Below are 144,179 nucleotides of genomic sequence, written 5' to 3'. Positions count from 1 at the left end.
GGTTGATTTGATGAACACCTAATGAATGGTGACCCACAATATGAAAAAAACACTCCTGACACTTGCTGGACTGTTTCTGACACTCCTCACAGGACACCAGCCTCCTATGTCACCACTTCTCCCTAACTGGCCTCCCTGAAGGTACATGAGAAGGCATTGCACCACGGGGGGATAGCTGCCTGCAGGGATGTGGAGAGAGTCTGAGAGAGGGCAGAAGGCCACTTTTGGCCACCCAGAGCCCTTCTGGCCAGCGCTCCGCTCTCCTGTCTGCAGCCCCTTCCTTCTTGTTATAATTCCTATGTGCTCTTGCCTCAGCACTCACCCTTGCCCCCTCTGTGGTCCCGCCTCTCAGTCCGTGATTTTCTTTGAAACACATGAGTGAGGTGTGATTGACACGTAAAAGGCTGTAGATATTTAATACGTACAACTCAGTGAGTCTGGGGACCAAGTTTATGCCTGTGAAACAATCACCACCGAGGCCATAGCCATGTCCATCACCTTCCAAAGTTTCCTCTTGCCCCTTTATTTATTATTATTGTTGTTGTTGTTGTTACTATTATGTGTGTGGTAAGAACACTTAACATAAAATCTGTCCACCTACAAAATTTTAAGCAATACAGTATTGTTAGCTATAGACACTATACAATAGATCTCCCCAATGTACTTATCTTGCATACCTGAAACTTTGTACTCTTTGACCATCACCTCCCCATTACCTCTGCCTCCCAACCCCTGGCAAGCACCATTTTATTCTCTGCTTCTATGAGTTTGACTATTTTAGATTCTACCTAGAAGTGAGTTTATGCAGTATTTGTCTTTCTGTGTTTGGCTTATTTCAGTTGGAATAATGACCTCAAGTTCCATTGTATTAATCAGAGTTCTTCAGAGAAACAGAACCAACATGATACATATATACATTTATTATGGGGTTCCTGGGTGGCTCAGTCTGTTAAGGGTCTGACTTCAACTCAGGTCATGATCTCATGGTTTGTGAGCCTTGCATTGATTGGGCTCTCTGCAGTCAGCATAGAGCTCACTCCAGATCCTCTGTCCCCTTTTCCTCTGCTCCTCCCTCTCTAGTGCTCTCTCTCTCTCTCAAAAATAAATAAACATTAAAAAGAAAAAACAAAAACAAACCTTGCCATTAAAAAAAGAGGACATTTATTATAGGAACTGACTCATGCTGTTATGGAGGCTGAGATGTCCCACAGTCTGCCATCTGCAAGGCAGAGAACCAGGGAAGCCAGTGGTTGAGAACCAGGAGAGCACTGGTGTAAGCCTGGAGACCCAGGAGTTCCAATATGTGACGGCAGGAAAAGATGGATGTCTCAGCTCAAGAAGAGAGAGCATATTGGCCCTTCCTTCACCTTTTTGTTCCAACTGAGTCCTCAATGGATTGAATGATGCCTGCCCACATCGGTGAGGGTGGACCTCTTTACCCAGTTGACTGAATGAATCAAATGCTAATCTCTTCTGGAAACACCCTCACAGGCACATCCAGAGATAACGTGTTACCAGCCATCTGGGCATCCCTTAGCCCAGTCAAGTCGACACATAAAAGTAATCGTCACATCCATACATATTGTTGCAAATGACAGGATTTCCTTGTTTTTCTTTATTTTAAGGCTAAATAATATTCCATTGTATATGCCACAATTTCTTTGTGTATATGCCACATTTTCTTTATCCATTCATTTGTCAGTGGATATGAGGGTTGTTTCCATACCTCTACTATGGTGAGTCTCAGCCCCTGACTTAGCATACCCAAGCACACCATGCCCCACTTGACAAAGGTCCTGATGAACTGATCTTTGGACCAGAAGATTCCTGCCACTGCCTGCGGACAATGGGGGAAGATAGATTTGGTGCCCAAGTCCTCCAGATAAGGTCCAAGTGTCACAAAGGAGACACTGTGTTAGTACCTCAGAACTAGAAGGGGTTTGAGCCATTACCTACACGAAGCCTTCCTTTTACAGACACGGTTGGGGCTCAGAGCCTCCCCCAGATCTTCACGCTCCATCAGAACATGCCCGCCTAGCATGGCAGAGCTTCTCCCAGCCCCACGTGGGCTGGCCTGGCCACTAGCATTGAGTCCTGCCTGGGACACTTATACCACTGGTAGTGGTCTGATCTTGGGCAAAGCTCTTTGCCTCTGTGACCTCAGCATACTGATCTGTAAACATGGGGGTAAAAACCCCGTCAAAAACAGTTGTTACCATGATCATTTTATTCATTGAACAAACATTTGTTAAATTAGGAACTATATGCCAAGCTCTGTTCTAGATCCTAGGAATACAGCAATGAATAAGACAAACAATCTGTCATCATGGAATTTATATTCTACTGGGGGAGACAGTTAATAAGCAAATCAATAGGTGCATATATAAGCTAATATTCATAAGTGAAAAGGGCTATAAAAATGAGAGAGAGAGGAGAGATTTATGGAGGGAAAGCAATGTGGGAAGGCCTACAGGTCAAAGGTAAGCGGTGCTGCATTGCACCCAGTCTGGGCCACCTGCCCTGGCTGGGACACAGGGCCCTGTGCTGCTGGGTTCCCTCAGGCAGCTTTTTGGGAAGATCCAGCTGTGGGTTTCTGAAAGACTTTCCCAGTCAGAAAGGCCTGGGGTATGAGAATAGCATCTTGGGGATGTGAGGGTCTGAACACCCTCTCTGGCCTGTGGCCTGTGGTTGCCTCCCAGCCCCACTGAGCTGCTCCAGCGGACTTCTTTGTAGGCTGGTGGTTAAGTGGGCAGACACGTCTGGGTGCACAGCCCCTGCTGGTCCAGCCGCAGCCGTGAGCAAGTGCGTGTTGCGCTGCCTGCCTCCTCAGACAGAGTGCCACATCCTGGCCTTTCTCACACCCTCTCCCAGTTTTTCCAAAATTCCCTGGGGCAAATGAGACTCACTGTGAAGCTCAGACTATACTATGGAGGGGCTGGTGTGTCTCGTCTGGTGGGGTCCCCTGGCAGGGTCACTGGCAAGGACATCTCCTGGCTTCTAGCCCTGGAAGAGGGGCAGATCTGTCAGAGCAGGTAGAGTTAGTCTGGTTCCCTTCCTTCTTCTTCTGCCTCCCCTCTAGTCTACAGTTGCCTCCTTCCCGAAAGAGGTGACAAATGAGCCATCCTTGGTGAAGGAGAGAAAGGACAGCACACCAAGCTCCCTGTGACTGAGACAGTGGTGGTGACGGCCAGTCAGGGAGGGGCAGTGACCTCAGCCTGAGCATGTGCGGTGTCAGAGCCTGGGAGCCCAGCTGGCGTGGCCAGCAAGAGACGGCGGGAAGTCTGGCTGGAGTGTAGGCTGAGTCATCTCAGCGCGGCAGAGTCCGGGGTAGTCACGCCTGTGAGTGATGAGCACCTTGAGGAAAGACAACGTCACTGAAGTGTCTGGAAGGTGAATCAGGGAGCCACAGAATAGAGGGCTCTGCATTCCTGGGGATGGCTTCCTCTTACTGCCTTGTTCTGATAGGTTTTCTTCCCTGAGTGACCTCAAAGGAATTTTGAGCTTTGCAGTTGATGTTTCTATAGCAAAATGAGCTGGGGTGTCTCAGAGCGCCACAGGGTGAAATCTGTGGGGTTTCAGAGGTTGATAGCCATTCTTGTCTTCCTTCTTTCCCTTTTGGTTCCTCCTTTTTTCCTTCCTTTCTTGCTTCCTTCCTCCCTCCCTGCCTTCCTGCCTTTCTTCTTTCCTTCCTCCCTCTCTCCCTCCCTCCTTCCCTTCCTTCCTCCCTAACTTCCTGCCTGCTTTTCTTCTTTCATTCCTTTCTTTCTTCCTCTCCTCCCTCTTTCCTTCCTCCCTCCCTCCCTCCCTCCCTCCCTCCATCACTCCTTCCCTCCCTGCCTTCCTACCCTCCTTCCAGCATGTCCATATTCATCTTACCAATATTTATTAAACAACAAGTGTGTGCCAAGCAGTATAGCCTGGGGACACAGAGGTGAATGAAATACAGATGGTCCCTGCTCTCACACATCCTGTAGTCTAGGGTGATAGAAATCATCACAAATAATTACCTGCAATTTGAACCTAGTCCAGGGGCTCTGAATGCACCTAACAGAGGTCTTGGCAGGACCTGGAGGGCCAGGGAGGGCTTCCTTGAGGACAGTACTGTTAGGATGAGACAGGGAGGATGGGAAGTTCACCAGGGAAGAGCATTCCAAGCAGAGGTGTTGGAGAAAGTGGAGAGCTTGATGACTTTGAGAACAGGGTAGTTATTGTGGCCTGAGTGGGGGAGGGGAGAAGGAGTGAAGGGCCAAAGCAGGATTCAGGGCCAGCAGGGCCAGGGAGGCTGTGCTGAGGAGCCAGGGCTCTATCCTCAGAGCCCTTCTTCGGCAGGGGTGGGTGGAGGATGATCCACGTGAGCCCTGTAGGGACATGTGAGATTCTGCTCATGGAGTGTTCTGACCCCCCACCATCAGTCACACCGCATACAGTCAGGGAGAGGCTCTGGACCATGTGTCCTGTTCTAGGAGGCTGGCTTTTAGGCGTCATCCTGCCCAGATCCGCCGTGGGTGACTGTGGGCAGGGGCTTCTGTTCCCCTCACTGTCTCTAAGGATGAACAGTAGCAGTGGCTACAGGGAAGGCTTTTGCTTTTTTAAATGGACAGTCCAGGCCCAGAGGGAGGCTGCTGACTGTCTCCCTTCAAGCCAGAAAACCCTGGAGTCATAGTTACATAGCAGCCTGTTCATTGTGCCCCAGTGCCTTACTCTAGGAACTGGGAAAGTCTCAAGGAAGAATCAAGTAGTTCACAGATACTTTGATATAGTAGAAGGAATACAGGCTTTGGAGCCAGAAAGATTTGGACTTGCATTCTGGATCTGCCACTAGCTGTGTGGCCTTGGATAGACCACTTAGCCCTCTGAGCCTCATGTGCTCATCTGTAGCTAGGGGACAATTGCAATAAGCTACCCTTATCCTGTCCTATCAAGGATTACTGATAGTGTTTGTAAGATGTTCAGCACAGTGGAGGGCAAAAGTAGCCCTTCAGTATTTGGTAGATGTAGGAAAAGTTTAAATCATCTTAGAGAGGTGGTTTTTCCCTTGTGCTCTGGAAAAAGAGAAGCCTCATCTGCCATGAATGCCCTCTAATAGTCCTTTGTGAGTCAAACTGTCACTGCTAGGACATCCTGCCTTTTGTCTCTCTGCATGGCAGCTGGAGCCCACCTCCCTCGGTCTGCCCAACATCGAGCCTGGCAGTATCAGGGCACCACCTGTGGAGAGAAGCACCCAGGCCCCTGGCTACCTACAGGACCTCTCCTCATCTAGTTCCTACTGAAGAGCTCACAGATCACACAGAATACTCTGGTCTTGCTGAAGCAGCAGGTAAGCTGCTTGGGATAAATCACACACACACAAGCACAGGTGTCCCTCTCCCTGTCACTGTCCCTAGACCACACACCAAGACCTATCATTTCCGGTTCTAACCCTTCCCAGGACCAGGGCAGAAGAGACCAACCCTGAGGTGAGCAAGGGGACAGGACGGGGATACAGGGTTTCTGGGGCTACACACACACACACACACACACACACACACACGAACATGGATATAACACATAATTATGTAACACACAGATGCATAGGGTAACCCCAAGACCAGAGACACCCAGATACTTAAGCACATGATAACATTGTTTAATTTTCCATTGGGTCTCTTATCTGTGAACAAGGATGATAGTAAAAGGGTAATGTTGTCAGGATTATACATAAGGTATGTGGAACACTGCCTGGCCCAGACTGAGCACTCAGTTTTTGCTTGCTATGATTTATTACAGCTAGAAACCCTCACAGGACACAGACAGATATGGGAATACAAAGATACCCAGGGCCAGCAGGATCAGATCACAAGCACACACATACCCCATGTCTGCCCCTAGACAGAACATGCAAATGCCTACCTATCCAAGGAAAGCCCACTGGTGGCCAGTCTGGTAGGGCTCACATGGCTTGGTCTTGGCCAAGTAAGGCCTGGTCTATCTCAGCCACAAAGCAGCAAAGGAAATGAAATTGTTCTGCACATTCAAATGAGCAGAGTTTTGAGGTAGAGACTGGATGGAGGCCAGGGAGAGAGGGACCGTGTGAGGAGAGGCAGGAAGTTGGGCCTGAGAGGTCAAAGCCTGTTTTAAAGAGGGCAGTGGTGTATTTTAAGCTGTCTGATGGCTTGTCCTGCAGTGTAGACCCCACCCACCTCTGACTTGTCAGTGGAAGATGCTTTGTTAACAGCATCTGACATGACAGGCGTTTGGGGATGATCAAAGAAAGGGGGTCGTGTCCCATATCTGAGGTAATGCACCACTGGCCACAATCAGAGGCAAGAGACAAAAGAGGTGTAATTGCATGGGAGCAGGAAATTAGAGTCAGCAGACCGGGAGAGAGGGGAGAGACCCAAGGCCAATGGAAGATATCATCATCAGATGCGTGTCAGAGCCATTACAATGGCTGAGAGTGCAGGACCCTCCAGGTGGCCAGCTTCTGGATTATAAGCTGCCAGAAATATGAGCACTTACGTCCAACTCTCTTTAAAACAATATCCCCACCTGCTAAGGGAGGCTGGAGGGAGGGGTGCGGGAATTGTGTGGGTTTAGTAAGAGAAAGCTCAGTGAGAGGTGGGGGTGGGGCAGAGGAAAAGCTGCGTTGTGGTCAACTTGAAAGCAGTGTGGGTTATATCTCGAGGCATGTCCTCTAGGAACTTTCTCTGCAATTTATCAAGAGATTTCCTGTGATCCCACACTGATTATATTTAAGAGGAGTCTGTGAGTGGCCCTCAGATGATTAGTCCCTATCATCTTTCTTTTGAGGAAGAAGCTCCCCTTTAAACTCTGTGATTGACGCACATGGACTCTGGACGTCTGGGGAGTTTAAGGAGGAGATCAATTGCTTTTGAAGAAAAGGTGGCCATCTGGGTAGTGCAGGTGCAAGGTAGCCGGGGCTGCAAGGTGGCAGATGGTTTGGTCCTCTGAAGACAAATTAGGGGACCCAGAAGATGACAGATGGGCAGATGTTGGGTCATTGTGAAAGGAGTTTGCCCAGGTAAAACAGATTTTTTTTATTTGGGCTGAGCATAAGGATTTCATCACTATTTATTAACTGCCTTTCAAATTTTGCCCACAAACACAGTGGGAATCTCTTTGTGGCAGATTAGTTTGAAAAATATCTCCAGCGATAAAAAGAAGAGAAGGGAGAGGCCAGGCAGATCTATCATCCCTTACCTGCAATTCCAAAATGTAAAACAGCTCTGAAAACTTTTAAGTTTTTATTTTTTTTAAGATTTTATTTTTCAGTAATCTCTACACCCAACATGGGTCTTGATCTCACAACCCTGAGATCAAGAGTCACAGGCTCTACCGACTGAACCAGCCAGGAGCACCTGAAAACTCATTTGGGGGCACTTGGGTGGCTCAGTAGGGTAAGCGTCCAACTTCAGCTCAGGTCATGATCTGGTGGTTTGCAGGTTCAGGCTCTGTGCTGACACCTCGGAGCCTGGAGCCTGCTTCAGGTTCTGTGTCTCCCCCTCTCTCTGCTCCTCCCCCACTCATACTCCCTCTGTCTCTCAAAAATAAAACATTACAAAAAATTTAAAAACTCACTTGGCAGCACAACCTGACCTGAGTTGATCTGAAGCTTTTTGTCATCTTTATCCCATGTAGTGGAACATTTGGTACAGAAATATTGATGCATTTGACTATTGAGTGCTGCCCCCAGACTCCACTGGGATTTTACATAACACAGATAATATGCACTAGATTATCTATCTAAAGTCCAAAGAGTTTTGGATTCTGAAATACATCGGGCCCCCAGTGTTTGTGGATGGGTCCCACCCACCTCCAGGGACAACTGAGAATGAATGCTCTTGGAAGGCTGCCTGGTGGCAGGTCTCTGGGCAGTCTAGGCTTAAGAGACCAGAGATGCTCCAAGGGAAAGCTGCAGCTTTTTGTGTGGGTACACCTGGCAGGGAGGAAGCATGATGGTATACCTAGGTGGGGGGAGGGGGCAGGGGTACACCTGTTGAGGGAGAGTGGGGTATACCTGGGGAGAGAGAGAGAGTGGGGATGCACCTGGGAGGGAGGGAACAGGGTACACCTGGGGAGGAGGGATCAGAGATTATAAATCCAGGATGGTTCCACTGGACTTAGGATGTAAAATTAACAAAGAGGGAGAGAAGCCCTTAGGAAAGCCATTCTTTTGAATTAAATGATATGTTGAAATAGAGCTAATAAGGAAAGCTATTTTTGATGGCAATTTTTTTAAAGGACCCATTCAAGTAGGCCCACCTGGAAAGCCACTCCCCCTCTTTTCAAAACACATTTCAGAAACCTGGGGTGTGACTTTGCTGTCACTTGACTCACTTTTCTCGTCTCCATCAGGTGAGTCCCAGTCCCATAGCCCCTGCAGTGTCCTTGCAGGGGGCCGGAGCTGGAGGATCGACATACATAGATTCATAGTCCCCATTCTCACGGAGGCGCTCCTGAGTTTCCCAGACAGCTGCAGCAGCCCCACAGCCTCGGAAGTATTGGTGTCACCCAGGACGCAGCACCAGGTAAGGAAAGGGGTGGCTGCAAAGGAGGGGCCGTTGCAGTCAGAGGCCTCCTTTGGCTCAGACCCTCGGAGCAGCCTGATGAGCAAGGCTGCATAAGTAAGTGAAGAAACACACACCCACAGAGTTCTCATAATAAAGGAAGAAACATTTCTGGGGAAATTTTTAAAGACAGAGTTTAATTCGAAAAGAAATATCTTGTGTGTGGCTTAGGTAAAGAATCCTAAGTGACTTGCATCTTTAAAAAATGGTTTTTAGGGGCGCCTGGGTGGCGCAGTCGGTTAAGCGTCCGACTTCAGCCAGGTCACGATCTCGCGGTCTGTGAGTTCGAGCCCCGCGTCAGGCTCTGGGCTGATGGCTCAGAGCCTGGAGCCTGTTTCCGATTCTGTGTCTCCCTCTCTCTCTGCCCCTCCCCCGTTCATGCTCTGTCTCTCTCTGTCCCAAAAATAAATAAAGAACGTTGAAAAAAAAAAAAAATTTAATAAAAAAAATGGTTTTTAAGTTTATTTATTTATTTTGAGAGAGAGAGAGAGAGCATCTGTACTTGAGAGCATGCACATGGGGAAGGGGCAGAGAGAGAGGGAGAGAGAGAATCCCATGCTGACAGTGTGAAGTCCTCCCCAGGGCTTAATCCCATGCATGAACTAAACCATTAGATTGTGACCTGGGCCAAAACCGAGGGTCTGACGCTTAACTGACTGAGCCACCCAAATGCCCCGACTTGCATCTTTAATAATGGTTTTGTCATGGGCACAGAGGATTTTTAATAAGTTTTTTGTGGATGTCACCAGCAATAGAAGACCTTAAATGAGGCTCCAGATAGTGATTCTGTGGGGGTGGGGCACTGTGAACATTCATTTGCAATACTTCCAATAACAAAGAATGCCAAAAGCAGGCCATGCTAGGGTCTCCCACATAGGGCAGTGCTTGTTAGGTAGGAGAGGCTGAGGCTCTGGGTGGGGGCCTGGAGTCCTCTTCACAGATATGAAGAACTTCCCAAAGGAGAAGGAATCAAGGAGCCGGGAGGAATGCGCGGAGTCCCCACCTTCTGTCTGACTCCATTAAAGAAAGAATGGCACCTGATGATGGAATGGGCTGTGCTGGAGAGTAGTGAGCTCCTCATCACTGAAGGTGCTTACGCAGAGGCCGGCTACTCCTTGACAGGCATGCTGCAGAGGGGGTTCACGCGTCAGATGGGGGATCAAAATAGACAAGTTATTCCCATCAGAAAAGACAGGAGAGAGAGGGTTTCCAAATCCCGGGGTGGAGGGGGTAGCAAATGACTGTTGTCTTTTGGAGCCGCTGATCTACCCTCCTCCCCCAAATCTCAGATGAGTGCAGCTGAAGCCATTGGGCAAGCATGTCCCTCCAGCTGTTGGGGAGGACAGGTTGAGGACCTGATGCTCTCACCTGGGGTACTGGGAGCAACAACAAATATTTGGATGGTTGTAATGGACTAGAGAAATACTGGGCCAGAGCTTCCTGGGAGGATTTCAGCCCAGAAAGGCAAGCTGAGCTCAAGTTTGCAAAAAAGCAGACCTTCCAAGGTGGCTGTTCTTCTCTGTGCAAGCAGAACCCCCAAACCCCCTGAAACCACCTCACGTGGTTATGGGGAAGCTTCTGGTTTGTAGGTGATAGAACACAAAAGACTGTGGGGTGAGCAAGTATTTAAAACCAGGAGATTGGGTGCCTATGTGGCTCAGTTGGTAAGCAGCCGGCTCTTGATTTCGGCTCAAGTCATGATCTCACTGACAGCACAGAGCCTGCTTGGGATCCTCTCTCTCCCTTTCTCTCTGCCCTTTCCTCGCTCATGTGTGCTCTCTCTCTCTATCAAAAATAAATAAACATTTGAAAAAATAAATAAAATCAGGAGAAATGTGGAACTATCTAATTTATGTCTATCTCTCCTTGCCTGTCTCCATGCTCAGCACTACCCAACAGAACTTTCTGCAATGATGGAAATGTTCTTTGTTGTCCAATAAGATAGCCATGAGCCACAGGTGGCTATTAAACACTTGCAACATGGCTAGTGTGAATGAGGAACTGAATTCTTTCTTTTATTTAATTTTTAGTGATGTAATCTAAATAGCCACATGCAGCTAAAGTCCACTGTATTGTATAGAACGACAGTGGACTATTCTTTGAGAGCTGAAATTGAATTTTTAAAAATATTTGTATCTTCAGCCCCTTTTAGAATGCCCATAAGTAGATATTCAATAAATAATCAGTGAATGAAGATGAAGAAGTTCTAGGAGGTTTCTAGAGAGGGAGTGGTTGAAATCCAAAGTCGAAAGGGCTATTTTTAGTAGATTAATGGAGACAGAAAAGCACAGAGAATTGTCTGGTTCGTCCGCAGTTTTGTTCTTCTCAATGGCCTTGGGAATTTCTGCCATTTTTACCCCAGTTCAAAGCATTTTGATGAATGCATACAAATGTGTAACCACCACCAAAATCAAGCTGTAGAACATTTTCATCACCACAAAAGCCCCCTTGTACCTGGCACTGGTTTTGTGGGTGTACAGCCTTGCTCTCACATGGGGGTTTGTGCTTGGTGGGGCCCCACGCTCGCTTTATTGCTCTGCTGCTACTGCCTTGAAATTCTTAATTTTTGAATGAGGGGCACCCTGTTTTCATTTTGCAGTGGGACCTGAACATTCTGTAGCCTGTCCAGCTAGTACTTCTTTCAACCATCCTGACCCCAGGCAGCCATGGATCTGCTTAGTTGCTGTAGGTTAAATATGTCCTTTTTAGAGTTTCATATAAAATGGACTCGTAAGTATGCACTTCTTCGAGTCTGTTCTTTTAGTTAGAACAATGCTCTTGAGATTCAGTGTGTGTGTGTGTGTGTGTGTGTGTGTGTGTGTGTGGTTTGCAGTAGTTTGTCCCTTTTTTATTGTTGAGTAGTATTCTAGTGTGTATATACCACATAAGTTTATCCACTCATTTGTTGATGGACATTTAGGTTGTTTACAGTATTTATCTCTTATGAACAGAGGTATTATAAACTTGTGTGCACAAGTATTTGTGTGGACATAGATTTTCATTTCTCTTGGGTGAATACCTGGGGATGCGACTTCTGAATCAGAGGATAAGTGTATGACTAACTTTCAGAAACTCTCAAATTGTTTTCCAGAGTGTTTGTACCACTGGACATTCCTACCAGCAATGTATGAGTTCCAGACACTCTGTTTCTTTTAGCACCTTGTATTGTCCATTTCTTCATTTGAGCCACTCTAATTGGTAGGTTGTAGGTCTTATTATGGTTTTACTCTGCATTTTCCTGGTATAATGATGTTGAACATTATTTCATGTGTTTTTAACCATTTATATATCTTCTTTTGTGGTTTCTGTCCAAGCTTTTGCCCATATTTGTTTGTTTTTTTACTGCAGAGTTTTAAAATATATTCTGGATATAGGCATTTCGTCAGATGCACGTGTATGTGTGTGTGTGTGTGTGTATTAATCAGATATATTTTCTCCTATTCCGTGGATTGCCTTGTTATTTTCTTAATCGTGTCTTTTATTTTTTATTATTTTAAAGTATGTATGTACATATGTATGTATGTGTTTATTTATTTAGAGACAGTGGGAGAATCCCAGGCAGGCTCTGCGCAGAGCCTGATGTGGGACTCAAACCCACGAACCGTGAGGTTATGACCTGAGCTGAAACCATGAGTCAGATGCTTAATCGACTGAGTCCCCCAGGTGCCCCCTTAATAGTGTCTTTTAAAAATAGAAGTATTTTTAACTTTGATGAAGTCTAATTTAATATCTTTATCTTTCATGGTTTGTGCTTTTGGTATCCTGAGAAATTTTGCTTACCCCAAGATTATAAAAATTTGCTATTAAGTTTTCTTTTAGAAGTTTTATTCTTTACCTTTAGGTCTATGATACTTTTTGAGTCAATTTTTTGTGTATTGTATGAGATAAGAGTAAAGGTTCTTTGCTCTTCCACCTTCTCTCTATTTCTCTCTCTCTTTCCTTACCATACCTGGTTGTTCCAGCACCATTCTTCCAAAATTCCCTTCCACCATTGAATCGCCTTTTCACTTCTGTCAAAAAACAATGGCCACATATGTGTGGATCCATTTCTGGATTCTCTGTTTGGAACACACTGATTTATGTGTTCAATCCTGATGCTAATACCACCTTGTCTTGATAATTATAATATTTAGTAAGCCTTGAAATCAGGTAGGGTAAATACCCCATATTTGTTGTTTATAAAAATTGTAACAATTTTAGGCCCTTAGCAGTCCCATATAAATTATAGAGTCTCACACTGACTATAGATCAATCTGGGGAGAATGGATTTCTTAACAGTACTGAGTCTTCCAATTCATATGCTCCTTCTTCATTTATTTGGATCTTCCTTCATTTTTGTCAGTAATGTTTTGTAGTTCTCAGTGCATGAGTCTTGCATATTTTTGTGGTTAAATTTATTTCTAAATATGTAACACTTTTTTGATGGTATTGTAAATGGTATTATAAAATTTCTTTTCTAATTGTTCATGGCTGCTATATAGAAATAATAGGAATATTTGATTTTTGCATACTGACTTTGTATTATGTGATCTAGAACTTATTTCTATTAACATCTTTGTAGATTCACTGGGATTTTCTACACACACAATCCTGTTATCGGAGTATAAATACAGTTTTACTTCTAAAAATTTTTGTTAATTTTGTATTGTGGCAAACTATACATAACATAAAATTTACCATTTTAATCATTATTGCGCATACAGTTTTGTGGCATTAAGTGCATTCACATTGTTGTACAACCATCACCACCCATCATCTCCAGAACTTTTTAATCTTGCTCAACTGAAACTCTATACACATTAAGCAATATAGTTTTACTTCTTACTTTCCAATCTGTATGCCTTTTATTTCTTTTGTCACTGGCTAGGATGTCCTGTACAATGCTGGACAGAAGTGGTGAGAGCTCACAAAAATGTGAGCTTGTCTCTGATCTTAGGTAGAAAGCAGTCCTTCTTTTACTGCAGGTTTTTCATTGATGCCAGTTGAGGCATTCTGCTCTGTTCCTAGTTAGTTGAGTGCTTTCACCACAAATAGGTGTGGAATTCCATCAGATGTTTTTGTTTGTTCTTTTTGTCCATTTGTTTTTCATTTCCTGAGATGATCATGTAGTTTTTCTCTTTTATGCCATTAATGTGGTGAATTGTATTGGTTGATTTTCAAATGTCAGTTTTCCATTCTTGAGAGAAACCCTACTTGTTCATAATTCATTATCCATTTTAAATATTGCTGAACTCTCTTTGCTAACATTTTGTTAGATTTTTGCGTCTGTAGTTTTCTTTTCTTATAATAGCTTTGCCTGGTTTGGGTAACAAGGTAACACTGCCCTCATAAAGCAAGTTGGGAAATGTTCCTTTTTCTCTTTTATGAAAGAATTTATGTAGTACTAGTATTATTTCTTTCTGAGATGTTCAAAAGAATTAGTGATGCCATTGAGGTGTTTTCTTTATGGGAAGAAGTTTTTTTACAAATTCAATCTCTTTAGTAAGCATATGGCTAGTCAGATGTTTTATTTCTTCTTTTTCAGTTTTGATAAATTGTATTTTTCAAATAATTTGTCTATTTCATTGACGTTCTCAAATTTACTACCATTGGGTTGTTCATGATATTCCCTTTTATCTTTTAATATCTGTAACATCTGTAGTGATGTGCCCTGTTTCACTCCTGATAGTGGCCATTTGTGTCTTTTGTCTTTTCTTCTTGATCAATCTAGCTAACAATTCATTAATTTTATTGATCTTTTAAAAAAACTAGAGGTTTTAAAAAATTATGTTCTTATTGTTAGTCCATTTTTACTTATTTTCATTCTTTGTGCTTTAGGTTTAATTTTATCTTCATTTTTTAGCTTTTTAAAGGGAAGCTTCGATAATTGATTTTAAACTTTTCTTATTTTCTAATGTAAGTATATAAAACTCCTAATTGTTCTCTAAGTACTGCTCTAGCTGCATTGCACAAATTTTGATATGTTTTCATCCACTTCAAAATATCTTCATGATTCCTTCTTTGACCCATAGATTACTAAGAAATTTTTTCTTTAATTTCCAAATATTTGGGGATTTTTTTTGGTGTCGATGTCTAATTTAATTTTGAGTGGGCAGAGCACATATAATTCAATATTTGTATATGTTGATACTTGTTTATGGCCCAGAATATGGTCTATCTTGGTGAATGTGCCCTGTGCATTGGAAAAGAGGATGTGTTCTGTCGTTTTAGGTGGAGTGTTCCATAAATGTTAATGAGATCATGTTGGTTGATTATTGTTCAAATCTCCTATATATTACCTGGCTTTCTGTCTACTTGCTGTATAAATTAATGAGAGGAGTGTTGGGATATCCAGCTATAATTGTGGATGAAGTCTATTTCTCTTTCCAGTTCTGTTGTTTCATGTTTCATGCATTTTGAAATTTTGTTGTTAGGTATACAAATGTCTAGGATTGTTATGTCCTCTTTGTGAATTGACTCTTGTCATTATGAAATGTTCATATTTATCTTTGGTAATATTTTTATAACTACAGTCTACTTCATCTAGTGTAGAACTGTGTTAGCCTTTTAATTAGTGTTTGCATGGTGTGTGCTTTTCTATAAAAGATCTTTTCACTTTTCACCTTTTCTGTGTCTTTATCATTAAAGTGGGTTTCTTAAAAATAGCATATAGTTGAGTCTGTTTTTTTAATTGAATTGATACTTTGTTTTATCTCCACTTTAGTTCTTAGCTATATGTCTGTCTTATTTTTTAATGGTTACAATAGGATTTAGAATGTATATATATACATTTCAATAATATATATCATTCAGGTACAATATAGAACTTTATGACAACATACCTGAAGCCTCTAATCCTTTGTTCTATTGTTATCATACAGCTTCTGTTATAAATCCCCTAATATATTGTTACTATTTTTTTCTTTCAACAGTTAACTTTTGAATAAATTTCTTAAAGGAAAAAAATCTTACATATGTATTCATTTATTTACTATTTCAGGTACATATCATTCCCTTATGTAGGCACAAGATTCCACAGAGACTTTTTCCTTTAGTCTGAAAAAGTTCTATTTATATTTCTAAAAATTTCCCATTTGTATTTTTAAGAAATATAATTTTGTACAATAGGTCTGTTTATAATAAATTATTTCAGCTTTTGTTGTCTGAAAACATCTTTACTACACTTTCAGTTTTGAAGCATATTTTCACTTCTTACAGAATTCTAGATTAATTTGGTTTTCCTTTCAGCATTTTAAAGATGCCGCTCCATTGTCTTCTTGGTTGCATTTTTTTTCTGATGATAAATCTATGATAATTCTCATTTTGTTTCCTTTATGTTGTATGTCTCTTTTTTTTTTCTCTATCTGCCTTTAAGTTTTTCTCCTTATCTTTGGTTTCAGCAATATGCCCTCATGTAGTTTTATTTGTGTACACCCTTCTTGGGATTAGTTGAGTTTCTAATTAGATATGTGGTTTGAAAATGTTATCAAATTCAGAAACTTTTCAGATATTACTTCTGCAAATAATTTTCTGCTCCCCTTATGCATATGTTCAATTACTTAACATGTTTCCGTGGTTCACTCATGGTGTCCATGGTTCCAGGTTGTATTCATTTTTTTTCTCTATGTGTCAACTTACAGAATTTCTTTTGTTATATCTTCAAATTCATTTGCCTTTTCTTCTGTGGTGTTTATTCTCCTGGTAATTCCATCCACTAAACTTTTCATTTCAGATATTGTATATTTTTTTATCCCTAGAGTTTCTGTTTTCTTTTATATATTCTGGTTTTTTTCTCTGTATTTCTATTTATATTAACGTATTTATAATACTGTTTTAAGACACCTGTTTGCTTATTTCAAAATCTTTGTCATTTCTGGGTATGTTTCTATTGACTGATTTTTTTTCCTAGTTATGGATCATGTTTGCCTGCATCTTTGTATGTCTAGAAATTTTTTATTGGGTTCTAGGCATTGTGACAGTTACTTTTTTGAGGGGATGATTTTTGTTTTTCTCTTTAAAGAATACTGTACTTTGTTTTGGCATACACTTAAGGAATTTAAGCTCAATTTTTTGAAGGTTTGCTTTTAAGCTTTGTTAAAGCAGATCTAGAGTAGCTTTCACTTTGGGTATATTTTAGTGCTTCTACTAAGATGTAACACTTCTAGGTTACTGAGTGCTCCAGGTGTCCAATGAGATACTTCCTCTCTGGTTGGAGCTCTGCTATCTCACAGCTGTGTGTAAGCTTTAGAGGTTGTTCTGCACAGATTCCCAGTGCTTCTTTGCATAGCCTCTTGGAGTTTTACCCTGAGCATCCACAGAAGTTTTCAACAATAGACTCAATGAGACCTCTGTGTGGATTTCTGGAATTCTTTCTCTGCATAGTTCTTTCCTCTCCAGTACTCTGCCCCATGGATTCCAGCTGCTTCTGCCTCTCTGAACTCTGATCTTGGCTTATCTTGGCAAACTTGTAATGCTATGCTTGTGTTTTTTCTTTTGCACCACTGTCTGGAAAAGTGGCTCCTGGCAGAAAGCCAGGGCAATTGTAAGCTCTGATCATAGTCCTGTTTTGCTTGTTGTCCAGTATTTGGAAACAGCTGTTTCATATATTTTGTCCAATTTTCTCATGTTTTATGGTGGGAAGACAAGTCTGGTACTGGTTACTTTATCATGACTAGAAGGGAAAGATTTTTTTTTTTAAAGATTACATTCTAAGCAGTGATGACTCTAAATATTTTTCATAGAGTCACATACCAAGAGACTTTGGGAACTGGAAAGAACTTCATAGAATCTGAGGTGTAGAGATCTAACAGTGGTAGCAGAAGTGGAAACAAGACCCGGGAAAAGGATCTCAGCAGAAAATCTGACAGTTCAGGCTAGAACAATTATAATTTCTGGTGTGTGGGCTAAGAATAGGATGGGAAAATAACTTAAGCATTTTCTTTTTTTTATCTTTATTTATTTTCAAGAGACAGAGACAGAGTGTGAGCAGAGGAGCAGAGTGTGAGAGAGAGGGAGACACAGAATCTGAAGCAGGCTCCAGGCCCCGAGCTGTCAGCTAGAGCCTGACACGGGGCTCGAACTCCCAAACCATGAGATCATGACCTGAGCTGAAGTCAGAAGCTCAACTGACTGAGCCACCAGGCGCCCCTAAGCATTGTCGATTTAAACATTATTTGCTTCTTTCTGAAGCAGGGAACCCAATATGAGATGGACCAGGGCCTTTTCTTCTAAGAACTGGAACTTAACCTTGACTACCTGTTAGACTATCAAGAGAGCTTTTACAAATGCTGACGCTTAGGCTGTACTGAAAAAATAAGTCAGTCTCTGGAGTGGGCCCAGACATCTGTATTTTTTAAAACTCCTTAGGTAATGGCAGTGTGTTGCCAAGGATGAAAATCATTGCTCCAAGGTTCTGCACAGCCAGCCTGGGGGCTGCAGATCTTTTTTCCTTGGGAAGTTGTATCAAGTGCTCTCACTGTATCACTGTATCAGATGTGTATCTCACCTACTCATCACCATCTTCCTTTATTTTCCCAGGCATCTTCTCACCTTGCCCTTGTTCTACTCAGAATCTCTGGCAACTGTTCAAGGTCTTCTGCTTATACTTCCTGACAACAATCCTCCTTTGGGGTGATGAAAGAGGCCTGGGAAGTCCCTTCCTATTTACCGAGGAAGCATGGTCTTGTCTCCTGGGAACAGAATCCATAGCCTTTCTGTGATGGAAAGTGCCATGGGTCAGAGGTCCCACCGTGCCACCAACTCTCAGAGTGACAGGGGTCAGTTGCTTCTTTTGTATGCGCCCAATTTCCCCACCTATAAAATTAAGGGACCGAGATGCATATTCCTCTGTCTCTGATAGTCTGGACAAGTGAAGGCAGCCTTGTGTTCCTTTGAGAAGGCTTCAAAACTAAGCTCTAGACTTCTCCTCAAAGATGTGTAATGTCTGGTTGGTGTTGCCTCTAACCTCCCCCTCCTGAGTGTGCTCAGCTATGAGGAACAAGTTGGAAATGGAGAACTTTGGTGCTGAGAAGATGTCAGGTAGATTGTTAGATGTATAACAAAGTATGCAGTGGAATTAGACATTAGCAGGGCTTTTTCTTTTCCTTTAAAGCTGATAAAAATGACTACTTTGAAAGGGCCATGTTATGGGCAGACTAAATGTATATTTTGAAAGAGACCACTCAGTACTTCCACTGGTCATACGGGAAGAGAAAGACCTTCTCTCTCTGGGCTGAGGGTGTTGTGTGTCATGGAGATTCCTGGGGATTGGGTCAGGTGAGGGTGGACAGCCAGATGAAGGATGCCCCAAGAGGACCCTATCTTTGGAAGATACCTGGGAACCAGGAGAAATGAGCATCACAAGGGATTCTGCAGAAAGGCTGAGCCTGGGAGCTCTCTGAGGTGATGTGTGGAGCAGCAGTGGAGGAGAGATTCCTGCTCGTGGAAAAAGGGGCCGATGGGAGAGCCCCAGGTCTTCAGGCAGAGGACCCCACAGCAGTGCGCTGGCAGCGCTCAGCCCAGCCACCAGCAGAGAGATGCTCTCACAAAGACATTGGGCAGAAGAAGCAGCACTGCTGTGGCCGAAGACGAGTGAGGAGCCTGTCTCGAAGCTTGTCTGAAGCCTGGCTCCAGAGCCCATGAAGGATGGCACTTGGGAATACCCTACAGACATCAGGGAGCAGATCTTCAGAGACAGACTGGATTCCCTGCATTGAGAGGGCAAGGGCTGGGGTAGAACAGGAAGTGGTCCTTCCTTTACAACTAGAGGGCTGGCAAGACTGGAGTCGTGAGAGCTGCTCCTCATAGCATTTACTCTGCAGCACACAGAGATACTGCGCAGAACAGGGCAAAGAGCCAATTACAAGAGCAAAATGTACAGGATCAGTACTTCTGGTATATTTACGGAACTGCTGCTGTGATTATCATCATTGCTAATGATCCATCATGGGAATGTTTTCATGACCTGTGGCCCAATTTACATGGATCCTTTTGTTGATTTCTGCTTCATAACTAGGATACCATTGTCCAGGCCTGTCTTTCACATTTGTTGGGCCCAGGCCAACAGTGCAAATGGAGGCCGACATACTTAAATATTATAAATTCAGCTAACAGCAGTGTGAATTATTTAATATTGCAAAATGCTCCTTAGCCACCATACATATGCAACTGGTATGAATGCAGCACTAATTAGTGACAGCACCTGGAACACACATGGGATCACAAAGAGAAGCAAAAAGTGGATGCTCAGCACTAGTGGGAAATTATATTCTGTTGTGCAAGAATCTATTGTATTCATGCTCTCTGAGAGCAAGGATTGGGTAAATCCATTGTGTTTCTTTATCTCAGCACACTGCCCACCTCCCAAGCTGCCTGCCTTTAGCCATCAGCAATCACCTTTGTTTTGAGACTACAGAACAAAGGGTTTGGAATTGTTTTTTGCGGGGGCAGGGGGCTCTCAGTGGTGCTCATCAAGAGGGTAGATAGGTTTTGTGCTTATAATGTGTAGGGTGCTCAAAAGCATGGAGTCACTTTGTTGGGTCAGCATTATTTTATTTCATTTTATTTCAGTTTTGACTTTAGATACAGAAATTTTAGTTCAGCATACTCCTCGGTTCATGGTACAACGCAAACTTCGGTGTGTCCAAGGGCCTCTTAATACTGAATGTGAAATTCAGAGTTAGTTTTTCAGAGAACTATCAAATTAGACTAAATGCACTGCTAAGATGATGGTTTGCATCTATTTAGAGAAATTTGACTTAAAATTAATTTAAGACAGATTCAGTTTAACTCTTAGATTTTTTTTTTGTTGAAACAAGTTTCAGGTTTTTTCTTTACTATCAGATAATAAGTGATTGAGGATCAGAAGGATCAATACCACTGGATGTAGATAAGTGTGTATAGAGGCAGGTGTCTAGGTCCCCGTGAGGAAAATACAGGGAACCAAGGAAAAGGTGCCAGACTTGTAGGCTGGGCTGCCTGTGTGTGCGGAGCATGTGGCACAGCTCATCCTTCATCTCCATCACTGGCTTGACCATTGTGGCTATCCTGGCAGTCAGCCACTTCTGGTCTCCCTGGCCAGCACGCATGGGCCTTCCAATCCCTGTGTTTCCTGCCCCCAGCTGTCCATTCAGCCATTGTAGCTAGGCACCATTTGAGCCTTGACAGGGTTTCTGGTATCCCCTCAAACCCCAGGGGCCTGCATGCCCTGTGTGCCCACCTCCCCATTCTTATCCCTACTGTCTTTCCTGGAGGCCAAGGCCCTGCTTGTGGAAGTTCTCCCTTGGCTGTTGACTGCAGCAGTGGAGAATGTCCCTACGAGTGAGAGCACTACCACAAGCTGGCCTTGGGTGGCAGCCATGGGAGTGTGCAGCTCACCTTCCCTTCAGGAGGGAGCCAGTCGATAGGAGCCTCCAGCTGTAGCGCCTTCCGGATCTGTGTCTGTGTTTGAACTGTGAAAGAACTGCCATACTTTCCCAGGTAGCAACAACCAATGACTATGTCCAGTGGAGGCACTAGGACCTGACAATATCTGTCCAGTGCAGGACTCCTCTAATGACCAGTCTGTGTTCTAGAGCTCCCAATTAGGCTGGCCAAGATTATCCTGGAGCTGTACAGCTCTGAGGCTCTTCCTATTTAATTTTCCTTCCACTCATCTCCTTTCACAGTGATCAGAAATGCACTGTGGTCTGAAGGCTCTCCCTGCCAACTCCTGTTCATTCCTGCCTGTTCTCCTTCACAGTCATCTCCCCAAGTGAATCTCTTGCACTGCCAACTCCATCTCAACATCTGCTTCCCGGAGGATCTGAACAGACATAACTTGTGAGAAAGTCTGTGTTAGAGAAACCATATGTGGCTTTTCAGCTGTTGGCAGAGAAGGAGAAAAATGCTTTAAGGGAAGGGTGAGCCAACAGTGGCCTTCCCAGAACCACTTGCCTATAAGAACATGGCTTGAACAGAAAATAAAATGGAGAAAATGTGGGGGCCCCTTGATTTCTGTGCTTTTCTGGGTGTAGCCTCTTTTATGTACAAAGTATAGGAAGTTTGGGATCCAGGTCTCGTACTCATCTCCTTCCTTTGCCATCATCCTCTTCCTCTCCATCCTCCCCACCACCTGCAAGGGCTTTCAACAGGTGGGGTGCAACAGGGAAGAAACTGGCACTGAGGCCCTCTTTTCATTTGTCCAACCTTCCTACATATAAATTTATATGTGTTGTTAATTTCTTGTGCAAATATCTCTTAATTGTCTGGCTTCCTCTTTAGAATGTAAGCCCTATAAGCAAAGGGACCCTGTCTATCCCATTTTCAGCATTGATTCCCTAGAACCAAAAAATAGTGTCTGAAACATAACAGCTACTCAGTAATATTGGTTGATGAATAAATGAGTGAGTGAATGGAGGGTGGACCATATTTTTGTGCTTCCAGCAGCTAAAAAAGCAAACAAAGAAATTAAATGTGTCCCAATAGTTTAGTATGCTAGCCAAAAATTAGATCTCCCATGGCCACCTTTCTAATGCATATGGTCCCTGGGGTGTATCTATTCATGCCCTTACTCCATCACTGAGCAATCTCTCTCCCCCAAATAGTGGCCCCACTGCTGGAGATGCCATTCTTGTATTCAAGATGCTTTAAAAAAATTCCTTGTAAGAAGCCTGTTCCCCAACCCCCTGTACTCAGACTTCCCCAGAATGCTAAAGCCAGTTCTGTCTGTGTTGGCCAACATGTTTAGGGTGCCCTGCAATTGCTCCCAACTCAGGAAAGCCTGTTAGATGACATTCCAGAGGGTGCTCCTCCCATCTTCTTTTATTTAAATAATTACAAGTCTCTTCTCCTGAAAGAAGTTCCCCATGGGGCAAAGTCCTTTGGAAGGTGATCCAAGCCTGGCTTTGCTGATGTGCACTCAGACTTTAAAAACCATCCTCTATCAATTATCTCAGGCACTGGAGATGCCAATAAGTAATTATTTATCTAAACCAAGAGGAAAAACAATAGACACACTCGAGAGTTGAGTTTCACTCAAGACTCACTGGGCTTTCAGAGTGGAGGAGGGAAGGCTCTGTGTATGCTTATCTTCACCAAGGACCAAAGGAGACAATGGGTTGAAAGGGCAGTGAATCCCAATGACTGCTGAGCAGTAGCTCCTTTTTTATTTTTATTATTATTTTTTAATGTTTGTTTACTTTTGAGAGAGAGAGAGAGAGACAGACAGAGCATGAGTGGTGGAGGGGCAGAGAGAGAGAGGGAGACAGAATCAGGAGCTGGCTCCAGGCCCTGAGCTGTCAGCACGGATCCCATCATGGGGCTTGAACTCACAAACTGCGAGATCATGACCTGAGCTGAAGTCAGATGCTTAACCGACTGAACCACCCAGGTGCCCCATGAGTAGCTCCTTTTTTAAAAAATAAGGTTAGCTCACTCTTTTCAAGTATATTAGACGTGCTCACAGAAGAGGCTGGGCTCTGGATAAAGTCCTGTATTCCCATCTGGTCACCACACTATAGTAAGCCAATTCAGGGGCAAGTTGCCATACCAGGGACAAGTCCTTTCAACAAGAGTCTCTGTCTACCCCTGTCATTCACTTACTCTGTCTTCCAGAAAACGTTATATTATATAGAAGAAAATCTCTCCAAGATCAAGGTGACAATAAGTAGGTTTACTCAACTATTTTTTATTTATTCCAGAAACATTCATGACATGTGAACTGCATGCTAGGAATTGTTCTAGAAGCTGAGGATGTGTCAATGAACAAAACAGGCAAGGTCCCTGCTCTCACAGAGCTTATTCTTTAATGGAAAGGAAAGCTGCAAATAAATAAGAAGACAATTTCCAATAGTAATGAGTCCCAGGAAGACAAAGAGATGATGTGATAGAGAGGATGGGTTCTCTCTGGATGAGGACATGTGTTTGGGGACAGAGTTGCTAATTTGGACTAGTGGTCAGGAAAGAACTCACAGAGGGTTTAACATTTGAGCTAAGACTTGAACAACCCCAAAAGTCAGCCATATAGAGACCTAGAGGTAGAGCTTTCTGGGTATATAGAAGAATAAGAAAAAGCCAAGGTTCTAAGATGGGATGAGCTAGGTGTGTTTCAGGAATCAAATGAAAGTCCAGATGGCTGAAGTGTAATGTATGGTAGAGGTCAGAGAAGTAAGCTATGTGATGAAAATAACCAACCTGCCATACTAATGAAAACTTTAATGGTCTGTGCCCATCTCAATCTCTGGGCACCTAAGACTAGGTGTGTGTTGGTGCAGGGATCACAGACTGGTAATGGGATGTGGGACCTGAGCTGACTTTAGTCATTTCCACAGTAACACATACATGCAGGTGTGTCTAGAATCCTTTGTTCCCACCAAACTTCTGGGCTGGCCTCTTCCATGTTTTACTCTCATGGCCAAATCAACAGAAGTGGCTTTGCAAACTCAGCATTCCAAACCAACTACAGAATTCCTATTTAAACAACTCGTGGTTTATGAGAGGGAAGTGGTCAGTTCTCAGTGCTTTCCAGTGATTTCTCTGACTTCCACATTAATTCTGTCACTATGCAGCATCAGGCTACAGACCAAATCCAATTCAAAGAGCACCAGAGCTTCTCACTGGTCAAAACTTTGCAGAGGTTTACAGCACCTTCACTCACTTTCCCTGGTTTCTGTTGACTATTAGAGCCAATTTCTGTTGACTATCTCAGTCATTTGAGAGTCACACTTCCCACCCAGTGAAGGAATCTCAGTGCTAACATCCTTGTCATCTATCCTTGACTGGATTGTTCCTCTAATGGAGGGTTCACCTCCATTTGAAGGAGTTGGTCCCTTTATTGGACAACTTTAGTAATTAGGAAGCTCATCTACTTATTGAGTGGACATTTAATCTTCTGGAACATTTATGTAGGGGGTATTTGAAGAGAGTTATCTTGTAGTCTGAGTCTTCTTGTCTCAGAATTACATATCCAATTCCTTACCTCTCTCCCTGATGAAGTTTCTAGATTATTTTAAGCCCTCTGATCTATGTGTATGAGTTAGGACTCCTTTGGTAACAAATGACTGCAAATTCACATCAAATTGATTTAAACCAAAAAGATAATTTGTTGGTTTATGTAACTGAGAAGTCCAAGAAAAGCACCAGGACTGTCTTCATTTGGTGTCTGTTTTCTCCCTGTTTAGACCACAGGCTCAGCCTTCCTTTGTGTTGGGTTCATTCTAGAGCTCCGTGGGGTAGTCCTTGGAACTCTAGGCTCACAGCAGTTTACAAGTGATGCCCTGACTGGCTGGTCCTGATTACATTCCCTGGTAAAGCAATGAATAGGGATCAGCAGCACTAGAAACAAATGTACTGAGCATGAGGAGAGGTGTTCTCCCAGAAGGGAAGTGTGGTATAGCTACCTAGAGGGAAAAAAAAGAATAGATGCTTGGGAGCAGAGCAATAGCACTCCACCTGAATCACAGATTTGAAAGTAACCAATATGTCCCACTTCATCTGCTTGGGGTACAATTAAGGTCATATCTCTTTTTGCAGTATTCTAATTATAGACCTTAAGCCTCAAATCTGAACTTATTTTTCTCTCTTCCTGGGGTCTACCCTTCTGGGATAAATGGACAAGTAAGCATCCAAGTTGTTAATTTGTGTTCACTTGTATGTTATCCTGCCTCATGGTGGGAGTAGAACTCAGACCTATCCCAGAAACCAGAAATCAGGCATCACAGTTGATGCCTCTGAGATCCCTTGAGACTTCTGTTCTGCTGCTGCTGTGGCCCTCATCACAAAAGGTGTCACCCTGCTGGTCACAGGTGAGAATCTGTGGCCAACTGGGACTGAGTCTCCTATTTAGGTACTGCTCGGGCAGAGGCAGGGGGTCCTCAGGCCCTGATGGAGGCTGACTTCCATGCTTCTCCCTTCCTATGTCCCGAGCTGTAGGCTTAGCCAACAGGGTCCTCAACAAAGTATGGCCTGGCTTCTGAGCATGTACGTAAACAACTTTTTAATGTTTGAGGGCTTTTGAGGATGGAGAAGAATTAGTACTCCTGTACTTTGTTTAATGGTTCATTTGTCAATGTTCCAAATTTCTCAAATAATTAACATTCCATTAATTTTAAATGCACTGTATTTCTCTACATGTTCACACAACACTTACACAATTATAAATCAAAACTCATTGACTCACAAATTAAATTTCCCTAGTCATTTTCCCATTGATGGGAAATTATTTAATCTTCTAAACATTTATCATGTTTAGAAATCCCATTATTATAAATCCCATTCTAAAACAAATCCATTATATCAGACTTTCTTAAATACTTCAAATATTTTAAGAAATAAAAATACTCCAAATATCACAGTCATTATAAAACTGATTATTAGACTTTTATTAAAACCATTTACAAATGTGCTAGTACCTGGGTTTTTTTTATTATTTCTATTCTTATCCTCATTCTTACTTTTATTCTAATATTTCATGGAAGTTCTCTTCCTAAGGTTTATAAGGGAGAAAATAAAAACCATCTCTGTTTCTAGTTTTCTCTTTGTAGACTGCTTGCAACAAAGGATGCTTCAAGCAAATTTAGCTTTAAACACAGTGAAGTCTGACTTATTTCACAATGTTAATATAGGTTACACCTAGGGAGTGGCAGTGGGAGACAGAAAGGGAGAAACTTTAATTTTTCTTGTGTATACTCGTGTATCATTGGAGTATTTTTTAATCAAGCATTTACTACCTTTGTGATGATTAATACAGTTTTCAGAGCTTTGAATGGCAAAAACTAACCCACCTGTGGCCAACACTTCTAATACTTTTTTATTCCCTTCTAGTCGTTTTGTTTTTCCGCGGAGGCATCTCTATTTCTTTTTGCAAAATAAAAACCACAACCCATATTTATTTTTTCCCTCATGTCACAAGCACTTTCTCATGTTATCAGATTTTCTTGGGAAACATGGGGCCTGTAACAGCTGCATGATACTCTATCATGGGGACGAGCCACAATTCACTGAGTCATCTTTCTACCATTGGCAGAGAATTGCTTCAAATCTGGGAAGTACGTGAAAGATCATTTCGTTTGAGTTTCTTATTTTCCAGATGAGAAAGCTTCATCCCCTGAAGCTAGCAATTTGTCCAAGCATGGCCAGCTGGTCAGAGGCTCGGCTGGGACCGGGCACTCCCAGGGCCTGGTCTCTGCTCTTGCTGGCGTCACATGCTGCCTCCTGGGCCTCTGCAAGGCACTTTTTGGAACCTAACTGTAGGGCACTGCCTACATTCTTTCTAAATTACATTTTGTAATTTGGGGCCCATTATTCCTGACTGTCAAGATCATTTTTTATCTTCTGTCATATAACCATTAGCTAATGGGGGACACTGTAGCCAACACCAGAAATTGTGGTTTTCCTCTATCATGATGTGCTTCCTAAGTCATCTCTGTGCCAATGACGGGGAAATACTGTCATGACTTTTGTCAGATAATTCCAATAGTCACCAGAAATTATAGGGAAGGGTGTTAATTAGCATACTTCGGTCCATGTTTCTCAGGGATCCCTTGGGTTCTGACATTCTGGGATCAGCATTCCAGCAGATGCCTGGGCGCTGCCCAAGGGCCAGTCCAGTGCTCACAAGATGGAAGAGGAATAATTATTGGGTGGGGAAAACAAGGAGAGAAGGGAGCTAACATTGGTCACCAACTCTGGACTCAGCTCTGAGTACTGGGGTGCAGATGACAGAAAAACATTACAGGACGGGGAGCCTAGAGGATGAGATTGCTAAGGTTTGGGGGAAAGTAGGTGGATTGGGGGTATTTCCCTTTTACTCAAAGTGTCTCATCCTGCGGTTGTGTCATTAAACTCTACATGAAGGAATTCACCATGGTAGAAGAGATCACTCTTGGAGGACTGTGGCTTATTCTACTTTTTCCTTTACATTTTAAGAGGCACACTCTACCCAATGTGTACAACTGCTTCTTTATTTTTTATTATTTAAAAAAAAATTTTTTTTTTTAACGTTTATTTATTTTTGAGACAGAGAGAGACAGAGCATGAACAGGGGAGGGGCAGAGAGAGAGGGAGACACAGAATCTGAAACAGGCTCCAGGCTCTGAGCTGTCAGCACAGAGCCTGACGCGGGGCTCAAACTCATGGACCGTGAGATCATGACCTGAGCCGAAGTCGGACGCTTAACCGACCAAGCCACCCAGGCGCCCCATTGCTTCTTTAACATCAATGTCTTCCATCACTAGAGCCACTTTTTGGGTCATCTTATATAGATTTTTCCAGAATGCCATGTTCACTCTCACCTAAGTTATTTGAGATACAGCCCCTTCAACATCTTTCTTTGGAAATGTTGTGGCCTGGGTTAACATTTTTAGTGTATTGCTTTTGAGAAAATCCTTAATTCATATGAATGTCATTGGAAGGCACCACAGAATGTGATGGTTTCTATTTATGGTTAATGTTAATCCTTTGACCATATGGTAGTTTAAATTTCTGGTACAAATTCCTTTTGCATGGTGTTATAGCTCATTCCTGGGCTGCTATAGTTGTGTAATTTATTAATGTGAAAAATGGACTTTGAAATGTAATAGTCCAGAGCTAATATGGAGAGCAGCAAGGGAATTTAGTGTGCTTAGAGAAGAGCTGTTTCTATGGAAACTAATTCCTTTGAGTGAAGTCCTGGGGTCCCTGAGCTGCAGGGTGTTTCTGTGTCCAGGTGATGCAGCCTGGGTCCCAGGCTCAGCTCTGACATGAATCTCCAGGTTCCATTGGCAAGTCCCAAAATCTTTGGGACTTAACCTTCTCATCTGTGACTTGGAAGAGTCAGATGAGTTCAGTGTTTACTAGACTAGATTTTGGAGTATTAGCGACCAGTAATATATTTATTTAAAGTTCGAATTTTGGAATAATTTTAGATTCACAGAGAAGTTGTGAAAGATAGTTAAGAGAGTTCCCATGTAACTTTTAACCAGTTTTCTCTAATGTTAACTCATTACATAGCCACAGCACATTTGTCAAAACTAAGAAATTAACGTAGGTGTAATACTATGCACTAAGCTACAGATTTTATTTGGATTTCCCTAATTTTTTCACCAATATCCTTTTGTCTGTTCCAAGTATCCAATCCAGGCCACTACATGCATTTAAGCATGTCTCCTTAAAATCCTCCAATCTGTGACTACGATCTTGTCAGCTTTAAAGAATGCTGGCCAGGTATATTGTAGAATGTCTCAACTAGTAATATTTTTAAAAAGAAAAACAAAATTAGAGGATTAGTCTAGCTTTGGAAAAATTGCACAAGGTGTATGAATGAGGTCTCTGTGTTGTGAGTGACAGAAAATTCACCCTGAATTGTCCTCTCAAACGGAATTTTTTGGCTCATGTAACTAAAAAGGCCAAGGGCGTATGTGGCTTAAGAATGACATTCATCTCCAATTTTACCTGTTTCTTGGCTTGGTTCTTCTCTCTTCTGAATATTCAGGTCATTCTCAGCTATGTACTCACCACATAGTTACAAGATGGCTTCTAGCAGCCCACATGGCTATATCCATCCAGTGTGTGTGTGTGTGTGTGTGTGTGTGTGTGTGTGTGTGTGTGGTAAGAGGTATTCACCTCTGCTCCATGTTCACAACTAAGAAGATAATCAGTTTTCTGCTTCTGATGTGAGGATGTATTGCACAGAGTTGTGGCCACTATATTGTGATCATGAAGGGAGCAGGCTGACAGCTGAGGAGGACACAAGAACCTTAAAGATAGATAAGAACCTGGGTTCTGGGTGATTTTATTTAGTTGTGGAATTAATCAGCTGTGGGTCTGGATTGGTTATATGAAATAATAAATTCCCTTGCTGCTTAAACTTCTGTTAGTTGAGTTTCATTTTACTTGCAACTGAAAGCATCCCAAATGATACAATGATATTGCAGGTTTCCTTGTTGGATACAGGATATTACCTAGATACAGATTTGCTTGTTGAGCTTCTCTATTTGACAGCATAATACAAATTGGAACCCAACGTTTTTTGGCTTGTAGTTTTCATTAGAATTATTGTTGAAAAGCCCAGCTTCACCTGGGCATTTTGACAAAAACAGAAGTGATACTCATCAGCTCACATAATATAGAGCATTTGAGTAATATTTCCAATATTTCTGGTTGCTTCTTCCCATGAAGGCTAGAAGCAAACCATAGGGACAGGGCAGGGAGGGGGCAGGAAGGGGTTTGCGGGGTGCACCTCACTCAGAGCATATCCAGTACAGAGGCTTCTGCTCATCCGGTGGGCACAGTCTGGAGTTGGTCAGAGAGGGACGCCTTGCCTGGGGAACACTTTCTCATGACAAACATTTGGGCACCTGGGCTGAGATGATCTTGTCTAAGGCCTTTCAACTCAGGCTAGCACTGTGTGATGTAATGCTGTGGAGATCACCATGCCCACAGAGGGGGCCCTTTCTCTCAGTGTAATAATCACTGAAGTACTGAGCACCTGAGTAATGAAAGTTGTTTTTAACTTTTTTAAAATGTTTATTTATATTTGAGAGAGACAGAATATGAGTGGGGGAGGGGCAGAGGGAGATGGAGACAGCATCCAAAGGAGACGCCTGTCTCTGAGCTGTCAGCACAGATCTTGACACAGGGCTCGAACTCACAAGTCATGAGGTCATGACCTGAGCTGAATTTGGACACTCAATGGACTGAACCACCCAGGTGCCCCAATAAAGGTTTTTTAATAAAGATTTTTTATAAAAGGATAAAAGGTATTTTTTAATAAAAGGTTAAAAGTGATTTTTAAAAAGGTTTAAAGAGGTCTTTAAAAATCACTAAAATTAAAAAAAAAAAAAAGAAGAGTGTAATTATTACTGAAAACACCAGCCCATGGTTTCTCATTGAAGACTAATGTTTTCAAGGGCTAAAGGAATAACAATTTGGAAATGCATTGGCTTCTCCCATCGTTATGCCCTATGCACTCACTTTTTTTTTTTTTTTTTGAAAGAGAACTTGTAATTACTTTAATGTACAGAAAACTCAACAGCATCCACTTACCCTAGTTTGGAAGCCAGTTCTTTGGCCTTTGTCTTTTCCAACTTGGCAATGCAAGCCACCAACTTTGGACTCAGGGCATTGCCTCCCCAGTGACAATGGATCTCATCATATCTGTCATTGTCATGGGTCCTGATGGCTTCTACCAGCTTAGCTCCTTTGTCTTCCAAGTTAACTTGTGTGAAGGTGAGAGTGGTGCAGGTCTTCCTGTGGACCAGATGCCCCAGCCTGGCCTCCCTCTTGATGATGCAGGAGGGAACCCCATCTTACGACATAGGGCAGCCAAGAAGACAACCCCAGCTCAGTGGGATCCACAGCACATGCGATCACTACCAGCTGAGCCTTCTTGTTTTCCACTAAGGTGGTGACAGTATTAACCCCAGCTTGAAGGACAGGTGGCCTCTTAATGGGGACATCCCCTTTGCTGGCAGCTTTCTTCTCAGCCTGGGCCAATGATCTCTGCTTCTTCTTTTGCTTTGTCTTGCTGTCTGTGGGCCAGCTTCAGCAGTTGAGTAGCTGTTTGGTGATCCAAGGCCTGGGTGGACTGGTTAATCACGGGAGGCACTTTTACACATTTATAGAGAACAGCCTTTCGCCGCTACAGCCCAACGTAATGGGGCCATTTGACCTAGTGGGTGAGGTCCCTTTCGGGCTGGATATCCTGTCCGATGCCAAAATTCTTGGGCTTTTTCTCAAATGGGATTGACAGCTTCTTGGCGTCCTGCTTCTTCACCACAGCAGGGGCCAGGGCCACCTTCTTCCCCTTAGCTTTTTTTCTTTTTGGCATCTTTGGTGGCTGGAGGAGAGAGCTATACTCACTTCTTTTAAAGAAGTATATGATGTATATGAATAGTTTTTGCTTGTCCCTCTAGCTTTTTAAAATGAAAACGGTTTGGGGGCACCTGGGTGGCTCAGTTGGTTAAGCGTCCGACTCTTGGTTTTGGCTCAGGTTATGGTCTTGCTGTTCCTGGGATCAAGCCCACATTGGGCTCTATGCTGACAGTGCGGAGCCTGCTCCAGATTCTCTATCTCCCTCTCTCTCTGTCCCTCCTGCATGCATTCTCTCTCTCTCTCTCTCTCTCTCTCTCTCTCAAAATAAATGAGTAAAAACAGATAAAAAATAAAATTTCTAAAAAATTTTTAAAAATATGGGTGCGTGGGTGGTTCAGTTGGTTAAGCGTCCGACTTTGGCTTAGGTCATGATCTCACGGTTCCTGGGTTTGAGGCCTGCATCCGGCTCTGTGCTGACAGCTCAGAGTCTGGAGCCTGCTTCAGATTCTCTGTCTCCCTCTCTCTCTGCCTCTCCCCTGCTCACGCTCTATGTCTATCTCTTAAAAAATGAATAAAAGTTAAAAAAAATTTTTTTAAATAAAATGAAAACAGTTTTACTCCTTCCCTCCCACACACACTTTCTCACGAGGAGATACATACTTACATGAATACTCTCAGACGTCGTGTGGATCCACATATTTTGGGCATGTATATAAAGCCATTTATAGGGATTTAATCCATGAATCATAAACAGAAGATTCTCATTAGGAATGAGCAGTGGCCTCTTTAAGCTTGCATAGTGCTTATAGTATTTGAAGATGGAAAACTCTCAACGTTTTATAGGAGGCTTATAGATTCACAGTGGACTCTGCATTTTAATATTAAAAACTTAGAAATGGTAGTAAGTCCAAGAGGCAGTAATAATCTGATACGATAGCAGTGCTGTATTCAGGGCTTGGCATAGAGTAAGTTGTCAAAAACATTTGCTGAGAAAAAAATGACACTTTCTCTCCCATTTTTAATGACTGAAAAAGAGAAATAGAGGTTTTCAGGGTAAAAAGTGACAAAGCAGAGCTTTTGGGAAAATCAGTGACTTCAGGATAAAATAGTAGGTATTCCCAGATCGTTAAGCACTGAAGCAATTTTTAAGTTACTCTGTAAACTTCAACAGGGCTGTGGACAGCCTCATGCAGATTTGTTATCTTTCAGTGAATGAAATTTCTTTTTTAGTGTCAAACTGGCTCTGTTTCGTGAGCCCATTTTTCTGGGACTGTAGGTGTTTTCAGCAACCCACACAAAGCCCTCAAGGGCCTGGGCACTCACTCCACTGCTGAGGCTTCCACTTTCTCCTCTTTTCTCTTCTTGCTCTCAAATTAGTGTGACTGAAACCCTATCTTTATGTGGGTCAGGGCTTCCTTTTTCCTTAAAATGTCTTTTTTTTTCACTTTAAAAACAAACAAACAAAACCACTCTTCTATTTCCAGAAATTCTTTGCACTTCTTTATTTCCTGTTGGCTTATTCAGAGGCATTTTTTGCTAATGAAGTTTCAAGATGATTTCTTGAAACTGTTATAAAGTTATGTAACTTTGCTGATTTAAAACTATCTTCTTTGCTAAATTCTTAACTGTTGAGTCTCTTTCTCTTTTCAGAGCAAAGTCTCCTTTTTTTTGTTTTTTTCTCGATCTGAATTAGAATTTCTTTATTTTTTATTTTTTTAAATTTACATCCAAATTAGCATATAGTGCAACACTGATTTCAGGAGGAGATTCCTTAGTGCCCCTTACCCATTTAGCCCATCCCCCCTCTCACAACCCCTCCTGTAACCCTCTGTTTGCTCTCCATATTTGAGTCTCTTCTGTTTTGTCCCACTACCTGTTTTTATATTATTTTTGTTTCCCTTCCCTTATGTTCATCTGTTTTGTCTCTTAAAGTCCTCATATGAGTGAAGTCATATGATTTTTGTCTTTCTCTGACTAATTTCACTTAGCATAATACCCTCCAGTTCCATCCACATGGTTGCAAATGGCGAGATTTCATTCTTTTTGATTGCCGAGTAATACTCCATTGTATATATAAACCACATCTTCTTTATCCATTCATCCATCAATGGACACTTGGGTTCTTTCCAATACTTTGGCTATTGTTGATAGTGCTGCTATAAATATGGGGGTGCATGTGTCCCTTCGAGACAGCACACCTGTATCCCGTGGATAAATGCCTAGTAGTGCAATTGCTGGGTCGTGGGGTAGTTCTATTTTTAGTTTTTTGAGGAACCTCCATACTGTTTTCCAGAGTGGCTGCACCAGCTTGCATTCCCACCAACAATGCAAAAGAGATGAGCAGAGGCTCCTTCTTAACTAATGATGATCATAACAGCAAAACTTAAGTGGATTTTGCACTGTATGGATCTCGGTTTCTCAGGATGTCAATCCGTTAGGCATATTCCCCACCCTACTCGTCCCTGTACCCCCGAGTCTGATCCCAGATTTAATAATCCTCTGTTCTGCAACAATTGTTATTACCTCCTGTTTTAATCCTGCTGATTCATACCGTTTCGCCAAAACCTAACTGTGGACTCCGAGGGTCTACTATGGGCTTGTTTGGGGGCTCCCGGGACATGCTGTCAAGAAAAGAACCTTGTACTGGATGTGGGGCCCAGTGCCTGATTCTGCCTTGGTTTCCCCATCTGCAAAGCATGGAGCCTGGAGTGGATGTCTATGGTTCCTTTAGTCCCAGGCCCTGATCTGCCCAAGGCATGAGGCCAGCCATTCTATTTTTAAACACCTCAGAGAAGAAAATTCTAGAGTCCATGGTTCTTTAATTTTTCAGTCCAGTAATTGTAAAAAATTTCTTCCTTCCATCATAGGAATCTTTTCCCATTCAATCAAGGCCTGCTTCTGCAGCTACATGGTTAAGTGGCATTTGCACACCAATAGACGTAGGAGGGTTTCCTAGTCTTCTTCACAAATGCAGAATACAATTATTCATTTGTTTCCAGAATAAAGATTACAGGTACAATGGCATGGTGCAAGGAAGATGGGCTTGGGCTGGGGCAGAAAGCCCCTCTGTTTCTGGGAGATCTTGGCTCTCAGAATTTCATTTCCCCATCCGTGAGGTGGGGATCTGGCCATCCTGGCCGCAGGGCTGTTTTGAGGATGCATGGAGAGGATGCACCCAAATAAATCCCCACAGGAGGTGGCTATCCTCAAGGTATGGGATTATGCTGGAGTGAAGTCAGGGATCTGGCTGTGCACCGAGACCCCTCAGGAGCGGCTTTCACCCCACGGAGTCTTTGGTGGAATGCGGTGGGTTATAAACAAATGGAAAGAATAAAGTGGAAATAGAGCCTCCCAGAGAATCTGGCTCCCTGTGACTCAGTTGGGGGACTGCGCAGGGAGCCATTTATTTGGAACACTGTGGCTCCCTCCTGTGCCTTCCTCAATCCCGGGTTAAAAACAAAAGAAAACAAAAAAACAAAACAAAACAAAAAAACTTTCCCGAACTTTCCCATTCCTCTATGGCTTGGCTGCGAACTCTGAAATTCCATCCCGTATTTGTTGTCACCCGCGGGCCCGTTTCCATGGTTACCCAGATTCCAGGCGCTGGCCCAGGGCCCACCACAACCCATCCCTCAAAGTCTCCTTGGCTGAGGAGAAACATTCCTTCTCACTGCGCACTCCGTCCCTCCGCAGCCCTGTCGCAGCCCCGTTCCTGTGTGATGTGCATGTTCCAGTGTTCTAGGTGGTTCTGTTCAGCATTGGTTTGGGGGTAAGCGCAACATAACAATTTGCTCCGTGTCTCTTTTGCCTCATTTAAGCTGAGGAATCACTTTCTTGTACCAAACATTATACCCTTGGCAAACTCTCCAGATGGTTCTCATTAAAATTCCAGTTCCTTTTTTTGCAATTCCTTTTTTCCCCATTCTCCTCACACTGTTAGGTCAAAAATAAACACCAGGATGAGGACTGAATGGGAGGTCTTGAGTATAGCAGCTCAAATGAATGGAATCTTTTCAGAGCCCCCTGGTGTGGGCAAGAAGGAGCCCCCAGGTCCCCTTCTTACCAATGGCCACTTCCCCTTTCATGGGGCTTCATAAATATGCACTGGCGTGTGTGGGGGTATGTATTTGATATTAAAGGTGCCCTTGGCCATGAGCTCTGCAGGCCTCTAGAGAGCCAGCTAGGTCCCGGCTCCCCAGCAAGTCCTGGCCCTGACTGTGCCTGCGGAGGGACTGGGCAGAGGCCTGCTGTCAATCCCAGTTCATGCACATGGAGGCCTCTGAAGGTTACTCAGGACAGTGTCTTCAAGAGTGAGGCACTCTTGCTCTAAGAAGTCAGTGGGAAGGATCGCCAATGCTGTTTTGCTTTTTAGCAGCTGTGCAAGGCACAGGCTTTGCCCCCACCTCTGAAAAAAATCTGCTTGCACAGAAAAAGCATGTGGGGGTCCAAGGACGTGTATTTGATGTTTTTATTTCCAACTTTATATTATGAAAAAAGTTTCAAATCATGGAAAAGTTGAAAGAAGAGTGCAATGAATACCCATATCACTTCACCTAGATTCAGTGCATTACATTTTGTCATATTTGCTTTCTCCCTTTCTAGATAAATAGATGATAGGTGGATAGCTGGCAGATCAATCAATCTCTATATATCTTTTGCTTAGGCATTTGAAAGTTGGAAGCTTGCCCCTACAGTGTTTTATAACCTCTTAATTTATGTATTAATATAATTACATAATATATGACATTCTAATAGAATACATTCCTACTGTAAATTATTCAGACATTCAAATAGTGTAGATAGGAGGCACAAGTCCTGCCCAAGTCCCTCCTCCACCTGCGTCCCCCACCCCACAGAGTAGCTTGGTTTGTGTCCTTCTGACCTTTGGCTGTGTTTATACAGATATATGCATGTTTAAATAGAAACACATTTTGTTATATGTATTTTTAAACATAAATGAGATCATACTATACGTGCTGTTTTGCCATTTATTTTTCACTTGGAAGTATGTCTGGGATCTTTCCACATTAGTGCTTGGAGCCCAGCCTCATTCTTTAACTGCTGCAAAGCGTTCCAAAGAATGGCTGTGCAATAATTCTCTTAATGGACAATCCAGCTAGTTGTTATTGTCTTTCCATTACTCACAATGATGCAGTTAATATCTGTGGAAAATGTGTTTTTGAGGACATGTAGCAGTACAGCTCTTCGGCCGATGCCTAGATGGCTGATGCCCCAGCTGGGTTAGATATGATGCTCACTTTATATTTGTGTAGATTCTGCCAAACTGCTCTTCAGAATGGTTGCAACAACATACACAAGCTCCAAAATAGAGCCCATTTCCCCTTACCCTCAGCAACACTGAATTTTATCTTTGTTTTTTGTTTTTTGTTTTTATTTTTGAGAGAGAGAGAGACAGAGTGTGAGAAGGGGAGGGGTAGAAAGAGAGGGAGACATAATCCAAAGCAAGGATCCAGACTCTGAGTTGTCAGCAGAGAGCCTGATGCGGGGCTTGAACCCACGAACTGTGAGATCATGACCTGACTGAAGTTGGATGCCTAACAAACTGAGCCACCCAGGTGCCCCTATCCAACTTTATAATCATTCACATTCTTTTTTTTTTTTTAATTGTTAACGTTTATTTATTTTTGAAGTGGGGGGCAGAGAATGAGGGAGACACAGAATCTGAAGCAGGCTCCAGGCTCTGAGCTGTCAGCAGAGCCTGATGTGGGGCTCAAAATCACGATCTGTGAGATCATGACCTGAGCAGAAGTCAGATGCTTGACTGAGCCATCCAGACACCCCTATAATCATTCACATTCTGATCAATGAGAAATCATTTCACTGTGGGTTTAGTTTGCATTTCTTTGATTTTTAATAAGTCTGACCATTGTGTCAGAGTTCAGCTGCAGATAACAGCAGCCAGTCTGCTTAGTTTATGTAGAAAGATCAGTAGAAAGAGAGTACGGGAACTGCTTGATTTAAAATATGGAATCAGATGCTTACAGTTTGTGAGATCAGATGAAAAAGTAGGACTGACCCCGAGAACTCCAGCTCAGAACCAACCTGCCAGAGGAGCCTCTACTTCTGCCATGACCAGGAAACTGGGATTCGGGAGGCTGTGCCCCAACTGCCGATTTGGTAATCTGGAAGCCTGGAGGCCTCAGACATACCTGGTATCCAGGACCACGCTGCCTCAGCTGCATTGTGGATACCTTACATCCTGTCCACAGTATCTATGGAGCTGGAGACTACATCTAGACAGTGAGATTGCTGCTCTGTTGATGCAGGAAAAAAAAAAGCAAACCAAGCAAAAAATAAGCACCTCCCTTAACCCCAAGTGTCACGAGAGTCAGTCTCTTGAGGGGTATCTATGGCCAGGGGAAGCCTGATTACATTTAGAAGCTCAGCTCTAAGGGAGCCTGGGAATTGTAGGCATTAGCTTTTTAGGCTCCAGCATGCAGCAAGCTACAAGGTAGTAGGCATGGAGTTGAGTGAATCAATCTGAAATATTGGCCATAATCCTATTTTCATGTTTCATATCTTTTTTTTTCTGTGAATTGCCTGGTTATACCTAGTGCCCGTTTGTCATTTGGGGTTATCTTTTTCTCATTAATTTATACAAAGCCTAAGCTTGGTAGGCTATCTGGAAAAGAATCTTTTGTCTGTTATGTATGTTAAAACCAGCTTCTACTCTTTTACCTTTTTTGTTATGTAGAAATCTTGAGCTTCTCTATTTTGTACTTTATGGTTCTTCAGTTTTTACTTAGGAAGGCCTCCCCTGCCTCAAGTTTCCTAAAGTATTTAACCACATTTCCTCCTAACATCTTTAAAATTTTTTTAGGTTTAATTCTTTAAACCATCTTGAATATGTGGTTTGAGGTAGGGATCTATCTTAGTTTTGTTTTTGTTTACCCAGATTGTCCCAGCATAATTTGTTGAATAAATTTTTATCATACTTTAAATCTGGAGAACTTTGTAAAATATAGAATGAGCTCTTAGCTTTCTCTGATGCAGAACAAGGCAGTGTAAAGCTTTGAAAAAATTGACTTGTTATCATTTCACATTTTAGTTCTCTTTAAAAATAGGGGGTTGGCATTTCTAAAGCACAGATATGACAAGATCATTCCTCTGGTCAAAAACCTGATTGTGTCTCCTTTTCCTTGGGACCAAGGTCTAATCTCTGTTAAGAGGCTCTCGGTTCAGCAACCCCTATGGGCCTTTCCAGTATGATTTCCCTGCTTCTTCCCTAGAAGGGAGGTCATATGATTTGATTTGGCCAACAAAAACAGAAAACATGTGTAGATATCTTTGTCAGCACTTTCTTTGTGACACTGTAATAATTTCTTTATGATACTTCTCTTACTTACTGGTATTTCTCAATGTGATCACCATCAGTATCACAATTCTTTATTGCAATATATTTAACAGCCCTGGCCAACATACCACTAAATGCAGCAGTGTTCTCTGACACCCGCTTCCCCATCATCCCGGTCATCGTGACTGCCAAGAAAACTCCCACCTGTTTCCAAACATACCAGCTCTACTCTCAGTGAGAAGGAAGGAAGAGAGGGAAAAAAACACTGGGATTGAAACAGAAATGACAGGATATCATTACCAAAAGGCCCTTTGCCAACTTTGCTTCTCATCTCTAGATGTCTAAATCTAGACTTTCAAAAGCTATCTTTTCCATAAAGCTTTACTAAATCCCCATAGCTCTAGATTATTCCTTTTCCTTTTTTAAAAATGTAATCCCTACCTAATGGGGGAGCTCAAACTCACAACCCCAAGATCAAGAGTCGAATGCTTCACTGACTGAGTCAGCCAGGAGCCCTGGTTATTCCTCTTCTGATTCCCCTCTTCCAAGGCATTTTTTCTATATCTATTTATCCATCCATCCATCCATCCATCCATCCATCTATCCAGTAGGTATTTAGTGAGCACTTATAGTGCACTAGGCACACTGACCACTTTTCTTCTTAGATTATTGCCCTTGGCATAAGTGTTTTATCTGGTCTACTATGTTGTAATCTCAGGTAGACTCCCACATCTGATCCACCTTGGCATCTCCTAGAGTGCTTTGCATAGAGCTGGCGCTCCTGCGGAATGTCAGCAGAATGAAAGTTACTGAATGTTGATGCAGGTTTTAACACACACCCGAGATGTACATTCAAAATCAGGGAGAATATTTTTTAAACAATGCTATTCTGATGTTCAAAGTATCTACATTATTAGTTTTTAAAAATTACCCATAATCTCACCACTTTTTCAGGAAGTAATGTTAGATATGACAGTTTCCTTCTTGGTCAGTCTGACCTTGTCCTTAGACACAATGACTGCCAATAATTGGCTGCCTTTCCTTCCAGACTTTAAAAAACATGTTTATGCAAATTCACATACAGATGTGCCCACATGTACATGTATTATATTTAAATTAGCATTAAGGGGTTGCATGAAACACGAGTTTGAGCCTCAGTTAAAAATTTACAGAGTAAATAAATTATGATATCTAACTTAACTATATATCGTTTTATAACTACACCGCAGTTTTGAGTACACTGTACTTATTTCACTCCCAACCCCTGGGATATAGGCTCAGAAAGGCTGCCACACAGGCTTCTGGTCACACGGTCAGTAAGTGGTGGAGCTAGAACTTGAATCTAGACCTTCTGCCTCCTAAGTCACTGCTGTTCCTACCATGCAAAAATTTTAATTCCCGAGGACTATTTTGGGAATGATTATTTACACAATAAAATTATTCTTTGCTTGACTTCAGAGTATCAATGTAGAGTTCCTTTGAAATGCTTAAATGTTTTATTTTATTGAAAACCCACAATAGCTAATGTTTTCCAAGTGCTTACCATATGCCAGAAACTGTTCTGAGTGCTTTACTTGTGTTGGCTCATTTGGTACCCCAATAAGCCTATCATGTGAGCAGTATTGTCAACCCTATCTCTGATCCAAAAGCAGGTTCAGAAAGGTAAATGACTTGTTTGGGAACAAGTAGCTGGTGCATGCTACGCTGGGTTCTGAACCTATATTTTTCTGCCTCCAAAGTCTGTACTTTTAGCTGTTATATTTTGCAGCAGCCTGTATATGGTTTCCTTACACATCATTTCAAGTAAGTAACTTATGTAAAATACACAAGGTGCAAGCCTGACATGTGTTCTACTTTAAAGGTATTTGTAGCATGAAAGAAGTCTAACGTGGAGGAAGATGTTTAGATAAGTGCTTAAATAAGAGCAAAAAAGCAAGAAGGAGAGGAAAGACACATGCACAGAGGAGTCTTGCCTGCTTGGTTGACTGAGAGAAAGCGGGAAACTGGGTGAGATGAGAGGCAGGTAGCAGTCCTTGGGCTCTGTGACCCAGACTGGGCTCATTTTTCTTGTGTATAACTGGAGCCACTGGTCCCTGTCCTCCTGGGCTGAGAACTCAGATTCGTGAGCGCCTCATCTCCCAGAGGACGGCCCTGGGTGAGCAGGAGCTGTGAGTGGAGGGGAAGGAGTAACTCTCAGCATCCACACAGCCCTGAGAGCTGAGAGCCAGAGAAGATGGGAGGAGAGCAGGGGGGAACACAAGAGCCAGAAAGATGGGACTGGAGAGAAGGGCCTCCCCAGGACAGCCCGCGTCCCCATCTGTCTGGGCTAAGCTGGGGGAGGCCATATGGGGTCCTAGCTGATGATAGGAGTTAGGGCATCCCCACTGGCAGAGAAGCAGGGATGCTGCCTCCTCTCTTTTCCTCAAGAAGTCCCTCATAGTTAGATGGTGTGCCAGTGAGAGTGAGTACCAGTCCGCGTGCTTGGTGGTAGGGGCAGGGAGACTGCTTGAGACTAAGAGGACAGGGCAGGAAGCATGGGCAGAGATGCCAAGAGAGTGGAAGCAAGATCATGGCGTGGGTGGAGGAAAACCCCCTTTGCCCTTGGGTGGTGGCCCCAGGATAAAGGGGATCTGAGTCATCAGGGAAGGCATGGAGTAACTGGGATGGGTTTATACATCAACCACCCTCACTTCCTTTGGAGTCACTTGGTTGTTTTCAAATTCTCCACCCTTTGCCAGCTCCTGCCTCCCCTCATCATATCCAGTGTGTGTTGTGTGTGTATATGTGTGCAACTGGCTCTAGGTAAGAATAAAATTAGCAAAACAAACCCCCAGGAAATTGTGCCTATTTTTGACCTATAAAAACAGCTTTTTTTTTTTTTAATTTTTTTTTCAACGTTTTTTATTTATTTTTGGGACAGAGAGAGACAGAGCATGAACGGGGGAGGGGCAGAGAGAGAGGGAGACACAGAATCGGAAACAGGCTCCAGGCTCCGAGCCATCAGCCCAGAGCCTGATGCGGGGCTCGAACTCACGGACCGCGAGATCGTGACCTGGCTGAAGTCGGATGCTTAACCGACTGCGCCACCCAGGCGCCCTAAAAACAGCTTTTTAAAAAAGTTTATTTATTTTGAGAGAGGGTGGAGGGGCAGAGAGAGAGAGAGAGAGACAGAGACAGAGAGAATCCTAAGCAGGCTCTGTGCTGTCAGCATAGAGCCCAACATGGGACTCGATGTCACAAACTGTGAGATTATGACCCGAGCCAAAACCAAGAGTCAGCTGCTTAACCAACTGAGCCACCTAGGGTGCCCCCAAAACAGATTTTTTTTTGGTATGGTTCAACACAATAAGGTAAACTGAAATAAAAACCCAGGCAGAAGCCCTTCATGAACTCGTGTGTTGACCATTATTCTCAGCTCTGTAATTGTGCTCTCATATCTTATTTCAGTCAGGGGCTCTATTCTGAGACAGCTAGGGCAATGGAGTGTAAGTTCATATAGTATTTGGCCAAAAGCCAGATAAGATTTAGGCACAGACATGCCCTGGGATTGGTGATAACCTTGCTTCAAGTTCTCTCAACTGTGTACAAAACCTTTCTTATTGTACTTTGTACTGCTTCTTTATCTACCCTCTTACTCCATGGGTAGGATGGCAACAATGACAGAGGACTCAGTCAAGCTCAGGAAACAATTTCAGCAATAGGTCTATAGGTTTTCATGAGGAACAGGAACAGCTTTCAGGATGCCTGGAGGTCTGCCCCAGCTTTTCTCCCATTGCTTCTCCTGGATGAGCCTACTTTTCTGATAGCCCGAAGGCACACAGTTGGTTTCTTGAATTCCCATTTCCAATGTGAGGGCATTTTCTGGCTCCAGTTGGTCACTGTCCAACATGGAACCCCTATAGATGGCTGCCATAGTTTTAAGGACCATCATTGTCATTTATGGGGCCCCTTGTTCAATAATTGTTAAGAATCTCAAGACAGCCTCAACAGGCTGTTCTGAGTGTGAGCCCTGTGTTGCCACATGGGCTGTATGTCCATGACCTGGGTCCTGGTTGGCCAAGGTGCAGAGGCCAAGGCCACAAGATGTGAAGTCTCCTCAAGAGACCATCCAGTTGCCTTTCCATGCCAGCCACTTCCCCCCTTCCACTACTTTCTATAGGAGCTCACTGACAGGGTGTGGCACGACAAGGAACTGGGGAACAGATTTAACTGTGCATAAAACATGGCCAAATCAGGACAGGAACTTTGGAAAACAGTTTTTCTAGAGCCTAGTGTATCATTCTAGAATGATGCCTAAATTCTCCAAATAATTTAACACAGAGAGCTGGGAAATAGCTTAATGAAAGTCCCCAGGCCTGACTATAAGTATGGGTTGGGGCCACAGGCTGGCACAATCCCTGATTCTGGCTACCTGTTTCTGTAATCAAAGTTCTGAACTGCCCTCACCTTCCGTGTGCCCTTATTTGGCTCCCCACAAAGCACAAGTGAGGAGCCCACTAAGTGAGCTGCCCAGTCCCAGGGTGGCCGCCCAGAATCCGAAGGGATTCACACAAACCCCTGCCCAGCATGCTGGGCAACCAAGACCTGCAGAACCACTTCCAAGCAAAACACCACATTTATGCAGTGTCTTCAGCCTGTTTTACCAAGACCTGCCTGCGATTCAGACTTTCTCAAAAGAATTGTGCGCCCCCTGCTGGGAAAATAGCACTGACATTAAGCTGTTCACTATGGTCGCCCCAAATCTGAAAGCACACCTTTAGGGAATTAACCTCGTATAAACCCAGAAACAACAGTATGACTCATAGTGATAAAGTCGTGAGTTATAGGAGTTATATACGGGTGTGGCAATAAGTTGAATTTTTTAATGTTTTATGGCTCCTGGGTCCCTCACAATTTTTTTTTTTATTTCCATTATAGAAACAAGGTAAACATTTTGAAGTTCTAAGTGTCCCAATAGGATTTCCTGCCTATTTCAGAGAGGACTGGTCACAGAAGATTTCACAGGAGAGGCCACATGGTCCAGGGAGAGGACATGGGTTTGGAGATCAGCCAGCCTAGGTTGCAATTCATTTGCTACTCAAGTGGCTTCAACTTGAGACAAGTTGTTCAGTTTTGAGTTGCCATCTCATGATCATGAGTACAATAATATTCACCTTCAAAAGTGGATGTGAGGGCTAGAGATCTTGTGCCTGAAGCACTCAGAAGTGCTCAGTTTAACTGTGGCTGTCGTTGATTGTTACTCTATTGTTAAGAAGTGGGTCTAAGTGGGCTTCAAAGGATGGGCAGCTCCTGGACACAGATACTACCTTCCCGGGGGGTGGAGGCTGCATCTGGAGCCCTGTGTCTGGTTCAGAGGATTCACCCCTGGGTCATGATGCCAGTGCTCACACTGGGCACTCTAGTCTCTTTTGAACCCTACAACCATGCTTGGGGTGCTGGTGTCATGAAATACACCTTTCACTGGGCCCATCTGGACAGTTCTCCCTCTAAGAGATAACCCTGGTCTAATACCACCTCCACCTTGTTAGCTCAAGCCACTGTCATCTCGCTCTCAAGCCAATGCAAAGCTCTTCTGTCATTCCACCTGTGTTCTCACCTGCTCAAATCCAGAGTAAGTTCTTTTTTTTCTTTTCAAAGTTTTATTTAAATTCTAGTTAGTTAACATGTAGTGCAATATTAGCTTCAGGAGTAGACTTCAGTGATCCACCACTTTCATACAACACCCAGTGCTCATAACAAGTGCCCTCCTGAGCACCCATCACCCATCTAGCCCTTCTCCCACCACCTCCCTCCGTCAACTCTCTGTTCTCTGTATTTAAGAGTCTCTTGTTCTTTGTTTCCCTCTCTCTTCTCCCCCCCCCCCCATATGTTCATGTTTTGTTTCTTAAAATCCACAGATGAGTGAAATCATATGGTATTTGTCTTTCTTTGATGCATTTCTCTTAGCATAATACACTCTAGCTCCACCCACATGGTTGCAAATGGAAAGATATCATTCTTTTTAGTTACTGGGTAGTATTCCATTGTATATATATACCGCATCTTTATCCATTCATCAGTCGATGGACATTTGGTCTCTTTCCATACTTGGGCTATTGTTGACAATGCTGCTGTAAACATCAGGGGGCACATACCTCTTTGAATCAGTATTTTTGTATCCTTTGGGTAAATACTTAGTAGTGTAGTTGCTGTATCTAAGGCTAAGACTTACAAGACTTGTAAGTCTAAGACTTAGCCTTAGTAGTTCTATTTTCAGTTTTTTGAGGAACCTCCACAATTTTTTCCTGAGTGGCTGCACCAATTTGCATTGCCACCAGCAGTGCAAAAGTGTTCTCCTTTCTCTGCATCCTTGCCAACATCTGTTGTTTCCTGTGTTGTTAATTTTAGCCACTCTGACAGGTGTGAGGTGGTATCTCATTGTGGTTTTGATTTGTATTTTCCTGATGATGAGTAATGTTGAGTATCTTTTCATGTGTCTGTTTGCCATCTGGATGTCTTCTTTGGAAAAGTGTCTATTCATGTCTTCTGCCCATTTCTTGACTGGATTATTTGTTTTTTGGGTGTTGAGTTTGATAAGTTCTTTATAGATTTTGGATATTAACCCTTTATCAGATATATCATTTGGAAACTATTCTCCCATTCTGTCAGTTGCCTTTTAGTTTTATTGTTTCCTTTGCTGTGCAAAAGCTTTTTATCTTGATGAGGTCTCAATAGTTCATTTTTGCTTTTGTTTCCCTTGCCTCCGGAGACATGTGTAGTAACAAGTTGCTGCGGTCGAGGTCAAAGAGGTTGCTGCCTGTGTTCTCTAAGATTTTGATGGTTTCCTGTTTCACATTTAGGTCTTTCATCCATTTTGAATTTATTATTGTGTATGGCATAAGAAATTGGCCTAGTTTCATTCTTCTGCATGTTGCTGTCCAGTGTTCCCAGCAACATGCAGAAGAGCAAAGAAGGAGACTTTCTTTTTTCCATTGGATATTCTTTCCTGCTTTGTCAGAGACTAGCTGACCATATAGTTGTGGGTCCATTTCTGGGTTTTCTATTCTGTTCCATTGATCTATGTGTCTGTTTTTGTGCCAATGCCATACTGTCTTGATCACTAAAGCTTTATAATGTAGTTTGAAATCTGGAATTGTGATGCCTCCAGTTTTGGTTTCCTTTTTCAGGATTGCTTTGACTATTTGGGGTGTTTTCTGGTCCATTACAAATGTTAGGGTTGTTTGTTTCAGCTCTGTGAAAAATGCTGGTGGTATTTTGATGGGGATTGCATTAAATGTGTAGATTGCTTTTGGTAGGATAGACATTTTAACAATGTTTGTTCTTCCAATCCATGAGCCTGGAGTTCTTTTCCATTTTTTTGTGTCTTCTTCAATTTCTTTCATAATTTTCCTATAGTTTTCAGGGTACAGATCTTTTACTGCTTTGGTTAGGTATTTTATTGTTTTTGGTGAAATTGTAAATGGGGTCAATTCCTTGATTTCTTTTTCTGCTGATTTGTTTTTAGTGTGTAGAAATGCAACAGATTTCTGTGCTGATTTTGTATCCTCAGTTTTGCTGAATTCCTGTATTCTAGCAATTTTTTGGTGGAGTCTTTCAGGTTTTCTCCTGAAATTGGCAAATAGTGAACGCTTGCCAATTAGGATGTCTTTTATTTCTTTGTGTTGTCTGATTGCTAAGGCTAAGACTTCCAGAACTGTGTTAAATAGTAATGGTGAGAGTGGCCTTCCCTGTCTTGTTCCTGCCTGTAGGGGAAAGGCTCTCAGTTTTTCCCTATTGAGAATGATCTCAGCTGTGGGTCTTTCGTATATGGCCTTTATGATGTTGAGGTATGTTCCATCTATCCCTACTTTGTTGAGGGTCAGACCTAGAGTAACTTCTATTTGACAAAATAAGATGTAATTGAGGCCGCTCTCCCAGCCCTCCCCCCAGCTTACCTGCCAGCCTTGATTGTTTCTTTGTTTTGTTTTGTTTGTTTTTTTTTTGTTTTTTTTTGTTTTCAGTATATGAAATTTATTGTCAAATTGGTTTTCATACAACACCCAGTGCTCATCCCAAAAGGTGCCCTCCTCAGTACCCATCACCCACCCACCCCTCCCTCCCACCCCCCATCAACCCTCAGTTTGTTCTCAGTTTTTATTTATTTATTTATTTATTTATTTATTTAAAAAAAATTTTTTTTAACGTTTATTTATTTTTGAGACAGAGAGAGAGACAGAGCATGAACGGGGGAGGGGCAGAGAGAGAGGGAGACACAGAATCGGAAGCAGGCTCCAGGCTCTGGGCCATCAGGCTCTGGGCTGATGGCCCAGAGCCTGACGCGGGGCTCAAACTCACGGACCGCGAGATCGTGACCTGAGCTGAAGTCGGACGCTTAACCGACTGAGCCACCCAGGCGCCCCTGTTCTCAGTTTTTAAGAGTCTCTTATGCTTTGGTTCTCTCCCACTCTAACCTCTTTTTTTTTTTTTTCCTTCCCCTCCCCCATGGGTTTCTGTTAAGTTTCTCAGGATCCACATAAGAGTGAAAACATATGGTATCTGTCTTTCTCTGTATCTGCCAGCCTTGATTGTAATGCCAGTCTCGCCTTTGGGCTTTATGCAATTCACTCTCCCTGCCATAGCTCCTCATCCCTCAAATTCCACCCCCCGTCCTACTCTTTCCCACCCTTCAGGTCTTGGCTCTAAACTCAAGGTGGGTACACTAATCGCACACTTTCTTATTTTCTCCAGAGCAAATTGAGTCTTTTTGGTCTCATTCTGCTGTGCTACAGCAGAAATTACATCTGTGGTCACTAGGGTGTCCTTGCTTCCTTTTAAGGTCTCACAAGCATTTGGGATGTTCATGAATGACCTCAAAAGTGGGTGAGGACCTCTACTCTTAAGCCCATCTGGGTCACTGCTGCTATCCTCATAGCCAATTTTGAGGGGCCCTGGAAGGAGGTGGCTCCAGTGCTTGGGGTTTTGCCTAGGCTGGAAGACACCTCAAAACAATGAACCTCTGAAGTTCATCTCACTGGGTCCAACCAGTGACTGGGGCACAGCCTTCCTCCACTACTCTTGAGAGGCTCCTCCTCCCCCTCTCCCCTGCATCCGAAACTAGGGGTAGGGTTGTTTTTGAACACACCTGTCCTCTGTTTGAAACAGGAAGCACAAAGCAACCACTTACTTGGAGTAGGAAAAATTCATAAACAAAATTAATATTTGAAGTTACGTGCTATAAAAGCTACTTGTCACAATGTCACACCGTGATTATCTAATCTAAGTCAGGTCCCCCCAGTCCCACTCTCTATACCCTGTAGTAGTTGCTATTGGGGCCCAGATCCCCTTTCCCTGGTCTGTCTGTGCACCCATTCTCTGACTACTTGCTCTGTGTTGGATGCCAAGAGCTCATGGCAACATGTACTCTGGAGAGCCTTGTCCCCCGGCAACGCCTGGGTTATGCCCTCCCTGGGGGATGGTGGGAGGGGCAAGACCAATGACTGCACACTGCCCATTGAATACAAAGGCCCAGCCCCTTGCCTCAAAGTGGGAAAACTCTTGGTGACATCACATTGCATAGCACCTGTGGAACCTGGCTGAGTCTAGACTTAAGCGTGAGGCTGTATCTTTGCTCAGCTTTTTCCTCTGCTCTATCCTGTTTCCCTCACGAGCCCCTCCTGATATCACAACCTCAGTAGATCCCCTATACAAGAAACTGTGCTTCAGGCTTTGCTTCTAGGTACGCAGCCTAAGTGACATCCTTTTCTCCCTTCCTAACATGTCACAATTTAAAAGCATAGATTTGTAGAACTCTTGGTTTAATGCTTGTTTCCCCCACTAAAAAAGGCAGGAGCCATACTTTTGTTCACTGCTGTATTCCCAGCACCACGTGAGGTCCCTTTTACAGAAGAGACAATGCACTGATTTGAACTGGAAAGCCACACGAACATAGCCTCTCAGGCCTTGCTCTGCAGACTTTCCTTTTTTTTTAAAATTTTTAATGCTTATTTATTATTTTTGAGGCAGAGACAGAGCATGAGCAGGGGAGGGGCAGAGAGAGAGGGAGACACAGAATCCGAAGCAGGCTCCAGGCTCTGAGCTGTCAGTAGAGTCCAGTGGGGGCTTGAATTCACGGACTGTGAGATCATGACCTGAGCTTAACCAACTGAGCCACCCAGGCACTCCCAGACTTTCCTGTTCAGGTGTTCTGGTACATTTGCTTGAAAAGCCAACCTACAGCAGCCACCTAGCATCTCTTGTGGCCATCTTCCTCAAGCCAGTCCTGGATAGGCAGATTCCAGAGCCACAGGTGACAATCCGATGGGCTCTGGATTGGTCACCTAACTCCACACAATGACCTGTAGTTCTGGCACCACATCACAGATCAAACTTGGCAGACAGCTCTCAGGTGAGGGTAGAGGTCAAGCAGATAAATCAACAGCTCTCTATTTTACAGGCATCACAATCTGATTCAATGGAAATCAAGACAGCTTTCTTGTTTTACTGGCCTACCAGCATTCCCAGGAAAAGCTGGATTCCTATGAACATCCGCAGGGTTCCTAGATGGCAGTGTCTTCGGTATCACATACCTCTAGTAAAGTCATAGTATAACCCTTTTAATTAGAATCTGGAAGAACTGTGGCAGTCTAAGTACTTCCAAGTTTTTGAAAAACTTTTAGTATAAATTTTTTCTAAACATTGTAATTCTCTTTTCTATGGGGTTGTCTTTCATTATTGATGGACCGATGACTTGGGGTCTTTATTCTGAGATGAAAGACTTCTAGGCAAGACACTGATGCACAGGGAATTAGCCTGGATGTATTTGGATTACAGGAGAGTTGCTACAACTGTTTCTGATGGAAACTCTAGAGCCATTTCTGACATATTTCTTCCTAAAAGCTAGGTAAACAGAAAGACCCCATAAAAAAAGATGAGAGACTTTTTTAAAAACATTTATTTGTTTTTGAGAGACAGAGTGTAAGTGGGTGAGTGGCAGACAGAGACACATAGAATCCAAAGCAGGCTCTGGCTCTAAGCCATCAGCACAGAGCCCAGTGTGGGGCTTGAACCCATGAACTGTGAGATCATGACCTGTGCCGAAGTTGGACGTTTAACCAAGTGGGCCACCCAGGCGCCCCTAGTGTTTCTAGTTTTTGAAAGAGGGATACAGAAATATAAGCCAGGGGCTCTTTCTACAGTTCACAACCTGGGTAAGAAAATAAGAAACACCACTCAACAGAAGCATAATGACAGGTGATAAATGTCCATGGATATGTTTTTCACAACACGGGTTCTTATACAAAAGTGTAGCTGAACGTGGACTTTGTGGTGTTTCCATTGCATCTGAAAGGACTCTTAGAAAATATGAAATCTTGTTACTGGGTAACACTAGTGGTCCGGTTTGCCAAAGGTCCTTTCCAGTGGCACCAAGTTAACTAGTAGGGAGAGCAGAGATACCTGCCAGATAACCTTTAATCTGTAAACTTATCCAAAGTTTGAAAATGCCATGGGGAATTTTAGGAATCCCACCAATCAGCCAACAGGATCATCTAGACACGCGTTCCACCTGCAGGTGCTACAGGCCATTGCTCAGACTGCCTCTCAGAGGGAGGCAAGGACAAGTTAATGCTCTCCTTACATCTGGCTTCCTGTCTTTGCCCATCCCTCTTGTGTTTTTAATCACCTGTGTCACAGGACACGTGTAAGTAGTTGGCATGTGTTAAACTCCGAGAGCAAAATCAGAGTTAAAGGCAAATGTTGAACCACTTACAGTCAAACACAAGCTAGTGAATGAAGAACTTTCGGTTCAAGGGCCAAATATTCTGCATTCCTGAGAAATCTGTTTCTCATTCTGTTAAGTATTTTCACATTGCACTTTGCTTCCACAAACTAAGTGGGTGTACATTTTTGAGTGTAGCTTTATCACTTCAAGATCTGAATTAGGAGAATGAAAGAAAATATGTAGTTTTTAATTTTTTTAATTTTTATTTATTTTAGAGAGAGAGAGCGCGCGTGCATGTGTGCACCTGGGGAAGAGGCAGAGAGAGAGGGAGAGAATCCCAAGCAGACTCCACACCGTTAGCATGGAGTCCGATACAAAGCTCTATTTCAAAAACGGTGAGATCATGACCTAAGCTGAAATCAAGAGTTGGATGTTTAACCACTGAGCTACCTTAGTGCCCCTACGTATTCTAAAAAAAATCCGTCCATGAAAAGGGAGCCAGGTGTTAGTTTCCTACAGGGGGAACGTTCTCATGGAGGTACTGTAAGGCCAAGTCGGTCCACTTCATTTCTTGCTCTTTAACAGATTCTGTGGTGCCACCGTTGTCCTGTTCCGGTTCAGGAAGCTCATTCTGAAACGGTACAATGGACATTCAGAACGCTGGTAGATTCTGCATTAATAAGCCCCTTAAAACTCAAGAGTACTTAGAATTAAAACCTGTGAGTTCTTAGAAACAGGCAGCATAATTGACAGAAATGTATCGTAAAGAAAGAACTAGGATAAAAAAACGTGAGGAAATATCACATGTATCGCTCACATGTGCCCTGATGTCTGTAGTAGGGAACAGTAGCACCACGACTCTGGCGCTTGTGCAAGAGGCAGTGGTGGCAGAAGGATGAGAGCACAGGCTTTTGGAAGCCACTGGGATCCAAGCCCACAATGCCACCCTTTGCTGGGTTACCTGGGCAAGGTATTCAAACTCCTGGAGCCTTTGTTTTCTCTTTGGCAATGGGAGGAAAAAGGAGCCATCACCTCACAGGACAGCTATGAAGACCAAATGAGATCAAGTAAATGAGATCAAGTGCTCACCACTGTGGGGGCCATCCAATGCTCAAGAAATAGCTGCTGTTATTACTAGTGGCTAGGATCACTGAAAAGACCCCCTACTGACTCTCTTCTGGGGAGGCTGCTTTAATAGAATACCACATTTGCTGGAATATTCCTTAAGCACAAGAAATGTATTAAGATAAAACAAAACAAACTATCCTGTCCCCAACATGCTCAAATTATTATTAAGTGGCAAGCACTGAAAATGTAACATGATAGGTGAGGCTTCCCTCTAGTGATGGAGCATAGCAACATAAATCCTGCAAATGACCAGTTCATATCCGGCCAGCAATTTTCTTAGAATGGTAAATCATGGGCCACACTTAGTATAGAATCTGACATATAGATTTTTCAGCATGAGATTTAATTTACATGTAACACTGTATAAGTTTGAGGTATATGACATGATGATGATACATGTATGTATTATGAAATGATTATTGCAATAAGGTTAGTTAACACATCCATCGCTTCACATAGTTAGTTAACCATATTTTTGTATGTGTTGAGAACTTTTGATAGTTTCCTTGGAGTTTAAATTTAAATTTATTACTACCAGGATTTTGCTTTGTACCAGAGTTCACTGACACAAATATATGTCTTTTTAACTACCTGAATTTATACCTTTTGAGGGGGGCAGCAAAGTGTTACCCGATACTGAGACTTAGGATTTCCCACTGAATTCCATTTTGCAGTATATGAATATAGTAATGTTTTTATCCTTTAAAATTATTCAAAATAGTGGGGCCCCTGGGTGGCTCAGTCGGTTGAACACCCGACCAGCTCAGGTCATGGTCTCACCATCCATGAGTTTGAGCCCTGCGTTGGGCTCTGTGCTGACAGCTCAGAGCCTGGAACCTGCTTCAGATTCTGTGTCTCCCCCTCTCTCTGCCCCTCCCCTGCTCATGCTCTGTGTCTCTCTCTGTCTCAAAAATAAATAAAAACATTTTTAAAAATTTGTAAAAATAAAATAATTCAATATATATAAAATGATTTACTTACAGTTTGTACGAGTATTATCTGAACCACATACATCTTGTTTTACAACATACAACATAATACTGAGATTCAAACACATCTGTACAAACTGCAAAGAACTACCATTTACTGTAACACAATGATACGTTCAAACTTAAAGAGGAAGTTTGTTTTCAATAATTATTTATAGCTGACAAAGCATAAACAAGTCCTTTGCTAATGAATTATGTGATTGGCAGACAAGCAACTTTACTTAATTTCACCTTATCCGTGGTATATGTTCTGAAATAATGTCTTTCATTTGGTCACTACTGTCTCTTGCAATGAATGCCAAGGTTAAAAAAAAAAAAAAGCGTATGTGCTTGGAAAACAAACGCACAGTATCCTGCGGTATCATAAACCCAACCATCAATTATATGCTTTACTGCAAAATGGCCTCGATTCTTGGCAGCTACTCCTATGAAAAGGCAGAGTCCTCTTTCCCCAGTTTCAGGTTGGGACTGGCCAAGTGCCTTACTTTGGCTAACACAGAGCAGCTGCAGTGTCAGTGGGCTCGCTGTCAGCCTGAGCTCCAGGCAGCCTCACCGTTGGTCTCCCGCTGCTCTTGGAACCCCGAGACAGCCATGTGCAGTCTAGGCTAGTCTGCTGGATAATGAAACTTGGGCCTAAGCACCTCGCCATCCCAGCTGACAACCTGCTACCTACCAGATTATGTGACAAGTCCCCCGATGACCCAGCCTCCAGCTGGCCTGCTGGCTGACTGCAGAGCACAAGCAGATCCAGCAGGGATCAAGCTGGCAAGGACTGGAAGACCCTCTGAGCACAGCCACAAAATCATGAGATAAACTGCTATTGTTTCAAGCCACTCTGTTTGGGGGAGATTTGTTAGGCAGCAACAAAAGCTAACCAGTACACACATTGCCTCAGAATCACAAGACACAGGAAAAGACACAGATTTGCAAGCAGGCTAGGCTACAGCCTGGATGTTAGCATGGAAATTTCTCTCCCTCAACCCCTTCCACAGCAATGGTCCCCAAATCCTGCCATGAGCCTGTCGAGAATTAGCCAGCTCCCCTCCAGTGTCATGCCTTTGTTCAGGCCCTCCTCCCCTGCTGATACACTACTTCAATCACTTCCTTACTGGTCCCTCTGCCCAATCATTTGCCCTTTTCTCCATGTCACATATCCTCTAACAACACTGCTGAACTGATTTTCCAAAACTCAAATTTGAGCATGGCAGATTTCTATTTTGAAGACCACTCATTCCTGGCTATCCTCAGAATGAGGTTGAAGCATCACATCAAATACTCCTCTCAAAATCTGGTCCAAGCCCATCTTTTCTGCCTACCTTAGATGACAAATATTTTCTCCATCCACAGTGAATGTCTCACCATCTCAAGCCTTCAAAACTCTGAGCCTTTGAACTTCTGTCCCCTCTGCTGGAGTGCCCTTGTCTATCCCCACTAAATTTCTGGCCCTCCCTTATGACCAGCCTAAATATTATATTCTCCCTAAAGCCCTTCCTGATGCCAAATGGGCAATCAGCCACTTCCTATCCTATGCAGCTGTTTACAACCCATTTATAACACTTACTGTAATTATTTATGTATGTTGCCTCTCTAGCACCCCAGGGGCAAGAACTATATCTGACGTTCACATAGTCTTATGGCATACAGTAGGCTTCAAAAAAATGCTTGTCGAATGAAAAAACAAGTTTACAAGACAGGATCTGCAGCCTTCACACAGACCTAGGTAGGAAGTCCCAACTTACCAGCTGTCGGGCTTTGGACAAGTTCCCCTCTCTGATCCTGTTTCCTTACTGTAAAATAAGGATAACACTACTACTCTTGCAAGGGTGTTTCAAGGGCTAGAGATAACATACATGAAATCTCAACCTCGGTCCAAGGCATAAAACTGGTATTGAGTAAGTGACAGCTATAATTCTCATTATGCACTCTCTTTTGACTATTTTTCTAAACTTGAACTAAGCTGTGACTTATTATTTAATATGTGTATTATTCATTGAACATATTATCATCTCTTAACCTTAAATGAAAATGTAGGTGAGCTTAAGTTTATTTGTTGGTCAACAGCAGTAGCAGTCTACTTGTAAGTTGTATTTCATTAACAGCTCCTCTCAAGGCACTTGGCGTGCTCTACAGAAAAAGTTCCCAGAGCCTGTTCTCTTTGTTTTTTGTTAGGCCTCTATGACATACATAGGATTTTAAATAAACATTTATAAAGGCAAAATTTTTATGTTTTATTTTTAAAAAATGTTTGAGAGCAAGAGAGCGCTTGTGAGTGGAGGAGGGACAGAGTGCAAGGGAGAGAGAGAATCCCAACATGGGACTTGATTCTATGAACTGTGAGATCATGACCTGAACCAAAATCAAGAGTCGGACGCTTAATCAACTGAGCCATGCAGGCACCCTTACAAACGCAAAAACTTTTAGATCATTTATTATTACATGAGGTTCAACAAACTCCTTGCAGGACAGTTCTCCAGAGATCAGGAAAGAAAAGAATATCGCAGGGCCTTTTTGGTCTAAATGCAAAAAAGCCAGGTGTCTTTCAAACATTTTCCAGGAAACCTAGGATAGGTGTGTATTTCAAGAGTGTGTCTCTAAAGATCTCAATTGATCAACTACAGGTAGACAAGTAGGAAATACACAGTAAATGCCACTGCTTCGTGTTCCACTCCATCTTGTGCATTAAGGTCTCATTATCTGGTTTACTAGCTTTGGTGCAGTGGACAGAATGTGGCTCAGAAGGCTTGGGTTCCAGTCCTGGTGTGACCCCTAACTGAACTCCTCATATCAGCTCTCTGAACCACATTTCTCTACAAATAAAAAGGTCAAGCTATCCAGGGTCTTTTAGAGTTAGAGGAGTCCACAGCTTTCATTTCTTTGCCCTACTGTTTTATTTGTCCATTGACATCCTACATCTACTAGCACACTCCAGATCATACGTCTAAGCCACCATCGCTGGCACAAATTATAGCCTACCAGTGGTATTGCGACATCTTCATACGGCAGCTTGTCTTCTCGCCAGGCATCGTCAATCAAATCCAAGATCCTCCCATCTCTCTGTACCTCACTGTCCATTCTCCTGCAGCTTTGATCTTGTCAGATCTATAAGCCAAAGAGGTGACTTCTTAAACATGAAGGCTGAAGGGATGATATAATCTAGCACTAGGACTCCCCAGGCTTTTTAGCCTGGATGTGTCTTTTGGTGTAACATCACCCTGGGAAATGGGAAAGACTCATCTTCTCATTTGGGTCAGGTGACAACTTATTTATAAGATCACAGTCTCTCCATTCTGCCTCCCACCCCCGGCCCTCCCCGCTGCTGAAGGATGCTTTATAGCATATATAGGACAGAAATCAGATATAGCTCAGTTGACAGACCAGTGTGACAGTGTGACCTTATGTACAAGGCCACGGTATATCTAGAATGTAGCTTTTCTCTCCTAATATGCATGTTCACCTTTCCCTGTTTGGGATGCCTTTGATGAATCCCTGGTTCATAACCAAATCTCCTCTCTGTCCCCTTTAGCCTTTTCCTGAAATATTTCTACAAGTCTCCACCTGCCTTGGCTCTAATATTAGCATCCTTAGGCACAGGAGCTAAATGAACACACTGAGATACTGAACTGGGCCACACAAAGTAACCAACTACAGATCTGACAGAAATCCTCAGCTGAGTTTGTAAAGGAAAACTGCCTCCCTTCTTAAAACAGTGCCCAACCAGAGTTCTGAAAGGAGCACCTCCCAGTGAACAAGAGTAGCAGGACCCCATGCTGCCCATTTCTGCTTTCCTTTGGGGTTCCTTCCTGATTTTTTAATGCTGTACTCCCTTCAATGCCTGGACCAAGTGGTCAAGATGTTACTTAGCTCCTTGGCCATAGCTGATTCTCCATTTTTCTCCTAAACAGCTGCAGCCAGCATGGAGAAAACCTCTGGTTTCCCTGTTTCCAAGTTTGGGCTCTGCTTCTTCATTATGGGTTATCACCCTACTGTGCTTCCTGCCATAAAGTAGCCATCCTGATGGCCTGGAAGCCAATGGCACCAAAGGCACTTCCAGTCACTCCTAGTTTCTGAGGCTATGAACATTCACACAAGGAACAATCTTCGGGGTGGACCCCAACTCCTTCAGACAGGTCTGTGCTTGTCCCCAACAGCATGATTGCAAGATAGCCCTAATGCCTAGGTAGTAATTACACAAGTTAGGTGGGATAAGAGTTTTTGACCTCATGGTAAAGATCCAGGCAAAACTGAAGCAGAAGGTATCCAGCTAGTTCTGTCTTCAGTGAAACAGATGAAGCCTTGATGTTTCACTCAAGAATTAATTCAGTACTACCCAGTAGATAAAGCAAGTATAAGGATATTGACTTTAGGAAATTTACATACAGTTCGTTATATTTTTGGAATCCCTGTCCCTTAAGAGCCCCTTTTCCTGCTGCCATTCCTTTGTCCTTGCTGCTGTCCCCTGGGATACCCTCATTTCTCTAGTTGAGAACTAGTTAATTTTCCCAGTCACACATAGATTGTGTGACTTTCTGTGAAGTGTTTTTCAAATCACTCTACCTTTAGCAGGCATTCTGCCCTTGAACGTTTCCTTCTTGTCCTTAGGATCCACCTAACAGGTTAGGTAGTCTCTCCAACAGTTTGCCAGGTATCCTTGTCTCCAATTAATATGTGTAAATTTTGCAGCAAGACTCAGCACATCTTTCCCAAATTTCGCCTCAATCTTTTTTTAGCCGTCCCTCTTGGAAACACCACTAACCCTGCCACACTTTCCAGACTTTGCACGTAAAAGCCTTTTTTCCCCATCACTAACGCCTACTTTTCCTTCCAAACTCAACACTGGGATCAGCTAATCTGGTCAACATCCCATTTCCAGAGTCAGACGCTAATGTGCCTTCACTCTTCAGGGGCTGGAAGAGTGGAAAGCATTGTAGACACTCAATGTCCCACACAAGGCCCGCTGTCCCAAGCACTTGCCACACTCGACAGAACGAACCACTACTACCTTCCTGAGCAAACTTTTCTTACACATTTAACAGTCCCAATGCCTGGAACGCTCTTTACAATTCCTTTGTTTCCAGCTAACCCCTAGTCAGTCTAAAAAACTTGGCTCCCAGGTCGTGTCCCGCAGGAGCTTGTCACACTGCTCATTACATGGTTTTCCTAGACCCTCGGTGCGTCCGATCCCCGGAGCAGGGACACGTTTTATCTCATCATTGCACTTTATCGCTCTGGGAACAGGTAATTAACAAGATCTAAGTGGGACGGCCTTTTCTCCCTTACTAGAAATGACCCTCGCAGGCCACCACCATCCGTAAGAAGCGTGGGACGGCTCAACAGTCCCGGCTTCCGGCTCCAAGATGGATACACCAAATGTGGAAGCGGGGGAGGCCCAGAACCGCCACGGAAGTGCCTTTGCACCCGACCACGGCGTGCACCGGGGAAAGTGATTGTGAGGATGAAGTGAAGCCATCGGCCTCCACCCACGGGAATGGGGAAAGGGCGACGCTGAGGAAGCAACGCGTCGGCGTCCCTCCAGACTAGGGGCGCAAGAAAGTCTTACCCGCGCGGGACCCAGCGCCGCACCCGCTTCTACCAGACCCCACCCTCAGCATCACGTGACCCAAGCCCTTTTCTCTCCACTCCCGGATGTGGGTGAGCCCATTTGTTTGCGTGGAGGGGAGGTCTGGGAGGACGCAGCTTCGATTCAAAAGCGAGCGGGCAGTGGGCGGGACGAACGTGGAGACAACGGAGGCTGGACGTCGGGTTGGCGGAGACGCGCGTGCGCGCCCCCGGCCGGAGGTAACGGCGGGAAGGCTCGGGGGCGCGCTCGCGGCGGCCCGGTAACTGCTTGTGCGCTTGTACAACGGGCGAGGGGCGGGCGTGCCCTAGCCCGGAGGCAGCCCTGGCTGCGGTGGCGCCGCGGGCTGCGCGGCCGTATGGCCCGGGGCTGGCCTCCGCAGCAGCCCGCCGGCCACCAGCCCCGCCTTCGCCGGCCGGGGTCCGCTGCGGCGCCCCGCCCGTCCGCCTCGCTTCGTGTGCTGTGCGGACCCGCGAAGGCGAATATGGCCCTGCCCGGCACACCGTCCGGGCCAGCCAGGTTGTCAGCCCCTCCCCCGAGGCCGGGCCGGCTGGAGGGCGGCGGGGGGCGGGGGGGGCGAGCTGCCGCCGAGCCCTCGTTTTCCGTGGCGGAGCCAGCTGCGTGCCGCTCTTCCTCTGCAGAGGAGGAACCCCCGGCACAGCCCTCCCGCCTAGGCTGCTGTACCTGGTTAGCTTCCCAGCATTGTTGTGACAGGCCCGTGACGGCACCTGATGCCGGTTCTCTAATGGGGGTGGGGGGGGGGGAACTTAAGCAGTTTTTGAAGTAAGTTAATGTCAGTACAGGAGGTACGGAAATGTGACAGAAATCGTGAAGGACTGAAGTTACGGATTGCTCCAAACAAATCAGGGGTGGGAAATAATCATATCATAGAGTGAGGGTTTAAAAGGGACAGTTCCTTAGGAGCACTTCAATCTTGAAGATACTTGAAGACAGGAAATTCAAGCTCAATGTTTTTTTTACGTCCCTTAGAACATCAGAGAGTAAAAACGAGTCTGCTGGTAGTGACTAATCTTCATTTATAGTTAGAGTACCCTTATTTCCACAAAGTAGTTTTCGTTGAGCCTTACATCGGATTCATTAAATTGTTTTATTCCTTTAATAAAGCAGTACTGTAGGGTAGGTGCACTGCTGTTATAGTTACCCACATGGTTGCATTTCATTTTATAGCTATGGAGAGGAAGTCCTAGTAAGGATCATCAACTACATGCAACTTTCAGATATTTATATTTAAACTTATAGCTGTAGTTTAATAAAGTGTATTCTCTTATTTGAAATGCAGTACCGCCTTTAGATTTGTATCAGCTTCTTACCATTTATATCATTATCAGTGATCAGTAGAGTAAAAATGAAATTAAAATGGGTTAGAAAAAAATTAAAGTGAAATGAGTAGAGATTTATAAACATTTAGACACACCGTCCTTTAAAAATGTATGTAGATTCAGGTTTTACAAATTATTTTTAATAAATGTATCTTAATTGTACTGAGGCCATTTTTCTCCCATTAGAAGGTGGACTTTTGCTTTGTCCTTCCCATTTTCATTTATGTAGTAGTGGTGGCCAGTTGAGACAGCATCAGTAATCCACTCTATTAGAGATCGCTACTTCAAAAAAAAAACAAGTCAACTTGATTTGAAATTCATCTGCAGCCAACATGAACAGTGGTTGCAGGGATTGAATTTATTTTTATGTTAGTTTTTTTTTTCCTCTGAAAGTTAAATTTGCTTTTTTGGTTTTATAAAACCACAATAGTGTCATCATACCTGTGAAAATTTATAAAAGTACCACGATGTCAATATTCAGTCTGGGTTGCTTTTAAATGACTGTTTACAATTAGTTTGTTTGGATCAAAATCTCGTAGAGATCCACATGTTGCATTTGGTTGATACATCATTTAAATCTTTTTTAATAGAGCAGTTCCCTCATGTCCCTTTCTCCCCATAATAGTCTAGAGTTAACTGATTGTATCCGCATAACATCCTTTAACATGTACATCCCTTTATTTCCTTTAAACCAGTAGTTAGATTTAGAATCACACGGTCCAGTATAGTAGCCACCAGCCAGGTATTTAAATTAATTAAAATGAAATCAAATTAAAAATTCAGTTCCCTAGTTTCATTAGCCACATTTTAAATGCCCAATAGTCACAAGTGCCTGGTGGCTAACCTTGGAATGGCGTAAACATAAAATATTTCAATAATCACAGAAAATTCTGTTGAATAACACTAGAAGATTAGATTCAACCTTAATTTTTGTTTTTGTTTTTTGTTTTTTTTGGGGGGTCAGGGTGGTGGGGGCAAGAAGATTTCCTAGGTGGTGCAGTAGACAATCTATTGCATTAATTATCAGAGAGGCATGAAATGCCTGAGTTGTCTCTCTTGTGTTAAGATTGAGCAGTGTAATGCGTTCAGGTATTGTTAGCCCAATCCATCCATCGTGAAATTCCCTATGAGCTTTTCACTTAATGGGGAAATCTTTTCATGGATCTAGATTGCCTGTATCCATTATTGCATTAGGGATTGCAGAATGCTGATATTCTAATTCTCTCATTCCTTCAGTGTTTATTAGCTGGAAATCTTTTATGAAGAACAACTCTCCCCCACCAGCCATTTGACTACCATCAGCTATTTGAAATGTAGTTTGTACAGGAAAGGCAAAAAAAAAAAAATGCTTAATTCTTTCCCTCTATTTTCAGACTACAGTAATGAGTTGGTGGCCTAGCAACCTCCAAAGGTAACCATGAGGGTTTTTGCATTTTTTTAAAAAATCATCATGGACTTGAATATATTTAAACTGTTTCAACTTACTGCAATTTTGTTTTTTGTTTTTTAATACCCAAATTTTCCTACCTTTGGGTAGTGGCATCTCCTTTAAGTTGGCTCCTGTCCACCTTGATATGACTAGTAGCCTTTGATAATTCCCTTTTTTCTGGTAAAAGCATGTTCCTCTCTCATTTATACATTAATGGCCACCAAAAAGACCTGGTTCCTTTGAGTAGAAGATGGTATTTAGAGACCACAGCCTGGGTGTTCTTGCTGCTAGTTTGGTCAATGGCTCTAGGATTTACGATGGCCAGAGTTAGAAAATACACTTATTATCATTTATTATTTTTTAAATATGTATTTTTGAGAGAGGGAGAGCATGCGCGTGTGTGTGCGCGTGTGCACACACACACACGCGCGCGCACACACACACACGTGAGAGAGGGGCAGAGAGAGAGGGAGAATCTGAAGGAGGCTCCTGTCAGCACAGAGCCCGATGCGGGGCTCAAACTCACGAACTGTGAGATCATGACCTGAGCTGAAGTCAGATGCTTAAATGACTGAGCACCCAGGCACCCCAGAAATACATTTTTTAAAACAAATATACAGAATTCACACTGATTATTTACATTTTAGGGTTTTTTTGTATTTGTTCTTATATGTGTGTCTTTTTGTCTTGCTGAAAATCTTAGAACCACATTAGGTTAACATAATTACTTTTTTTCCTTATCCTATATTCTACATATTGGTTTTAAGTTAATGATACCAATTTTATTATTAACCATATGATTCCTAATAGTGTTTAGGATTTCTTTGCAGTTCTTTTTTATCTTTAATATATATCCCACTTGGGCTATGTACAGTAAAACTTGCATTTTAAAGGCATATGAAACAATTTGCTATATGGTTTGTTTGCCAACTTGATATCTAGTTGATACTTGTTTCATTTTGTTTCCAATTTTTAATACTCCTTTTTTAATTTGGATTTTTTTATATATGTAACAAATTAGCATAGTTCTCAAAACAAGTATCTGTAAAACAGAGATATCCAGACAAGTTTAGCTTTCATTCCTCTTTTCTCCACCCTGTTTCCCTTTGTTATAGGTATCATGTTTATTGGCTTTGGATTTATCCTTTGATAAAAACAAATGCATTATCTACTTGCTTTCCCCGTCTGGTAATACATGCCTTGTAGATCCTTCCATAGGAGTATGTTATCCCTTTTGACAGCTTCATAACATTCCATTGGTGGATGAATATTCAACTAGTCTCTCTCTCGATAGGCTTTTGTGCTATGTCCTACTGTTGCACATTGTGCTGCACCGTGTGTCCTTGTGCATGTGTGACTTTGTATTTTTGCCAATGTGTCTTTGGGATAGTTTCCTAGAAGTGGCATTGGGTCAAAGGGTAAATGCATATTTCTCAGTTGCTAGGTATTGCCAAAATCTCTACAGAAGTTATACCATTCTGTGTTCCAAATTTGCCTACCATGTATGTGAGTGCCTGTTTTTCCATAGCCGTATCAGAGTATATTGTTAAACGTTTGAGCTTTTGTTAATCTAAATATAACTTTCTGTATTTTAAATTTGTATTTCTCTTACTTGTGAGACATCTTTTCATGTTTTGTTTTAACTTAATTAAGTTTTTATTTTCATTTCAGTTAGCATACAGTGTTACATTAATTTCAGGTGTACACCTTAGTGATCGGTACTTCCATACAACACCTGGTGCTCATCACAGCAAGTGCCCTCCTTAATCCCCATCACCTATTTCACCCACCCCTCCACCCATGTCCCCTCTGGTAACCATCAGTTTGTTCTGTATAGTTAAGAGTGTTTCTTGTTCTCTCTCTCTCTCTCTCTCTCTCTCTTTCTTTCTCTTTCTTATCCCTGTGCTCATTTGTTTTATTTCTGAAACATGGGAGTGAAATCATATGGTATTTATCTTTCTCTGACTTATTTTGCTTTGTATTATACTCTCCATCTCCATCCATGTTGTTGCAAATAGCAAGATTTCATTATTTTTTTATGGCTGAATATTCCATTGCATGTACATACCACATCTTCTTTATCAATTGTTGGACACTTGGGCTTCTTCCTTATCTTGGCTATTTAAAATAATGCTGATATTTTCATATGTTTAAAGTCATTTGCATTTCTTTTTGTGTGAACTGCTTGTTCATATCTTCTGCCCATATTCTATAGATTCCTCCCCCTGTCTGGTTTTTATTTATTTATTTATTATTTTTTCCCCTCAACTTTTAGGAAATTTTTATATATTGGATAATTTACCCCTTGTGATAAAACTTTCAAATACTGTTATTTATCTTTTGACTTTGCTTATTGGCATTTTCCCTATGTACAAGTGTATCTTTATCTACTCTGATTTCTCGGTCTTTCTTCTTATTCTTTCTGGACTTTGAGTGATAGTTTGGTCAATGTTTTAAAATTTCATTTTTATTTTGGAAAATTTCTTTGATACTTTGTGTTTTTTCCCTTAAGTTTAAGTAGGAACTTTCTGAGGAATGATAAGTTATATTGATTGCTTATTGGAATAGCCAGTTTATCAGCCATAGTAAATCTGACAGAACCATATGTCTTTGTAATCATAGTAACACCAAGACAGGTAAGGGACAGAGCATTGTTACCCTCCTTTAAATGAGACGTGATGGGTAGGCATAACCCTTTTATTAGTACATATCAATTCATAATTCTATCTGGAGTTTTATTTTCTTACTGTGTCCCATTTTGTGAGTAATTTGATCTTGGGCATATACTCTGAATATTTTTCCTGAATTGTAAAATGAAGAGGTTAAGTAAGAGGCCTTCAGATCCTTTCTAGCTCTTAAATTTCAATATACTAATGAATTTCAAAGCTGTGCCTGTTATTAGCTATCCTATGTGGATTCTTTTTCCCCTAAGACTTTAAGTGTCTTTTCTCTGTTTCCCACCCTGCATTTCCTTTAACTCTCCTATTCTAGATTTCACCACTTTAAAACAGCCTTTATTCCAAAGAAAAATTGTAATTAATAACTTAAAAAGAGTTAACCATTAATAGCTTATGTCTGTTGATGTCTTGGTCTAACTGCAGAAATGACCATTGTAGAGCTACACTGTTTCCATTTAACCACATTTAGCATTTTATGTTAGTGGCAAGGAGTAGCAGATGATCAAACAGTAATTAAATTGGTATTTAATTTTATGAACCAAGAATATCTAACTTTATATCATTATCACATGGCACAGGCAAAGAAGAAAGCAAAGTGACATAGTACCTAGAGTTGAATAAAGCTCAGTTTGGCTAGCAAGGAATCAGTGATCTAGCCATGAGAAACTCAAATTAGAAAAGTCCATAGAAAATCTGGGTCCTTGCTGTTTACCTGATCCCAAGAAATGAGAACTGATGGTGTTTGGCAGCTATTCAAATAGATGGTGAAGGTATTGGTAAAGAAACACACTAGTAAGATTATTTTCCACAGAGAAGGTTGATGGTTCCCCCACTCCACCATCATCCATTTTTTAAAAACAGAAATGTCTTTGTTTTAGTCTTAAACCATTTTTACTTCTGAAATGGCAGTTTTCCCAGATGTGGACTATTTTCATTATTGTGTTACTGCCATCTGGTGTCCATGGTGTTGAGTTTGCATTTTTCCTGTATTCAGACTTTTTCGTGTGGTTTCATTTATTGCCAGTAAGACACTATTAAAGCAAAAGAAGATATGAGGGTATTTTTAGATCTGAAACTGTAAAATATATAAACATTGCACATTGGTTGGGACTTGGGAGTCGCACTGCCTAGGTTTGATCCTAGGACTATAATTTGTAGTTTACTGTAGTCAAGATAGCCTCAGTTTCCTCAAAGTAGTGGTATCTTTTATGAGCGTGTGAAGAATGAATTTGACTGTATATACAACGCAGAACAATTGAGCATTCAATGGCTGTTACCTTCTGTTATAAATATTGTTAGTTATTAATAATATCCAGAAAATGTTAATGTATATTAGTAAATGTGTATTATTAATACATTAATGTTTAAGAATTATGTGACCTAAAAAAGTATAATTTTACTGATCATAATTTTGAATAACTGTAGTAGCACTGTCCTTAGGAATAGCTGTTTCTTTCTTTTCCTTTTTTTAAATTTTTTTATGTTTAGTTTTGAGAAAGAGAGAGAGCCCATGAGCGAGCAGGGGAGGGGTAGAGAGAGAGGGAAACACAGAATCTGAACAGTCAGCACAGACCCTAGTGCGAGGCTCAAACTCACAAACTGTGAGATCACGACCTGAGTTGAAGTCAGACACTTAACTGACTGAGCCACCCAGGCTCCCCAGGAATAGCTCTTTCTTACAGATTTAATAAATACCCATGTACGGTAGTCAAGAGCATGCTACTTACAGTGCACATTTGATGGGCTATTAGAATCCCATGAAACCTTGGAGATGATAGTTCATACCCCCTCATTTTACAGATGCAAAAACTGAAGTCCAAGGACACAAAGCTGCCTAGTTGCAGAGCAGGGCTGGCTATATCTTGGGTTTTCATCTACATGGTGCTATGTGAACTATGCACTGCCTCTCAGCTCCCCAGAGGGGAATAAAACATGGAATGTAGTTATACTGTAATTAACCATATGATGGTTTGAAAGAAAGTGGATTAGAACATGACATTCTTTTTCTTTAGGTTTTTATTTTATTTAATGTTGGTGTAATATAATGGGAAAACCAACTGGAGAAAAACCCTCTGTGCCATATTTGTGCACAAACAGTTTAATACTCCTGTTAGTAACTTTAGAAATAAATGCAAATAACATGCAGTAGTTGTATTTTCCAATCTTTCATTCCTCTCTGTGTCTCCAGGACACCCTGTTCTCGCCTCTGTCGGTACATTTGTCACACGGGGGGAACATTTTGGGTTTAATTTTTTCTTTCTCAAACTGGACTATTAATTCCTTGAAAAGGACCATTTCTTTCATCATTATGTACCTGTGGTTAGTACAACACTGAATTCTGTGTTAAATGAAGGAATCCCCTTCTCTTGTCTTTATAATAGATGAGGTGTTAGTACAAAGGGGCAGAACCTCCCACCACAGCCTTTGAGAATTCCTTAAAGACTAATTCAGGGTTGAGCCTTTGAAGGGTTAAGGAAAAAAAGTAGTTCCTCAGGAATGAGGAGTGGTTTGACATTGGTTAATAGTTTTGTAGAGGGGAAGAAACCTACAACAGGTACTTCTTATTGGCAGGCACTTCCAAATTTAAGGGTAATCTTTCCCCTGTCCTTCTCACCTTCCTTTCTTTATGGTGCATCTTTACCTTTCTATGGCAGTCTGTTCTGTCTCCTTCCGTTCTTCTCTGCTAGACTCTCCTCTGCAGTTCTCCAGCTATGACCAGGTTGCACAGAGGGATAGGGAAAAGGGAGGAGAGTTGTGATAAGTTCAGCCAGAAGCATCTAGCATTTGCCATCTGAAATGCTACACTAAGCTCTGGAGCTGCAGAGGTGAATAAAATTCAGTTTCTGCCCTTAAGGGTTAAATAGTAAGGAAAAAGTGTGCAAAAACCTCATTCCCTGTGTAGTGTAACTCCTATGAAAGAGCTCTTAAGGACTCGCAGTGGGGGAAGCACAGAGGAGGGAGGACCCGTAGGGCTGCCTTTGAGGGAAGGGAAGGTGTTCTGGGAAGCCTCACAGGCCTGCCATTTCAAGGGTGGGTAGGATCTCTCGTGATGGACCAAGGAGTTCAAGCTCAGGGCATTTAACCTTTTTATAGTATTAGTCTCTTTTTTAAAGGGCAGCAATCTTTACCTCTTTTTTTTTTTCCTTTAAGTCTTTTCATTTATTTTGAGAGAGAGAGAGTGTGCCCGCATAAAAGGAGGGCTAGAGAGGGAAGGAGAGAGAGAGAGAGGGAGAATCCCAAGCAGGCTCTGTACTGTCAGCTCAGAACCTGATGCAGGGCTCAAATTCACAAACCCCGAGATCATGACCTGAGCTGAAACCGAGAGTCAGATGCTTAACTGGCTGAGCCACCCAGGTACGCCAATATCACCTTTTTATAATATCTCTTTTTTTTAAAAAATAAAGGTATACTTTTCCTCTGATGTGTGTGACCCCTGATTACTTCCTCTCATTTTGTGAGGGGCTTTGTTGTTAGTGTCCTTCTGGGACACAGAACTGGTTCACAGGAATGCAACAATAAGGTATGATTTCTATCATGTGGGAAGGCTGTCAGTAGCATTCAGATCATTGTAAGTCATTTTCTTGTAGTCTGAAATGTATTTGGTCCTAATATTTCTTGAAGGGATATTCCTGGACTGCTTCTACACCCATCCTAAGAAGTGGCTGCATTTTCTCATTGTTATTTGTTTTTGTATGTTTTCATTCACATTCTTAGGTTTGTAAGTTGGAATGTTAGAACTTGAAAAATGAATTTTCTCCTGACTGATTGTTTTTGCTTTCCCAGTTGCCAAGACAAAGGGGATTTGGCGATGGAGGCTTTGTTGGAAGGAATGCAAAATCAGGGACATGAAGGGTAAGATTGCTTTTGACCTTAAGCTCCTCACTGAGTTTAAAAAGCGTATCCAAGTTATCCCTCTATTTTGTGCTTTGGCTACAGAAGCAAAAGTGCTCAGCAAAAGCCCAGTTGATCCGTGTCATGTTTGTGGACGGCATCTCTCTTTGGGGTGTTGGCCTCATCTCAGTAGTGTGAAGCTGGCTACTTGTTTTCATCCCCCTCTAAATTTTCTCCTCCCCAGAAGCAAACGTAGAAGTTCAGCAGTTTTGTACACTAAGAACAAATGCTTAAAAAAGTGTTTAAGCCTTAGTGATGATAGCTGTCTGTGGCCATTCCTGGACACCTGTTTGAACCCAGTGCACCTATCTATGTTTACTTCTTTTTCTGCCTCTGTAATATCCGGCACCTCCTATAACTGTGAAGGATGTCAACAAGTTTACAATAATAAGGTCGGCTGCAGGAAGTTTCTAATAATAAGGCGGGAAGAAATCGTTGAAATAAACCTGGCTCAATGATGAGTTTCTTGAAACAGCTCTTAAAATTGTATTATCACCTTCCCACTAGCCTACTCACTTCCAAGGCTTTTTATTTTGGTTAGCTAAGAATGTGACAAGCTCGCCTGGATTCTTCCTGATAGCTCTCCTAAAACATTACAGAAGAGCTACTTGTTGGTCGTGGAAGCCCCGCTCACAAGCCAGACTTAAACATCATCTCGTGTTTGAACAAACGATTTAGGCTTTAGGGTTGGCTATGAGAGGAAGACAGAACATGCAGTGGAATAAGTAATCATCTTAATATGAACATTAAAAGGAAAAGCTCGGAAGTCCTTTTCTTTGCTTCTAATAATTTCTTTACTGACACTGTTCCACCTCAGGTGGGTTTATGTCTGCTACGTTTTTACATGCGAAGGATAAGTCATGGGCATATGATCTTATTTACAGGGGATTTTTGACATCCTGTGAAGCAGAACTACAAGAGCTCATGAAACAGATTGACATAATGGTGGCTCATAAAAAATCTGAATGGGAAGGGCAGACACATGCTCTTGAAACTTGCTTGGGCATCCGTGAACAAGAACTGAAGGCTCTTAGGGGTCAGTTGGATATGAAACACAATGAGGTAAAGCCGTTGATTCACTCCTCTTTTTGATATTTTGACCTTGGCTTTTGTATTAAATATGTTTCTAAAATATTTGTTGAAGAAAGCATTTGTGTGTTGTTTCTTTTTTTTTTTTTTTTTTTTTTTTAATTTTTTTTTTCAACGTTTCTTATTTATTTTTGGGACAGAGAGAGACAGAGCATGAACGGGGGAGGGGCAGAGAGAGAGGGAGACACAGAATCGGAAACAGGCTCCAGGCTCCGAGCCATCAGCCCAGAGCCTGACGCGGGGCTCGAACTCACGGACCGCGAGATCGTGACCTGGCTGAAGTCGGACGCTTAACCGACTGCGCCACCCAGGCGCCCCATTGTGTGTTGTTTCTGAATTACTTCAGTGGTTTCTTTTAGAAGAAAAATTCATTGTGAAAACATGTAAGAATATTAATATTTATTTCAAGGATCATGTTACTTTGGTCACATAGAGCATATAACCTCTTAAAGAATGTGCAAAGGGTGTTACACGATCTTTGTATAACTGTCATCCTATTACATGTTTGTATTACCATTCACCGAGTTTAGCGAACGTTGTTTTTGGCCTCATTGTATGACTAGTGTAAAAAAGTTAAGCCCAGAATTCAATAATTTGCCTCTCTGGGTTCCATTTAAAATAAAATCCAGAAAAACTTAAAGGTTTTTTTTCTCTGCCCTTGTTGAAAATTAGGGGAAAAGAAAGGAAAGAGGAAAATAAAAATTCCTTGCAATCCCACCACCACTAGTTATTGGTGATTTGGGGGGAAAGTTTTATAATGTTTGTTGATTGACTTCCATAGTTTAGCTGGTACAGTAAAAAGAAGAACATTAAATATTAGAAAGGAAGCAGAAAGCACTTCTAAGCCCAAGAAATGCCTGTAATGTCTCGCATGAGTGTCAATCTGAGAAGGATTGCAAAAGTTGTAGGAAGGGCCTGGCCCCAACCCTGACTCTGATGAATTTTCCCACCAGCAGGATCACCCACGTATGAGTGCTGTTACTCAGTTTATTCAGGAACACTCCCGTGAGGGTATACACTGAGATTGTGATGCTTTTTTTTTTTTTTTTTAATGTTTGTTTGTTTATTTTGAGAGAGAGAGAGAGCATGCATGTGAGTGGGGAAGGAGCAGAGAGAGAGGGGGAGAGAGAATCCCAAGCAGGCTCCATGCTGTCAGCACAGACCCCCCAATGTGGGCTCAACCCCATGAACTGCAAGATTGCAACCTGAGCTGAAATCCAGAGTTGGATGCTCAACCACCTGAGCCACCCAGGTGCTCCAAGATTATGATTCTTTTGATGACAATTATCAAAAGTATTTTAGAAATGTTTCACATAACAAGGAAAGAATTAGGCTTGATATAAAGTGGTTTATGCTTGTCAAGGGAGTCTGTCAGTAGTTGGCCGTTTGCACTTTGGGTCAGAGCGGTACAGAGTAATATTGGCCGTGTCAAATTCAGTTTTCTGTGAAAGCCATTTGCTAAGCTGTAATGTATTTTAAAATTTTGTAGAACTTTGAGAATGTATTTTAAAATTACACTTAATGCAAACACGAAGGTGGTGAAAAAGTATATGAGATGGTAATTGTATTTGATTTTTTTAAACACTGTAATTTAGGTAGGGTCAATGCTCCTTGTCTGGTAAGCTACTTTAGCTACCATGTCTTTATTTCTCCTAGGGCAAAACAAAAGTAGTTTTGTTTAGTAAGTTAAATTGGTTGTGGTTTCCTAGCTAAGAAAATCACTGTATGTACACATAGGTATCTAAGTCGTTTATTTTGTGAGAAACCCATTAAGGAAATTCCTATGTGTGTGATTTTGAGAATATTTAGTCACTATGAGGCTGTTTAAACTTATTCCTGTAGCTTAGTTTTGATGTCAAGGGCATTATTGCCGTTACTTAGTACCTCAAAAAGAAATTAAAGGGATTGAATGGATAGGTTCCATGGTAAGGATTTGAAGATTACAATTCTGGCCTGGGGACATAAAAGAAATTTAGAATTGTAGCTGTCTGGTCAATTTACTGCTTCATTGATTGGGCTGCTGAAAGTTGATTAAGTTTCTAGAAGTAAAGTGCTTTTACCAAATGCTAGTAATGAGAATCTATCCCATAGAGTTTGTCTGTGAAATTGTGTTGGTATTAACGTGTTTATAATCTGCTTTGATATAAGAGTTAGAAAATAGGACTTCAAGTTTTTGTCATTCTTATTTGTTTGAAAGTTACAGGCTTAGAAGCAGCCCTATGGTATGAACAAGTGCTACCCGAATGACAGGTGCGTGGTGAGATACAAAACTTTCACCAGAATGGACATCAGCACGTTGCATCATTTACTTCTTAGAACGTTTTGCTACATAAAAAATGCGAGTTACACTAAACAGTGTGTTTGGTGACATAATTGCTTCACATTCTGCCTCAAGCTCCTTATCTTGTGCTGGATTGCTATAGTGACCAGCTCCAGCCTGTGTGCGCATGCGTGGTGCTTGGAGGAATACTAGTATAAACAATTCATTTTGTAAGTGAGTGCTTTATGTGTTTTCTGATTACACTGTTGGGATTGGGTTGTTCGTTTTTTTAAATTTATTTATTTTTATTATTTTTATTTTTATTTAAGACAGAGTGTGGGCAAGCTGGGGAGGGGGCAGAGGGAGACAGAATCTTAAGCAGACTCCACACTCAGTGTGGAACCTGATGTGGGGCTCAATCCCATGAACCTGGAATCGTGACCTGAGCTGAAATCAAGAGTTGGACGCTCAACTGACTGAGCCACCCAGGTGTCCTGGGATTGGGTTGCTGTTTTGGTTTGGGTTTTGGTTTTTAATTTTACTTAAATCCAAGTTAGTTAATATATAGCATAATAATGGTTTCAGGAGTAGAATTTAGTGATTTATCCCTTACATATAACATCCAGTGTTCATCCCAACAAGTGCCTTCCTTAATGCCCAACACCCATTTAGTATATCCCCCCACCCACCAACCCTCCAGCAACCCTCAATTCTCTATAGTTAAGAGTCTCTTGTGGTTTGCCTCCCTCCCTCTCTGTTTGTAACTATTTTTTCCCCTTCCCTTCCCCCATGGTCTTCTGTTAAGTTTCTCAAGTTCCACATATGAGTAAAAACATACGATATCTGTCTCTCTGACTGACTTATTTCACTCAGCATAATACCCTCCAGTTCCATCCATGTTGCTGCAAATGGTAGGATTTCATTCTTTCTCATTGCCAAGTACTATTCCATTGTATATATAAACCACATCTTCTTTATTTATTCATTAGTCAATGGACATTTGGGTTCTTTCCATAATTTGGCTATTGTTGATAATACTGCTGTAAACATCAGGGTGCATGTGCCCCGTCAAATCACCATTTTTTTATCGTTTGGATAAATGCCTATTGCAATTGCTGGGTTGTAGGGTAGCTCTATGTTTAATTTTTTGAGGAACCTCCATACTGTTTTCCAGAGTGGCAGCACCAGTTTGCATTCTCAACAGCAGTGCAAAAGTGTTCCCCTTTCTTTGCATCCTTGCCAACACCTGTTTCCTGAGTTGTTAATTTTAGCCATTCTGACAGGTGTAAGGTGGTGTCTCATCGTGGTTTTGATTTGTATTTCCCTGATGATGAGTGATGTTGAGCATCTTTTCATGTCTCTGTTAGCCATCTGGATGTCTTTGGAAAAGTATCTGTTCATGTCTTTTGCCCATTTCTTGACTGGATTATTTGATTTTTGGGTGTTGAGTTTGATAAGTTCTTTATAGATTTTAGAAAATAACCCTTTATCAGATTTGTCATTTGCAGATATCTTCTCCCATTCCATCTGTTGCCTTTTAGTTTTGTTGATTGTTTCCTTTGCTGTGCAGAAGCTTTTTATCTTGGTCAGGTCCCAATAGTTCATTTTTGCTTTTATTTCCCTTGACTCTGGAGACATGTGTAGTAATAAGTTGCTACAGCTGAAATCAAAGAAGTTGTTGCCTGTATTCTTCTCTAGGACTTTGATGGTTTCCTGTCTCACATTTAGGTCTTTCATTCATTTTGAGTTTATTTTTGTGTATGGTATAAGAAGGTGGTCCAGGTTCATTTTTCTGCATGTCGCTGTCCAGTTTTCCCAACATCACTTGCTGAAGAGATTGTCTTTTTTCCATTGTATAATCTTTCCTTCTTTGTCAAAGATTAGTTGGCCATACATTTGTGGGTCCATTTCTGGGTTGTTTATTCTGTTCCATTGATCTATGTGTCTGTTTTTGTGCCAGTCCCATACTGTCTTGATGATTTCAGCTTTGTAATACAGCTTGAAGTCTGGAATTGTGATGCCTTTGGCTATTTGGGGTCTTTTGTGGTTCCATACAAATTTTAGATTGTTCTAGCTCTGTGAAGAATGCTGGTGATATTTTGATAGGGGTTGCATTGAATGTGTAGATTGCTTTGGGTCGTATAGACATTTTAACAATATTTGTTCTTTTGATCCATGAGCATGGAATGTTTTTCCATTCCATTGTTTCTTCTTCAATTTCTTTCATAAGCTTTCTATAATTTTCAGTGTACAGATCTTTTACTTCTTTGATTAGGTTTGTTCCTAGATATTTCATAGTTTTTGGTGCAATTGTAAATGGGATTGATTCCTTGATTTCTTTTTCTGCTGCTTCATTATTGGTGTATAAAAATGTAACTGATTTCTATATGTTGATTTTATATCCTGTGACTTTTCTTAATTTATGTATCAGTTCTAGCAGTTTTTTGGTGGAATCTTTCAGATTTTCCATGTAGAATATCATATTGTCTGTGAAGAGTGAAAGTTTAACTTCTTCCTTGCTGACTTGGATGCCTTTTATTTCTTTTTGTTGTCTAATTGCTGAGGCTAGGACTTCCAACACTATGTTGAACAACAGTGGTGAGAGTGGACATCCCTGTCACGTTCTTGACCTTAGGAGGAAAGCTCTTAGTTTTTCCCCACTGAGGACGATATTAGCTGTGGGTCTTTTGTATATGGCCTTTATGATCTTGAGGTATGATCCTTCTATCCCTACTTTCTTGAGGGTTTTTATGAAGAAATGATGCTAAATGCAAATACATGCAAAATGATGTATTTTGTCAGATGGTTTTTCTGCATCCGTTGAAAGGATCATGTGGTTCTTTTTCTTTTATTAATGTGATGTATTATGTTGATTGATTTGCAAATATTGAACCATCCCTGCATCCCTGGGATAAATCCTACTTGATTTTAATATGTTGTTGGATCCAGTTTGCTAGTATCTTGTTGAGAGTTTTTGCATCCATGTTCATCAGGGAAATTGGTCTGTAATTTTCCTTTTTAGTGGGGTCTTTGTCTGGTTTTGGAATCAAGGTAATGCTGGTCTCATAGAATGTGTTTGGAAATTTTTCTTCCATTTCTGTTTTTTGGACCAGCTTCAGAAGAATAGGTATTAAAACTCTTCTTTACATGTTTGGTAGAATTCCCCTGGGAAGCCATCTGAATATATCTGTTAAGTCCATCTGATCCATTGTGTCATTCAAAGTCATTGCTTCCTTGTTGATTTTGCTTAGATGATCTGCCCATTGTTGTAAATGGGATGTTAAAGTCCCCTACTATTATGGTATTATTATCAAAGAGTTTCTTTATGTTTGTGATTAATTGATTTATGTATGTGGGTGCTTTCAAGTTGGAGGCATAAATATTTACAGTTGTTAGATCTTCTTGGTGGACAGATCCCTTAATTATGATATAATGCCCTTCTTCATCTCTTGTTACATCTTTGTTTTAAAATCTAGTTTGTCTGATATATGTATGACTACTCTGGCTTTCTTTTGACATCCATCAGCATGATAGATGGCTACTTTCAACCTGCAGTGTCTTTAGGTCTAAAATGAGTCTCTTTTAGGCTGTCTTTTTTTTTTTTTTAATGTTTGTTTATTTTGAGAGAGCATGAGTAGGGGAGAGAGAAGAGATTGAGAGAATGAGAGAATCCCAGCGCAGAGCCTGACATGGTGCTCAATTCCACAGACCATGAGATCATGACCTAAACCAAAATCAAGAGTCAGACGCATAGCCAACTGAGCCACTGAGGCCTGTGGATTGGTTTTAATGGCCATTTCTGCTAGTGTTACCTCCTGACACCATGCAGTGCAGGTTGACCTAATGAAACAAACAAGTAAGGAATTTGGAGTCCTGGCTGTGCCTCTTTCCAGCTGATTGGCCTTGGACAAATATTCTAACTTCTCCGAGCCTGTTTAATCATGTGTAAAATTGGAACGTAATGCTTATGTCCCAGGGTTGTTGTGAAGAGTGAGTTACTATTTAAGAATTCTCTTTGAAAACTTCCAATTGTATCTAAAACGATCCGTTATTTCAGTTTTTTCTTCTGTCATCCATAGTGACAGTTTCAAACCTTGGCTCCCGTTTCTCTGCCTAATGCCATCCCTTCTCAGCATTTAACCTCTTTTTTTCCTCTAAGAAATTGAAATATTGTTGAGTGCCCATTATGAACAAGACCCCTGATACATAAATAAAAGTAAACAGTCTTTTCTTCACATTTAGTATTTATGCTTGCCACATGTAGTAAGTAAAAAGAAAAATGGTTCTGCAAGGTTGGTAAGAAAAAACAGTAATCACCTGGCTTACCCCTCTGAAGCTGGAATTCTGGCTGCTTGGAAGCACTCATTTCAATGCCTTTAAGTCTTTTGGTATTCTCCCCATGTTTCTAAGTAACATTTGATACTGATTTTTTTTTTTAATTTTCAGTTTTAGCTATTTATCTAATGACTTGTTACTATGAAAGATAAGGGTTTTACTCTTTTACATACAATTTTCATCCCCTCATCCTGCCAGGATTGTATATCTTAATTTTTGGTTAGATCAGTATTTCATATTTAGATCATTAAGATGGTAGATATTATTCACATCTGAGACAGATAGTCTAATGGTAAGCATATTTCTTGCATAATTTTTTGTTTTCCTGGGAATTAATAATTATCTCATTTTCATTTACTTTTTAAAAATGTACCTACCACTGATTCTTCCCAAACTCTCTGACCCAAGTGTAAGTCTTCTCTGTGTGTTCAGACATATCAGGTAATTTGTTTATTTTTTTTCTTTTTTGTGAAGATGTCTTTAGTGGAACTTGTCATTCTCGAATAAGGATAAGCAATGCTGTAGGCCTGCTGGAGAGCTGTGATTTTGGGAACTCCCTTCACCAGTATTCTAGAGTTTCTTATGCTTTTCTCCTTTTTGTCTTTGTATTCTGTCATATTCTTTATTAGTTTATTTCTTCATTTTTGGTAGAACATACTTTTGAGATCTTCTATGTCTAAAATAACCGTAGTCTCTTTTTATGTCAGATTGAGAGTTTTATCAGCTGTAGAATTCTGCTTTCAAAGTAAATTTTATACAGGATGTTTTTAGTTAAATACGAATCTTTTAGGCTTTAGCATCTGATAATGATAGACTGGTTAAATTTGACCAGCCCACCCACTGAGAATAACTAGGTAAGTTAGATTAAAAAAAAAAAAAAAAAAAAAGTCTGCTTGAAGTAGAGTGCTAAACAAGCTGGTGAAGAATTTACCAGGCCAGGATCTGGGCTAAACGAGAGGTTGAGGCAGGAGCCCAGGGTTGGGGAAGTTATTAGCTGAACCTAGAGAAGGTAGCTCAGAGGATAGAGACTGAATGGGGTTTTTGATAACTTCAAGGAGCTAAGAGAATAAAAGATTTGGTGTCCAAAGCAGCTGTGAACCCCTCCTTACTGTGGGTTGGGACCTCAAAAGGCAGCACTCTAGGAAGAAGGATGGACTGGATATAAAACAGGCCCTCTTGAAATTGTCACTCAGCCACAGACATTTGGATCTTGAAACAGTTTAAGGTGACCCTAGAGTGCTGCTGTCCCTAGGCATCTCCAAAGTTCTAAGCCTTCCAGGAACCTGGAAGAAGCAAACTTAATTTTTTTCCAGAGGGAAAAAAACCCCACTGTTCTGGGGCTTGAATTATTTCTTCAAATAATTTTTGCAAATACAGTGCCTGATACCCACTCAGAAAGTGACCCCTGACACACAAGAAGATAGGCAACAAAAATGCGAAAAAGCAGAAGCGACAGAAGTTAGACACAGATACATGGCAAATCTAGATATTGGGCAAATACCATGCTCCAACTTTGCAATAGCTGTGTTCACTATGGTCAGGGAGGTAAAAGATAAGATTGAGCACTTCAAGAAAGAACTGAAAACTATATAAAAAATGAAATGAGAGGGAATTATAATATTGAAAAGTAAAATAACTCAAATTAAGGCCTTAAAGATTAAGAGATAATTAAGAGAGCTTGGATATAGGACAGAAGAAAATGTTTAGAATAAAGCACGGGCAAATGATGGAAAATATAGAGGGAAGATAAGAGAAAGAGGATCCAGTGAGAAAGTTTAATATGAGTGTTTTTGGAATCCCTGGAGGAGAAGAAAAGAGTATGAATGAGCAGAAGCAATATTTGAAGATAAATTAACCAAATGTGAGGAAGGCCATGTATTTTTGAAGTCAGAGAATCTCAAGCAAGATAATAAAAAGGTTAGTAAAAAGAAATATTTACCTATGTTGAAAGCTAAAGACAAAGAGGAAGTCTGAAAGCAATCAGAGAAAAAAAAGATTATTTAACAAGAAAAAAAGATTATCTATAAACAGCTCTGAACAGCTGACTTGTCAGCTAAAACAGTGGAAGTCGGAAGCCAATAGAGTGATCCTTACAAAGAAATGACTGTTCTCCCTTGCCAAACCAAAATCTATATCCAGAGTAAAGATGACATAAAGATATTTCAAATCAATAAAAATTGAGAGAATTTGTCATTGACAGACCAGCGCCAAGGAAATACTAAGTGTTCTTCAGGCAGATGGAAAATGATCTCAGTTGGAGTTGAGCAGATAAGGAAGAAATGTAAGACAACAGTAAATATGTGGGTAAATCTAAATGAACAGTGACTGTATGTAACAACAGTAGCCTTTTCAGTTTTACATATATGTGTAATTATGATGGCATTTAAGTCTGGTTGGGGTATAAATGGAATTAAAATATTTCTGTAGTCCTTGGGTTGCCTGGGCATTGGTAAAATGACTAACACTGGATTTGTTAAGTTGCAGACCTATGTTTTAATCTCGAGAGAACTATTAAAAGTATATATTGATATATTAATAGAGTATATATTTTCCAAGCTACTAGAGAGAGAATAATGAAATGATCAGAAGTTACCATTTCCAAAGAAGGCAGGAAAGGAGAGAAAAAGGATCTTAGTGCTTATTAAGTACACATTGTACTTAATAAATGACAGATTTAAGGTTTCCTCTGCTATCTGAAGGTTCACCTTACACCACTTCTGCTTTTCAAAAGACTTAAGTTAGTACCTGTCTTTGCTAACTGAAAAAGCTGAAGAGGATTTTTACTTTTATGAAGTGGTCATTGCTTCTTTGCTTTATGCCATCTTGGCTTGTAAACACAGGTTTCATGGGAAGGCTTTCAGATAGTGGGGGGATCCTTGCAGGTCCATTAAATGTAATTGCATAAAATGGCCTAATTAAAAGATACAAATTGTCCAACTGGATACAAATAATTAAACTCAATCATTTGGTGTTTATAAAGATGCACCAAAATTGAATTGTTCTTAAAAGAATTTTGTTTCTGTTTTTTCTAATTAAGATAAAACATTATGTTGATTTCAGGTGTACAATGTAACGATTCAGTAGTTATGTATATTCTGAAGTGATCACCACAATAAGTCTAGCTAACATGTGTCACCATACATGCTTACAAAATTTTTGTGTTTGTGATGAGAACTTTTTTCCCCCAAAGCTTTAGATGCCTCTATTTTCTCCTTTATTGATACTGCCTATTAGGATATGAATCTCTGAGGTTATTTGGTGATCAGTATTTTTATCTTATTTTATTTTAAATTAATACATACAATATTATATTAGTTGTAGGTATACAACATAACAATCTACACATTACAAAATGCTCACCATGATAAGTGTAGTTACCATCTGTCACCATACAGTTATTATAGTATTATTGACTTTATTCTCTATGCTGTACTTTTCATCCTTCTAGTTTATTTTATAATTGTAAGTTTGTAGCTCTTAATTCCCTTTGCCTATTTTGCCCATCCCCCTGCCTTCCTCACCTGGCAACTACCAGTTCTCTGTATTTATGAATTTGTTTCTGTTTGTTTTGTTTTTTAGATTCCACATATAAATGGATGATGAGAACTTTTAAGATGTAATTGTCTTGTTTGCTTTTTTTTTTTTGAATGTTTATTTATTTTTGAGAGAGGGAGAGAGAGAAAAAGCACAAGTGGGGTAGGGGCAGAGAAAGGGAGAGAGAATTCCAAGCAGGCTCCATGCTTTCAGCATGGAGCCCGATGTGGGGCTCAGACCCACGAACCGTGAGAACATGATCTGAGCTGAAGTTGGATGCTTAACCAACTAAGCCACCCAGGCGCCCCTGTTTACTTTGTTTTTTAACTTACTACATTGTGATTATTACCTCTTGTTCCCCATTCTCCCTCTCCCTCCTCACTTATTAATAGATGAAATTCTAACTGGTTATGGAGAGATGTAGAGAGAGACTGATGGGTATTGATGGAGGTGAGGGCTGATAACTAGCTGTGGCTGGTATCAAGCCATTGAAAAATGGTTGGGATAATGCCCTTACTCTGGTTGCTGGAACTGATTTCTTTGAAGTGGGGTAAATGGTAAAGCAGGTTCAAGCCTCCTACTGTCTTTCCATCTAACATGACTATTCTGCACTTTGATTTCTATAACTTTTTCTTGAAGTCTTACTGATTTTTGTTCAATATTCTTAGTTTCCAAGGTTTTTATAACCTTGTATCTCTTAATTTTTTCATGAGTTTTTTTAAATAAAAAATGTTGGGGAGAGTAAGTCAAACAGAGCAAGTTTTCATGTAAATCTAGAAATTTTAGAAAGGTTCTGTTTTCCATTTTTTGTCAGTGTTATGGATTTTTAAGTAATTAGATGTTTGATTTCCTGAGAAGTGGGGTATTACCATATACAGTTGAGAACTTGTTTTTACGGGTAAGTGCAAAGGTTATTTCCTATTTCAATGTTTCAAGGATATTGTTTCAATGCCAATAATGAAAAATACTACACCTTTTGGCTTCTAGGTTGTAATGTTGCGTCAACAAGTAGAAGAACATGAAAAAGTTAAACAAGAGATGGCCATGGACTATAAGCAGGAGTTAAAGAAACTACATGAAGAAGTAAGATTTTAATTATATTATGTGTTGCATAATTCTCTCTTTAACCCTTAGAATTTTGTTAACAGGCCTGTTTGGACTTCACAAAACGAGAAGTGTATATATTCTCTGGGAGGTATAGGGTTAGAAATTTATTTCTTTGTTTTTAAATTCAGGCATAGAGTCTTGTCTAATTATATGTTTGATGCTATCTAAACAGGGATTCTAAAATGTGTTTCTCAGTTGAGTACTTGAAAGAAATAAAGCCGTTTTTGTATAATACTATAAAATATTGATACCAAGAACTTATGTAAAAAAATTTAATGTTTGAGTTAAATCAGCTAGATTTTAAATAATGGAGAATCCAAAGTTTTCAAAAACATTTTGGGATAAATAAGAAAAATAAAAATTGTAGCAACTGAATGTTGCTAATTAACTGAATGTTGAGTTAAATCAGCTAGATTTTAAATAATGAAGAATCCAAAGTTTTCAAAAGCATTTTGGGATAAATAACAAAAGTAAAAATTGTAGCAACTCAATGTTATTCTCCAGATTAGGAAAAAACAACAACAACCTGCTTTTATTTTTATTTAATTCCAAAGCATTCCTCTCCTGCTTACTGAATATCAGTGTTCCACAGGAGAATGACTCAAGAACCACAGGTCTAGAGAAAAGAAAAAAGAATTTTTATTTACTGCTTTTATCATGGGTGTGGTTTATGGGGTCCTTAAGTGCAAGGCTATTGTAATAAAAATTAAAGTTTTGTTTAAAAAATATTTTTCCCTTGATTTTTTTCTTTGATGCAATATCTTTCTGTTCTAGTGTTTATTTTTTATATGCAAGTTTGAATCTTTGTATTTAATTTGCAAATCTAACACGCTCAGTCTATTTTCAGTAGTCCTGTTTAGCACTGCTCTTGCTTTCATAATACCAATTTGTTCCACCATGACTGTTTACAAATTCTTAAATTTTAAGTCTAGAAATAACTGTGTCTACAGTTAGGCAGACTGAAAAGAAGCTATGAAAGACTACAGAAAAAGCATATAAGGGACTTCAGAGGAAACACCAAAAATCACAGGGAAGATCGATCTGAAATTGAGAGGTTAACTGGAAAAATAGAGGTACGTTCATGGTAATAATTTCTTCATAGTGGTTGGCAGACTTCCTGTAGGAAGGTGCTCTTTCTAGAAATGGTACTAGTTCTGAACCTGGTTTTCTGCCGTCTCCAGGACTGGCGTGGAGCTATTTCAGAGGTACATCCTGTCATCACCTGGTCTCCTGTGGTTAATGGGGTTATTACCTATCAGTAGTTTCCAGTGGGGCACTACCAACCACCCTTTGAGGGCATTTGGAAATGTACGGACACATTACTTTGGTTGTCCAAATGACTGGGAGTGAAACTGGTGTTTAGGGGACAGGGACTAGGGATTCTAAACATGCCCAGGGCCACACTACCCAGGAAGGGTTACTGTCCCCAAAATGCCAATATTGAGAAACATTGACCACCAGTCATTACCAGTCCTCCATGGGCAGTGTCCTTGTCTTATTTACCACCTAATAGAATAGGGGTTAGTAAATGTTGAAAGTACTTGGCTTTTTGTACAGAGTACTGTGCATATCAGATTGCTTATCTTCAGTTCCCATTTAGATGTAGTAAGCCATTTACTCCCTTCTTTGCTAACTTTCTTTTTATTAAGGCAGAGTAACTCTGGTTATTGTGTATGTTGATTCCCAGAGGACCTAAGGGAGGTGGTGAGTTAACACTGCCAAGAGTGAAGGAAGAAACAGCATGAGGCTGTCACTCTTTTCCCTGGTATCTGCCTCTCCCCTCCTCTGTCTATGCCATTGGTCCTCCAGTGTACCAAGAATCACCAGAGTCCTCTTTAGGCTGTCAGAGATTCTGCTCCAGTAGTATGATGTGGGGCCTAGGAATCTGCATTTTATCTAGCTCCCCTGGATGTTTGTAATTTGAGAAGTATTGTTCAACATCTCTCTATGATTAGTTACAATTTTCTCAGAGCATCTGTCACCCACAAATACCATTATTACTATTTAGAATTGTAATTTCTATAGTTAGTGTTCTTTTACATCATAATATTTTTATACATTCGAAGAGCCTAAACTCAGAGGACTATGCAGATACTGCTTCCTTTCCAGGCATCTTCAGCAATACCTGAGGTTTTCTCCCCAGACTCCTCATCTTCCTCTTGTTCCTCATTACCACTTCTTGGCCATTCTCTTTTCTACCTTAAGACCCCATCTTTGATCTTCATGTCTTCAGCCTGTATCCCCTACCAATATACATACAACCAAAGTCGTCATCTTCTGATCCTTGGGTTATTTCCCTTAGAGGTTTCAGCTTCCAGGACACTGTCACTGTCTCCAACAATACACTTACCATAATTCTTAAAGATTTCAGTATCTACAAGGATGATACTTATATGACTCTGGTCTTTGAATTCCTTGTTGTTCTTTCCTCCATGGGCATATTGATCTCCTCCTTATCTCATCCACCCATTCCCGCTACTGTTCCTTAGGTGTCGTCATGACCAAACTTGCAACCCTCCTGGAATCACATTTTTAAGCATTTCATTCTTTGACTACCATCCTTCTCTTTTTAGCTCACTTCCTCTAGTCCCTTGACTCTCAATAGTCACTTGATCCCATCCCCAAGTGATTGAATTCTGCCACCTTTTCACTATCTCATGCCTTCATGTGTCAGTCATTACCCAGCTTCAATTCCATTGTAACATTCCTTATATTCCCCTTCAGCTCCTGTGTCCCTCTCTTACTTCATCATATGTGCTTGGCAAAACCATAACTCTAGTTAAATCCAGCTTTCTGCCCAGTCTCTACTTGCCATGTGTGGTAGACCGTGGCTGGAGAAAAACATAATTATGCTGACTGGCCTCATTTTAAATTCATGGTCACTTCCTCAAATAAGTCTTAATGCTACCCAGAAACATACTATATTTCCCTTCACTCTGCTACTTTCCATAATGACTATTTCATACTTTCTCTTTTCTCAAATTTCGACACTTTTTTCCACATTCTTATATTTGGGTGATGATCTTGCTTTCCATTTCATTGAGAAAATAGAAGCAATAAGAAGAGATTTTCACAGACTTCTGACACTATATCTTCCCACCTATTTGCATCTGTGCCCATATACTTTGCCTTCTTGCTGGTGGAACTGCCCGTACTCTCCCCGATCCTTACCCAAGACATGGCTCCAGCGATTCTTCTCTCTTCTGCATCCTCCCTTCTTTCATACTGGATATTTCCACCACCATCCAGATTTCTCCCCTCTTAAATCCTCTTTTGACCTCTCTTTCTCTGGATGCTGCCCCATTTTTTTCTTCATTTTTTAAAAATGTTTATTTGTTTTTGAGAGAGAGGGCAAGCAGGGTAGGGGCAGAGACAGAGGGAGACACAGAATCTGAAGCACAGAGCCCAACGTGGGGCTTGAACTTTTGAAATCATGCATGACCTGAGCTGAAGTCGGATGCTTGACTGAGCCACCCAGGCACCCATTTTCCTTTGTTTTATAACTAAACTACTTTAGGCATCTGTACTGGTCTCCAATTCCTCATTGTCCATTTTTCTTGCACCCACTCAATTAGGCTTTTGCCCCCTCAACTCTGCAGAAGCTATTTACTTGGAGGTCACCAATGACTTGTACCTGAAAATAGTTCCTTGATTTGACTTAGAGAACAGCCATACTTTCCTGGGCTTTCTCCTACCTTGTTAACCAGTCCTCTCAATCTCTTTTGATCCCCAGCCTTTTACCTTTGGAATACCCTAGGGTAGTGTCATTGGACCTCTTCTTTTTTCTATCCATGCTCCCTCCCTTGGTGATATCATCCAGTCTTGTAGTTTTTAGCACTGTATATATGTTGATAATTCCCACTTAGATATATCCAGCCTTGACCTGTCCTTTTTGCTACAGAATAATTTTTCCAACTGCCTGTTTCAGCTGTTTCACATCTCCACCTTGATATCTAAAGCTGTGTCACACTTCATACTGGTTTTCTCTTCCCCATCTACCAACACCATTCCTGTTTTAGTTAATGGCAACTCCATTCCTCAACTTTTCAAGCCTAAAACCTTGGAGTCACCCTCGGCTTCTCTTTTCTCCACACAGCAGCCAGAATGATTCTGTTGTAATTATGTCAGATCATGTCCTCTCCTCTACAAAAAACCTTCTAGTAGCTTCTCTCAAAAGCTGAAGTGATCCTGATCACCTACACAATCTTGCTCCTTGTTAACTGACCTTTCTCTACCTACTTTTCCTTTTACTCCATTCAAGCCATACCTCATTGCTTGCCCTTAAACATACCAGGACATTTCTACCAGTTCAACCTTTGTACTTGCCTTTCCATCGTCCCAGAATAGTATGACTTCATCCCTATCTCCCTGGGAATTTAAATGTTACTCAGTCTGGCCATCCTTTTTTTAAAATTGCAACTCCCAACTCTGAGTACTGTGTGCTCCATCTTCTCTAAAATAGGTATTATCATGTAATGTATTATACAGTGAATGTGTTGTCTATTGCCAATTGAATGGGGCTAGGATTTTGTTTGTTTTTGTTAACTGTTGTATCCCCAATCCCTAAAATAGCCCCTGGCATATATAGGAGAATGAATGAATGAATGAATGAATGATTATCAGAAAGCTGGTTAACTGTGATTACCCCCAAGTTAGCATGAGACTTCTGGAGTTGAGGGTCCTAGAGAACAGTGATAGAAATCCCTTTGATTTTCATAACTCATAATTTCATATTTTATATGATCATAAATCATATTTTCATAATCATATTTTCATAAATATCGGGCTCATCTTCTTTGTTGCTCATGCAACTTGTAGTGACCCATCATTAATTTTGACTGTTCCACTTTGGGTTACAAATACCTGTTAAAATTTAGTACAGATCTCCCATTGTTATTCAAGTTCTTGCAGTTGTTTTGTTGAGATGGTAAAAATCTGGATATCAAAGGGTGTTCTGCTTTAGGAATCTATTTGGTTCCTGAATTTCAGATACTGAGAAGAATTGGGCTACGGAGGGACTTACCTGAAAATTTATTTGATCTGTTCAATTTCTGTGTTTGGATATCAAGAATTGGTAGCAGGATCTCCTCATAATCATATTTTGAAATTTTAGTTCTCTTCAGATCAGTTTTCTGAAGAACATCACAAAAAATGATAACAACCTTTAGGTGGCAGCAAATCTGTGAAAACCATCGTGGACCCAGTATTCAGCATCTGTGCTTCATACTCTTCACCATTAGGGTGTTAAATTTAGAGAGACAGATCTCCAGAGGCTCAGTATGTCAGGAATTTAGTGTTGCTCTCCAGTTCTATCAGCTAAGTGAGTAATGGAGCTCCTGCTGGGGAGTAAGGTGTGTGTATACCCAGGAACGAGGGGAAAAATTAAAGTAAGAATGAATCTGGGAAGCATGACAGTAAGGAGAAGCACTTAGAAGTTAAGTATCTTAATTGCCTCTTCAGGAATTTCGTCAGAAATCACTGGACTGGGAGAAGCAACGCCTGATTTATCAGCAACAGGTATCTTCTCTGGAAGCACAGAGGAAGGCTTTGGCAGAACAATCAGAGATAATTCAGGTAGGTTTAAGCCATTTTAAAAAAAGAGGCGGAGAAGTCTTGATGACATTGGCACTAGCTGAACGCAGTACACGGGTGCTCTCTCATATCTGCTCACGTCTTTGTGCCACATGCTCCTTTGCCTGCTCCCTCCCTCCCTTGTGTTCTCTTGCACTCTCACTCTGTGGCTGTCTGGTTCTCCTGATCACTACATGCTCACGTTCACGTCATTCTCCTAATCTTGGTCTTCCCTTTTTCTCCCCCTCTGTCCTTCCCCTTCTCCCTCTCTCTACCTCTGTTCTTTCTCTGTTTTCTTTTCCATTTCTTTAGTGTTTGGCTGTTTCTGGCTCTTGCCTTGGCTCCACTTCTGTGTCTCGCTCTGTTTCTGATAGCTGGGGTACCTTGGCTGAGATGCCTCCGCCAGGGAGCCTCAGATCGGCTGCTGTTTGCATACAGATACTAAGAGATTCATACTGCACTGATGTGCATACTAACTAAAAGTATCTTTGTGGTGACAGATACTTTTTAGAACTGTAGTAAAAACCTTTTTTTAAATGAACTGGTGGCTTAAGCAGAACTAAAAAATTGCTACCTAATTTGGGGATATTGCTTCTTAGAATACACTCATTTTGTATGCTTTTCCAATTAAAAACCAAGAACATAAAAGGAAATGAACATAGAGGGGAGTAAATATGTGTGACCATTCATTGTGTGCCAGACACAGTCTCAGTGCTTCTTCTAGAAGCAGTTATCTGGAATATATTGTTCTGTGTTATCTCTTTCATTTGATAATCTGTCAAGGTTGGTAGTTATCTCTGTCTTACAGAATAAGGGAATTACTGGAGAAATTATAAGAGCTGAAGGAAAACCTTAAAAAAATATATTTAAAAAAAAGTCTGCATTATTTTCTGCTTTAAGTCTCAGTAATGTTTTGGCTTTTAATCATTCCCCTGAAATAACAGCTGGCTGATAAAGTACCATGAATGCTGTGCTGTGAGTAACTCTGGTCAGGTGGCACGAGGGGCCTCCAGCATCCTCAAGGAGGAAAATTATTTACTACGCTGCAGCAAGCTATGCAGTCAGAGTGGGCCAATAAAATCCTGGATGTCTAGACCAGAGTTTTTTTTTTACCTGAATGCTAAAGCACTGTGCAAACATAAATAGTTATAAGATATTGTTAAATTCTTTTTTTTTTAATGTTTATTTATTTTTGAGGGAGACAGAGCTCCTCCAGGGGAGGAGCAGAGAGATAGGGAGACACAGAATCAGAAGAGGCTCCAGGCTCCGAGCTGGCAGCACAGAGCCTGACACAGGGCTCAAACCCACAAACTGCGAGATCATGACCTGAGCTGAAGTTGGACATTTAACCGACTGAGCCACCCAGGTGCCCCTATTATATTCTAATTGTAACCTTCAGGTTGGAAAAAAAAAAAAAAAAAAGGAATCACATCCTACTTTTTAGTTCTCAATTACTCATCTGTGGAGTGTGCTTACTATTGATTGCAAATCCTTTTTTCAAATTACTATTGTGATTACTCTGCATAATTAAACCTCATTGTTGGTAAAAGTGAGATTTTTATTTACCATAATTCAGCTAGGCTAGAAGAAGCAGCCTTTAAAAAGCCAGCACTTGTTTTCCCTACTGAGGGTGTTTGAATTATTCTTCTGATACTCTGCCTGCTTAACTCAAAAAATGTTATTGATAATATATTTCTCTTTCTTCCTTAGCAAACTAAACAAAATTAAATCTTCATGTGATTCAGTATGTGGCAGTGCTGTGTGAGCGTCATTAAAAAAAAAGAAAAAAACTTTTAAATGAATTTCTGTATAGTTGTTACCCAACATTAGATGGTTACCATCATTTTGCCAGTCTTTTTTTTTTTAATTGTGGTAGAAAACACTTTAAAATTTACCATGTTAATGATTTTAAAGGGTATGGTATAGTAATGTTAACTATATGCGTAGAGTTGTGTAACAGGTCTCTAAAACTTTTCTCACTTGCAAAACTAGGCTCTGTACCCATTGAACAACAGCTCATTTTGCTAGTCTTATTTCATCCTTCTCCACTTTTTTATCTTTGGGTGGAATATTGCAAAGCAAATTACAGAAATTGTCATATTTCCCCACAGATAAGGACTTTAAAAAATTATGATATACTAGTACTACATTAACAGAATAAACGATCTATTAACATAATTTAATGCTTACTCTGTTCAGACTTCCCCAGTTGTCTGAAGTTACGTCTTTTTACAGTTGGATGTTTAAATTGGAATCCAGTCAAGGTTGACACATTACATTTTGGCGATATGTGAATCACCATTGAATAATAAAGGCAGAAAATCTGGGTGATTGGATAAATGAATATCACATCTACACTTCCCCAAGTTTTTAAAAACTCTTGATGTAGACTTTTTTCTTATCCATCTTTTAACATTTAAAAGTGGAGTTCATAGTAACTTCTCAATCTTTGAGTCATTTATTTGTTCAAGTTCTTTCTTCTGGTCAGCTATTAAAGTTACATAATACATGTTCATTTTAGAAAAATGAGAAAATGTGGATGACATGAGAAGTAAATAAAATAACCCATAATTCTGTCCTTTAGAGAGTTAGTTACCATGATTTACATGTTGGTATAAATTTCTTCCAACTTTTACTATGCTTATCTGCAGTTATATACTGCAGTCATGTACCTTTAGTAGGAAAACATTGTTATGTGTGTGTGGGAATATGTATCCTTGGTTTTTAGATTCCACATATAAGTGAAATCATACAGTTTTTGTCTTTCTGTCTGATTTATTTCACTTAGCATAATGGCCTCTAGGTCCATTCATGTTGTCACAGTGGCAAGATTTCATTTTTTTTATGACAGTAATATTCCATTATAATAGAATATGAATATATATGCACACACCCCACATCTTCTTTACCTGTTTATCTATTAATGGACACTTAGGTTGTTTCTATGTCTTGGCTGTTACAAGCAGTGCTGCAGTGAACATAAGGGTACATACATCTCTTTGAGTTGATATTTTTGTTTTCTTCAGCTAAAGACCCAGGAGTGGAATTACTGGATCACATGGCAGTTCTATTTTTAATTTGTTGAGGAGCCCTCAGACTTTTTTCTGTAGTGGCTGCACCAATTTATATTCCCACCAGCATTGTATAATGTCTCCCTTTTCTCCACTCAGTAATACTTGTCTTTTTGATACTAGCCACTCTGACAGGTATAATGTGATACTTCATTATGATTTTGATTTGCATTTCTCTGATGATAAGTGATGTGTAGCATCTTTTCATGTGCCTGTTGGCCATCTGTATGTCTTTGGAAAAATGACTATTCGTTTTCATTTTATTTTATTTTATTTTATTTTATTTTATTTTATTTTATTTTCCTCTGCCCATTTTAAAATCAGGTTTGGTTTTTTGATATTAAGTTGTGTAAGTTATTTATATATTTTGGATTTTAACTCCTTATCATATGTATGACTTGCAAGTATCTTCTCCCATTCAGCAGATTGCCTATTTGTTTTGTTTATGGTTTCTTTTATTGTGGAAAATGTTTTTAGCTTGATGTAATTCCATTTGTATATTTTAGCTTTTGTTGCCCTTGCCACAGGAGACTGGTCCAAAAAAATATTGCTAAGACTGATGTCAGAGCTTACTGCCTGTGTTTTCTTCGAGGAGTTTTATGGTTTCACTTTTTATGTACAAGTCTTTAATCTATTTTGAATTTTTGTATGAAGTGTAAGATAGTGGTCCAGTTTCATTCTTGTGCACGTAGCTGTCTAGTTTTCCCATCATTTATTGAAGAGACTGTTTTTCCCCTTTGTATGTTCTTGTCTCCTTTGTCATAGATTAATTGACCATATAAGCATGGGTTTGCTTCTGGTTTCTATTCTGTTCCATTGATATATGTGTCTGTTTTCATACTGGTATCTTACTGCATTAGTTACTATAGCTTTGCAGTATAGTTTGAAATTAGGGGGCATGATACGTCCTGCTTTGTTCTTCTTTCTTAAGATTGCTTTGGCTACTTGGCATTTTTTGTAGTTCCATAGAAATATTACGATTCTTTGTTATAGTTCTGTGAAAAATGCCATTGATATTTTGATGGGGATTGCATTGAATTTATAGATTGCTTTGGGTAGTATAGACATTTTAATTCTTTTAATTTATGAGCATGGAATATATCTTTCTATTTATGTTGTTTTCACTTTCTTTCATCAATGTCTTACGGTTTTCAGTGTACAGATCTTTCACCTTATTGATTAAATTTATTCCTAGGTGTTTTATTCTTTTTGATGCAATTGTAATTGCAATTATTTTTGCAGTGGCATTTTTCTGATAGCTCATTATTAGTGTGCACAAATACACTACTATGTTAGTATGTTAATTTTGTATCCTACAGCTTTACGGAATTCATTTATTAGTTCTAGCAGTTTTTTCTGTAGTCTTTAGGGCTTTCTTTATGTAGTGTCATGCTATCTGCAAATTGTGACAGTTTTACTTTTTCCTTTCCAATTCTGATGGCCTTTTATTTCTTTTTCTTGACTAGTCACTGTGGCTAGGACTTCTAACACTATGTTGAATAAAAGTGGTGAGAGTGGGCATCCTTGTCTTACTCCTGATCTTAGAGGAAAAGCTTTCAGCTTTTTACTGTTGAGTAAGTAGGTTAGCTGTGGATTTGTCATTTATGCCCTTTATTATGTTGAGATATGTTTCCTGTATATCCACTTTATTAGGAGTTTTTATCATAATGGATATTGAATTATCAAATGCTTTTTCTGCGACTATTGAGATGATCCTGTGATTTTTATCTTTCATTTTGTGGTGTCTCACATTGATTGGTTTGCGGATATTGAACCATCCTTATGTTCCTGGAATAAATCCCATTTGATCATGATATATGATCCTTTTAATGTATTGTTGAATTCAGTTTGCTAATATTCTATTGAGGATTTTTGCATCTGTGTTCATCAGGGATGTTGACTTGTAAATTTCTCTTTTTTTGTGGTGTCTTTGGTTTTGATATTAGGGTAATTAATGCTGGCCTCATAAAATGAATTTGGAAGCATTCCTTACTCTTCAGTATTTTGGAATAATTTGAGAAGGGTAGATACTAACTCTTGTTTAAATGTTTTGTAGAATTCACCTATAAAGCCGTCTAGTTTTGGACTTTTGTATTTTGGGAGTTTTAAAATTACTGGTTCAATTTCACTACTTGTAGTTGGTCTATCCAGATTTTCTATTTATGTGTGACTTAGTCTTGGAAGGTTGTGTGTTTCTAGGAATTTATCCATTCAAAGTTTTCCAGTTTGTTGGCATGTAATTGTTTGTGGTATCCTTTTATGATCCTTTGTATTTTCTGTGGTGTCATTTGTAACTCTTTTATTTATTTTGTCCTTCTCTCTCTTTTGTTTTTTTTCTTATGAATATGGCTGGAGGTTTATCAGTTTTATTTATCTTTTCAAAGAACCAGTTTTTAGTTTCATTGCTCTTTTCTGTTTTATTTAAGTCTCTATTTCATTTATTTCCTCTGACCTTTATTATTTCTTCCTTCTACTAACTTTAGGCTTTGTTCTTCTTTTCCTAGTTCCTTTATGTGTAAAGTTAGATTGTTCATTTGAGATTTTTGTTTCTTGACATAGGCCTCTATCTTTAAGAACTTCCCTCTTAAAACTACTTTTGATACATTGTTTCCATTTTCATTTGTTTCAAGGTATTTTTTTCTTTCAATTTTGTTGTTGTTGTTGTTGACCTATTAGTTGTTTATAGCGTGTTGTTTAGTCTCCAGGTGTTTGTGTTTTTTCCAATTTTCTTCTTGCAGTCAATTTCTATTTTCATATTATTGGGGTCAGAAAAGATGCTTCGTATGATTTCAATCTTATTGAATTTATTGTGGTTTGTTTTGTGGTTTGACATGTGGTCTGTCCTGGAGAATGTTCCATGTACACTTGAGAAGAGTGTATTTTGCAGTTTTTGGATGACATGTTTCGTTTATGTCTGTTAAATCCATCTGGTCTAATGTGTCCTTTAAAGCCAGTGTTTACTTACTGGTTTTCTGTCTGGCTAGTCTATTCATTCAGGTAGGGTGTTAAAGTCATCTACTATTTATTATATTACTGTCAGTTCTCTCTTTATGTCATTTAATCTTTTCCTTATTATGTAGGTGCACTAAGCATTTTATAATACAATATTTTATTTAACTTTCACGCTTAAGATTTTCCTTTTTATTTTTTATTAAAAAAAAATTTTTTTTTAACGTTTATTTATTTTTGAGACAGAGCATGAACGGGGGAGGGTCAGAGAGAGGGAGACACAGAATCTGAAACAGGCTCCAGGCTCTGAGGTGTCAGCACAGAGCCCGACGCGGGGCTTGAACTCATGGACCGTGAGATCATGACCTGAGCCGAAGTCGGCCGCTTAACCGACTGAGCCACCCAGGCGCCCCAAGATTTTCCTTTTTAAATATGACAAATCAACAAATGTATAGTAATAATGATTGCAAAGGAGTCCAGTCTACTATTAAGTGTACCATAATTTACATAACCAATCCCTAATTATAGAGCATGTAGTGTTTTTACTTTTTCACTCTTGTAAATAGTGCTTGGTTGAATGTCTTTATATAACCATCTAGGAGAATATGTCCATTTATATTCTTAAGAAATGGCCCTAGAAGTGAAATTGCTGCATCCGTGTAGTTGTCTTAAAGATTTTAATATATATTGGGAAAGTACTCTCAAAAGTTTTGTTGATACAGACTTTCACCAGCAGTGTTTGAGATTGTCCATTTTCTCACACTTTACCAATGTTGGGCACTATTATTTCTTTTAATTTCCCCTACTTCTAGACTTGTCTTTGCCAATCTTATAGGGGAAAAAATATGGTATCTGATTATTTGTTTTTAATTTGCATTTCTTTAATTATGAATTAGGGTGAGCATTTTTTCATGTACTTGCAGGCATTTCCAGTTTTTATAAATGTTTTATGTCCTCTGCCCATTTTTCTTTTAGTATATTTATATTTTACTATTTTGAAATAGCTCTTCATACATTACCTATATTATTAGCCTTTAGCCGTTTTGTTGCAATTGTGGATATTTTCCTATTTGACCTTAATTTTTGCCTAATAGTTTTTTTTGGAAATACAGTTGTTTCATAAACAATTACTTAGAATTGCTTAGTTCTATTAATTTTTTCTTTAGGGTTTCTGTCTTTGATGTCATACTATAAAGCCTTATCTAAGCCAAGATTTCTTCTGCTTTATAATTTCTTTTTTATATATTTGATCTGAAAATTATTTTGTGACATGGTATTTGATACGCTAATCTTTTTTTTTTCTAAATGGTTATCCACATAATTTATTGACTGTTAGATTTTGAGAACTTGACAGAACGAATCTAAAATTGATGTAGAAAAATAAATGAATGGTACTAGGCAACATTTTTTAAAAAGAGGGTGATGTTCTATCAAATATTAAAAAATACAGTTGCTAAACAACATGACATTAGATACAGTGATAGAATGATGGTTACATTTGCATAGGAAAGGATCCATTTAGTCACTGAAACATAAGGTTATTTCTGTGTGGAAGGCAAGCAATCACCGGCTGCTTTCTCTCTTGCCCATATACAAGTGTTGAAAGGAGATATTAAGGGAAATCTTAGAGAACATTAATAACATTAAAAAAATTAAAATATTAAACCAGCACAGAGTATAAAATATTTAGCCCATAAATGGTATGTGAGAAAAATAGAGGCTGCATTAAATATATATGTTTTCCTTTTGAAATATTTAGATGAGCTGTATGATATTGTACGAGTCAGTTCTAAATCCACTTTTCAATTATGTATGTGTGAGTATAAATGTAATATTTTTTAAAGCATCATATTTCTCTCACAACTTACAAAGAAAAGATGATCCTAACTCAAATTTAAAGTTTGTGGTGACATAGACATGACAGTGATAAGAAGGTGTTACTGGGAGCGGTTCTCTTAATGGGCTTGTCAAGCTGCTAGTTGGTGGAAATGCTGCAAGGCTGTGGCTGCGCTGACACATTTGGAGTTGACACTGATGGGGAGGTTGGTGAAGATGGATCCCGCCGTGGCCATAGCTTCATACTGGGATCCTTTGGAAAATAAAAGGCCCTTGTTTCACATGACACTGTTCTCAGGAATCTTGGCGGTCTGGGAGAGCCACACCCTTGAAGCACCAGGATTATAGACCTCAACCCAGCGAAGGATTTGACTGCAACCCTGGTTCCTAGCCCCTTCCTTACTCTTACACTTCAGCTGCACACCATTGGCTTTTATTTCCATCTCCCTGACAGAAATGGTCTTTTTATTGTTTCTTTACCTTGAACACCTCTGCTGTGAGCTCTGTTGTTGAAATAATCCCACTCATTCCAATAGAATAGTTAGGGTGCCACATGTTAGATTAATAAGAGGAAGTTCTGGATTCTAGTTCAAAAACTTAATGGCAGTGGTTAGTGCAAAAAAAAAAAAAACAGTTCAGAAATATATCGCCTTCAGATACCTCTAACACTAGATATTTGAGAGAAATAGTCATTACTTTAGAAGTGATTTATATGATTGCTTCTGACTGTTAGTATTGGAAGAGGTATTTTTGAGATATTCTAGTGTAGTTCTGTTCAGTGGAAATGTAATGAGAATTACATCTGTAACTTCAGATTTTCTTGGCAGTCACATTTAAAAAGTGAACAGAAAGAGGTGAAATTCATATATTTAAGTCGGCATACCAAAAAATATCATTGAAGCATTTACATTTTTTTTGTTGACTGAGTCTTTGAAATCCAGGATGTAGTTTACGGTTTGTGTACGTCTCCTTTCAGACTACAGTCCAGGTGCTCAGTGGCCACACATGACTGGTGCCTGCCATATTGGACTGCACAGGCCAAGTGTGTTAACTCTAGTTAAGGAAAATTGAGACTTTGTACTGGAATGATTAGGTACTTCTTACTGTGCTTAAACACTGTACTTGTGTGTGACTGAAATAGTGAATCAACAAAAGAAGGTGGGTCCTTGATTCCTTACAACTAAGAAATTGGTGAGTTTTTAAGTATCAGATCTAGACTCACTGGTTAAAATATAACTTAGTTAAATTGTGACTCCAGCCTTGAGTTTAAGAGCTCAGATTTGAACTAAATAGTATTAAATAGCTATTGCAGTGTTAAAAAGACAGTGTTAGTGTTTTGCAATTATGAATTCTTTCATCCTGAGAGGCCATTTGGGCAGAGGTTTTCTAGCTGTGTTCTGCCAAGGCCGGGGGCTGCCGTGCAGTTTAAGATGGGCTTGGGGAGGTTCGGCCATCTCAGCAAGTTGGGCCCCCTCACTTTCCTCCTCACCCTCATGGCCCAGTCTCTTCAATTATTTATTCTGCACAAGATTCTGTAGAAGAGTTTCCCTTGAGGAAAAAAAAAAAGTTTATATTGTATTTTAAAAGTTTGGAAACTGTTGCATGCTTGGCAGTTGTTTTTACAGATCTAAAAATTCTTTGATATCCTTCTTTCACACTATTTTATGAATCTGGCAGAAAAAGGTTTTGGTTCTTTATGCTGGAATCTTGATCTATAATTTACACAAATACTATTTGTCTGTCTCTTTGCCTTTCTCCTTCCAGCCTTTCTCTGGCTTATGAGCATTATTGAGCATGTACTTGTGTGACCACAGTATAGGATTTTGGCCCTGTACAGTATACAATAAAATCTTTCATCTGTAGCATATTGATTTCTCAGAAACATTTCAGCTTAAATTAAAAAACATTTTTTTAATGTTTATTTTTGAGAGAGAGAGAGAAAGAGAGAGAGAGAGCGCGAGCATGAGCGGGGGAGGGGCAGAGAGAGAGGGAGAGACAGAATCTGAAGCAGGCTCCAAGCTCCGAGCTGAGCTGTCAGCACAGAGCCCGACGCGGGGCTTGAACCCACGAACTGTGGGATCATGACCTGAGCTGAAGTCGGACACTTAACCACTGAGCTACCCAGGTGTCCCATCAGCTTAAATTTTTAAAATAAAATTGGATACCTTTACCTTTTAAAAATACTTACAATTAGGGAAGTTTGACTTACACAGATGAATTATGTCCATCTTCGGTATGTAGAGGAAGTACCTATCTGGATGCAGGGTTAACACTTGTGAAAACTAGAAAGTTGGGAATTAAAAACTAGTATAGCTGGGATACATAGCCTAGGAATTACCTAAGTCTGCAGGAACTTTATACTGCAGGTCTGTGAGACAGTCACTAAAGTGGCGTTATTTGTATGTACCTCAGTAGATAAATCACTAGAAGAAACTAATTTGAGTGCAGTATGTTTAGTGAAGTCTTTTAGCTCAGGGAATGTCTAAAAATTGGTGACAGAACCAGTCCTTTCTCTCCTCCAAGCACAGCACCTTTTTCCTCGAGGAACAAAATTCCCCAGTTCCCTCTACCCCAAATTTAAACATTTTGTGGTCAGTTTGAATCATCTGAATATGCATGTTTGTAATGTATCTGAAAATACAGAATAATTAACTACATGCAGCATGTTCTAGGGTGGGGAGAGAGGAGAATTTGATCTGGAAATTTAAGATGTTTAGTGATTAAAAAAATGTTTATGAGCTTCCATAAGAAATAAAATAATGCATTATAGTTTCTATTTCCTATGTTGTAAAGAGGAGAGAAATCCTGTTTTCGTATATGATGACTCGTAGATGCAGTTAAACTTCTGTGCAATGGGTAGAATAATGCAGCTGTCTTTGCAGTAGATGGGTAGCATCTCTTCTCCTGAGGAATCCCTTTACTTTCTCAATTTTTTATTACCCCTTCTTCTCAAGATATTTATTATATAATTATGAAGACTTTATTTTTTTAATGATTTAAAAACAATTTTTTTTTAATGTTTATTCATTTTTTGAGAAAGAGATGGAGACAGAGCGCGAGGGGAGGAGGGGCAGAGATAGAGAGAGACACAGAATCTGAAGCAGCTCCAGGCTCTGAGCTATCAGCACAGAGCCTGATGTGGGGCTCAAACCCACGGACTGAGAGATCGTGACCTGAGCCAAAGTCGGATGTTTAACCGACTGAGCGCCTCCCCTGTGCCCCAGGCGCCCCAAGCCTTTATTTTTTTAAAAGCAGTTTTAGATTTACAACAACATTAAGAGGGAGGTACAGAGATTTCCTGTATCGCCGCCTCCATTACCAACATCACTCACAAGCATGCTACATTTGTTACTAAGGATGAACTTACATTCACACATCCTGGTCACCCAAAGTCCATAGTTTACTTCAGGGTTTATTCTTGATGTGTATGGCCTATGGGTTTGTACAAATGTGTAATGACATATACCGTCATTGTAATAGCATACAGAGTATTTTCACTGCCATAAAAATCCCTCTGTGCTCTGCCTATTCATCTCTCCCCTCCCTCCACATCTCCATAATCACTGATTTTATTGTCTATATAGTTCTGCTTTTTCAAGAATGTCATATAGTTGGAATCATATAGTATGTAGCCTTTTGAGACTGGCTTCTTTTACTTAGTAATGTGCATTTAAAGTTCTTTCATGTCTTTTCATGTCTTGGTAGCTCATGTTTTTAGTGCTGAATAATATTCTATTCTTTGGATATACCAAAGTTTATTTATCCACTCATCTACTGAAGGACATTTTGGTTGCTTCCAAGTTTGGGCATTTATAAATAAAACTGCTGTGAACATACATGTGCAGTTTGTTGTGAAAACAATGTTTTCAGCTTCTTTGGGTAGATGCCAAGAAATACAATTGTTGGATTGTGTGGTAAGAGTATATTAAATTTTGTAAGAAAACACTAAGTTGCCTTCCAAAAAGTCTGTAACATTTTGCATTCATACCAGCAGTGTATGAGAGGTCCTGGTGCTCTACATCCTCACCAGATTTTGGTATCATCAGTGTTCCAGATTTTGGTCATTCCAGTAGATGTATAATTATTGTATTAATATGCATTTCCCTGATGACATCTAATGTAGATCACCATTTCATATGTTTATTTGCCTCTGTATATCTTTTTTGGTGAGATGCCTTTTCAGGTCTTTGGCCCATTTTTTAACAGGGTTGTTTGTTTCCTTATTCATAAGTTTTAAGAATTCTTACTCTAATTTCTCCCGGTCTATGGCTTGTCTTCTCATTCTCTTGATATTGTCTTTCACTGAGTGGAAGTATTCAGTTTTAATCAAGTTCACCTTATCAGTTCTTTCTTTCAGGGCTCATATCTTTAGTGTTGTATTTAGAAAAACATTCCTATACCCAAAGTTATCTAGGTTTTCTTCTATGCTATCTCCTAGGAGTTTTATAGTTTTGCATTTTACATTCACATCTTTGATCCATTTTGAGTTGATTTTTGTGACAGGTAGAAGGTCTTGTCTAAATTTATTTTTTTGCTTGTGGATGTCCAGTTGTCCCAGCACCATTTATTGAAGAAACTGTCTTTGTTCCATTGTATTGCCTTTGTTCCTTTGTCAAAGTTCAGTGGACTGTATTTATGGGGGTCCATTTCTGGACTCTGTATTCTGTTCCATTAAACTTTTTGTCTGTTTTTTCACTAGTACTATACTCTCTTGATAACCATAACTTTATAGTAAGTCTCGAAGTCAGGTAGCATCAGTCCTCCAACTCTTTTCTTTTTCTTCAATATTGTTTTGGCTTGTCTGAGTCTTTTGCGTCTCCATATAAACTTTGGAATCAGTTTGTCAATATTCATAAATAATTTGCTTGGATTTTGATTGTGATTGTGTTGAATCCATAGATCACATTGGGAAGAACTGACATCTTGACAATATTGAGCCCTCCTATCCATGAATATGGAATATCTCCCCGTTTATTTAGTTCTTCTTTGATTTAATTCATCAGAGTTTTGTAGTTTCCCTTATACAAATCTTGTGCTTATTTTGTTATATTCATACTTTAATTTTTTCAAATGTTAATGTAAATAATGTTGTGTTTTTAATTTAAATTTCACATGTTCATTGTTGGTACGTAGAAAAGTGACTGACTTTTGTGTATTAACCTTCTATCCTGTAACCTTGCTATAATTGCTTATTAATTCCAGGAAGGTTTTTTTTTTCTTTTTTCTTTAAGTTTTTATTTTAATTCCAGTTGGTTAACGTACAGTGTTATATTAGTTTCAAGTGTACAACACAGTGATTCAACAATTCTGTGTATCACCTTGTGCTCCTCGTGACAAGTGCACTCCTTAATTCCCATCACATATTTAAGCCATCCCCCATCTTTCTCCCCTCTGTTAACCATCAGTTTTTATCTATAATTAACAGTCTGTTTCTTGCTTTGTCTCTCTTTTTTCCCTTTGCTCATTTGTTTTGTTTCTTAAATTCCACATATGAGTGAAATTATATGATATTTGTCTTTCTCCGACTGACTTATTTCTCTTAGCATTATACTCTCTAGCTGCATCCACATCATTGTAAATGGCAAGATTTCATTCTTTTTTATGGCTGAGTACTATTCCATGGTGTGTGTGTGTGTGTGTGTGTGTGTGTGTGTGTACACACCACATGTTCTTTATCCATTTATCAATCAGTGGATACTTGGGTTGCTTCCGTATCTTGGCTATTGTAAATAATGCTGCTAGAAACGTAGGGGTGCATGTATCCCTTTGAATTGGTATTTTTGTATTCTTTGGGTGAATATCCAGTAGTGTGATAATTGGATTGTAGGCCAGTTGTATTTTTAACTTTTTGAGGAATCTCCCAGGGGGTTTTTTGTTGTTGTCTATTCTTTCATATTTTCTACATAGATGACCATGTTATCCTTGAGCAAAGACAGCTTTATATCTTCCGTCCCAATCTGTATACCTTTTATTAACTTTTCTTGCCTTATTGCAAGGATATCCAGTTGGTGTTGAAAAGGAGTAGTAAGAGGGGATATCCTTGCCTTGTATCTGATGTTAGTGAGAAGGCTTTGAGTTTCTCACTATTAAGTATGATGTTAGCTGTACAGTTTTTGTAGATAGTCTTTATCAAATTGAGAAGGTTCCCCTCTATTCCCAGTTTTTATCATGAGAGATTTTTGTTTTTTTGGGTCACGAATGGGTTATTATAAATGAACTATTATTTTATGTTTTTATGCAAGTACAACGGGGTTTTATTTTAGTCTTCCTTATTCATCAATTATTCTTTTATTGTTTCACTTTTATCTATTGGTAATCTGTGTTTCTAGGCTCAGCTTGCCAATCGGAAACAGAAATTAGAGTCTGTGGAGCTGTCCAGCCAGTCGGAAATTCAGCATCTGAGCAGTAAGCTGGAACGGGCCAATGACACTATCTGTGCCAATGAGTTGGAAATAGAGCGCCTCACCATGAGGATCAATGACTTAGTGGGAACCAATATGAATGTTATACAAGAGCAGCGGCAAAAGGAAGAAAAATTAAGGGAATCTGAAAAACTGTTAGAGGTGTGTTTTAAAATTACTTCCATTGCGGGGGGAGCACCTGGGTGGCTCAGTCTGTTAAGCATCTGAATCTTGGTATCAGCCCTGGTCAGGATCTCACAGTTTTGTGAGTTCGAACTCTGCTTTGGGCTCTATGCTGACAGTGTGGAGCTTATTTGGGATTATTTCTCTCCCTCTCTCTGTCCCTCCCTTGCGCAATGCTTTCTCACTATCTCTCAAAAGAAATAAATAAAATGTGTGTATGCATGTTTTTAAGAGAAAATAATTAACCTCGAACTAGGTTCCAGAATCCATGGTTTCTTTCTTACTCTGCTGCCAGCGGATCAGACATTGATAGCTTTATTAATATGGTACCTGTTATAGTCTGACTCCCTGGCTTCCTTTCCTCATGAAATAGAAAAATTGTAATAACGCCTGATTTTTTTCCTGAGCATTTTTCAGATTCTCCAGGAAGAAAAGAGGGAACTGAAGGCAGTTCTTCAGTCTCAAGAAAATTTCATCCATGAGGAAAGAATGCAGAAGGAGAAGCTACAAGCAAAATTAAAGCCAACTGACAGTCAACACACAGTACAGGCCGTGAGGTATATTTAATCCTAAATATTAATTGTAGCCATTTGGTTGTTTGGCATTCAGCACCAGTTTTAATACTGCATATTCATAATTTTGTGTTTGATCACATTATGGTTTTTCCTATTCAGTTTTAATTTCTGAGTTAAGTTTTTATGGTGTTATAAAATTTTGTGTGGTTAGTTTTTTTCTGCCTCCAGTTTGGGTCCTTAACCAAAAGACTGTAATGTTTAGAAAGTTAGAAAGTGCTTGGTCAATCTGTAGCCTTGGTGAAACTCCAAATGTGAAAGGAATTAGAGTCCACGTCCCCTGGGAAGCCTCCGTTCTTGGTAAAATAGGTCATGATTTGTAGCTGCTTATCAACATCATTAATAAGCCAGCTATTGAGATAGCCCTTCTTAAAAAAAAATCCTAAAACTCATTTCTATATATGAATTATTGCCATGAGGTTTGTAATAGAAAGTAATAGAGGAACTATGCTCCTGATTTAAGTCTGGTACACATTTCTACTCTTTACAGAACTTTCCTGTAACTTTTTAGTTTCTTTGGCTCAACGTATCAAGTGGAAACCAAATTTTTGGTTTTTTTGTCTTTTTCCCTTGAAAAGCAGGCCAAATCCCAGTTGAGAAAGGAGTAAACTGCTGCCGACTTCTTTGAGAAGCATCATCTCTTGCTTCTTTACTCTCCCAAATGTTCTTTTTGTAAAGCAGGAATCAAGCTGAAGAGTTCTAAAGAGTTTCATTACCAAAAACAGTTGAGAAATATGAACTGATTGTGCATTGTTTATTTGCAAAGATCAGAAACCTTGAACAGTCCTCTTGTGTCCTTCGTTAGGTCACCAGACGAGCCACAGGCAGAAAGGAGGTACACCTCGCAAGGGCAGGAGGACTTGGGCAACGTGCTGTCTCAGCTGGATCTCACCCACAATAGTGAAGAACTTCTGCAGGCAGAAGTGACTCGTTTGGAAGGCAGGTAGATAATTACATACCCTTTCAAGAATGTTCACGTTGTTAAAAATGATTTTTGATCATCATATTGAGAAACTAATATAACAGTCTTATTGAAAAAATAAGGTTTTTTTCTCTAGTTTTCACAAATAAGCTAACTTCTTATTTCAGTGAGAAAACAGAAGTAAGAAAAGGAGGGATTCTTGATTTTTCTCCCACCAAATCTACCGGTCTGCCTGCATCTGTGCCCTTAGTCTGTTAGAGTGGATGAGTGGATGGATGACATGTCTGTCCCCTACCACTTCACTTGTGTCCTGTTCTTCTCTCTTTTACATCGTCAAACTCTTCCTCTCTGCTCAATCATTCCCATGGGTATAAAGTAGGCTTAGTATTTCCTGTGTTGGGAGAAAATGGAAACCCTTCTTGAATCCTGTATCCCTGTCAAGTCGTTTCCATATTTCTCTGTTCTCCTTCAGAGTCAGATCTGTCAGAAGAGTTGTCTGTACTGACGCACTGATCTTGATCTTGCGTTTCTCCCCGTAGAATGCCTTCAGTTAGGCTCTACTGTCGAGCGGCCATCTCGCTGGAGCTGCTCTCAGCGAGGCACCCTGGGCACGTGGCGCTCCTTCCTCCTATTCAGAAGAGCCCTTGGGTTGTTTCCTGGGTGCTGGTTGAATCCTGATCTGTGCTGTAGCATGCCCATGCTTGCTTTGTTGTCATGCTTGTGAACTGTTTTTGTTTGTCATACTTCTAAACTTTGTGACTGGGAAGAGTTTCATATTTTGTGTGAAACATGAATCATGATCATTTGTACATGAGCACTTTCTGTATGTAAAAGATTTTAAACTGTACAAACTATTAGCCTTTAGGCAAAAAAACAACAAAAATATTGCCATTTTACCCTTTTAAGTAATACATTTTTTTGTGTTTACTTTTATTTCTTTGGTTTTTGGAAACCACCAAGTATTTTCTTATTAAATATCATGTGTGCACATATGTATGTGTGCACACACATACACATAGTTTATGCTTTGTTTATTTTGCACCTTGGAATACTTAACATATTCTTGGTTATCATTATTGCGGTGTATGTGTATACTTTAGATTGAATAAAATAAAGGTTATTATTCTTTTTGACATTGGAACTAAAATTTACCTTCCTATCATAGATTTTCCATCGATGCACTTTTTAGTATTTTAGGTATGTTTTACCGTGCTCCCACAGGCTCTAAAGACTTACCTCATGTTTCTGACTTGCAGTGTGACCTTGGACCTGTAGCCTCTTTAAGCCCCCGTTTTCCCATCTCTAGCTAAGACAAGAGTATCTGTGATTCTTCTCTCTCTGCCTCAGTGTTTGACACACTGTACTTACATACGAGTACCAAATAAACAAGCATTCTACCACATTTAGAAGTAGGTAAACTTGAAATAAATGGACACAAACACCAGTGTTCAGTAATAAACAATGCCTTTAAAAATATTTTCTCTATCAAAGGCAAATTGAAAAAGGGACCCTTTTTTAGACAGTTTATTTATGTCATTCAGTTTGAACAAAATATTCCCTGAGAAAGGAGCAGAAGGATGTTTTTAGCAGAAATGAGTGGTGAGATAACAGAGGTGTGGTGCCCTGAGGTTCTCATATCTGGTGAGGGATTGATTCTTAAGTAAGGGTGACAGGTTGGAAACTGTTTAAAGAAGAGTATTTTTTAGGTAATCAATATGTGGGTTTCAGGATTTTTGTGTTACGTCTGTGATCATATTTTTGTCATGCACACAGCTTGGAGTCTGTGAGTGCAACATGTAAACAGCTGAGCCAAGAACTAATGGAAAAATATGAAGAACTGAAGAAGATGGAAGTATATAACAACGAGTACAGGCTAGAGATTAAGAAGGTAAAAATCTGCCTGCGTTCGCAAAGTTGTGTTTATAGACTGAGCTGGGGGTTGGGAGGTCATCGGAGTTATTTTTAATGAGAGAAAAATGCAGTACAAAGAGCCACTTGATATTCAGGAGTAGCTATGCACCTGGAATGTGCTTTGGTAACGTCTTCGTCATCCTCAGGGATGCCGTAGAAATATTTTTGAGATAATTGAAGCCTGTCCTTTTCGAATGCTATACTTTATTTTAAACGTGTTTTGATGAAAAGCTTTCTAAAAGTTATACACTTTTTTCCTTGCTAAAAGATACTATATGAACTAACATTTAATATTTTCTTACTGACTGGAGCTGGTTATGGCTGATTTTCCCATGCTGTGTGGTGGGGTTTTAATACCCTCACTGGCTGTTGAGGTATCAGAGCTGACTGTTTCCACACTGATGGGCCTTAGCTGTTACGTTTGTTGACTCGTATTTTTTATTACTTATTTGAGATTACTTCTAGTTTCTTCCTCTTCCATTTCTATTGTCTTCTGTGGACAAGGAAGCCTTATAAACAAAGTTTTTAGTTTTGCAACTAAAGAGAATCACAGGTGTTGTCCTCTAAATAATGTGTGCATGGACTTTGACACTGGCTTACAGCATTTGACTAACACATCTCTCCCTGATTTGCGATTAATAAATTATCATGGGTAGAGCCATTAGACCTTCGGTGTAGACATACAACTTGGTAAATTGCTAATTTTTTGCAGACTTAAGGTAAAAATTCATGTCTTGAGGTAAGGTAAAAATTACCTTATTATTTTAACTATTAACATATCTGTCTATCTAATGTGCTTTGTCTTCATTTTTTATGCTTTCCTTTCTGTTTCTTTGTAGTTGAAAGAACAGATTCTACAGGCTGAACAGAGTTACAGTTCTGCATTAGAAGGAATGAAGATGGAAATCTCTCAGCTGACTCGGGAGTTACACCAGCGAGACATCACTATTGCCTCCACTAAAAGCTCCTCCTCTGATATGGAAAAGCGACTCAAAGCAGAGATACAAAAGGCAGAAGAAAAAGCAGTAGAACATAAGGTGAAGCTTGAACAAAAACTCTCTTCATTTGAAGTGTTTCTGAAGACTGAATTGAGTACAGAGATAATTTCCATAGTATTTTCTTTTAATGTTTTAATGTTTATTTATTATTGACAAAGAGACAGAGCATGAGTGGGGGAGGGGCAGAGAAAGAGGGAGACACAGAATCTGAAACAGGCTCCAGGCTCTGAGCTATCAGCACAGAGCCCGTCGTGGGGCTCAAACTCACAGACAGCAAGATCATGACCTGAGCCAAAGTCGGACGCTCAACCAACTGAGCCACCCAGGCGCCCCCTGCATAGTATTTTTTTTAAAAAATGTTTATTTACCTTGAGAGAAAGAGTGTGAGCGGGGGAGGGGCAGAGAGAGAGAGAGAAAAGTGAGAATCCCAAGCACGAGTATGGGAGCATTGAACCTTGAGCCCGACTCGGGGCTTGTTCCCACTACCTGTGAGATCATGACCTGAGCCTATATTAAGAGTTGGACACTTGGGGTACCTGGGACGCTCCGTTGGTTGAGCATCCAACTCTTGATTTCGGCTCAGGTCATGATCTTATGGTTCATGAGTTCAAGTTCTGCATCAGGCTCTGTGCTGACAGTGTGGAGCCTGCTTGGGATTCTTTGTCTCCCTCTGTCTCTCTCTCTCTCTCTCTCTCTCTCTCTCTCTGTCTCTGCCCCTCCCCTGCCCTCTCTCTCTCTCTAACTAAATAAATAAACTTAAAAAAATTGTTTAAAAAGTAGTCAGACACTTAACTGACTGAGCCACCTAGGTGCCTCTCCATAGTATTTAATTCAGCAAATTTGTATTAGACTCCTGCTTTGGGCTGAGGGTCTGCTGGTTAACAAGCATTCTGTGAGGATCAGTGGGGAGGTGAGAGTGACTAGAGTAGAGAGGCTGTGTCCCTTGTATCTGGTGAGAGTGCGATGTGTCTGCGCTGACAGACTAGAGTACACAAGGGATGGGACTGGGAAGCAGGAACTCCTGAAGGGCCCTGCCAGCTTGTGAAAGGTTTTAGTGTTCTCTTGAGGCCACTAGACAATGGCTGTAAGCAGGTGTCAAGGGTCTCTATGGTTGTCATATGGAGAGTGAGCGAGGAGGTAAAGAGACCACTATGGATACAGGAGTGACATGGTGGCCTGAGCAGTGGGCAGGGAAGGTAGAAGGAAATGGAGGAATTCTGAGGTACGTGGCTGGTAAAATCAACTGGGCTTTGTAGTTGCTTGGACCCAGAGGGCAAGTTAGAGTTAAGGGAGGATGTCACTCAGGGTTGCAACACGGGCAATTGAGTAAAAGTGATGCTTTTTAGTGAAATAAAAGATGGGAGCAGATTGGGGCTGATACTGCATTTGTATGAAAGTTACACAAAATAGGGAAGCTGGTGGAGGGAACTGGTTTGAGATAAAAGCTGGACTTTCATATGGAAATATATAATAGATGATTCCACAGAAGGCTGGAGTTCAAGATTAAAATCGAGGTGAGGCATTTGTCTGTGGAAATCTCTGCATGGAGTTGGCCTTTGAAACACCCTGAGAGACTGAGAAATTATGGGAAGAAAGCATAGAGATAAAGAGCTGAGACTGAACCAAACTTAGGAAACTACTCATTTAGGGTAAAAAGGTTTTAGAATAGAGCTGAGAAAAGAAGGGGGATAAGGAGGGAAATGAGATAGTTTTCACAAAGGAAGCAGGAAACCAAGGAAGGCAGGAGTCTTTTCAAGTTGGAATGGCCAAGCACACAACTTGAGAATGAGGACTGAAGGTAGGTTACAGGCATGCCTCCTCTTTTTGCACTTTGGTTTGAGCCCTGTGATGAGCAAATCTCTTGGTGCCATCTTTCCAACAGTATTTGCTCGTGTTTCTGTGTTACATTTTGGTAATTCTTGGAATATTTCGTAAATGTTCTCATTATTATTATGTTTGTATGGTAATCTGTGATCAGTAATTATAACTTGCCAGAAGTTCAGGTGATGGTTAGCATCTTCTAGCAAAAAAAAATATTTTATTTTCATTTTTTAAAAATAATTTATTTTTGAGAGAGAGAGCACACACAGCAGGGGAGGGGCAGAGAGAGAGAGAGGGAGAGAGAGAATCCCAAGCAGGTTCCACGCTGTCAGCACAGAGGCAGATGTGGGGCTTGATCCTGTGAACCGATCCCATGAACTGTGAGATCATGACCTGAGCTGAAATCAAGAGTCAGAAGCTTGGGATTCCAAGAGGAGGGAAGATGGTGGCATAGGAGGACGCTGGGCTCACCGCGCATCCTGCTGATCACTTAGATTCCACCCACACCTGCCTAAATAACTCAGAAAACCACCAGAAGACAAGCAGAACGGAGTCTCCGGAGCTAAGCGCAGACGAGAGGCCCACGGAAGAGGGTAGGAAGGGCGGTGAGGCGGTGCACACTACACGGACTGGCGGGAGGGAGCCGTGGCGGAGGGGCAGCCCGCTGGCCAAGCAGAGCCCCCGAGTCTGGCTTGCAAAAGCAGAGGGGCTGGACGGAGTGTGTTTGAACAGCAATCAGGACTTAACATCTGGAAGCTTATAAGCTAACAGCTCTGCTCCGAGAGCGGGATGGCTGGAGGGCAACGGGAGAGAGAGTTGTTGAGCCCCGGACGACAGAGCTCAGCTTGGTGGGGAACAAAGGCGCTCGCCAGCGCCATCTCCCTCGCCCATCCCCCAGCCAAAATCCCAAAGGGAACCAGTTCCTGCTAGGGAACTTGCTGGCACCACGCAAACACCCAACGCTGTGTTTCTGCGGATCCATCCCTCTGGCAGCGGGTCTGACTCCCTCCCGGTGCCGCAGGGCCCCTCCTGAAGCGGATCTCCAAAGGAAAAGCGAGCTGAGCCTGCCCCTCCCACCCCCGTGCACCTTGCCGATCCACCCCAGCTAATTCACTAGATCCCCAGCACCACAAGCCTGGCAGTGCGCAAGTAGCCCAGACGGGCCACGCCACCGCACAGTGAATTCTGCTCTTAGGAGAGGGGAAGAGAAGGTACACACCAGTCTGACTGTGGCCCCAGCGGGGGGGCTGGGGGCAGACATCAGGTCTGACTGCGGCCCCGCCCACCAATGCAAGTTATTCAAGACAGCACAGGGGAAGTGCCCTGCAGTTCCGCACCACTCCAGGGGCTATCCAAAATGACGAAACGGAAGAATTCCCCTCAAAAGAATCTCCAGGAAACGACAGCTAACGAACTGATCAAAAAGGATTTAAACAATGTAACAGAAAGTGAATTTAGAATAATAGTCATAAAATTAATCACTGGGCTTGAAAACAGTATAGAGGACAGCAGAGAATCTATTGCTACAGAGATCAAGGGACTAAGGAACAGCCAGGAGGAGCTAAAAAATGCTATAAATAAGCTGCAAAATAAAATGGAGACAACCACGGCTCAGATTGAAGAGGCAGAAGAGAGAATAGGGGATTGAGAAGATAAAATTATGGAAAAAGAGGAAGCTGAGAAAAAGATAAAAAAATCCAGGAGTATGAGGGGAAAATTAGAGAACTAAGTGATGCACTAAAGAGAAATAATATACGCATAATTGGTATTCCAGAGGAGGAAGAGAGAGGGAAAGGTGCTGAAGGTGTATTTGAAGAAATCAAAGCTGAGAACTTCCCTAATCTGGGGAAGGAAAAAAGCATTGAAATCCGAGGCACAGAGAACTCCCTTCAGACGTAACTTGAATCGATCTTCTGCACAACATATCATAGTGAAACTGGCAAAATACAAGGATAAGGAGAAAATTCTGAAAGCAGCTAGGGATAAACGTGCTCTAACATATAAAGGGAGACCGATAAGACTTGTGACTGATCTCTCTACTGAAACTTGGCAGACCAGAAAGGAATGGCAGGAAATCTTCAATGTGATGAACAGAAAAAAATATGCAGCCGAGAATCCTTTATCCAGCAAATCTGTCCTTTAGAATAGAAGGAGAGATAAAGGTCTTCCCAAACAAACAAAAACTGAAGGAATTCATCACCACTAAACCAGCCCTACAAGAGATCCTAAGGGGGATCCTGTGAGACAAAGTACCAGAGACATCACTACAAGCATGAAACCTACAGACATCACAATGACTCTAAACCCATCTCTTTCTATAATAACACTGAATGTAAATGACTAAATGCGCCAACCAAAAGACATAGGGTATCAGAATGGATAAAAAAAGAAGACCCATCTATTTGCTGTCTACAAGAGACTCATTTTAGACCTGAGGACACCTTCAGATTGAAAGTGAGAGAGGAGAACTATTTATCATGCTACTGGAAGTCAAAAGAGAGCTGGAGTAGCCATACTTATATCAAACTAGACTTTAAATTAAAGCTGTAACAAGAGATGAAGAAGGGCATTATATAATAATTACAGGGTTTATCCATCAGGAAGAGCTAACAATTGTAAATGTCTATGTGCCGAATACGGGAGCCCCCAAATATATAAAACAATTACTCACAAACATAAGCAACCTTATTGATAAGAATGTGGTAATTGCAGAGGACTTTAACACCCCACTCACAGCAATGGATAGATCATCTAGACACACGGTCAATAAAGAAACAAGGGCCCTGAATGATACATTGGATCAGATGGACTTGACAGATACATTTAGAACTCTGCATCCCAAAGCAACAGAATATACTTTCTTCTGGAGTGCACATGGAACATTCTCCAAGATTGATCACATACTGGGTCACAAAACAGCCCTTCATAAGTATACAAGAATTGAGATCACACCATGCATACTTTCAGACCACAGTGCTATGAAGCTTGAAATCAACCACAGAAAACATCTGGAAAACCTCCAAAAACATGGAGGTTAAAGAACACCCTACTAAAGAATGAATGGGTCAACCAGGCAATTAGAGCAGAAATTTAAAAATATATGGAAACAAACGAAAATGAAAATACAACAATCCAAATGCTTTTGGATGCAGCAAAGCCAGTCCTGAGAGGAAAATACATTGCAATCCAGGCCTATCTCAAGAAACAAGAAAAATCCCAAATACAAAATCTAACAGCACACCTAAAAGAAATAGAAGCAGAACAGCAAAGACACCCTAAACCCAGCAGAAGAAGAGAAATAATAAGGATCAGAGCAGAAATAAACAATATAGAATCGAAAAAAACTGTAGAGCAGATCAATGAAACCAAGAGTTGGTTTTTTGAAAAAATAAAATTGATAAATGTCTAGCCAGGCTTCTCAAAAAGAAAAGGGAGATGACCCAAATAGATAAAATCATGAATGAAAATGGAATTATTACAACCAATCCCTCAGAAACACAAGCAATTATCAGGGAATACTATGAAAAACTATATGCCAACAAACTGGACAACCTCAAGAAATGGACAAATTCCTAAACACCCACACACTTCCAAAACTCAATCAGGAGGAAATAGAAAGCTTGAACAGACCCATAAGCAGGGAAGAAATTGAATAAGTTATCAAAAATCTCCCAACAAATAAGAGTCCAGGACCAGATGGCTTCCCAGGGGAGTTCTACCAGACATTTAAAGCAGAGATAATACCTGTCCTTCTCAAGCTATTCCAAAAAATAGAAAGGGAAGGAAAACTTCCAGACTCATTCTATGAAGCCAGTATTACTTTAATTCCCAAACCAGACAGAGACCCAGTAAAAAAAGAGAACTACAGGCCAATATCCCTGATGAATATGGATGCACAAATTCTCAATAAGATACTAGCAAATCGAATTCAACAGCATATAAAAAGAATTATTCACCATGATCAAGTGGGATTCATTCCTGGGATGCAGGGCTGGTTCAATATTCGCACATCAATCAACATGATACATCACATTAATAAAAGAAAAGATAAGAACTATATGATCCTGTCAATCGATGCAGAAAAAGCATTTGACAAAATTCAGCATCCTTTCTTAATAAAAACCCTCGAGAAAGTCGGGATAGAAGGAACATACTTAAACATCATAAAAGCCATTTATGAAAAGCCCACAGCTAACATCCTCAATGGGGAAAAACTGAGAGCTTTTTCCCTGAGATCAGGAACATGACAGGGATGTCCACTCTCACCGCTGTTGTTTAACATAGTGTTGGAAGTTCTAGCATCAGCAATCAGACAACAAAAGGAAATCAAAGGCATCAAAATTGGCAAAGATGAAGTTATGCTTTCACTTTTTGCAGATGGCATGATATTATACATGGAAAATCCGATAGACTCCACCAAAAGTCTGCTAGAACTGATACATGAATTCAGTAAAGTTGCAGGATACAAAATCAATGTACAGAAATCAATTGCATTCTTATACACTAATAATGAAGCAACAGAAAGACAAATAAAGAAACTGATTCCATTCACAATTGCACCAAGAAGCATAAAATACCTAGGAATAAATGTAACCAAAGATGTCAAAGATCTGTATGCTGAAAACTATAGAAAGCTTATGAAGGAAATTGAAGAAGATATAAAGAAATGGAAAAACATTCCATGCTCATGGGTTGGAAGAATAAATATTGTCAAAATGTCAATACTACCCAAAGCTATCTACACATTCAATGCAATCCCAATCAAAATTGAACCAGCATTCTTCTCGAAGCTAGAATAAGCAATCCTAAAATTCATATGGAACCACAAAAGGCCCCGAATAGCCAAAGTAATTTTGAAGAAGAAGACCAAAGTGGGAGGCATCACAATCCCAGACTTTAGCCTCTACTACAAAGCTGTAATCATGAAGACAGCATGGTATTGGCACAAAAACAGACACGTAGACCAATGGAATAGAATAGAAACCCCAGAACTAGACTCATAAAAGTATGGCCAACTAATCTTTGACAAAGCAGGAAAGAATATCCAATGGAAAAAAGTCTCTTTAACAAATGGTGCTGGGAGAACTGGACAGCAACATGCAGAAGGTTGAAACTAGACCACTTTCTCACACCATTCACAAAAATAAACTCAAAATGGATAAAGGACCTGAATGTGAGACAGTAAACCATCAAAACCCTAGAGGAGAAAGCAGGAAAGACCTCTCTGACCTCAGCCACAGCAATTTCTTACTTGACACGTCCCCGAAGGCAAGGGAATTAAAAGCAAAAATGAACTATTGGGACCTCATGAAGGTAAAAATCTTCTGCACAGCAAAGGAAACAATCAACAAAACTAAAAGGCAACCAACGGAATGGGAAAAGATATTTGCAAATGACATATTGGACAAAGGGCTAGTATCCAAAATCTATAAAGAGCTCACCAAACTCCACACCCGAAAAACAAAGAATCCAGTGAAGAAATTGGGCAGAAAACATGAATAGACACTTCTCTAAAGAAGACATTTGGATGGCCAACAGGCACGTGAAAAGATGCTCGACATCGCTCCTCATCAGGGAAATACAAATCAAAACCACACTCAGATATTACCTCACGCCAGTCAGAGTGGCCAAAACGAACAAATCAGGAGACTATGGATGCTGGAGAGGATGTGGAGAAACGGGAACCTTCTTGCACTGTTGGCGGGAATGCAAACTGGTGCAGCCACTCTGGAAAACAGTGTGGAGGTTCCTCAGAAAATTAAAAATAGACCTACCCTATGACCCAGCAGTAGCACTGCTAGGAATTTACCCAAGAGATATAGGAGTACTGATGCATAGGGGCACTTGTACTCCAGTGTTTATAGCAACACTCTCAACAATAGCCAAATTATGGAAAGAGCCTAAATGTCCATCAACTGATGAATGGATAAAGAAATTGTGGTTTATATACACAATGGAGTACTACGTGGCAATGAGAAAGAATGAAATATGGCCCTTTGTGGCAATGTGGATGGAACTGGAGAGTGTTATGCTAAGTGAAATAAGCCATACAGAGAAAGACAGATACCATATGTTTTCACTCTTATGTGAATCTTGAGAAACTTAACAAGAACCCATGGGGGAGGGGAAGAAAAAAAAAAGAGGTTAGAGTGGGAAAGAGCCAAAGCATAAGAGACTCTTAAAAAATGAGAATAAACTCAGGGTTGGTGGAGGGTGGGAGGGAGGGGAGGGTGGGTGATGGGTATTGAAGAGTTGGGATGAGCACTGGGTGTTGTATGGGAACCAATTTGACAATAAATTTCATATATTTAAAAAAAAAAGTCAGAAGCTTAACCAGCTGGGCCACCCAGGTGCCCCAAAAAAGTATTTTTAAATTAAAGTGTGTAAATTATATGCCCTGGGAAACTGGAATATTCATTTGACTCATTTTATTATGGTACTTGCTTTCTTGTGGTGCTCTGGAACTGAACCTGCAGTATCCCTGAGGTGTGCCTATATTCTCTTGTGTACGGAGCACAGTCCATGTGATGTGGGAGGTAGAAGCCACATGAGAGGAGGCTGATGCTAGAGAGCGGGAGGGATTTACCAGTGAACTCGTTCATTTTTTTTTTTTTTTTTAACATTGATTCATTTTTGAGAGCTAGAGTGTGAGCGGGGGAGGGGCAGAGAAAGAGGGAGACAAAGAATCTGAAACAGGCTCCAGGCTCTGAGCTGTCAGCACAGAGCCTGACGCAGGGCTCAAACTCATGGACCGGGAGATCATGACCTGAGCTGAAGTCGGACACTTAACTGACTGAGCCACCCAGGTGCCCCTTCTTAGAATATATTAAATGCATGTATGTGTTAATTCATCTTGACACACCTTTTTAAACAATTTTTTTAGGAAGATATTTATATACGTGTGTGTATGTTTGTGTGTGTGTGTGTGTGTGCGCGCGCGTGCGAATGGAAAATGCGTCTTTACCTGATGAAAATTATGTATGGAAAACTTTTGTAGATGCATTTGATTTATTTGTTATGTTTTTTTTTTTTTCTGCTTTTCCCTTCTCAGGAGATTTTGGATCAGATGGAGTCACTCAAGTTAGAAAATCATCATCTTTCTGAAATGGTGATGAAATTGGAATTGGGTTTACATGAGGTACATAAATAGAAACTTAAGTCTTTTTCTGTTACCCAAGCCTTTTAAAGTAGTAGCTTTAAATATTGATGTTGTAAAGACAGAGTTAAGATCAAACAATGGAATGCTCCTTCTGCAGAAACATTCTCAAAGAAGTCAAGACAATGATGGAAATGAGCAAAGTATCACTCTCCACTTCAGCAATTGGAAGATTTTTTTTTCATTATGCATATGACAAAATATATGTATAGTCTGTGTTCTTAATAGGGAGCGTGTATATAAAGTGCTCAGCATAGTGTCTGGAATGTAGTAAGTATGCAGTAAATGTTACGTACTATTATTACTGTTGTAGGTACTATGTTCATAATATCTTGTCCTTATAAAGTATATCACCTTTTACATAATTTGGTTTTAATTATACTTCTATAAGGCATAATTAATTTAGTCAAATATTCTAGAATCTTTTACATTCAAAGTATTTTAGTAGACAGTGTAACAGACACAAGGATGGCTGAGGATTCTTGCCTTAGGAGAGTGAAAGTAAACCAGTAAGGAGGGTAAGAAGTGTGTACCAGCTCCTGTGAAGCGGGCAGAATATGCTTACTTAACAGTGAGTTATAAACCCTGTGGATGTCCTTTTAGCTATTTTTTAATAAAATTCTTGTAATTTGCAAAATGACCCATCTGTTCTGACCCATCTCTTCTTGATGTTGGTCAGATGCCCGAAGATTGTAGAAATTCTTTTTTTCTGCACTTCCAGAGAGTGTGTGCCTTCAGAGATGTATGGTTACACAGCCCCTATTTGCTATTAAGTAGTTTTAATTTCATAATCATGGTTTATGGGGGCTGGGGTGGGAGAAAGTGCAAAATACAAAATACTAAATGAATACTTTATTTCAAGTAAAAGAAAATATTGGGGACTATCTTTATAATCTTTTGGGACAGTAAGATTCTCTTAGCATCATGAATGCATAAAGAATTTTACAGCATAAACAATTTTACAACATAAAAATGTAAAATTTGTGGATGGCATAAGACCCCATAAAATAAGACTAATAGAGTTGGGGAAAACAATTTGTACATAGTCAAAAGGTTAATATAAAATATTAATATGGGGCACCTGGGTGGCTCAGTTGGTCAAACGTCCAACTTCAGCCCAGGTCATGATCTCACGGTTTGTGGGTTTGAGCCCTGTGTCAGGCTCTGTGCTGACTCTCACAGTCTGGAACCTGCTTTGGATTCTGTGTCTCCCTCTTCCCTTCCCCTGCTCATTCTCTGTCTCTGTCTCTGTCTGTCTCTCTCTCTCTCAAAAATAAACTTTAAAAAAATTTTTTTAATTAAAAATATTAATGTAAGGATTTCCTGCAAAGGTAATAAAAAGATCGGATTCCAGTAGAAAAGTGGACAAAGAACAGATAATTCATAGAAGTAATGCAAAAATCTAGTGACCAAGAAAAGCTTATTTAACCTCCCTATAACCAAAACAAAATAAATATTTTTTTGCTAACTGGCTTGACAGTGATTTTTAAAAATGAGTATAATCAGTATTGGCAAGGATATAGGGCAATAGACTCTTAAGCTCTGTTAACGAGAAAGTGAATAGATATGGCCTTTCTAGAGGACAATTTAGCAATGTCCATTAAACTTGTAAATATAGATAGCCTATAAAGTCCTGGATCATCTGCATTTCTGATTTTGATAGTCATTGCAGAATAGTTCTCCAGAAAGGTCATACCAGTTTGCATTTCCAAAGAACCCATCTTATAGGAGCAAATGTGCAGAAATGGTCATTTTGATGCTATTTTCAATGTCTAAAAATTTGAAATAAGCTAAATGTTAACCTATAGAGGGATGGTTCATCTGTGCCTATCTATACTATGAAATATTACGTCACCATTTAAGGTGGCAGATGAAAATAATGCATCTCATTTTGCTCCCTCCCAAATCCCTCTAAAACTGTAATGAATGGATTTTTCTTAATTTTAGTAATTTTTTTAAGAGTTTACTTATTTTGAGAGAGAGAAGAGTGAGTGAGAGTGTGTGCAAGCGGGGGAGGGGCACAGAGAGGGGGAGAGAGAATCCTAAGCAGGCTCCACGCTGTCAGACCCTGATGTGGGGGCTCCATCTCACGAACTGTGAGATCATGACCTAAGCTGAAATCAAGAGTTGGATGCTTAACTGACTGAGCCACCCAGGTGTCCCATGAAAGGATTTTTTTAAGTGCAAGCCTACAAGGATAGGAAAAAGGGGAGAGGAGACAGCAGCTAAATTGTAAGGGGGAAGTTGGACTCATGGTGGGGAGGGGGGGGTGCCAGGAGAGGGAGGGAGGGAGGAAGGAAGGAAGGAAGGAAGGAAGGGAGGGAGGGAGGGAGGGAGGAAGGAAGATAGTTGATTTTTGTTTGCCCTGATAAAGCCAATACTAAGCTAGTAGTGGAGAAAGTCAAGATCCAGCCTCATTTACACCACAGAATCTTCAAAAGACTCAGGATTTAGTAGTACTTGATTGAGAGAATCTTATCTTATGCAGTGATTGCCTATTCATATTTAAGAGTTGGGAACTGTCAGGGGTGCTTAAACCAGACTATGACCAGAGATTCTGTTGAGTTTAATTTCTCCTGAAACCCCATCTAACAGTGGTAGTCTTGTCCTTTCTTTACAAATAGCTGGGCATGTGTGTGGCATGCAGTTTTTATATTACCTTTCACATTCACTTATCTGAATTGTTGCTAATAAACTAATAAATTTGAGAAAACTTCAAAAGATGCCTGGCAAAAGCAAGCACTATCTTTTTAAAAAAAGTATATTTAATGACATCAAACATCAGACTCTGGTTGGTCAAAATCCCATCAAGTCGTTTAAACTTCCTCTGGTTTTGAAGTTACACACAGTGTGAACATGTTGTATGTATTAAGAATAATTATTAGAAGGTTCCTGTTCGTGTTTTATCACCTAGGAAGGTGGAATTACTTTTACAAATGAATGTTTGGATTAAATAACTATTGTAACAAAATTAATTATCTTAATAATGAAAGCAGTAACTCTGATAAAATAAATTATATGCCACACTTAAAAAATCGACAGTAGTTTGTAGTTTAACTCCTGTATCCTGCAGTTGTTTTTTTTTTAAGATTTTATCTGGCATTGGCAACTTATTGAAAAATTTTGTAACTTACATCACTGTTGGTACACAGATAATTGGATGCTGCATCTTAAAGTTTATATTTTAAATTCTGTTTGTTAAACTACTTTTGACCAGCTTATTTCTAGAAAATTCTTTACAGAAAAGACCAAGCTAAACATCATATTAAATTCCAAACAAGATTGCCATAATTTTTCAAAATGTTACTGAAAGATTTTGTCATTAGAAAAAAAAAAACAAAAACGGTCCAGACTACTGTTTTTTCAGGTACTGTTTTACCAGCAGACACCTAGATAGAAAAGCAATAAAATGAATGATCTTAGAACCTATACCAGATCAGAGTAGGAATCTCCACCTTATACTTGCATGCAGCTTTACCACGTAGTTCATATTGATTTCACGTCCCAGAATAGGTGCCGATGTTATGTAAAAGTCCTGAAGAGCAGAGTACTTTTCAGAACCTTCTGCTCAAATGCCTTTCTTTGAACTAGGTCTCTCGGTCTTCTTTTGTAGATACTCTGGAAGAACCCATGGCTGCTATTTTCTTTCTTTTCTTTGTTTCTGACTCTACTTGTAGCTTTCCTCCATCTGAGTTCCAGCCTTCCTCTAGCTCCGTAGGTATTCCTTGGCTCATCAGGGAAGCCCATTGTGCTCCTAATTCCCCCCACCCCCCCATTTACTGTAAGAGACAACACTTTTTTTTCTCATAGGGGGCCAAACACAAGTATTCACTTTTTCCAAAGTAAAGCTACAGATGAACTAGTTATAACTGAAAGAAATGTAATTTCCCACCAGCAGTCTCCCAGATCACAAATATTCTTCTACAAATTAAGTAACTCTAGCATTCTCTTTTATTAGGCAAAAGAGATTTCACTAGCAGACCTCCAGGAGAATTATATTGAGGCCTTAAATAAATTAGTGTCTGAAAATCAACAACTGCAGAAAGAGTTGATGGATACTAAATCTAAGCTGGAGATTTCTACTCAGATATGCAAAAAAAACCATGAGAGAATCTTTAAACCGGCACACAGCAGAGTACCTGAGTTCAAGAATACGGAGTCCAAGTAAAATTTCTTCACAGTTTACTTAAAATGTGTACTATTGGAACTCTCGTTTGAGCACGATTTCAGACTACAGAAATTAAATCTTCCTCAAACGACTCTATGTCTGATTCTGAAGTACAGTGTGGACAAGTAAAGCTGCCATGAGGATAAAATGCGGCGGGTGGTTGTATGGCACTTCCTTCAAGCTTTAGTTTCAGACACTCTGGACGCATGCATAAACAACGTCCTTCCTCCCCTGAGCCTTTCCATGCTGCCTCCCCCCTCTGTAGCCCCACTTGTACCTTAAAAGTAGAAATTGGCTTTTCACATAAAGAAAGCTTCCTTTGTATTGTTGGTCAATTAATTATAAGCTCTTACCATAAGAAGTCAGCATTCAGTGAAAACCCACCTGGCTTCAGCTCTTACTCTACAGCTGACGTGTTTCCTACCTACCAAAGCCTCTGCCGACCCCTCTCCTCCACTGCCACCTCGACCCCAGATGATGTCAGGCACCCTGCTCATGCGCACAGTACTTCCCTCTGTCCTAGCACCAAACACACTATGGCAGTTTGTCTCCGCGTGAGGGCTGAGGCCTGGTGGCGGGGGTTGGATGTTTGGGGCCTGACTGGATAGAAAGAGCATGTAGTCCGAGTGGGCTGCTTTTTTAGTAAATTACAGCCTTACTGGTTAGGCTATTCCTTTGTTTTTAAGTGAACTTCCTGCAGCTGTTCTGTGTTGAAAGAGAAAAGTTACTACAATGTATATTTGTTTTGTTTTCTAATCTGCTATCCAGGCCAACCCGTGGCCCGTACAGACACGATGGAGTAAAGACTGAGCACTGCAAAACAGGTCTTCATTCTCCGAGACGACAGGCGTTGGATAGTATAGAGCCCATGTCCAGAGTCCTCAGCCCCCTGAGCTCTCAGATCAGCCCTTGCAGTTCCACCATCTCTTTGCCTTCTAACTTTCTGTGTAAAACTAGCTCTTTGCCTTCAGCGCTAGATACAAATGATGCCAGTTTTTCTGACACTGTCTCTGAGAGTATAAATGACCAGGAAGAGTTTATGTCTTCGGTATGGAAACGTTCTGATCTTATTAGTTTATTAAGTCTATTTAGTTTGATTTTATTTTTTACTTTAAGGGTAAAGCAGGGTGATGGTTTTCTGTTTTGTTTTGGTTTTGTTTTTCCTTACTGGTTCTCTACCTTAAGTACTCTTTATTATGTTCACGTATTTCTGTCTTGCAGTTTTACTCATGAAGACACATTTCAGCCATGATTACTTTTCAAAATACATCTTAGTTTTGAAAATTAACATAACCATTCATTTGTATCTTTTTTTTTTTGGTTTGTTTATTTATTTTGAGAGAGAGAGAGAACCAGTGAATGCAGGGGTGGGACAGAGAGAAGGAGACAGAGATTCCCAAGCAGGCTTCCTGCTGTCAGCACAGACCCCGATGGTGGGGTTCGAACTCACCAGGATCATGACCTGAGTAGAAACCAAGAGTCAAAGTCTTACCCAACTGAGCCACCCAGGCACCCCCATTCATTTGTTTTTAACCCTAATTGGAAATTCCTTTCCTGCCTTTTTCAGAGAGGGTCAATTTTGTATTTCAGAGAGGTCAATTTGTAGAGGGTCAAGGAATATCTCTGGATGCCAAGATGGTCATGAGGCCTAGCCAGTGAAGAAGAAAGGAAGCAACTTGGGAAAGGGAGAAAGCGGGTGGGTTGAGGCAGAGGAAGGAACTGCACCTGACGTGTCCAGACGTGGACTGGGTACCCCAGTGCGACACTCGCTGCTCCATATTCCTGCAGCCACTGTGCAGACTCCACCATTTGTCTGCGTTCTCTACCGAAGCCCTTGCCTCTGGCCAGATTTTCATTACCGTCACCAGTTACATGGTCCTATCCCTGTGAAAATGCAGTATTTCTGACCTTTGCATATGCCAACAGGTTCATGGAAGAGTTTTCTTTTCATTGTTAAAAGAAATCTCCGCTTCACTTACATGTAATTCTGAGACCTAAAAACATCCTGAAAACTTTCTTCCTAAGTTTGGCAGCAAAACCTTTTTGGCACTAAAACCTGACCTGAACTGAACTGATGTGCTAATATGTATAGACTCTTTATCCCACTTAGTATTTTGCTTCAGAAATATCAGTGTATTTGATTATGAGACGTTACCTCAGACTCCACTAAGGTAATACAGTTGATCCTTATTCATCACGGATTCTGTATTTGCGAATTCTCCTACTCGCTTAACTATTTAACACCCTGTTCAATACTTGAGGGACTCCCACAGTCATTCGTGGTCCTGTGAGGAGCTGTGAAAAGGTTGGATCCCCGCTTACACGTCCCCAGCTGAGATTGGTTGAGGTGGTGCTTTGCCCTCCTGTCCAGCTGTCACACAGAGGTGACCAGAGTGGGGACGACGTGGGGACAGCACAGTGTAGCACAGGGAGCTCGGGCTCTGGGGCCTGGTAAACAGGGTTGGAACCCCAACTCTGGCACCCGTTAGTGGGGTGGCCTCTGGCAAGTCACTTCACACTTTTGCACCTCGTTTTCTCTTATGTAAAATAAAGAAAATGGATTCTACCAGGAGGAGTTGTTTTTAGGATGGTAGTCTGTGTGAGATTGTGTGTGTGTATATTTTCCCAAGGAGCAATGATTCTTTATTCACTAACTCAGTGTTTGAGAGGACTGTATATAGAAAATAACGACTGCACGTGAGAATGGACTGTATGTGGTACATGTCCTATATTACCTTTCTAAAATCTGGATTCTGAAATACCGTGGCCCTAGGAGTTTCAGATGAGGGAGTATGGACTGAGATTTTGGATGAGGGAAAGCATTGATTTCACTTGCTGTCTAATCTGTTGTCAGTAGATTTTCTGTGCTTTAAAATCAAAGTAACATATTCAGATTTTAAAAGTGAATATAAAATAACAGGCATTAGGTATATTCTCTTCTGAGGGTATTAAAGGATATATAAGTCTGAACTGAGATATTCTTTAGGCCCATAACTAACATATTTATGTGACACTTTACATTTATACAACTTGTGTCAGAAAGGAAGAAGTCTTATGTTAACATTTATGGAACAGCTGCTTTTTTACTAGTCCTATCATTAGGATAAAAACAAATTATCTCTTTGGAAGAAAAAGTATTTTAAGTCACCTTTTAATATTTCTCGTTAGAAAATGTATCTGAGAAATCTACTGTTCAACTTACATATGTCCAAATGTGTTTCTCCTTCAGTGTCCCTTGCCTGTGTCTCCTCTTGGTTCAATAGCTACCAGATTTTTGGAAGAGGAGGAACTGCGGTCCCATCATATTCTAGAGCGCCTGGATGCCCATATTGAAGAACTTAAAAGAGAGAGTGAAAAGACAGTGAAACAGTTCACCACCCTAAAGTAGTCTTTTTAAAAAATCACAAACTTGGAAATAAAAATGAACCCTGAAGAGTTGCTGTCACCCGACGAAGCAGCTTGTCAAAACACGAACATGTAAAAATAGTGAAGATGAGACATCCTAACACTGTTGGGAAGAAATCTGAAAACCTGATGCTTCTCTAAGGCATTTTCACTGCACTGGTTTGTTTGAAGAACTTTCTCCAGCAATAACTTGTAAGAATAAACCACTTTGCTAGACTTCTTTTTTTTCTCACATTACTCTTTATTATTAAGTGGTATTTTCTCTTAATGACTTCACTGTGAATAGCTGTAGACTAATTAAAATAAGGATTTTATGATACAAGTTGAAGAGAAAGTAACTATAGAAGTGGGTAATGCAAGTATGGATTTCAGAGTCAGACTGATCCAGATTGATGTACCAGTGTTGTTGCTTCTGGCCGGTTGGGTTGGGAGAGTTTATAGGGGTGAAAGAATTGTGACAGAAAGCCCTGTCTTGCTCCAAACAAAGTATAAGAGAGAGGTGGAGGGAGAGGACAGGCTGGTTTTAGGCATGCGTGCCTGTGGAATGTCAGATGGAAATGCTTGGCATGTGCATTTCTGAGATGTTTAAAGCGGAGACAAAGATCTCAGGGTGCAGAAGGTGTTTAAAACCATGGAGCGCTGATATGATCTACCAAGGAGGATGTGTAGGGAGAGGAGAGCAGTACGCAGGGCTGGGGGCCCTGAAGGATGCCAGCATCTGAGGATCCCAGGAAATGGATCAGTGGAGGAGCTAGAATGGGCAGCTGGAGACATCAGAAGGCACCGGCTGAGGGAAGGGACAGGGCTTCTGCGACTCTCCCCTCCCCAGTGCCCCTTTCCTCTCAGCATACAAACATCCTGTCATTTCCCCTTTCTTTAAAGCAAAACAAAACCTCAGTTCCCTGTGCCTTTCTGTCTCATACTCTGTATATTTCCTTTCTTTCACCCAAACATTTCTGGCAAGAGTTGTCTGCAGTGATGTTTCTGGTTCCTCACCTCCCTCTTAACCTCCTCCAACCCCACCTCCATCCCTACCATGAAACTGCTTTCTTGCTCTCGAGGTCACCAGTGATCTAATTAGTCCCTGAGCATCATTTCACACATTAGCCAATCCCTCTTCCTCTCTTGGCTTCTATGACCTGTCACTCCTGGTTTCTCTCCTACCTTACTGGCCCCTCCATCTCACCTGCTCTTCTGGCTTTTTCTCTTCCGAAGCCTCTCCTCTCCCTTCACCCCCACCCCGGGGCTTTGACATGGGTTTTCTCACTCAAATTCCCCAGAATATTCCATTCACTTTTTAAGCTTTTAAGAGCATCTATAGGCCAGTGACCCCTGCATTCAAAGCTCATGTTGACTTCTCTCCAGAGATGCTGTCTTAGATACCTGACTCCCAGAGCTGCTTTACTCGAATGTCTGGTGAGCATCCTATGTTGAATTTTCACAAGAGAGAACTCTTGGTTCTCCCTCCTCCTAAGATTGCATGTCAGGACAGCTTCATGTCTGCCATTTGCTAGGAGTTCCCCTTACTTCCTTCTTCACCCACACCTCCAGGTCCAAGCCATTGGGAGGTCCTATCAGTTCTGCTTCCCAAATCTCTTTTAGATGCAGCCATTTCTCTCCCTGGTGCCACTACCCTGGTCCAGACTAACGCATACTCCCTTCATACTACTCACCACTCTGAACTCATTTTGTTACTTGATTTACATTTTTATTATCTGTCTACCCTTAGAATTGTGCTTCTTGAGGGCAAGGACTTTGCCAGTCTGGTTCGTCGTGGGGGCGTCATCACCCAGCACAAGCCCAGCACTGTGGAAGTGCTCAGATTGTTTGAACCAACAGATAAATGTCCTTCCTTAGATGCACCACGTTTTCCCTTTGTGCCTGTGGACGTGCTGTCCCTTAGGTCAGCCTCCTCTTCCCAAACTCTTTCACATGCCCCTATTATCTTGCCTGGCAAAGACTTCCCACAGCCCCCGATCAGACTCAGGGAGAGCTGCTCATTTCTTACAGTGCCTTGTGTGTGCCCTTCTCAAAGCACTGACCATACTGTGCTGTCTAATTTCTGTCTCTCCCACTAAATTGGAAACTCCTTAAAGGAGGGACAAGGTCCTGCCTCTATCCAGTATGCTGTCTTACACATAGCAGATACTAAGTGAATACTAGGTGGATAAAAATGGCTACTATTCTGGGCTTCATTGTACTCACCTGTAAAATGGGGATGGTACGTCATGGAGTTGAGAGGATTTACCGAAAAGACATTTCTGAAAGGGCTTTGCAAACCCTAAAACTGTGATGCCCATCTGGATTGGTATGAGGGGATTTTTGAATGTCAGACTGTCCCATGCTTCCACTTAAAATATGTAGGGTGCAACCCCAAGTTTCTATGGTACATGTTGACTAGGAGGAGCAAGGACGGACTCTAGTCACTGGAGATGCATAAGGAATCATGAGGTACTATGTACACCCTTAAACTTATACTGTATTGTTGGTTGAAGTAAACTGTCTAAATTTGTCGAAATGTTTGATTGCAATTTAATCTCTCAACTTCATTTTTCAAGAAGATATGCCAAATATTAAAATGTGTCAACTAAATTTGAGCTAGTTTCCTAACCCACACTTTACAAAATCTTTCTAGGATCAGGATGCTCACAGGAGATGAAAAGGTAAGGGTGCTCTCATCTACTTTTGGTGTTTACGGATGACGTTGTGTTGGGTGAGTTACCTCATTCCACTTGGCCGGCATTCCCAGTGAAGTTTGGTCTGGATTTCTATGCAGGTTTTAGCTGAAGAGGACAAAGTGGAGTTCTCACTGTGGGGAGGATGCTGCCTTTCAGTGGAGCCTCCTTTGATTTCAATGAGCCGAGGATGCAGTGGGTGTCATTGTTCCCACGTGATTTATGTGGCTTACCCAGGGTCCCAGAGCCGGGCTCTCTTTAGCAGAGGCCAGGGGTAGAGAGTGCAGACTCTGCAGGCTGGCGACCCTGTTCCTAATCCTGGCTCTACCGCTAACTGGCTTTGTGACCTTGCACAAGTTAATTAACTGCTCCATACCTCAGCTTTCTCATCTGTAAAACGGGAAGCAATAATCATGCCTCCCTCATAGGGTTTTTGTGAAGATTAGTATTTGTAAAGTACATAGAACAGTGCCTAGCCTAGTAAGCACCATGAAAGTATCTTGTCAAGTAGAAAAAAAACACAACACTGTCTCTGTTATGTCTTCTCAACTTAAAAAAAAAATTTCTACTTTCCTTCTCCTACCTAGACACATATTGCTTGGTAAACTGGGGTGATGGTAATCTGTTTGCAAAACACCCTTGAGTCCAGAAACTAAAAGTTACGGGTGAGAAAAATAACTATAAAATAAGTTCTGTCATTAAGAACATGCATAAACAAACAGGTGTCATGAATGGCAGTCAAGGGCAGAAAGGTAAGGTTAGAAAAAGAGATTTGTTGACTTGTTCTAGAAACAGTTTGAGATCGCATGTAAAACATATCAAAAAGAAACAGTGGAATCAGGGCAAAGGGAAAATGAAGGCCATCAATGTCCATTCACAAATTAACAGAATATCTAGTTCAGTTGCTGGGGACAGGCAGCAACTTTACCTCTGAGGTTTTTGTTTGTTTGTTTGTTTTTTTAATGTTTATTTCTGAGAGAGAGACAGAGCATGAGTGGGGGTGGGGGTGGGGGAACAGAGGGAGACACACAATCCAAAGCAGCTGTCAGCACAGAGCCCGACATGGGGCTCAAACCCACGAACTGTGAGATCATGACCTGAGCCAAAGTCAATTGCTAAACCAACTGAGCCACCCAGACACCTGAGTTGTTGTTGTTGTTGTTGTTTTTTTAAGTTTATTATTTATTTTGAGAGAGAGCACATAAGTGGGGGAGAGACAGAGACAAGGAGAGACAGAATCCCAAGTAGGCTCTGTGCCATCAGTGCAGAGTTGGACATGGGGCTCGAACTCGCAAACTGTGAGATCATGACCTGAGCCAAGATCAAGAGTCAGATGCTTAATTGACTGCACCGCTCAGGTGCCCCTTACTTCTGAGTTTCTTAAGGGCAAAAGTGGGGAAGGAAACATTATGTAACAGCTTTATGGTGCTGACGAGATCAAAACAGACCATGGGTTGAAGAGAAGCACATCTTTTTTGAATGCGTGTATGAGCCTTAGGAGAGGTCCTACAACATTTTTGTAACTGATAGTAATAGAATCTGCACAGTTTCCTTACAGTGTGCTTTCATTGTGGGCTGATGGCAAAGGCTGAAGTGCAATCAGAGACCAGTTCTAAGACAATCTCAGATGTGATGGTGTAAAGCTCTCATGGTCTGGCCTGATCACGGGATAATTTGGAGAAATGATGGACTGCAGGCCTTCAAAGCAATCTTCTATAAAAGCTGTTTCTTTACAGTGTGATTTCGATAATCCCACAGCCAGTTCACTCTTTTTTCCTCTGTGGGAACCTAGAATTTGGGCATTTTATGTCGTCCATTAAGGCCAAGTTCAAATCATTTGACAATACAATCATTAGAAATAAGTGTACACTCTTCTTATGAAAAGAAAGAACCTTACTAAGGCAATGCTTGAATGGTGGAAGGTCCAGGAACTCCCTGATACTAAATGCAAAATAGACAAATTTGCGTATGTACATTTTTCTCTCAGAGACTGTCCATCAGACTCTCAAGGATATCTGTGAACTGGGGCGGGGGGGGGGGGGGTGGAAAATCAAGAACCACAACTTCAGGGACTGGAATTTTCCCAGAATGATGTTATCTGGGAAGAGACACAAAATTTGCAGGAGCCCATCCCATTCCTGTTGGGGCTGGGGCTGAGTTTTTTTTTTTAAATTTTTTTTTTTTTAATTTATTTTTGGGACAGAGAGAGACAGAGCATGAACGGGGGAGGGGCAGAGAGAGAGGGAGACACAGAATCGGAAACAGGCTCCAGGCTCCGAGCCATCAGTGGGGCTGAGTTTTAAAGTGCAGCTGGATAGTCATTAAAAACTCAAGCTTTTCTGACAAAATTATGAAATTTAGAAGTTTTGAGTTCGAGAGCGAATGGCTAAGCAAGAATTCTTGAGATGTTTTTAGTGCAAAAGTTGATTGTATTATAGCACAGGGACAGGCCCCATGCGCAGAAAGAGCTGCACCAGGATTGTGAGGGGTGACTACGTGCTTTTTAATTAGTGAGGTTAGGGATAGCGTAAGCCTCTAAGGAATTTGGAAGCAAGGCTTTCAGGACCTTGAGGGGCTAGCTGCTGTTAAGGTTACTTTTAGTCTTTAATAAAACAAACATTAGGGCACTAAGGCAGCCATGAAGGTCATGCTGTGCGTGGTTCAGGTGTCAGTGGGTTGCAAGCTAGAAGGAGACTTAATTTTGGCTCCATTTCTCTTGCCTTTGTTCTCATCATTTTCAATAATAAAAGGATAGGTAACCCAATTTTAAAGTGGGCGAAGGATCCGAATAGACATTTCTCTAAAGAATATATACAAATGGCCGAAAGCACATGAAAAGATGCTCTGCATCACTAGTCTTCAGGAGAATGCAGCTTCAGGAGAATGCAACGCTATGTGAGATAACCACTTCATAGCCGCGATGGTATAAGAGATGGACAATAAACAAGTGTTGATGAGGATGTGGAGAAATTGGAACGCTTCTGTGTTGCTGATAGGAATGTAAAATGGTGCAGCCATTCTGGAAAAGTTTGACAGTTCCTGAAAAAGAGTCACCGTTTACCCAGCAGTGCCAATCCTAGGCACGTGTCCAAGCTCACGAGAACACAGGTCCACACAGAAAGTGACACATGCATGTTCACAGCAGCGTTACTCATGGTGGCCAAAAGTTAGAAACAACCTGAATGTCCCTCAACCGATGAGCCGATAAACAAAATGTGCTGTATCCAGACAGTGGAATATGTTTGGGCGTAAAAAGGGATGAAGCATTGCTGTCACAACACTGATGAACCTTGGGAACATTCTGCTACGTGACAGAAGCCTGTCACAAAAGACCACATATGTATCATTTCATTTATATGAAGTGTCTATGATGGGCAAATCTGGAGAGCCAGACAGTAGGTTGGTGGTTGCTCGGGGTGGCGGGGAGGGGGGGAAGGTGGGGGAGGTTGAAGACTAAAGAGTAAGGGGTGTCTTTTGGAGGTTATGAGAGTGTTCTACAATTGATTGTTGCACAAGTCTGAATGTAACAACCAAAAAACTATTGAATTATATGCTCTAAATGGGTGAATTGTATGGTATGTGGGTTATATCTTAATAAAGGTGTTACCCAAAAAAAGCCTTCCTGATGCATAGCAATGCCTAAAAAATTCAAGTTTATATTCAGAACACATCACAGCACAATGCATGCCAAAGTTTCATGTTTTCTGCTCTGCGCGCCCATTCAGGAGTAACAGTGGTAGCCTTCTTCAGAGAACGGGTGACCAAGCTCTGTCTGCATGATTGCTTGTGAGTGGAGGCAGTTCCTCACCTCCAAGATGATGTGAGTAAGGGCTTTGCCGCAAGCTGGGCATGCTGTAAGCCTCCTGCTCTCCCTCCAGGGCGTGGTCTTACGCTGCCTGTGAGGGGAGCAGTTTCCAGGATTACTGAGGGTCCCGGCAGCAAAGTCCATAATAATCAGCCAGGCAGCACTTTTTGGCTAAGTATCTTGTATGGAGGGGCTACAGGAATGCTTGGCATGAACCTCAGTGGTGAGGAGGACTGCGTCCAGAACGTTTCAGAGAGCGCTACAGACCAATGATGGGGAAGTGTGTGAATATGGGACATGTGCACTAAGACTGCTTGGCAAATCCTCCAATAGCTCTCCAAGCATGACTGGGAAAAACAGAGAAAGGAAAGCCAGATCCATTACATAAACCTCTTCATTGCTTCAGCTCTGGAACACAGATCAGCTAAGACCGTTTGACACTAGTTTGCCCAGTGCTTTTGTGGAACAACCACTCCTTTGGGAGGCATCTGGTGTGGCTGAGCTAATTGCCAGTTCCCAGAGCTGTCCTAATTCCCATGGCACTGGCTTTGGGAGGCAACGAGGACCTCTCAGGATTCCATCTCTTGGATTTGTCTTACCCCTGTTGGATAACATGCCAGTCCCCGAATCTTTCTGCAATCTAGAACACATGTTTCAGGTCCTCAGCCCAAAATGAAATGCTACAAACAAGGCAAGAAGTGTTTTCTACCAATTAATTTCAACTGTGATGGAGGATATAGCCTGTTCCCAGCAGGAGCATGTACTCCAACTGTGCAGGTCCCCGTATAACCCAACAGAGTGGTGGCTGGGCAGGAGCCCAGTGGTTTCCCCAGTGATCCCCCTCCTGGCTGACAGCCCAGCGTGGAATCCTGACCTGTTCATATTAACAAGTCCTGGACCGTGAGTGAAGGATAGGAAAGATTCTAGGTAGCTGGTATGTTCAGCGGGCTACCTCCTGCAAAAACTTCCATTTGTATAGTGAGAAGGCATCACCTGATCTTTTTTATTTTGCTCCAAAAGGTCTTAATACTATCACTTTTTAATTTTTTATTTTTTTGGATTTGAGGTACACAAATGTGTTCTCTTTTTTTAGTGATTTTTTTTATTAACTTGTTTTATTTTTTATTTTTTTAAATTTACATCCAAATTAGCATATAGTGCAACACTGTTTTCAGGAGGAGATTCCTTAGTGCCCCTTACCCATTTAGCCCATCCCCCCTCCCACGACCCCTCCAGTAACCCTCAGTTTGTTCTCCATATTTATGAGTCTCTTCTGTTTTGTCCCCCTCCCTATTTTTATATGATTTTTGTTTCCCTTCCCTTATGTTCATCTGTTTTGTCTCTTAAAGTCCTCATATGAGTGAAGTCATATGATGTTTGTCTTTCTCTGACTAATTTCACTTAGCTTAATGCCTTCCAGGTCCATCCACTTAATTGCAAATGGCAAGATTTCATTCTTTTTGATTGCTGAGTAATACTCCATTGTAGATATATACCACATTGTCTTTATCCATTCATCCATTGATGGACATTTGGGCTCTTTCCATACTTTGGCTATTGTTGATAGTGCTGCTGTAAACATGGGGGTGCATGTGTCACTTCGAAACAGCACACCTGTATCCCGTGGATAAATGCCTAGTAGTGCAATTGCTGGGTCGTAGGGTAGTTCTGTTTTTAGTTTTTTGAGGAACCTCCATACTGTTTTCCAGAGTGGCTGCACCAGCTTGCATTCCTGATTACTATCACTTTTTTAAAGAACACCAAGCAATTCCAGTGTTTTCTCAGGCTAAGCCATTCCCTAAATCCATATATTTCAAGCTGTTTTCCAGAGATCTGAAATTTTTCAGTGTTAATACATGTTCCGTAGAAATATGCCCAAGCGGAATGAGAAATGCTGCATATCGTATCCCCTAGGGCCAGTATAGAATTGGGAGAACTCTTCCCTTCACTGGCCAAGATCCTTCCAGCCCTCCAGCTCTCTCCCAGTGCCTCCTCTATTGCCTCCCAAAGCACTGGGAGCTGGTGACCTTAGGCACTTACAGTTCTCGACCTTTTGTGTGCCAGGGACTCCTGTGACAGAGTGGTGAAGCCTATGGACACCTCAAAATCATGACTACGTGCATAAAATAAAATACCTAGTGTTAAAAGGAAAGCCAATTATTTTGACGTTCTATTATCAAAACCTGAGACAAAACAGATTTGTAACACAGTATTCTGTATACTTCTTTATTAACTCATTAAATAACAAGATTGAGTGGCGGGTCTGGCTCCTACTATGCTTTCAAAGCAGTGACTCATGAAAATCATGTTTTGAGATGTCTACAACAAGTGTAATGAGATATAAAAATATCTGTGATTTCTACTGGAATAAAGCTCCAGGTACTGGTAGCTGCTGTGGTTTATGGTCTATATTCTTAATGGAATAAAAACTAAATTTCAGTTAGAGCTTACTGAGAATTAGGATGTCAATTTTTCCCATCCAAGTTCATGGACTCCTAAATTCCATCCTTTTTTTTAAAAAAAATTTTTTTAACGTTTATTTATTTTTGAGACAGAGAGAGACACAGCATGAACGGGGGAGGGGCAGAGAGAGAGGGAAACACAGAATCGGAAGCAGGCTCCAGGCTCTGAGCCATCAGCCCAGAGCCCGACGCGGGGCTCGAACTCGCGGACCGCGTGATCGTGACCTGAGCCGAAGTCGGACGCTTAACCGACTGAGCCACCCAGGCGCCCATGAATTCCATCCTTAAGCACCTTGGTAGGGGGTCTGTGAACTCCAGGTTAAGAATGGAGAGGCTTAGGGGCACCAGGTGGCTCAGTCGGTTAAGCGTCTGACTTCGGATCAGGTCATGACCTCATAGTTTGTGGGTTCAGGCCCCACGTCGGGCTCTGTGCTTACAGCTCAGAGCCTGGAGCCTGCTTCGGATTCTGTGTTTCCCTTTCTCTCTGCCCCTCCCCAGCTCATGCTCTGTCTCTCTCTCAAAAAATAAACATTAAAAAAAAAAAAGAGAGAGAGAATATAGAGGCTTAGAACTTTATAAGGTTTACCTCACACCTGGTCAGTCTTGTTCTCTGTGAACACACACTTGGGTAGAGGGGGTACTATTTGTACTTAGTATCCCTGACTTACACACGGAAACTTTTTTTTTTTTTTTAATTCATGGCATACCTTTAGGCATCTTGGAGAACAAGTGTTGTTCATTGGCAGGCCAGAGCATCACACCTGGATTATTGGGGTGCCTGGAGTCTTGGGAGCCCTCAGCATTTGGGGCAGCCAGGTCAAGTCTGGGATGGGCAGAGCTCCTGGCCTGGGGCTCCTCAGAGGAGAGCTAGGTTTGGCCATACAGCCGATAGTCCGTAGAGGTGACAAGCCCAATGAGTGATGTGTGGAATCTTGGGCTTGCTGGATGTGACCAGGGAGAAGCTGGACCACTTGAACATCTTTGACAGAGCCGCAGAGGGTGCCACTGTCTTCTGTAGACAAGGTGCTAAAGGCAATTTTAGGCTAAAGGCAAAAGGGAATTTTGCATCCCAAGTGGAGCCACCTGGGGACTGCGGGGCAAGAGACAGGTGAGGGGTGGTTGACGTAGGGGGGCCTGGTGGTGTTCTCGTGGGTGCAACCCTGCAAACAGTCTCAAATCTCTGTCTTCACAGAACAATCCAATAGTCTGGATCTTTCTGGAATCTCAAGACCTGTATCTTGGACTCTTGCCCTAACAAGACTCTTGTCTGCCTGCAAACAAGGCAATTATTTTCCAGCAATGGTCTGATAGTTGTAGCTGTCTACCGGTGTACCCTGTCACTTCTTATCACAAGCTAAGCTACAGGTTGACGGCTCCAACGAGAAACAGAAGTTGTCCAAATTAGCATTTCACGTTGTTAACACTGGATCTAAAAGTGTTTGATTGGATTCAAGTCTATCCATAATATTACTAGAAACTTCAACGTTAAATTTGTCAAGAAAGGAATTACACTTAGAGTCTTGAAATACAATCTGTATTGTTTTAATCTTCAAATTGTTGTTGTAAAGAGCATTATCACTACTTGGCAAAGTTCCTTGTCAAGGTCTGTATGAAGAATTTAAAGACATTGTTAATTCAAAATGCCTTGATCAGGAATTGTGCATAATGGTTTCAAGCGTAAGTCCTTATATAGAAAGTTAAAGTCACAAAAGAAAGCTCAGGGTTTTCATTAAAATTTTTTTAAAAAGACCATATTAAGTCATACTAGATCATATAAATCATATAAATTCAATGTCTTCTAATATTTGCATTTTATCTTTATCATCATAATTACATATTTCAGAGAAAATCGATGAATTTTGTCCCACATAGACACCTTTAAATCCTCTCTTGTTTACCCCAGAGGGTTGTACAAATATTACTGTCTATGCTTTTTATGTGAAGTCTTCTTCAAAATGTTCAGTCATGAGATGAGAGGGCCTCATGGCGGAGCCTGCCATGAGTTCTGGCACGTCATGGGCCTGCCCCTCCTCCTCTTCCTTTATATGCCTCAGCTAAAATATTTCTGCAGTTAAAATCTATTTTGATTAATGGTTAAATATACGTGAGCTACTCAGATGACAGCTCATCCATTTATTAGTTCATTCGTCAAACATTTAATCAAGCAAACCCCTCAACTAGGAGCCTGAGCATCTGCTACTCCCTGCAGGTGCCAGCGCAGGTGACACAGACCCCAACTCCCTTCACACTCGCAAAACCTGACAGGTGTGCCTGGCGGCCTAGTAACACACCTGTGCCCTGAGCACTTTGTATCTTAAAAAGTGCTTAAAGATAGCCCCAGTGCCCAGGGCGATGGGGCCCAGAGAATGGAGTCTCAGAGCAGGGAGGAACACCTCAAAGCCAGCTCACCACTTAGCAGCTGTACGCCCTTGGGCATTTTCCTCATATGCAGAGAGTGGACTCTGATCCTTACAAGGCTGTCAGGAGACCAGGTGAGAGGCTGAGTAGGAAAGAGGATGGAAAAGCTGTAGATGGAGCCTTGTAGGTAACACCAAAGAGGGCAGCTGTAGGAAAGCATCCACTCAGGCATCTGTAGGCAGCTGTAGGAAAGCATCCACTCAGGCATCTGACCCTGGCCTCAGGGTCTGGGAGTCAGAGGGGCAGGTGTGATGCAACCCAGACAGCCAGCTCATCCAAAGGAGTGGGGGCTGCATTGCAATGCAGATGCTCACAGGCTTCTGGAGAAATGCTGGCCAGATTTCGGTGTGATTTTCCTGATTTTTAAATGTTGGCACTGATTAACTTTTTTTTTTTTTTAAATACTGCATGCTGAGCAGTAGTTTTCAACCTCTGCCCACACCAGTATTGGGGTGATAAGGATGACCTGGTACCAGGCTCCATTATCCCTGGCAAGGCCCCTCAGGGGGTAGCAAGGCAGCAGGAGGAAGGGTCATCTTTCTTGCCTGCAGGGCTCCCGGGGAAACTGATGCCACAGAAGGTGGCTGCCCGCCATGTGTTCCATCCTCAATGGAGAATGGGGCTCATCTTGCAATAGAGTGGACTTCTTTAAGAGTTAAACCAGGAGCACCTGGGTGGCTCAGTCAGTTAAGCATCCGACTTCGGCTCAGGTCATGATCTCATGGCTTGGCTTGTGAGCTTAAGCCCCATGTCGGGCTCTGTGCTGACAGCCTGGAGCCTGGAGGCTGCTTCAGATCCTGTCTCCCTCTCTCTCTGCTCCTCCTCCAGTTGCATTCTGTCTGTCTCTCTCTCAAATATAAATAAACTTTTAAAACAATAAAAAAAAGAGCTAAAACCATAAAACTTGTAGAAGAAAACAAAATCTGGGGCGCCTGGGTGGCTCAGTCAGTTGAGCGGCCGACTTCGGCTCAGGTCATGATCTCGCGGTCTGTGAGTTCGAGCCCCGCGTCGGGCTCTGTGCTGACAGCTCGGAGCCTGGAGCCTGTTTCAGATTCTGTGTCTCCTTCTCTCTCTGACCCTCCCCCATTCATGCTCTGTCTCTCTCTGTCCCAAAAATAAATAAAACTTTAAAAAAAAAAAAAAAAAAAAAAAAAAGAAAACAAAATCTTTGAGACCCTGGTTTAGGCAAAGATTATTATTTTTTTTAATGGTGGCACGGATGATTTCTTTGCCCCTGAATTTAATGAATGCCAACATTTCAACATACATTCTTCAAAATTACATAGAATAAAAGACTACTGAAAATGTCTTAGTTTTGGTCTAATTCCATGCCTTTCTTCTGTCTCCAAGAAGCAAGTGCTGTCCTAGTGATGGTGTTAACATCTCACAACTATATTTTTGTATTTGTTATAGCTATATTTTTGCTCACCCACAAAGAATGCACAGCATGACTTCATGTAGTATAATCTGTATGTCCATATGCTAGAAACAATTAGAAAATGTACTTTAAAATTAATGCCATTTACCACATCATGAAAATACACCTGTAAATACCTAAAAATATATCTAACAAAAGACATTACTGAACACAAAATCTACTAAACATTACTACTGAGAGAAAGGAAGAATTTCCTACCTCAGCCTCAAAATTGGAAGATGGAAAAGATGGGCAGGGCTAGAATGGCAGGAGATATCCAAACACAGTGTCTAATGCAAATCAGTACTTGACCTTTACATATTATGACCCTGTAAATACCCACATATAATATATACCATGATTAATATGACTTTTTTGTACAATATTTCTTCATGAAATTAGTATTTGCTTTGTTTTCATCATAGCTTTCACCAAATAGTCCTGCAAATTCCTCAATGTCACTGTAAAATAGCCCCAGTACCTCGGGTAACTAATTTAGTGGTCCCATTTTATTTTTTCCTGTGATATGCCTCCTGGACTGGTCTGCCCTCTTCCTTTCTAGACCGTGTCCATCCTCATTGTCATGCAGCTGTTCCTCAGATTTGTCCATTACCATCCTCCTGAGTACCCCCCTTGTCTTCCCTTTCTGTAGGAGCTTCCTGGTCCCAGTGCACACTGTTCTTGGCTTACAGGAGGAAGTGGTAATGCCTTATATGTCGTAATCTTGAACATCACACACTGTTATTTCTGTCACATTCTAATTGTTAGAAGAGAGTCACTAAGTGTAGCTCCCACTTAAGGGGATGCAGATTAGGCTCTACCTTAGGAAGGGAGGAGTACCAACGAATCTGTAAAAGTATTTTAAAACCACCACAGGGGCACCTGGGTGGCTAAGTCAGTTGAGCATCTGACTCTTGATTTCAGCTCAGGTCATGATCTCAGGGGCATGAGACTGAGCCCCACATTAGGCTCCACACTGGGCATGGAGCCTGCTTAAGATTCTCTCCTCTGCTCCTCGAATGTACCTCACTCTCTCAAAAAATAATATAAAATAAAATAGTAAAAAAATAAAGTAAAACCACCATAGATGCCATTTGCAAACTCTGTGTGTGAGTTGCGTGTGTGTGTGCATGCATGTGTGTGTATATGTGTGTGTATGTGCATATGAATACCTGCATGTGAGTGTGTGTGTGTGTGTGTGTGTGTGTGTGCACGCATGGGGAGGGATCCTAGAGAAATCCCTAGAGGTCTAATAGGGTCATGGTCCTGTCACTGGAGACCTTGGATTGGTTAGTTTTCTCAAAGAAGAAATGTTTGGAGGGTATAAGGCAGGCAGCCAGGGGCATTATGTGGGATAAGGGCTTGGGGTGGTCTCACCATACAGTATGCAAATCGTATATATTTTCTAACCATTACTTTTCTTCATGTGGTTTCAGATGCACTGGCAGGCTCTCTTGAGTGGGAGATTTTCCTTTTCTTTACCTGTCTTTGGACTCTCCTTCCTTGTCTAGGTAGATTACAGCTGTTCTAGCCAACTCCCAGAAACCCTGGATGAGCTGGGTTTTGTACCGGTGGCTCAGGATGCCTGTCATCTAGTGATCTTGGAAAATTCTAGGTATGTTCATGGACCAGGGGGTGGATTGGCTCAACTGCTTGAATTTAAGGCAGTTACCTAGAGGGAAGGTCTTTTAACAGAGCTGTTTAGGAAGGGAATAGCTGTTTCATGGACAGATGAGCTCCTGGTCTCTGGAAGATTCTAGGAGAGGTAGGTGGCCAAGTGGTGGAGACAGGATTTCTGCTCTTAGAGGCTAGAATCAGTGATGACTAGGATTTCAGGAGGAGCCTGGGACGTTTGGATTCAACACTGCACTGGGAACAACACATGGCCCTTTAATATCATCCTCATAATGCTGAGGACACCCATGGTGTGGCAGTGATGACAGCTGACACTCACCAAGCAGGAACTATGTGTCAGGGGCTCTTCTGTTCACTGTATTCATGTTACCTCATTCAGTCCCCATAAGAAACTTGCATGCTGAGCGCTTTGATTATCCCTAGTTCACCGCTGAGGAAACCAAGACAGGGAGGATCAGTAACTTGCCGAAAGCAGAGGGAAGTGGCCGAGCTAAGACGGGACCCAGGGGGTTGCGTTCCTGTTATGCCAGCCTGATGTTGGCAGACAGGGTCTGAGCTACAGGCCTTCCCTGGCCTTGGGCCGGCCAGAGCTCAGTGAGAAGGGCTGTTCAGCTAGCTGCAGAGCTTCCCCAAGTTGAACCAATATTTACAGAAAGAAACCATGGCTTCGATCATACATTAATGGCTCCTGATGGCGCAAGACAGCTTTCAGTCAAACGGGACCAGCAGCTAAGAGGACATCTTTCCAGAAAGAGGCCCATTCTCTTCTTTTTAAAATGGACTTTTAACACTCTTGCTGAGCTTTAAAAATTTCAAGTGAAGCTTTTACTGACAGAGTGTATTTCCTCCCGCAATCAGGTTAACGTGTTCTCTTCACTGTGTTTCTCCTGGGAGGTGGGGAAGGAGATCCGCTGCTGAAGAAATGGAGGCCAGAGGGTTCATGGTGCCCACGTTTGCCCAAGTCCCAAGGGCGGAACCATCACAAAGGATATGGGCAGGGGAGGGGACAGCCTCTAAATGCCTCAGGCGTCTTGGCTACACCTAATTTTGTAGTATAATAAATGTTAACTTTCCCATCCCCTTGGTTTCACGTACATACACATACAGCAGCCAGTGTTCAGGGAGCAATTTGTAATCCTGCAGTTGTTTCGATTTAAATAAACATCCCCCCGTTTTCCCCTGTCACCATTCTTTGTCCATGTGGGAGCTGCCGGGGCCCTTACATCTGTACTTCATTAATCATGTGGCCCAATTTTTCTTGGCTGTTCAGGGCTGTGGCTGCTCCTGTGCCCTCATGCCCCAAGCATCTCCACAGTCCTGTCTGCCACCCGGGGCAGGGCGCCACGGCCTCCGTCCCTGCACAGCCGGGGTGCAGTGATGTCTGATTCCTTGTGTCAGAGAGGCAGTCAGCCATCCCTCCTGATGGAAACAAAGCAATCTCAGCGCAAGCTGAGGGCCATGTGTTCCTTGAGAAGAGGGGTACTCCTCTGATCGATCTGGTGCCCTGATGGCTTCCTGGTGGCAAACAGTGCGAGTGCTCCCGGCTGGTGGCAGTTTCTGTCTTCCTGTAAACATACATTTCCCACAAGGCAGAGAAACTTGCTGCTGGGCATGTATTTTGTACTCAGTTGAGAAAAAGAGGGAAATGACTGCTCTGGATGTTGTAACTCAACAGCCTTTTTGGTCAACAGCCCTGGAAATAAATCCAGTGATCTAGGAATTCTCTTTTGAAATGACAAATTGATGTTTACTTCAGAAACTTACTGATCATTTATTCCAAATGCAGGTGTCATTTAATCATGACATGAGATGAAACAGCAGGAACGTCCAGCCTGGGCTCCTTCTTCCTGGGGTGGTGTATACCTGCGTGCACTTGTGAGCTCCAAGTGGGTATGTTGGGTGGCATCTCCCTGGAGCCCAGAGGCATTGGGAGGCCTCCAGACCATCCTTGGACCTACGGTTGGGCAGCTGACTGGTTGTTAGTGGGCTAGTTTGCTCTGTTGGGATTGGTGTGGGGAGGGCTGCAGATGCCTTGAGCTATATTTATGTGCTACTAAACAGAAGCACTGAGCTTAGGCTATAGAATCTCCTTTAAATAGGGTCCTGGAAGGGGAAATCTGGGCCAGGATCCATAATTAGGGAGAGGAAAGGCAATTCCATGAAGCTATTCATGGACAAAGAGTCCTGACCACCCCCTGCCACCCACATTCACACACAGGGTGACCATTTTTCTCTTGTCAAGCTGATGCCCTTTGTTTGAGTCCTGTTCTGTGGAATATGCATGTGTTCTCTTTAGAGCCTCAGAAGTAAGTGTGGGCTGCTGGTCTTGGTAAAAAGTTCACCCACTTCTTTAAAGACCACCATGAACTACCTCCCCCACCATCCCTAGGGTGGTAATTCCAGTATCTCCCCTGCCTCAGGTTCCCAGCCCTTCCTGGGGTGTGGCCCTCCCTGAGAGCATCTTAGATTCTCCTCAAGTTCAGGCTGTGGTGTCCAGAGCTGGGCAAAAGGCATGGGGCCAGTCTTGGTGAATTGGAAACATTTCAACAAATGTCAGTGAATTGGTCACTGGACTGCTGAGTTACGTTACTTTGCTGGTCCTGTCTTCATCTTTCCTCTCTGTTTTCCCAATGAAACACTTGCCCAGCATTTATCAAACCACTATTTTGTGCCATGGAGAAAAACCAAAGTATCTGTGTTCAAACAATTCATGACTAAGTGTGTGGAACCTCCAACAACCCCCACAATCACATAAATCATGTAGAAAGTACCTGGTTAACAGATGAGCTGACAAAGTGCTAAGTGGAACAGGGAAGGTGGGCAGATAATTCCACATGAGATTGGTTAGTGGGAAGGCTAAGGAAGGGCTGACAAAAGATCTGGGGTTGGTTTGGATCCCTGAAGACCAGGCAGGGCTTCTCCAGAGAGAGGGGGAGGGAGGGGATTTCCAGTGAGAAAGAACAGCATGTGTAAAAAGTATGGGGGGGGGGGGGCGGGCGTGCAGTGCCTGGGTGGCTCAGTCGGTTGAGCATCTGACTCTTGATTTCGGCTCAGGTCATGATCCCAGAGTTGTGGGATCAAGCCTGCCCACTGAGCCTGGAGCCTGCTTAAGATTCTCTCTCTCTCTCTCTCTCTCTCTCTCTCTCTCTCTCTCTCTCTCTCTCCCTCTGCCCCTCTCCCCCATTTGTGCCCTCTCTCTCTCTTAAAAAACAAAACAAAACAAAACATGGTGGTATGAGGGTCCATGGCCTGCCTGGTGTTGTGTAGTTAATTTTTGCAAGAAGCATCTCATGGAATCTCTAGCTAAAGTAGAGAAAACATTGTGAAGCCAGAGTGCGTGCTATAGATTGAATGTTTGTACCCCTCCCCCAAATTCATGGTTGAGACCAAATCCCCAAGATGATAGTGTTTCAAGATGAGGCCTTTGGAAGGTGATTGGGTCATAAGGGTGGAACCCTCATGAATGGTATTAGTGTCCTTATAAAGAGACTCCAGAGAGCTCCCTTGCCCCTTCCACCATGTGAGGACACGAGGAGAAGAGAACCATCAGGAAGTGTGTTCTCACCAAACACCAAATCTGTGAATGAGTTGATCTCAGATTTCCTCCAGAACTGTAAGCAATGAATTTGGATTGTGTTTTTGTTTTTTTTTAAGAGAGACAGAGAGAGAGAGAGAGAGAGCAGGAGAGGGGCAGAGAGAGGAGGGGACATAGGATCCAAAGTGGGCTCTGCACTGTCAGCAGCTAGCCTGATGTGAGGCTCAAATTCATGAACTGCGAGATCATGACCTGAGCCAAAGTCAGATGCTCAACCAGTTGAACCACCCAGGTGCCCATAAGCAATGAATTTCTGTTGTTGATTAGCCACCCAATCTGTGGTATCCATTATAGGAGCCAGAACAGACTAAGACAATGGGGAACTGAATCTTATCCCTTAGACAATGGGGAGTCGTCAGCAGGTTTTAAGTAAGAGTATAATATGAGCAGATCCTTCTGGCTTTAGTGTTGAGGTTGTCCTGGTTGACAGGATCCAGGAGGCCAAGGAGGAGAGGGAAGGAAGAAGCTGCCTTCTATCAAATTGGTCCACAGCACCTTGAAGGTGGCTCTTGGGGAATGCATTCCTCCTGGGCAGAGACAGCCAGACATGGAGCCCGCCCCTTTGACAAACCCTTTGGTGGCATTTCACCAATGATCTCTGGATCCCAGATGGCTTTGGAATCTTCTGCCCCCCTCCTAGAACCTCCACCCGTTCTTATCTGAATCCTCCGTGGCAGATACAGAGGGGTGCTGCTCAGATTTCCCTTCAAGAGAGAACTTGCTGATTATCTGCAAGGCGTGTATTGTATCAGATAGTTTAGAGCTTCCAGTTGGCAGCATCTTCAGTGTCGGCCTTAGCTTTTAGACATTGTTGGATTCAAGTTGCTGATTTGGGGGGAAGATTTTTTATATCTGTGTTGATGAGAGATATTAATGTGTTGTTTTCTTATAACGTCTTTGGTTTTGGTCTTATGATAATGCTGGCCTCAGATGAGTTAGGAAGTAAGCCCTCTGCTTCTATCTTCTGAAAGAGATTGTAATAAATTGGTATACCCTCTTTCTTAAATGTTTGGTAGAATTCGCCAGTGCACCTATATCTGGCCATGGAGCTTTCTTTGTAGAGGGTTATTGATTATTGACTCAATTTCTTTAATAGATTATAGGCCTATTCAAATCACTTATTTCTTCTTGTGAATTTTGGAAGATTGTGTCTTGCAAGGAACTGGACCATTTGCTAGCCTAAGCTATCAAATTTGTGGGCCTAGAGTTATTCATGGTATTCCTTTATTATACTTTTAATGTGCATGGGATCTGTAGTGATACTCCCTCTTCCACTTCTGATATTGGTAATTGTATCCTTTTTTCTTAGCTAGCCTGGCTAGATGATTATAGATATTATTGATCTTTGCAAAGAACCAAGCTTTTGACTTTGCTGATTTTCTCTGTTGATTTCTTGTTTTCCATTTATTGATTTTCGTTCTTTTAAAATTATTTCCTTTCTTCTGCTTCTGTTGCTCTTGTTTTTCTAGTTTCCTAATGTGGAAGCTAATGTAAATTGATTTTAAGAGTTTTTTTCTTTTCTAATATGTGCCTTCAATGCTCTCAATTTCCTACTAAAAAGAGCTTTTGCCGCATTTCTCAAATTTTGAAAAGTTTTGTTTTCATTGCCATGTAGTTCAAAATATTTTAAAATTTCCCTGGAGATTTCTTCTTTGACCCATTAGCTATTTAGAAGTGTGTTGTTTAATCTGAAAAAAAAATTGAATTTTTCCAGTTATCTTTCTGTTAATGATGTCCAGTTTAATTCCACTGTGGTCTGAGAGCAGACAGCACATGATTTCTGTTCTTTTAAATTGGTTGAGGTGTGCTTTATGGCCCAGAATGTGGTCTCTCTTGGTGAATATTCCATGTGAGCTTGGAAATAAGGTGTAATATGCTGTTGTTGGGTGAAGTAGTCTATCGGTGTCAATTATATCCAGTAGTTTGTGGGTGGTGTTGAGTTCTACTATGTCTTTACTGATTTTCTGCCTGTGGATGGGGTCCATTCTCTCACTCCAGATACAGGAGGGGATTTTTCTCTGATATGCCTGGTGGGACCCAGTGGAGATCTGGGAGATAAAACTCAAAAAAATATGGGGGCCCTGATGATTGGGTCCCTGGAGAGTTTTCAACTCTCAAAGTTGTCCACATGGAGCCCCAGCAATTTGTCAATTACAATTCAGGTTGTCCCACCCAGACCATGCTTCCCATGGAGGTTTCTGCTCTGGTGGGTTCTGATTCTCTGTACCACCTGTCAGTCTCTCCAGTTTACCTTGTGACATGACCTCACTTGTCCTACAGACATAAGAAGGGCCGTTGATTTTTCAGTTTGTCAGCTTTTTACCTGTTAGGAGGGAGTGATGGCTTCGAAGCTTCTTACATGCTGGATCAGAAATCATATGTCTGCCTTCGCTTTTGAACTGAGGCCGAGCTCTTTCTGAGCAGCCCCCAGCCAGTGACTGAGCAGACTAAGGTCTGGCCTGGCCGTTTCTGCACAACAAGGGACTCTTCTGTTGTGTTGTCTGAGACTTGGACCACTGCCTGAAGTTCTCCCTGCCTGATCCTGCTTCCTCCATTTTTATCTTTTGCAGGTATTACCCTCTGATACCCTGTGTGCATTCCTAACTCTGTCTCAGAAACTGCTTGCCAGGGAATCCAAGTGGTAAATTTGAACATACGCTCGATACTGTTGTTGGTTCCAGGAGGAGAACAAGGAAATCTATGAGCCACAGGATATGGATAATCTGATTTACAAAGTGTAGCTTGCTAACCTTCGGGCTAGGCTCCACCACTTACGGTCACACATCCCCATTTGACTGTGGTGCTATGAGCCATCCTCCACAGTACTGCCCAGGAGTGAAGATCTCAGCACCTGGCCTCTTCAGAGTCCAGAAAAAGGAGGAGTTTCTGCCCCTCTGTTAAAACCAGTTTTTGTTTGAAGACCTACCTTTTCTACCTGCACCTGACACAAATTATGCTTTCTCCTGAGATGGTGAAGTTCTTCTGGGAGGCTTTCAAGGAAACCTTGGCTTAATACACCAATAGTCCTGGTGTTCTTACAAGAGGAAACATGGGGAGTCATGGATCAGGTGGTGGTGGGGGGCCTCGGGTCATCATGGAAAGCAATCACCACAGCATGGCTGAGAGATGGCAAAGGCCTGAATTAGGGCAAAGCTGTGGGAGTGCAGTGGATGTGGGGGTGGGAGAGTGGGTCACAATGGACGAGATTTCATCATTGAGGGGAATGAAGGAGTCACTAGTGACCATCATAAGTCTGACTTAGGTACCTGGGGGATGGGGATGTATTTACTGTGTTGGGGACCCAGGAGGAGTTGGAGGTAATTTGGGGGAGAAAAGTGACTTCAGTATCTTTTGACTTGGGGATGCCTGCGGGACATCCAAGGGAGAGCATCCCAATTGCTCCCTGACTTTTAGTTTTCTTTCGTTCTGCTTGCAAAATCAGAGAGAAGCAGCATCCTGTCAGGCGCTGTTGCTTTCCCTTTGGTCCCGCTGCTGGGTTTTCTCCAGCCCCATGCCCTCAGGCAAGAGAGGAGCTGGCAGCGCAGTCTGCTGGGGGCTGCAGGGCAGGCTCTTAACACAGCAGGGCCCTTCAGATGTTCCAAAACTGACAATCTCAGGTCTACCACCTGCCAGCATTTGTTCACAGAGACACAGCCTCACAAACTCTCCGGACTGGAAGGGACGTTAGAGGTCATCCGTTCCAGCCTCGGGGTTGGCATTTCCAGACTGTTCTAATAATTTAAGAGTTCCTCCTCCTATTAATGTGGGAGACTTTCTTCTAACTTCCCCTTCATATGCTATTAAAGACATGGCCCTACCCGTCCGTGGGCCTTCTTCCTTGGGAGAAGTGTGCTGGGGCTCATGTTTGTGGATCTAGCAGGGAGGGACACGACGAGGCCAGGTTTGGGAACACAAGTTCTTTTTGTCCTTCACACTACAGCTACGAGGATGGTCTCCATGGTTACGGCAGCTTTTCAGAGGTCTACATTTTCATTTTCTCTATTTCCCTAAATGTCTAATTTATGAATAGTCTGTTTAGGTAACCTACTGGAAGTTTCTGTATGGATATGAAAATCAAGAAATATATATAGTGAAAACAACAAAACAAGCAGGCTGGTAGGCATTTTGGGTACTTTTTTTTCTCCTCCTGATAACAGAAATTAGGATTGACTTTAAAATTTTCAAGTTAAACAAGATTCAGTGAAAGAAACACTGCCTTCATGTTCTTCAAAGGCATGTGAGCCAGAGAGGGGCTGGAGCTAACCCAATTATGTTTTCTTTAACGTGAAATAGCTATTTGCCTGACATTGCATTTGCACCTCACCGATGGGACATTGATTTCCACCCCACCCCCCCGCCCCCGCCCCCGCCCGGGCTCCCTTTGAACATGAAAGTGTTTTTTCCTATTTACCCCCTTGTGAGAGCAGTGATAAGAACAGATCGATAATTACATTGTTGGATAAAAATGAATATAAATTTTATTGAAAAACAACACCAGCAACAATGTGGGGAAAGCATACGCAACAGCCACTGGCCCCCACAACTCAACACACACGTTATGAAAAGTAATCACCTCTTAAGATTTCCAGCTACTTATTCCAAATGAAAAGAAATGATAGACCCCAGATAAACTGATGTGGGACACAGACGCACACCCCCTTTGAACACACTGCTAACAGCAAAGGATGCAGCAGCCTCGCTCACCTTGTGTTTGCTGCGGGCCACTTAGTGTATTTCAAGGATTCACTGGTTTAGAGAGAATTTAGTCCTTCCAGTTAGCATGGCATCTAAAACCCAGACCACTGGGAAACCTTTTCAAGTCCTTTGAGAAGAGGATTTCACAAACTTTCTTGGCAACTTGTCTCTCTTGCTTAAAAACAGGAAGTAGTTCTTTATGTCTAGCCTAAATCCTTCATGCTTCAGTTAATCTATTTATTTCCTTTTAGTCTCAGCAGGCTGTGAGGAGTTTGTCTTGGTGGGACAGTGTAGCATATGGGGAACTCACAATGATCATAATCAGATTGAAACGGGAGTCCAGCTGTGCTGCTGGCGTTTCCGAAACCAGCGAAAAGAAGGTAATTGCAGTTGTGGTTGTAGCCCATTTGCCTCCCACTGCCCGACCCTCCCCAGCCTTCTGGACCCTTCTGCCTGTGGCCTGAGGTCTGCCACCCTAGGACGTGCCAGCCAAAGCTCTGAGATTGATCAGTTTCAATCCTTCACTGGCAAAGTAATGAGTGCGGTGAAAGCTGTCCCTTCTAGTCCCATATCCAGGGTTTGCATTTCACGTTGTGATTTCCGGGCAAACCACTCCCCGATATTATATTCCGAGTCTTATCACCCTGCCAGGCAGTCCCCAAGCTCACCTCACAGCTTGTACGTAGCAAAGATGTGCTCCGTGTGCACACAAGGAAGCGGCGAGATTCCACAAGAAAGCACCCAGTGGATTTAACACAAACATCTCAGCAGCATATTTCAGATTCTGTGTAAAAACCCTGGTGATAGACTCAGCCTCACAGTTTTCCTCACC

At 41.3% G+C, this 144,179-nt stretch overlaps 2 protein-coding genes and 1 pseudogene across 9 annotated transcripts; 1 reads left to right on the top strand and 2 right to left on the bottom strand.

Annotated features, from left to right (window-relative positions):
* Nucleotides 1-30,463: 30,463 nt before the first annotated feature.
* LOC125921990 (60S ribosomal protein L7a-like) lies at nucleotides 30,464-31,335 on the bottom strand (annotated as a pseudogene).
* Nucleotides 31,336-50,569: 19,234 nt separating this feature from the next.
* ANAPC13 (anaphase promoting complex subunit 13) lies at nucleotides 50,570-58,088 on the bottom strand. 2 transcript variants are annotated; one of them, XM_049629804.1, is made up of 3 exons: nucleotides 58,001-58,088; nucleotides 55,417-55,542; nucleotides 50,570-50,957 (listed from the first exon to the last, which is right to left on the bottom strand). In XM_049629804.1, exons 2-3 carry the CDS (start codon nucleotides 55,513-55,515, stop codon nucleotides 50,832-50,834), a joined length of 225 nt encoding a protein of 74 aa, XP_049485761.1. In that variant the 5' UTR covers nucleotides 55,516-55,542; nucleotides 58,001-58,088; the 3' UTR covers nucleotides 50,570-50,831. The 2 variants fall into 2 exon arrangements, with proteins under 2 accessions (XP_049485761.1, XP_049485762.1); XM_049629805.1 differs by lacking the exon at nucleotides 58,001-58,088 and adding an exon at nucleotides 56,998-57,013.
* Nucleotides 58,085-120,861, top strand: CEP63 (centrosomal protein 63). Of its 7 annotated transcripts, XM_049629788.1 has the most exons (16): nucleotides 58,462-58,537; nucleotides 60,732-60,769; nucleotides 67,249-67,317; nucleotides 68,241-68,418; nucleotides 79,562-79,657; nucleotides 80,632-80,754; nucleotides 85,142-85,255; nucleotides 99,438-99,671; nucleotides 100,110-100,249; nucleotides 101,070-101,207; nucleotides 102,960-103,074; nucleotides 103,937-104,134; nucleotides 112,968-113,054; nucleotides 117,031-117,236; nucleotides 118,009-118,288; nucleotides 120,470-120,861. In XM_049629788.1, the coding sequence occupies exons 2-16, from the start codon at nucleotides 60,741-60,743 to the stop codon at nucleotides 120,626-120,628; spliced, it is 2,166 nt and encodes a 721-aa protein (XP_049485745.1). In that variant the 5' UTR covers nucleotides 58,462-58,537; nucleotides 60,732-60,740; the 3' UTR covers nucleotides 120,629-120,861. The 7 variants fall into 7 exon arrangements, with proteins under 7 accessions (XP_049485748.1, XP_049485746.1, XP_049485744.1 ...); XM_049629791.1 differs by lacking the exons at nucleotides 58,462-58,537; nucleotides 60,732-60,769 and adding an exon at nucleotides 58,085-58,092; XM_049629789.1 differs by lacking the exons at nucleotides 58,462-58,537; nucleotides 60,732-60,769 and adding an exon at nucleotides 58,126-58,239.
* The last annotated feature ends 23,318 nt before the right edge of the window (nucleotides 120,862-144,179 follow it).

Source organism: Panthera uncia, chromosome C2, assembly GCF_023721935.1.
Source record: "Panthera uncia isolate 11264 chromosome C2, Puncia_PCG_1.0, whole genome shotgun sequence".
NCBI classification, from domain to species: Eukaryota; Metazoa; Chordata; class Mammalia; order Carnivora; family Felidae; genus Panthera; species Panthera uncia.
Note: the sequence above shows the minus strand (reverse complement) of the source record. Positions and strands in the feature narration are given on the sequence as shown.

Excerpts from the sequence above, each read along its gene's own strand:
- ANAPC13 (XM_049629804.1), bottom strand. The coding sequence starts at position 55,515 with ATGGACAGTGAGGTACAGAGAGATGGGAGGATCTTGGATTTGATTGAC. Across the intron at positions 50,958-55,416 it reads AAGATGTCGCAATACCACTG|AATGAGCTTCCTGAACCGGA; the intron begins GTAGGCTATAAT and ends GTACCGTTTCAG.
- CEP63 (XM_049629787.1), top strand. The coding sequence starts at position 58,377 with ATGGCCCGGGGCTGGCCTCCGCAGCAGCCCGCCGGCCACCAGCCCCGC. Across the intron at positions 68,419-79,561 it reads TGGATATGAAACACAATGAG|GTTGTAATGTTGCGTCAACA; the intron begins GTAAAGCCGTTG and ends TTTGGCTTCTAG. Across the intron at positions 79,658-80,631 it reads TAAAGAAACTACATGAAGAA|TTAGGCAGACTGAAAAGAAG; the intron begins GTAAGATTTTAA and ends CTGTGTCTACAG.